Source organism: Lytechinus pictus, chromosome 1 (genome assembly GCF_037042905.1).
Source record: "Lytechinus pictus isolate F3 Inbred chromosome 1, Lp3.0, whole genome shotgun sequence".
Lineage (NCBI taxonomy): Eukaryota > Metazoa > Echinodermata > Echinoidea > Temnopleuroida > Toxopneustidae > Lytechinus > Lytechinus pictus.
The window spans coordinates 11,640,918-11,756,525 of NC_087245.1; the positions used below are offsets into that span (position 1 = coordinate 11,640,918).

The 115,608-nt window shown below is 37.0% G+C and overlaps 2 protein-coding genes and 1 long non-coding RNA gene across 5 annotated transcripts; all 3 read left to right on the forward strand.

Moving 5' to 3' along the window:
* The first annotated feature begins 1,028 nt into the window (after positions 1–1,028).
* Positions 1,029–10,344, forward strand: LOC129259131 (uncharacterized). Its single transcript, XR_010292847.1, has 3 exons — positions 1,029–1,178; positions 1,757–1,993; positions 7,093–10,344. It is a non-coding gene; the product is annotated as an uncharacterized LOC129259131 (long non-coding RNA).
* Positions 10,345–38,490: 28,146 nt separating this feature from the next.
* Positions 38,491–50,088, forward strand: LOC135153556 (ubiquitin-conjugating enzyme E2-24 kDa-like). Its single transcript, XM_064096693.1, has 3 exons — positions 38,491–38,661; positions 41,953–42,100; positions 43,938–50,088. The coding sequence occupies exons 1-3, from the start codon at positions 38,491–38,493 to the stop codon at positions 44,033–44,035; spliced, it is 417 nt and encodes a 138-aa protein (XP_063952763.1). The 3' UTR covers positions 44,036–50,088.
* A 6,092-nt stretch (positions 50,089–56,180) lies between these two features.
* On the forward strand, positions 56,181–104,216 carry LOC129257400 (heme transporter FLVCR2-like). Of its 3 annotated transcripts, none has more exons than XR_010292848.1 (11): positions 56,246–57,296; positions 59,641–59,773; positions 87,370–87,507; positions 89,735–89,802; positions 91,452–91,555; positions 92,306–92,416; positions 96,056–96,161; positions 96,574–96,685; positions 99,018–99,064; positions 100,151–100,458; positions 103,114–104,216. XR_010292848.1 is itself a non-coding variant. In XM_064096037.1 (10 exons), exons 1-10 carry the CDS (start codon positions 56,508–56,510, stop codon positions 100,283–100,285), a joined length of 1,743 nt encoding a protein of 580 aa, XP_063952107.1. In that variant the 5' UTR covers positions 56,181–56,507; the 3' UTR covers positions 100,286–104,216. The 3 variants fall into 3 exon arrangements, 1 of the variants encoding a protein (XP_063952107.1); XR_010292849.1 differs by having other exon boundaries at positions 103,761–104,216; XM_064096037.1 differs by having other exon boundaries at positions 56,181–57,296; positions 100,151–104,216.
* The last annotated feature ends 11,392 nt before the right edge of the window (positions 104,217–115,608 follow it).

Here is a 115,608-nt window from a genome sequence, read left to right on the forward strand (position 1 = left end):
AACGATTCATCAATGATATAATGTTGTGAAACCTCTGTATATTGTCCTCTCATAAAGAGAACACCTCACCTTGTGATAGACTCTATGATAAAAGTGAGAATATAAGTGAAATAAGTACTTAAGTAATGAGGGAGTTGTACGTGTGTGACATCACAGATCTTGGTCGCATTGCCAATTAAAGGATCTACATGGCATTAGTGATCTCAATATTCAAATGCTCATAACTTTCTTATTATTCATTCAATCTTCCTCAAACTTTCAACAATATGTTTCTTTGATTTTTCTCTTTGATATGGATTCAGCTGGTTTCAAGGGTTTCATTCTCCTTTAAGGTCTTTGAATGTTTTGGTCAGATCAGTCTTTTTACTACTAGGCCTACCAATAATCATGAAAATTCTCACGATGTCAGTCATTTTATATTTAAGCAAATTAGACGTCTTTCCACCACTTACTAGACTTCCTAAGTTAGCTAATCGTTTGTGTTTTTTTTTCATTTAGGACACCCCCCCCCCCCCCACCGTGTAGAAAATCACAATCACTGCCCGATCGGAATACCGATCAATTGACTACCAGAAACCAATATCCCACCAATAACACATGACCTTTCATTTTAAACAAAATTTGCAAGAGAATATTTCAATTCATAATATTGAATTTAAATGAAATATTTAAGTTAATTATTTTTTTAAACATCATGCTGAACAAAAATCTCATACTGTAGCATGTATATCATTGACATAGAAAATCTACCGGGGAAATCCTATCGGGTCTCAGTATCACTGCTGAAGATAATTAATTATTGTCTGTAAAGATGACGGAGAAAATAATAGGCCTCGTCTGTTAGAGAAAATAATACCCTAGCCTTATCTTTTGGATAAAATGTCGTGTTGGAATGGGGGTTAAAATTACGTTCCCCCGGGGAGGATTGGTCAGGTACTGAACAAGATAATAAACGTGACAATCATTCACACAAAATTAACGAATCATTATCCGGAGGGGTGTGTACGGAGGAAATAATGGCACATGGCTCGCCGGATATGCGCTGTGTGTGTATGCACAGCAGTGTTTTTTTCCTGCGTGGGATCCCGATTGCTCTTTCTCCACACAGAATTAGTGTTGCGGATATTTATTTGGAAATATTTTGCGGAATATATCGTCTTCAATCAATCTTTAATCAGGTATTTAATATATTTTGCCACTGAGCAATTAATTTCCGAATCGACCGACACATTATCCTGTATTTTGTTTCGAAGTAACGCAATCTTTGTTCAGACATCGCGTGATTTTTGTGCAAGAGAGAGGAAGCAACCAAAATGAAACGTTTTTCTGTCGTGTGTGTGAGCGAGAGACGAAGCGAAGGAATAGATCTCGATCTCCACTTTTCATTTTACAGTCATGATTTGGGATTTAGATTGATACCAAATTCTTAAGATTATTATGTGATATATGTGTATGTATTGATTGTATACATGCTTGCGGACAGTCCTTTTGATTTTTTTCTTTGATCGAACTTGTGAGTTTGTTTTAGAGTAGGAAGAATGTGAGCACTTTATTTTGAGTTGGAGCCTCCGATCTGCGGCTCTGCCTCTGAAAGTGGAGAGGGAGAGAGGAATCATGAACTCAAAAAGTTGTAAAAAAAAGTGATCATCGCCTTTATTTGTCAATCGCCTTGGGGTCTGAGACAATCAAGAACGAGTCTTTGCAGGGAACATTTAGATCTAGACTGTATTTAATATTTTAATCTATCTTTTTACAGGATTGTTTGCAGGCTATTGAAAGGCAAAATGCCGAATAATCGAGCGACTGAGAGCCAGCCGTCGGGAACAACACCTTCAAATCCAGCTGCTCCAAGCTCATCGACTACGACGAGCAGTCGACCATCTTCGGCTGGCAGTGGTGGTCGACGAGGTGGGCCTTCACAGGAAAGAGGAAAACCGAATCATTCTATGGGCAAACCAGGTTCCAAGGCCCCACTTAGCTCAAGCGCCAAAAGGTTTGCCAATAATTTCTCCCCTCTTGATACCGATTTTAAATGGTATTTACAGTCAGCATGCCGTGAACAATCGGAGGTGATTTTAGTGTGCGTACCGTGCCGTAGCACTATGCGATCAATAGCATTAATCAGAAAACAGCCATTGACATGATGTGTATGTAAAGTCCACTTCACCGCTCCACTTACTGGCGAGCTACCTAATTTGCATATAAGCTAAAAACTGTTATCTCTCGAAAATTAGACTCTGAATAACCAATATGTATATGTTTTTGGGTCCCATTCACTAATATAGATCGCAATTTTCCATTTATATCAGGATATATGTTACCATAAGCGAGAAAATCGCAATTTTCAGATCAGAAGCTTATAACTCGCACACGCTGTGTACAGCATGCACGGTGCACGGCACAGCAAATTGAGCCCTCCTTGGTCGTGAGTCGGGGTTTGCGATTTTGTGTGTGGATTGAAATCTTGAAAGAGTGACTCACACAGGGCGAGAGTGATGAACTAATCACAAGACGTTTCTTTTGTTCCATAGTTAATTCTATTTTGTACTCGGTTTGAAGTCTTTTATGTACTTTTGTATGGACAAAGTTTACAAAACAAAATTTGTAATAGCCCCAAGCCTTTATACCTGGCCCCATGGCCATACATTACCCTTGTTCTTGTAGTATATATGTCGTATAGCGCATGGCAGCCCAGCCTAACACATTGTAGTTTTGTACATTGTTGACATTGACAGGAGCAGATGGGGGCTTTGAGATAATGGTCTTAGCCCCCAAATCAAAAACAGTTCTAACTTTGAACGGTTAGTAGGATCCATGGTTCCCTTCCAGACAATGTTTGCCTCCATTTTCCTAGAATTGCCTGTTAATAAAATAATACAATTTTTTATGTTGCATCAGATTTTTGCATTCGTTAAACTTACTTGAAGGGGCTGGTCAACTTGATTTATGTGAATTTTTATGTGAAAAAGTAATTTTCCATTCTTTTTTCACATTTACATACTTTCTTACAAATCTTAAGACCTGTGACTGTCTTGACTGCACTTTCTGTTTGCCTTTTTTTTTTTTTTTTCATATTCCGGTAATAAGCAAAGCCATTAAAGATCCATAATGCTTTCTGAGACAACCACGTGTACATGTAGGATTATTAACAAATATCCATAGGTGTGGAACATTACATTTGAAACCCTTGCCTAAGTCCTCTCAAGAAGAAGACTTAGGCCAGAAGTCTTCTTCTCAAATAAATTTTGCCCAATACGCCATGATCAAATTTTTTGGCTCATTTCACCACTGGTTTAACGAATGAAGAAATAGGCCTAGATCTTAACAATCCATCAAATTAAATGTCTTCTCAAGAAGAAGAGTTGTAATTTGATGGATTGTGAAGACCTAGGCCTACATGTATTTCTTCATTCTTTAAACCAGTGGTGAAATGAGCCAAAAAATTTGAACATGGCGTATTGGGCAAAATTTATTCTAAAAAGTTGCGAGCATGCAAACATTTAGACATTTATATATTGAAAAAAAAATCAAATTTTGATTGATTTTGATAAGATATTAAGAAAGTAATCTTACACATTGTACATGCATTCAAGGCTCTACACTTATTTTTTTTCTTGGTGGTCCAATCAGTCCACCACAATCATCAATTTCATTTTTGGGTGGCCCGCGAAGCAAATTTGGCGGCCCTTAAACAATAGAAAACAATTTATCAAAACTTTAGTAGCCCAATCAGGTCACCAAGTGTGGGTTTTTACATAATTTTGTTGGCCCGACTCTCATTTTTAGTTGCCCCTGGTCACTGCTACAATGTAATGTGGAGCCCTTATGTATGTTGCCTTTACATGTATCTCTTTCCTTTTCTCCGTTTTCTTTGTCATGATTTTTTTTAGGGGGGGGGGGGAAGCACCCATCTGTATGCACATTAAAATACTTACATGTGCCACTTTCATACTGACAGCCGAAGTGGTGTAACTCCGGAGTCCAGACTGAGTTACTCACTTTGGGGGGCAATATGAAAATTCTAGGATTATTTCGATCCAGATTCAAAGCGGAGTACGGTACTCAACCCACTTTGAGAAGAGGGTTACAAACGGAGTTCGTCCGCAACGTCTATCTCGCGCGTAACTTCATTCGTTTCCGCATGTATGGCGTGAACTCAAAGGCCAATCAAAGGGCATCCAGAGCCATGACCTTGTATTAATTCAGGCCTTAATTTTCATTAGTTATTTGGTCCTCTATGTTATGATGGTGCATCAAATTCCAGGTTATGACATTGACATTGGTTTTATTGTCTCACCTGCATAGCAGAGTGAGACTATAGGCGCCGCTTTTCCGACGACGGCGGCGGCGTCGTCAACACCAAATCTCAATCCAAGGTTAAGTTTTTGAAATGACAGCATAACTTAGAAAGTACATACATGTATGGACCTTATACTAAATAGGTTCATTAATTTATTGCGGATTGAAAGAATCGCTAGAGGGTATTCATTTGTCTCGCAATCTATATAGACCTAGTTCATCAAACTTGGCCATAAGGTTAATCAAGTATTACTGAACATCCTGCCTGAGTTTCAGGTCACATGACCAATTTCAAAGGTCATTTAGGGTCAATGAACTTAGACCATGTTCGGGGATCAACATCAAAATCTTAACCTAAGGTTAAGTTTTTGAAATGTCATCATAACTTAGAATATACATGTATATGGACCTAGTTCATGAAACTTGGACATAAGGTTAATCAAGTATTACTGAACATCATGTTTGAGTTTCACATCACATGACCAAGGTCAAAGGTCATTTAGGGTCAGTGAACCTTGGCCAAATTGAGGGTATCTGTTGAATTACCATCATAACTTTGAATGTTTATGGATCTGATTCATAAAACTCAGACATAAAAGTAATCAAGTATCACTTAACATCCTGTACAAGTTTCAGGTCACATGATTAAGGTCAAAGGTCATTTAGTGTCAATGAACTTTGGACAAATTGGGGGTATTTGTTGAATTACCATCCAAACTTTGGAAGTTTATTGGTCTACATGTAGTTCATAAAACTTGGACATAAGAGTAATCAAGTATCACTGAACATCTTGTGCGCATTTCAGGTCACATGACCAAGGTCGAAGGTCATTTAAGGTCAATGAACTTTGGCCATGTTGGGGGGGGGGGTATTTGTTGAATTACCATCACACATGTATCTCTGTAAGTGTATTGGTCTACATGTAGTTCATAAAACGTGGACATAAGAGTAACCAAGTATCACCAAGCATCTTGTGCGAGTTTCAGGTCACTTGACCAAGGTCAAAGTTCAATGGACTTTGGCCATGTTGGGGGTATTTGTTGAATTACCATCATAACTCTGTAAGTATATTGGTCTAGTTCATAAAACTTGGACATAAGAGTCATCAAGTATCACTGAACATCTCATGTGAGTTTCAGGTCACATGACCAAAGTCAAAGGTCATTTAAGGTCAATGAAATTTTGCCATTTTAGATGTAATTATTAGATTGCTGTTATAACTTTCAAAGTTTACAGATATAGTGTATAAAATGTGGATATAGGGGTAATCAAGTATCACTGACAGGTTTTAGGTCACATGATCAAGGTCAAATGTCAATGAACGTAGTATTGTATCGTTATATGAATGGTGTTTTTTGTGAATAATGATTTTATAGTAGTTTTCAAAGTCAGCACTGCTGCTATATTGAATTGCGTGATGCAGGTGAGACCGCCAGAGGCATTCCACTTGTTTTCAATCGGTCTACATGTACATGTACCTCCCAGTCTACATGTAAGTAATGGTCTACTGTCAAATTGATCAAATTTCCGTGGGGAGTGTGGTCTACGTTACTCTTGGTCTAGTGTAATTCTCATTTCTAGTCTAATGCTGAGTTGGTCTAATTTCCACTTTGTCTTCATGTACATGTACATGTATTTTTAGTTGTCAAATGAATACCTCATTCATAACCATTTTGAATAGTACACACATGTACACAGAGGCGTCGATCCTGGGGGGCAGGGGGGGCGATCGCCCCACCAATGAAAATATTGGGGGGGCAAACATATCATTTTGCCCCCCCAATAATTCCGGATATGCATTAAAAAAAAACAAGATTGTAATGTTCAGCAAGCGAGATTGAGATACACAACTCGTTCTTTATTTAAAATCGTGCTCAAAATGTCCGCTTTTCAGATTGGAATATAAAAATTTTCAGCTCGCGCTTCGCGCTCGCATCATTTCTGTAGCAAAAACCCATACTTTTCATGATTAAATTGGTGAATGTAAATGTCCCATTTTCAGTTCTAAGCCTCAAAAGAACTGCTTCAATTTGCAATCATCTTTTCTTGGATATATAGCTTGTTCTTTATCAAAAACGTCCAGTAAACTGTCATTTTTTCAGATCGAAATATCAAAATTTTCAGCTCGCGCTTCGCGCTCGCATCTATTCTCTTTTAGATACAAATCTTAATCATTGGTACCAAAAATGCTTAGAATATCAAGTTTTCAGCTCAGAATATAAAGAAATTTGAGCTCACTCTCGGCACTCGTACTATCTGTGTAGTGAGATACGTGTCTGTGTCTCATGAGTCATACATATATATAGATATATACATATATATATATATATATGTGTGTGTGTATATATAATATATATATATATGTATGTGTGTGTGTGTGTGTGTGTGTGTGTGTGGGTGGGTGTTTTGTACGATCGAGCGCCTTTGGAACGTTAATGATTTCGCCCCCCCAATCTGAAAAATGGATCGACGCCCCTGCATGTACATGTGTAAGTGTTAAAAGATCAAGCGGTTATTAGATGTCATGGGTGAAGCTTAAGGCCCTAGCTAGAAATTCAGTAAAATTAATGGGGTATTGGGCATATTAAAGTTGATGGATACCATGTGAGACAAGAGTCACAAGACCCACTGTTTCCCCAGCTAATAAAAACAAATTTCCTGAAATTCAGTGACATTCCATGGAATCTTCAAGTTCTTTTTTTAATTAGATAATTTAATAGAGATTCAAATATTTTACACACTGTAATATTTGTCTTTCTTTCTTTCTCTTTTCCCATTTTCTATTTCATGCAGGATCCAGAAGGAACTCGCAGAGATAACCCTCGATCCACCACCAAATTGCAGGTAAGTGTTAATTTTTCTGGGTTTTTTACATATCTTTATGACGATATGTGGCGTGCCAATAAATCCTCCGGAGCCGACTGGCTTCTGCAGAAGCGAAATAGCAGTATTTACTATTTTTGTCTCTAAAAGCATTGTTTTGGATCAATTACTTTTGCAAATTTCAAATTAGTAATGGACAACAGAAGCCCTCGTTTTATCTGCATGCCGACACTGTGCGACACAACATAAAAATAATCATGATAAAAAAGACATGCAATTTTATAATTACTTTAAAAAATGACTAATTTCACAATTTTTCTGACAATTTGCGCTATTTTAGAGCTCACTCTTTGTGAAAGATGTTTAAATATGGCCATATTTTGTATAATAATTCATGTGTGTTCTTACTGGAATCTCAGATAATGTATCTTTTAGTATTACCGTACTCAAATTATGGTTATTTCTGTTCGCTGATACATGTACCTGTTAAGCCTACAAAATGTACTAAATTTAATGCATCATGAAGAACTGACCAAACCAAATTAGAATCTAATTTTATCTTGTTACTCCGAGAAACTGTCGTCAAATAATGTTTCTATTGTTGAATCACCTGTTTAAAACACACTATCTTGTCCTTGTCTCGTCACATGGGGTTAAAGCAGGCTGGTACTATTAAAACAGGTATATTCCTAATTTCCTATCCTGCCTAAGACATAGGTCTGCGTTAATAGCGGTACTCAATATCGCAAATTGCATTGTTCGTATACCGCGCACAAACTTTTCTACTTTGTTTGATGTTTGTTGTTTTTATTGCTGATATTATTCTGAAAGTTCCTGATTTTTTGAGAAATTTATTGGAGTATGAAAAATAAGTATGAAGAATATGTCATTTCTTATCAAATGTTAACAGCCAATCATAAAATAGCAATTTGATGATGTCATCAGTCTTTGAAAATACTTTTTTTTAATTCAACAGTGAGATTACCATTAGAACCAAATTTAACCTTTAAAGTGATCATTTCACTTTGTTCTGATTTAAAAAATTTCATTTGGTTCTTGAAAATGGGCTAAATATTTATAGGCTTTTAGTTTAGTGTAGAAACACCATTCCAAAAGTTTCAAAGTATAATATCTACAGGAACAATGTTAAAACCTTGGAGATGTAAACCAAAGTTTAAAAATAATTGGGGGTTGGTTTCAATGACTATGTACATGTATGTATACAGCAAATCTGTGCACCACAACTCAAGATGAACACAGCATGACCAACATGTGTACAGTGCAGCTAATAATAGCCTGTGTATAAGAGACACACACAGCAGAAGGCAGTCAACATAGCCAATAGAATTTTTGATTGGAGAAAACTGGTCATAAGCTGACCCTGTCTACTAGACGGTTCTCAAAATAAATTGCTACTTGTACCTAAATTAGAGTTTTTCATCCTATAGGTTTTTAAGGACATATACAGGCACTCATAAAAATACACATGTTTCATCTCAGTTTGAGAATTGTTTAAATCAGCTGCTTACAAAGTGAAACGATCCCTTTAATACAAAAGTTTGAGTAATGGGTTTTGGCATACTTTCGATCCATTCTTGTCCACTCTGTGGCGACGTCGTCAACTTCAATCTTAACCAAGGTTAATTTTTTTTTGGTCTCACCTGTATACATGTAGCAGAACCAGATTACATGTACAGGTGCCGTTTTTCCAACTGCGGTGGCATTGAAGACATTGAGCACTAAGAGCGCTATTACCATTGCTATAAGAGACTTTGTCGTAATCTGCATAATATAAAAACTGTAAATGGACCTAGTTCATGAAAATTTCGACATTCAGTATAAAGGGTAATAAAGTATCACTTAACACCCTGCCTGAGAAACCCGGTCAGCTAAGGACAGTGCTGTTCAATCAGAGATAAGCACTCATGAATGGCTACAGCTGGGGGGGGGGGGGGGGTTAGGCAGAAAATTTTGCGCATGTGTGTGTGTGTGTCACTGTGTGAAAAGGGGGAAAAAATAGTATGGGGTTAGAAAATCTTGCGTAAAAAGTGTATTTTTTCAGAGTCAGCACTGCTGCTAAATTGAATTGCATAATGCAGGCAACTAGGCAAGACTGCCAGAGGCATTCCACATGTAGCCAGTAGTAGGGTCCATGTTCAAGCCATTGGCTAGAGTGCTATCTCCAGGCTGTATAATTTGAACAGATACAGTAATACCGTATTTACACGCTACACCAACTTGCGGGGCAGACCTGCCTCGTGGAGAAGTTTTGTCCCGTGGATTATTCAGCTTGCAGATCAGACTTGGCTAGCCGTGGGAGACAAACAGACAGATCAGTGGATACATTTTCGCAGACACCCACAGTGGTCTGTCAGAATATGCATGCCCACGAAATGAAGAACTGAAAGTAAAGCTGGTAGCTTGTTATCTGTTTCATCTATTTTTGCTCGACACATTTTGGGAATATTACTAAAAAAGTATGTCTATCATCATGCATGCAGCTCACATGAACGGACGAGATTTACGTCATGAAACGTACTCTTAATCTTGAAGTTGCTCATCCTGGGCAGACTCGACTTTGTGTTAACACAGTGAAAAATTGCCATTTCTGCTCCGGCTTGCGGGTGTGATCCTAGTATTTTGGCGGAGCAAAAAAAGCAAGTCAGCTACAGCTCGTGAAGCAAGGTAATCGCATTTACATGCAGATAAAAAAAGGCGAGTCAGACTCACCTGGCGGGTTAGACCCAAGAGCCGGGGTAGGTGTAACGTTAACACGGTATAAATTTAGACGGTGAAAAGGGTATCAAAATGAATATAAATATCAAGAAGTGTATGTACATGTAGGTCTTTATTTCAACAGCCTTGATATGAGTAGGCCTTTAGGTCTACATGTAATACATACATGTGTATACCATATCATGAAAATGGAATGGTTGAGGCATTATTACATGACAGATACATGTACCTGAAATTGGGTACGCTGACATTGAAAGATAGAGGCAGACCCTACTTGTAGTTTACTTGTTGAGGGTCTACAATGTATTTTGAAAGTCCAACACCCTGATTGTAGACATATATCACAACTCATGTTGATTGATGTGCATATTCATGAACATGTAATGGATTCAAGGCAACTCTCCTGCTTGAATTACATTGACAATTCAAAATTTGTCTGTACATGCATGGGAGTACTTGTACTGTATGCCTACAAGACTAAACATTTGAATTAAAAAAAAAACCTTTAAATTTTTACAGTGACAAGAAAAGATGATGTGACTTCAAATTTGTAGGACCTACATGTACATGTACATGTTGTGTTTGAATAAATATGAATCACTTTGGTACACTATAGAAATCAGTATATTATTATTACCGGTATTATTTATTACAAGCAGAATTTGAGAATACAATGTGAGTAATAAAAGGTGTCTGTATTCATGGCACATGAGCTCCTTCCCATATTCTCAATGCTTGTTTTTTGTATCTTCAATACAGTTGTGCAATATTTACACTTGAAATGTCACTACAAAACTGATACTGTGGCCTATGTTTGAGGGTAAAGACATTCTGCCAGAGGCCGAACAATTTGAGACTGTGTAATATGAAAATTGCGTACTGTGGAAATGAAAAGGGAGCTGACAAGATACAGTACGTGTATGCTTATGTACAGTGTGCTGTATTGTCACTGAGTTGCCGAATGGTCTTTCACTGATTCCAGCTTAGAAAACTGATTCCTTGATTAGAACTTCAAAGCAACAAGTACATGTATTGCCAAAAAACATGGTTCAGAATATTATAGTTCATTCATGAGTGACAAATTTTGCCATTGTTGTATGTACGTGTACATGTAGATATTTACAAGCATGAAGAAACCACTAGATAGAATTCATACATGGTACATGAGATGCACATGTCAGCTTGTAAAGAGGAAATCACACATGAGGTGTGTTCAATGTCAGTTTCCACATTTAAACACAACATGAATCATGATTGAAAATTTAATTACAAAACACAATATACATGTAATGAGAACCCGGGGGGGCCACTTACATTGACGAGTAGATACCATGCGCGACCAAAAAAACATGTAAAAAGGATGTCTTTTTCAAGATAGGGCACGTTACGTACGTAACGTAATAAGGGTGTCAAAAACACTAAAATAATGAAAAAAGGGTAGTTTTATCTATTTTTCGATAGGAAAGCTACGTGTTTAGGGTCAAATTTGCGAGGGTATAAAAAAATTAAGACTAAAATGTTTTATAAACGATGTACTTTTTGCCCCAAGAGTCAACACTACGTGTTTAGAGTACAATTTGCCCGAGGTGTTGTGATGTGGGGCTGTACTAAACCCAATGATGTAGGTAAAACCGACGACCGACGTCATCCGTGGCATAACAATTGAAATATCGCTGTACTTGTTTAGGGATTCAATTCAGGGAATACTTGCCAAGAGTTTCGTTTTGTTTCCAATACTTGTTAAGGGTAGAGTTTCACACGCCAGCACTTGTTAAGGGGTGCATTTTCAGAATATGGAAAATCCGTGTTTAGGGTGCTTTTCGAGACCCCAAGGTCGCGCATGGTATCCACTCGTCAATGGAAGTGGCCCCCCGGGAATGAGAAATAAAGGGTGTGTTCAATGTCCTCCATTCCCGGTTGTAAAAGTAAACATCTTTCCAATCACGTTTGGAGGAAAATTTAAGCTTTGAAAAAGATGCGCTTGTAAATGCTATCAGCTCACATTTTACAACCTTCAGCATAGTGAATGCATCATTGAACACGATTGAGTTTTGAAATGTCTTTTAATTTGCTCTCGCAATACCAGCAGGTGCCAGAATTGACCTTTCTTGTGATGGGACAAACTGTGCACTAAAGCTGCCAGCTAATGATTGCGGGAAATTTAAAGATGATCGACAAATAGCTTTTTGTTTTCAACACTTAACAGTACACTGCTGATCGTGTTTGTGTTCTGTTGTTTGTAATTGAGTTTTCAATTATGATTCAGGTTGCTGTTTAAATTTGAAAATTGACATTATACTCATCATTTGTTGGCTGTTCATTATGTTTCAGAAATTCCCCACAAAATTGTAATCAGGCACACATCTGCCATGCCCATGAGCCCTGAGCACATAGGGGAACTGCTACAAAAATAAAATTTCAATGTCGAATGAAGGGATTTACAACAGTAAGAGAATGACATTCTTCATATTTGCACTAGGAGATACATGTAGATGTTCATGTATTGTAACGCTTACATGTATATGCTTTTCACACATGATTTGCTTAACCCCATACTATCCTTAACCCCGGACTAGGCGTATCCTTAACCCCATACTATCTTTGTTAGGTTTCACACTGTCTTTCTTAACCCCATACTATTTGCTTAGCTGGGGTTAATGCTTTAACCTTGGACTATCGTACAGCTCATGAATATTGATGACCTTGCAACACAGCATGATTAATGTGCAATTTCGACTTCTGTGATTGGCTAATGCATAGCCCCACTTTTCCTTAGCCCGGTTTCGTTTCACACTGCATCTCTTAGCACCGCAATAAGCTGGCTAACCCTGCTTTTTTTCAGGGCCAGATAGTACCATACTATTTACCATGCTAGCCCACTTTGCTATAAAAACGTAGTGTGAAAACGAAGTGGGCTAAGCTTAACTCCGGGAAGTTGGTGGGGATAAGACCCCCCCTTAGCCCCACCTATTTCCCGTGGTGAAGGAAAATAAGTGCAGTGTGAAAAGCATATTTCACTTCTATTATACACATGTATGTACACCTGTCTCTATCTTTGAAAGTACGTATTCAAGAAATATCTGAAAACTCTGCCATTGAATCAACAATCTTTCCGTTCCAAATCAATGTGTAGAGCGCTGAGAAACAATTATCTTTGTGAGAGCGTGATATAAATGAACATTATGCCAAAATCCACCCAACAGATTTCCCTTCGCAAATTGGCAATATACATACAGTATACTATACACATATAGCTACTCTCTGAGGTGACAGAATCGGCATGAAGTCGGTGGCATCATGCTCCTACATGTACATGTACATTTAGGATAGATATATGAGAATGTGGAGAAGTTGCTGCATGAAACAATTGTTGCATGTTTTCTGGTCTTGTCGTACATGTACATGTGTCAATCCTCGACACTCAGCCTTATTGCTTAGTTTAGTGGACATAGAATCAGGATTTGGAGCAGAGATAATATAAATGATTGAATCATGCACCCAGTGCATGATCATCTTTTAATCATCTTTCTGCTGACAGTGGTTCTGCCCTGTTCGGCGGAATATTGACTCTAAAAGTTACTATCATGTTTTCAATTTTGTGGTGAGACTTTCATAAATGTTTATTCAGAGATAATATTTTTAGACAAACCCAGGAATTGCAAAGAGCTGAGTGGTTGCATGGGGGGGGGGGGGCATGCTTTTGAACTTAGATATGAAAATTGTATTATTTTTTGTTGTATTCTATGGAACAATCAGCATTTTGGGAAAATGAAACAACAGTGCTTTGAAACAGATTTCTTCTATTTTAATCAGCATCATGCTTTGGTTAGGTTAGAGATTTGAGTATAAGAAGGGGGGGGGGGCAAGGCAAATTTTAATGTAAACATTCCCGGTAGGATGCTGAAATGTCACAAACAGCCTATTTTCCTCATGGACATTCAACATGCATGAACATGGAGATGGTTCGAGTAGAATATATGTCAAGGGACATGCCTTTTACTGCTGATAGAGACAAGAATTGCCATGGACAATTGATGTTCCTCTACTCCCTCCTGGAGTATATTATGCCTCATATTAATTGATTGTAGTGACGAATTAGTTATTTAAGATAATCAAACATGACCAACAGATGGCATGATGATGATAGGGAGGTGGTTACTTTTGTTTTTGGCTGTTATCATTATCTTGAAAGACCATTTCTTATCTACAATGTTGCATACCGGTATATATTGATAGCTTGTTTTTAAATGTCTTTAGTAGACATGTGTGCTGCTCCCTCTTTCCACCCCATTAGGAAAAATAGCTTATTACAATGATTAATTCATTTATTCAGGATGAAAATAGAGCTTGGAAGATCACAAGGCCATATCTTGCCAGCTCAATTTCACAATGTGGCAATGTTTGTACACACATCATACACAGATATTTAAGCCATGCCCCCAAAGTGAATGCACACTGTATGTACTAGCAGTCTGTGTGTAATAGTAGTGTGTGTCGCTGAACAGGGTATTGTTGACATACCTCACAGGCAGACTGTCATTAGAGTATTTCCAGAGGGAGTAAGTTCAATAAGCATAGCGGAACATAAACCCAGAAGCATCACCTGTTAGGTAGTAATTTGTATTGTTTAATTCTGCTAAGCACCTTTTTGTCTGCATGCATGTTCGCAGAGAAGGACATCATGCTTTATTAGCACTTGTAATTTAATGATGGGATTTATCTATCAAACTTGCTTATGCTTGGCGATAAAGACATATTTATGTGCCTCTTTCGATATTGAAAGCCCCTGTTGCTGGTTGCATTGAAGTCTAAAATAGTGAAGAAGTTATATCATTTTTTGCTAGATGATAGATATTAAAGGCTGTTTTGTGGGAAAACGGTGGGAATCTGAAACAAGATCACTTTGGTTATTTAATTTTATCTTGATGTAGTGACATCATATTTAGAGAATTTAGATTCTAGCCTTTGAATTAATGATTAGACATACATTGTAGGACAGTCTAGTAATATTAAAAAAAAATCATATATCTGCAGTACTTGGTAAATCTGCATTTCAACAACCATGGCTATATTATTAGTGAAACCTGCATGTATAAATAAAAAACACAGTAAATTGCAAATTTGTCTATTGCCAACTCGTCCACTCATCACATGGCCTACCTTCATTTGGTTTTAATGCCATTCCGTCCAATATTTGGACTAACAACCATTTGGTCCAATCATCACTTCATCAATCAATGGTTCGTCTATGACCATTTCGTGTCATAACCAGTTGGTCTGATGTCCATTTTATTTTTATCTATGTCGTCCAATTAGACCAAGTGGTATATGGACTAAATAACAATTGGACCAACTGGTTACTAGACAAAATGGTGAGTTAATGAAAAGGCAGTTAGACCATGTAGATATTGGACAAAGTGATGCCCGCGGAGGGCACTCAGTATATAATGCATAGTGGGTATGTGCCGCGGAGGGGACCCCCATTTTTACACTCAAATTTCCGTTCCAAGGCATAGCATTTTTGTCTTATTGAGAAAAAGAACAAAGAAAGCCGCTTCAAAGCATAGCATTTTCTTCTTATCGAGAAAAAAAGAAGAAAGAAATCCGCTCCAAAGCTTCGCATATTTTCCGTTACGCCGTTCCGGCCGTATTGATCTGCTACAATGAGCCGCAGTTTGGTGAAAAGCAGCCGCAGAGCGCTGTCCAACCATTGCATCTGCGCTAGCGCACCCGGCGCCCGTGCCGCCGGGCTATAGCTGCATGCACGTATGTCCGTTCCATAGGGATGAATACGCAATCACACGCAGGCGACCCGTTCCAAAGACCCCCGTTTTCACAAACATTTGTCGTTCCGAAGCCCGTTCCGAGGACCCTCCTTTTTACAATAAGCCCGCTCCAAGGCCCCCGTTTTTTGTCTCGCCCGCTGCACATACCCACTACTTTTTTGGTCGAGTGCCCCCCCCCCCCCCCCCCCCGGGAAGTGATGTTAGACCAAGTGATAGACAAGTTGATAATTGGACGGATTGGCATTTATAGACCAATTGAAAATGGACTGTATAAACGAGAAAAGTATAAAGCTTAAAATCTTGTGGTGCTGATGTTTCTATGTTTCAGCCCAGATTATATCAGCATTTTAAAACATGTTTACATGTGTGATGGGGGGACCTAAAGCTACGCACTTTGTTTTCAAACAATAAAAACTATCCCAATTTTAATATTTCAACAAATATCTTTCACTAATTTGTGGCAAACATTCTAAAGATCATTAACCAAGAAGAAAATATCGCAAAACTCACTAATACGAAAATCCCGCCGTGTTTTCCGAACACCTCTTGATTTCGCCACCCGATGAAGAAGGGGTCCTAAAGCTACGCACTCGATTTATCATGCAAAAAAATAGTATTTCCTGTGCCTCAATTTCTAAAATATATTCATATTATTATAGGAAAAAATGAAATTTAAGCGAATATAACTCCAAAATTCCAAACAGTTGTTGGTTTCTCTGCATTTAGAGATTTACTGCAGCCTCTGTAGAAAAAAATTGAATAGGAATCGTTCGTCACTCTGCAGTCACAGTTCCACACACAGAGTGCGCATTTGCCATAAAAACTGTACGCGCGATGAGTGGTGCGTAGCTTTAGGACCCGCGCAGCTTTAGGACCCCCTGCCATACATGAAGTTAAAAAAATGGTTGCATCCTTTGTTATTTTCATTTACATGTATACATCAATTCAAATGCTGATTGTTAACTTGCAAAAAAAAAGAAGTTTTTGATGGTTGTTACTCCAGAATCGTGGTTTTGTGGGAAGTTTAAAGAAGACCACGATCTAACACATTCAAATGATGTTACATGGTACATGCTTCTGGTGTGTGAATGAAGGTCTGTGTGCATGTACGGTCACATGGTTCTAATGGCCATCAAAATACATGTGATTAATAAGTACTCTCGTTAATACTGCTCTTAGGGGATAATCGCTGACCATGAAGTCCAGCAATAGCTGATGTCCATTTATCATCACCATGGTTGAAATTCTATAGCTACACATGCATGTCAAGTATTAACAAAATATTTGACAATACTGTGCAATAATTTTGGGAGAACAGAAAATGAAGAGGTGCCGTGGTCTAAGGTGCCTGGCTATACATGTACATGGAAAGTCTGGGGTTCGATCCCTGGCCACGTTACCTACAGTATGCTCTTTTATCATGCATTCAAATAAATGAAAATGCTTTACACATTATTGGTCACTAGGTGTGCACTTGTTTCTTTTTTCTTTTTTTTTTCAAAGAAAAAAAAATGGACTGAGCTTTAATAATCCCTTACTATAGATGGGGCTTACTTGCCATTTAGGTCGCTTTTCGCGTGTGAGAAAGGATATGAGTCTTGGTGATAATTCGCTAATATTCTTTAAGTTAGGGTTACACCGGAACAGAATCAGTGGAGAATCCATCTAAATATTCGTATTCGGGTGGTTTCGGGAGTATTCTGTTCTCCCGCCACGAATGCAATTAAATTTGGGAGGGATTCGGGAACATACCCAGAGGAATTCAGCTAGTTTTTAAGTGTTCAAAACGAGCCGAATAACCTCTAAAATACATGTACTCTGAAAGTGACCACAACGAATTTCATTTGGGTCACATACAGCATGTATATTCGGATGACAGTCGGTTGGATTAGGGGAGGAATTTGGAGTATTCTGGGCAGACTCTGACCTATCCGTATCATTCCGGGCCATATTCGTTCCGATTCCGGTCAATATTCGGCTGTAATCAGAGCAATTGGGTCATATTGGGATGATTCTTGGCACCTTCAAGTTGGCTTGATTCTTGCCAATAGTTGGGTGGTATTTGGCTTTAATCGGGATGGCTAATATCGTTTCGGCGATTCTGTGCTGAATTGGGACCTTTTCTGGATCCATTTGCTCTATTCGGGGAGCTCCCCGAGTCAGAGAAGGAAAGGTTCCGAAATCAGCAAATCCATCCGAGTCTGGCCATATTCGGGCAGAATCGGTCCGAATTTATTCAGGAGAATTCAGTTTTGGTGTAACCCAACTTTAAGTGTGAAAATGACAGTGGGACTTAATGCATAGTTTTTATTAGATCGGTTTATGATATTGGTAACATACAGTGCGTCCCAGAAAAAAGGAAACCGGGATTCCCATGTACAAATGTATTTTTCCTTCAAAAGCAAATGAATTAATTCAGTTATTCCTCTTTATTTTGATGCCCATTAATATGAGACAAACACTTCAAGCATTAATTAGCGAGACGAGTTTGAAATTTTAATGTCAAAACCAGGTTGCGCAGAAAAATTTGACATGATTGACCCTGCTTATTCGACGATTAGCTCATTAGCATTTCTTTTGTATTCTTAAGATTCTCTCACTGATCCCTGAAATGAAAGTGGAATCAGATTCTCGCGTGAGTTTCTGTGCAATTCGTTTCTAATATACCTCAATATTTATTGTTTGTAATCTGCCATACATGAACGACTTGCTTAGCTGTTGGTTTCATATCCGAGATTAGATTCCACCCTTGCCATGAGTATTAAATTCATAGGAATAACATATTTAATAATTGTGAAACCTATCTCTGAAAACAGGTTTCCTATTTTGTGGGATGCACTGTACATGTAGTAGCAAGCTGACAATCTTGACTCAGGGTGTGTGCAATGTTGATTTTCAAATTTAAATAGCAACATGAATCATGATTGAAAAGGCAATTACAAAACGTGGATATGAGAAACAAAGGATGTGTTCCATGTCCCCCATTCCTGGTAGTAAAAGTAAAATCATTCAGATCGTGATTCAGAGGAAAATTTAAAACGGTGAAAAGGATGCATTTGGGAATGAGATCAGCTCTGATTTCAGCATCGTGAATGCAACACTGAGCACGAATAAGTTTTGAAACGTCTCTCTTGCAATGGAAGCCTACACAAGCACGTGTCAGAATTGATGGGTCAAACTGCGCCGTAAGCTGCGTAACGAGAGTCGGAAATTTATAGACAATCGACGTATAATCAGCTTTATATTTTCGACACTGAACGGTGCATCCCTGATGGTGTTTGTGTTCCTTGTGTTTTCAAATTCAATCATGATTCACGATTCTGTTTAAATTTGAAAATCAACATTGAACAGACCCTAAAATGGCTATAGATGCTATACATGCAAATGTGTTAAACACTGTTTGTCTGCAGTGATGTTTGCACAATAGCATAAACACACATTCTGGTGGGATATGCATTTAATTGATCATTGAATTTAATCTGTTTTAACTGTCAATAGGAAATGAATTAAGATGGGTTTGTTTTTGTGAGAATGTTTTAAAAGCCAATGGCTATATGGTCAGCATTGTGTGATCACTGCAAGCTTCAAGAAGCCCCACCTTCCCCCCCCCAAAAAAAAAAATATATAGATGTGAATAGTGTTTAGTACTTATTTTAGTCCATGGAATAATTTTCCTGTTATCGCATTGCAATTTGCTCCACATTTTTGAAAGACTACTAATACTATGCATAAAGTTTTTTTTTTGTACAGCATACTTTTACATAGGACTGTGCATGACTTAGTTGAGAGCTTTTCTCTTATGACCAAAAATGCTTTTTTCAAATTTGTAAAGCAAAATTATTCCCTGTAGTCACATGCTCACTTGCTAAATATTGGCTCTGGGTTTTTTATTTGAAAAATAAAAAAAACAGGAATGAAAGAAAATATGAAACTACTCATGTACATGTACATGTACATACATGTCTGAAATACAAATTTGAAGATTGATGAGATAAGACATGCAAAGAGTGTGCATTATCTGTTAGTACGTAAAACCATGGAGGTACGTGTAGAAATAAACTGTACTCCTACATGTTATGAAAGTTGGAGATAAATACATGTAGGAATAGGAAAGCTCGAGACAATTAGCCTTCTTTTCATGCAGTGTGGTTAGTATTGCAAATGCACAAAGTATACATGTACGTACAATGATGGGTACCGTAGTGTGTGCAATAATCACCCATCATGCTATCAGCTGTACATGGAGCTGTTGACATCATGATCTTGTTACAGATCTCTTGCAAAGCAATCTTTTCTGAGTGATCGAATAGTGAAATATGGTCTTTATAAAGTAGGCTTACTATCTTGTCAACATGATGTGCTCTCTAGAAGACCTAATTCTCATTATGAGAGCTATCACATGGTCTTTATTATTGAAAGTGCAGTGTAAATTGTGACAACTTTAAATGAAGATATTTGTTTATTCATCATTGAATAGTACAAAGACAACATTTAATTGTAAAAGATGCAATGACAGACACTAGTATATGCAAGGCTCAGACATGTACATTAATGTTGACACTTTACATGCAAATTTATGTGGATAATGAGATGGTTGTAAATGCCTACAGTTTTGAAAAGAATTCTCCCTATTCAAACTTGGCATTTGTTATAATATCTAAAAAAAGGAAAACAAAATCACCAGTTTTCTTTTTTATATGCCCGTCCTAGACAGGACGTACAGTATTATGGTATTACGCTTGGTGTCCCTCCGTCTGTCCGTCCGTTAACTTTTCCTTGTAAACGAGATAACTTCAGTCTGACCAGGGACGTGTCCCTGGATTGACTTAACCTAGTCTCATATAATTTTGTGTGTATGATACTAGCATGGATCCCAGGAAGCATATTGATTTTGAAGTCCTAAGGTCAAGGTCACACTGTGACATGTTTTCATCTTACCCTTCTGAAGTCCTTGTAAACGCGATATCTTTAGTTTAACTTAACCTAGGCTCATATAATTTGGTGTGTATGATACTAGCATGGATTCCAGGAAGCCTATTGATATTGAGGTCCAAAGGTCAAGGTCACAGTGACAGGTATCCATCTTACCTTCTGCAGTCCTTGTAAGCCTGATAACTTCAGTTTAACTTAACCTAGGCTCATATAATTTGGTGTGTATGATACCAGCATGGATCCCAGGAAGCCTATTGATTTTGAGGTCAATGTCACAGTGACATGTTTTCATCTTACACTTCTGCAGTCCTTGTAAGCGTGATAACTTCAGGTTAAAACTTAAACCTAGGCTCATATAATTTGGTGTGAATGATATTAGCATGGATCTCAGGAAGCCTCTTGATTTTGAGGTCAAAAGGTCAAAGGTTAGGTCACACTGACATGTTTTCATCTTACCCTTCTGAAGTCCTTGTAAACGTGATAACTTTAGTTTAACTTAAACTAGGCTCATATATTTTGGTGTGTATGATACTAGCATGGATCCCAGGAAGCCTATTGATTTTGAGGTCAGAAGGTCAAAGGTGAAGTCAAGTCGCCCCCTTCCACTTTTCTTGCTTGACAAATAACTCAATTTTCCGTGTTACAGGCGGGCGTATTACGTGCTCGCCTTATCGACACTCTTGTTACTTTTAGGATAATGTAGTCATGTACATGTAGAACTCATTTTGTGGCTACTGTTTGGAACAGGTGTCAGGAGGGGTTGGGGTGGCAGGTTTACTAAAAAAACTCATGTGTTCAGAACTTCAGATATTCGACCTTTGGTCCAGTATTAAAGCAGCGTGCGACACTGGCACTGGTCCGACGGTCCCAGACCAGTAAAAATTGCTGTCGGGCCAGTAACTTTTCAGAAATGGCCAGATTTACTGGTCCGACATGACCAGTAAAAAATACAAGGGATCTTTTCTCCTATTTTGTAAATTATGAAAATGACTCTGGTATCTTAGAAAATGGCTATCCAAACTTGAGAAATGGCTCTCATGAATTATGTTGTGTGTATCTGTGTACTGTTTTTTTTTTTTTTTTTTTTTTTGGGGGGGGAATATAAGCTATAAAAGACGGCAAAATAAACTCAAGACTTTTTAATGTTTTTCTTTATTTGGGGGGGGGGGGGCAGTAAATTTTAGGTTCGGACCAGTAAAAAATGGAAAAATGGGTATCTACTGGTCCGACCTAAACAGGTTGGACCAGAAGAAAAAAAGTGTTATTGTGGAGCCCTGATTAAAGGGATGCTCCGGGCTGAAAAGTGAAAACATATCTAAATAAATAGAGTAAAATTCACAGAGCAAAATGCTGACAATTTCATCAAAATCTGATGACAAATAGCAAAGTTATGGCATTTTTTAAAAGATTTGCATTATTCTGGTGAAACGGTTCTAAGCATGTCTTCATGAATATTCAATGAGCAAACTGATGATGTCATATCCCCACTTATTCTTTTGTGTTTTATGAAATTCGGTTTATTCAATTTTTTTTCTTCAAGAACCAAAAATATTGGAATAACAACTGATAATTAAAGTACACTACATGTAGATATTAATTGCTGCAACTTGTTTCATTACAAGGGAGACATATCATTCACACATGTATGAAAAAATGAAACAAGTATTATTTCATGTAATAACATAAGAAAAGGGAAAGTGAGGATGTGGATCATCAGCCCATCTAATGAATATTCATGACAACGTGCATATGCACTGTTTTCACAATATATTGCTAAACTTTAAAATTAAATAACTTTGCTATTTCTCATCAGATTTTGATGAAATTTTACTCTATTTTATTATAATTTCAGCCCGGAGCATCCCTTTCAGTTTGTCTTAAAGATTTTTTACACATGCTCCCATTGTAGACCCCCTATTCTCTGAAATAAAACATTAGCATAACACATATTGTACATGCTCTAAAGTGTGGTAATTAATCCCAACAATTATAGTCTAGTACACAATAGCATGAGATTGGGACAGCCTTTGAGAAGGATTTCAACTCGTTACATCCCACAAAAGGACCGTCTGCACCAGCCTGAGTTTTCAAATAATCGCCCTATTTCTGATCTGGCAAATTATCCCGATCTGAACAATCTCAAGATTATTTGTAATGGAGACGCAATCATTGCGATTGGTCGCTGGATTAATCTAAGTCAACTTTGGGTTATTTGCAAAATAGCATGCTATTTACGAATTATCTCGCTAATTCGCAGGTGCAGACGCACTCGAGATTCGACTCGGGATTATTTATTAACGGCGTTAGCCATCAGACCATAATGCATCGATGCCTCGCTCGAGCACGAATTTGCTCTTCTTGCGCTGGTGGAGATGGGGTTTCTTGAATTTCGAGATAAATTGCGAAGAGGGCTGATCGGGCTAAATCCTCGAGATTGAGCCAACTCATGATGGTGCAGCACCGCCTATAGCCTCATACCAGGATCAATTGATCAAACAATGAAAGGGTGCTCACTTGTAAAAGCTACATGTACAATCAATGAGCTGTATGTACAGTTTTGTCTACAGGGCCATTGACCTGGTGGTGTCTTACAAGGATGCACTATAGCCATAGGTCTTTTTTATTATTATGAGTTGAAAGTGATTTATAGATATTTCTTTCCTGGTAACTGACAAATGCAGTCTTCTGACGTGTTTGCTATAAATTTGTAAACTGGGAATCAAGTTTGCATTCACATTATGTATGGCAAGCCTTCAGGTTGTCAAGAGCAACCTTTTTTTAAAACTAAGCATAAATTTGAAAAAGCTAGTAGACAGGTCTGTTTTCTAGATTCATCTTTCATGTTGGTGGTTTTATTTTTCATTTTTATACTGGAAGAATACAATTGTAAATTGCCAAACTAAGACCCTCTTCTCATCTACTTGCGTATAATAGTTTAGTGTAACCTGTAATGGGGATGCTCGAAGCAGTCTTTATTTTATTTGTCTTTCAAACCAGTTTGGAAAACCACTTTGTGATGTGGTTTTTCAAGACCACTTTGCCTTGTTAAACTGGTTTAAGCTTACATGTAGGTGAGGACACAGCTGTTTTGGGAAGCGATCTTTGCATGGAAGTGTGAGAGTTTAGTGGAAACTAGTTTAACGCTTAGTGAGAACGGCCGAAGTGGTCTTGGAAGCGATCTTCCAAACCAGTTTGGAAAACCACCTCGCGATGTAGTTTTCAAGATCGCTTTGCCTCGCTAAACTGGTTTTAGCGTAAGTGAGGACACAGTCGTTCTTCGGGAAGCGATCTTCGCACAATTTGAGCGTGCTACTCCACACGACAGGTGTAGAATGCCTATGTTGTGGTTTTGAATTTTGCGCGAAACGTGTCACCCCACTGAGAGCGTTTCCATAGTAACAAGAGCGCTTTACTTGAAGAGATTTTGAAAACCACTTTCGTGTGATCAAGTGGGAATGCTAGCAAAGCGATCTTCCAAACTGGTTTCCTGAATCGGCTTCCAGTAAACTAGATTTAGAAAGCGTAATGAGAGTGGCCTCCATATGTGCATGTTGAGAGCGATACACATTACACACTGTGTATAAAATGCCTATGCTGTGGTTTCAAATTTTGGGCAAAACATGTGACACCACTCTTGAGCATTTTCTTAGCCTCAAGACCCCTGTTATAGAACTACATGAAGTGGTTCTGGACAACCAGTTCAGGAGATGGTGATGAGATCTGGTTTCCTAAACTGGTTTAAGGGAAACCGGTTCAAGAATGTAGATGATAGAGGCTGTTCTCACTCAGTTCCTTAAACTAGTTTAGTGGAAACTAGTTTAGTGGAAACTAGTTTAACGCTAAGTGAGAACGGTCGAAGCGCTCTTGGAAGCGCTCTTCCAAACCAGTTTGGAAGACCACCTCGCGATGTAGTTTTCAAGATCGCTTCGCAACGGAAAAGTGGTTTTAGCGTAAGTGAGGACACAACCGTTCTTCGGGAAGCGATCTTCGCACATTTTGAGCGCGCTACTCCACACGACAGGTGTAGAATGCCTATGCTGCGGTTTCGAATTTCGCGCGAAACGTGTCTCCCCACTGAGAGCGTTTCCATAGCAACAAGAGCGCTATACGTGAAGTGATTTTGAAAACCACTTTCGTGTGATCAAGTGAGAACGCTAGCAAAGCGATCTTCCAAACTGGCTTTCTGAACCGGTTCCCAGTAAACTAGTTTTAGGAACGTAGTGAGAACAGCCTCATATTGGGTCAAAGATAGCAGGGAAATAATTTTGCTTACTAAATTTGCTCTAACGTTCTGTACAATCCCATGTAAAAACTCTTCTACACTAAAGACTTATTGTGTAGCAGTCTTTTTGAAGAACTGATTGCGATGCGATACCAGGAAAATATTCCCTGGATAGATCTTGAAGAGAAGCCAAACAAGACAAATTCTTCTTGTGTTAGGGTACTGCATTGCCATGGTAACCTCATATAAATGAGGGGGAGATATTTTCATTTACACATACATTGTATGTACACCCACACTATCAAAAAGTTCCTTATTGATAACGTGGGTGTGAGAGCAGAAAGTGCTCCATTATTCAATTCAATCTTTATTTTGCAAATAGATAAAAATACCAAATATCATATATTTGTTGATACAAAATAAATTGTGTGGCTTTCCATGAAGGTTATTAAAAAAACTTGTAAGGCTGGATGGCCAAAACATAGTAAAACACAATATTATGCTTTTCACACTACAGAAAATTTCCCTAACCCTGGCAAACAGGTGGGGCTAAGGGGGGGGGGTATACCCCCCTCCCCATTTACCAGGGTTAAGCTTTATAGCCCTCACACTACGTTTTACCAAATTGGGCTATCTGGCCCTGCTAAAAAGCAGGGTAAGCCAGCTCACTGCAATTGCGGTGCTAAGAATTGCAGTCTGAAACCAAATCCGGCTAAGGATTTCACGATTGCAGATCTAGATCTATGATAATATGCTGGTAATTAACCTTGATTTTAAAGGCTTTCTCATGAAATAATTGTGTGCTGCAATTACTTTATTTTACATGTAATAACGCACTGTGTTACAAAATCATCAATATTTATGAGCTGTGCGATAGTCTAGTGTTGAGGCGTTAACTCCTGCTAAGCAAATAGTATGGGGTTAAGACAGACAGTCTGCCCCCCCCTAAATAGTATGGGGTTACCAATAGTCCGGGGTCAAGGGTCATAGTATGGGTTTAATAAGGAAATGCAGTGTGAAAAGCATACATGTGTGCAATTTGTACATGTACAACATGTATCCTGAAAATGTTTGTAGTAAGTATCATAATTGATCCCTGGTGGGTTGAAGGTACGTAGGGCCCTATTTTTTTTAGATCAGATGAATTTTGCTATGGAGATAATGTACATTTTAGCAAACATGCCTCTTTTTATTGGCATGTATTGAGCTCTTTATACGGCTTATTATATTCACTCGCGTTCGTAATCACTCGCGTCGCGTTGGTAATCACACGCGTTTTTGATTTTTTGGCGATTTTTTTTTCTAACGGTGTCTTCAATGGGACAAACGTACTGGAAAAATAAAATGAAATTGAAATTCGAGTTTCGTTTTAAACCGGCAAGTGCCTTAAATAAGATGTAGGCCTACTCCTCTACTGTTTTAACATAACAAACAAGCAAATCAGCCATGTGGCTCAACTAACTTAGAATAGATCCGGACTTCTACTGTGTCTTATAGAGGACTCCGAGTCGGAACTTGCCATATCTGCCACATCGATATTACATCGTATCATTCCCATATGCGGACATGCCTGCATGCAATGGCCCCAAGGCGGCCGGACCCGTCCGCGGTCGGATACGACGTGCATCGGTAGCATGGAGCAAGCTAACGTGAGTCGAGCTGAGTTAGATCCCACGTTACATATGAGGCGCCAATTGTACCAATATTATATAGAACAATTATTTGTTATATAATCATTATTTATTGAATAATAACTATTATTTATATATAATTTACATTTTGTTTGAAAATAATTACTATTATATAAAATAACATTTCTAATTATTTATATATAATTCCAAGTAATACTTCATTATTTGTAAATAATAATAGTTCGACATTCCATTACTTATAAATAATGATTAATTGTTTTTCATTATTTATAAATAATGATTGTTTGTTTTTCATTATTTATAAATAATGATTATTTGTTTTTCATTATTTATAAATAATGATTATTTGTTTTTCATTATTTATAAATAATGGTTATTTGTATATAAATAACGATTATTTGTATATAATGGCAAACTGTAAAAATCGTTTATAAATAATGATTATTTATAAATAATGGGATATTGAAACAAAATTGTTATTAATAAATAATGAAACACGGTGAATTTTCATTATTTATAAATAGTGAGGTAGATATTTCATTATTCAACAAATAATCGTTATTTAAAAATAATGGAAAACTCGAACATTAAATAATGATTATTTATAAATAATGAGAATAATGGCGCACTCGAGAAAAATATTTATAAATAATGAAGTAGACGTCTTCATTATTTAACAAATAATCATTATTTATAAATAATAGGAAACTCAACAACTTATTTATAAATAAAGAAATGTGCACTGGCATTGTTAATAAATAATTATTATTTACACATAATAGAAAACTCGAAAAACTTATTTATAAATAATGGAAAAACGAATTGCAATTATTCATGAATAATGAAGTATGCAGTGTCAATATTTATAAATAATGAAACACGAAAATTATTATTTATGAATAATGAAAAACAAATAATCATTATTTATGAATAATGAAAAAAAAAATCATTATTTACAAATAATGAAAAACAAATTATCATTATTTATAAATAATGAAAAACAAACAATCAGTATTTATTAATAATGAAAAACAAATAATCATTATTTATAAATAATGAAAAACAGTCATTATTTATAAATAATGAAAAACAAATTAATAATCATTATTTATAAATAATGAAAACAAATAATCATTATTTACAAATAATGAAGTATTACTTGGAATTATATATAAATAATTAGAAATTTTATTTTATATGATAGTAATCATTTTCAAATAAAATGTAAATTATATATAAATAATAGTTATTATATAATAAATTATGATTATATAACAAATAATTGTTTTATATAATATTGGTACAATCGGCGCCTCATATGTAACGTGAGATCTAACTCAGCTCGACTCAACTAGCTTGCTCCATGCTACCGATGCACGTCGTGTCCGTACGCGGTCGGGTCCGGCCGCCTTGGGGCCATTGCATGCAGGCATGTCCGCATATGGGAATGATACGATGTAATATCGATGTGGCAGATATGGCAAGTTCCGACTCGGAGTCCTCTATAAGACACAGTAGAAGTCCGGATCTATTCTAAGTTAGTTGAGCCACATGGCTGATTTGCTTGTTTGTTATGTTAAAACAGTAGTGGAGTAGGCCTACATCTTATTTAAGGCACTTGCCGGCTTAAAACGAAACTCGAATTTCAATCTCATTTTATTTCCCTGCATGTCTGTCCCATTGAAGACACCGTTAAAAAAAAAACGCACCGAAATAAAAAAAAAAATCGCCAAAAATTCAAAACGCGAGTGATTACGAACTTGCACGCGACGCGAGTGATTATAAACTGCCCTTTATACACCTCCATGTATGAACATGTAGGCCAATGTATTTTGTCAAGTAATGTAGTGTCTTTCTTTGATATCACTCCAGAGGTTTGCTCAATAGTGTGCATGATAGAAAAAATTTGCCTTCAAATGGATCCTGGAAAATGAGTAGAGTAAACACATGTACAGTTGTCCATGTAGGCTACATGGATTGACATAAATGACTCTGCTGGATAGACAGCGGAATTCATACATGTACATGCATCGCAATAGGATAGTGACTTGTGTCTTTTAAAATTGATTTTATATTCCATGTTCTTTGTTGATTTGTTCGTTTTGAGATTCTGTTGTTTAATACACGTATACATTTGATTTACTACATTTATTGACAACTTTTATCTGTACATGTATGTGACTTTGTTGTTTTCAGAAGAGGTTTTCTCTTTACCGTGCTTTCCCATTTCCGACCACTGCGTGACATCTGTCTGTCCATTTTCTGCAACGGAAAATCACTGTCTCAGAAATGTACACCATGCTTGATTCCCCAATTGATACAGATATTTATTGTCTGTTAAAACATGTCACTAATCATACAGGCCTGATTAATTCAAAAGGAAAGTGCATCAAAACAGTTGGTTAAGATTATTCATAGTAAAGATACATGTATTTCAACCATGTTAGGGCCACATAGAAGAATACTGACATTGATTATTCTCTCCTCATCATGTACAGTACCTAGTATGTTAGCACAGCATTTCAAATTCATTCCAGGCTATTAAATCTATACACTCTAGGCCTAATCCTTTACTTTAAAGGTCATTTGATGATATGCCTGCTTTATAGCGTATTTGGAATTTATATCAATATCAAGCCCATGTTGCATATTGTACACACATGCAACATCAGAAAAATATAACATATCTTTGCACCCCTTCTCATAAAAGAAAATATCAAGTTCTGATCAACATGCAAGTTATTTTATTGATGGACTTTTCAATGAATATTATTCGATTTTGTTGGTGCTGGAGGCCTTCATGTGAAATACAGACGACTACATTATTGTGCACATTTGAATAAGAACAAGAAAAAGACAAACATGTGCATGTACATGTATTTCATTAATACCCCCATCCGCTATTTTCACTGAGGTGTAAGAATGTTTGTAATAACTAATATCCCCTTTATATCCGTAATCATTTCCTCACAGTTGAACTATCAGAGCGAAACGCTGTGGAGATCCTTCAACAATGCCTACGCTTTCATGCTCAAACAATCTTGCACAAATATAGCATGGAGGGTGTTGAAGAAGGCAGGCTTTCTGTTGTGCCCAAGCTTTATTTATTGCCTTTATTTAGTGTCACCAGAGATCAATAATTCTCAGCCAAGGCAAGGGGAGTCGTGTAACAATCAATCGTTTAGGAGGCCAGATGAGCTCATCTTGTAGAGAAGAGAAGGGATAGAGATAGGGAGATGCTAAACTGTATCTTAAATGCTACGATGAATACATCTCAAAATAATTACACATGCCCATATGTTAAAATAAACTGTAAGGGATTTTTTATTACTGAGTGGTTTCAAAGGTCAAGTTCTCCTGAACTGAATGTTGAGTATGTAAAAATGATAGGAGAAAAAATGTATTACACTAAATTTCAAGAGGGTTTTGATATTTCACTTTACAGGTATTTTTACAACAGGGCACTGTGCAATTCAAATGGCGTAGCACTTGGTTTGATTAATTGATTTATCAAAAAATTTAAATCATGGCTGTAATTTATTGTGACTTTGTTTTTGGTGAGGAGTTATTCTTCCTTACGATTGTACTGATCTTAAAACATTTTTGTCTCGCCTGCATAGCAGAGCGAGACTAGAGGCACGGCTTTTCCAACGACGCCGTCAACATCAAATCTTAACCAAATGTTAAGTTTTTTAAATGACATCATAACTTAAAAAGTATATGGACCTAATTCATGAAACTCGGACATTCCTGACTTTCAGGTCACATAACCAAGGTCAAAGGTCATTTAGGGTCAATGAACTTAGACCATGTTGGGGGAATCAACAACAAAATCTTAACCTAAGGTTAAGTTTTCGAAATTTCATCATAAATTAGAAAGTATATGAACCTAGCTCATGATATTTGGACATAAGGGTAATGAAGTATTACCTAATATCCTGCCTGAGATTCAGGTCACACGACCAAGGTCAAAGGTCATTTAGGGTCAATGAACTTTGGCCAAGTTGGGGGTATTTGTTGAATTACCAATATGACTTTATAAGTTTATGGTTCTAGTTCATAAAACTTTGACGTAAGAGTAATCAAGTATCACTGAACATCCTGTGCTAGTTTCAGGTCACATGACCAAGGTCAAAGGTCATTTAAGGTCAATTAACTTTAACCATGTTGGGGGTATTTGTTGAATTACCATCATAACTCTGAAAGTTTATGGACCTAGTTCATGAAACTTGGACATAAGAGTAATTAATCAAGTATCACTGAACATCGGGGGGGGGGGGGGTTCAGGTCACATGACCAAAGTCAAAGGTCATTTAAGGTCAATGAACTTTGGCCATGTTGGTGGTAATTGTTGAATTGCGATCATAACATAGAAAGTTTATGAAATGTGGACATAGGGTATAACAAGTATCACTTACAAATCGTAGGTCACAGGATCAAGGTCAAATGTCATTTAGGGTAATTTGGGTAAAGGAACATACATGTATTATATCAATATATGAATGTTTTTTTTTGTGAATACTTGTTTTATAGTAGTTTTTAAAGCCAGCACTGCTGCTATATTGAATTGCGTAATACAGGCGAGACTGCCAGAGGCGCTCCTCTTGTTCCTTATTGTTGAAACAAATGTTTCGAAACGCAGTCTCAAGCACTATATGAATGTGATTATCGTTATTATTATGTTTAAAAAATTTGCTATTGATTGTAAATTTCAGTTGTAGATTTAGAGTTCATAGATCAGTGGTGAATATATAGCGAATTACCTGCTAAAATTAAAATGAATTGTAAGACATTAATTCCTAGACCTAGAAATTTGTATTTTGCAATCGATTGGAATTTTCTTTCAACGAATTGCCCGTTTCTTGCTTTGCGCCCTATTTATGATGGATAATTGAGGGTAATTGATATTTCAAAGAGAGTTACTTACTTGTAGGCTTACTTGTACTGCCCGATACATGTATTGGCTAGTAACAGATTGATTACTTCTTCAATTTCCATGGCTTAATTTAATAAGTCTGCACAGCAGTGAATTGTTAAATTCCATCCTCACGTCATCTTTAGCCCACTTCTAGCTTTGTCTGTGGTGATAATAGGTATGAGTAATGACACTGGATTATCTATTCATGAAGAGGCCTGAGTGGTTGGTGGCAGATAGGGATGTACATAGTACATTCTCTTTCTGTCTTTGCAAGGATATTATTTCCCTGTTTTATGGTACATTGTACACAAAATATGATAGGTATATTTTTAGTGGCTGTGTTCAAGCCATGGTTACATTCAAGCAATACATGTATTTTCAATTTGTGAAGAGGCCTGAGTGGTAGATGGCAGATAGGGATCTACATGTACACGCACGGATATACATTATTTCTGTTTTATACATATATACATTGTACTATAATGAATATGAAGTCTATTTTTTTTATGTAGACCTGCGTTCTTACCAAATCTTTTACAATGCAAATTCCAGTTCAGATATGTACATGTAGGCCTACTTTATACACTTGAAGTTGACCTTGACTTCCTGTGCACAGTAATTACCTAATAACTGGTCACGAAAAAAAGGATATTGATTGAAAATTATTATTAATGCATCCTGCAGTAACTATAGGCACCGCTTTTCTAATGGTGGCCTCGGTGGCGTCAAAAATTTAAGAGAAATGCCAGTCGTGGTAACGATCTCCAAATGACTTTTTACAGAATCAAATATAATGCCCGCCCAAGTGTCTGTTTGTATGAATAAAAAATATGTGCCAAAGGATTCTGGAAGAAATTGTGAGAAATAATCAAAATAAGCGCGGATTCGGGCACGTCCGTCGGGTCTTTATTCCAGTAATAATAATGTAAACTGTCCCACGTGTGCCTATCTGTGTTGGCGATCTTCAGTGTGATTGTTTTTCAGCTTAGATTTTATGATTTCACAAAGTTCAGTTTATGTAACTGTACCAGATCTAGATCCACAATGATGTAGTAATACTTAACCTTGGTTTTACAGACTTTCTCACGAAATCAGTGTTTTACTGCAACTCCTTTCATTTAGCTTTAACATTAAAATCTTAATTAAAGTGATTGGTTAACATTGGTTTGACTTTTCAAAAATCTGAGCTAGAAGGTCACACTTGTCACCTGTGTCTGTGATATGTTACAAAAATGAAGCCCAGAAAAAAATGCGTTCGAAAATAATTATTTAGTGCTTCAAAAATTTTAATATAAAGTGACCGAAAACACCATCTTAATTTCATCCCATACACTTATGTGTACTATTTAGGCGTCTATAAGACGCCTATTTACAAAATCGGGGTTTGCCTTGTAGTTTTAGCTTTTCATTCTCAATAATGGTTGTTTTCAGGGTTTATTAGTTCTAATACATGCACTTGTACACATGTTTCATCTTGGTTTGAGAATTTTTTAAATTGGCTGCTCACAAAGTTAAACAATACCTTTAACCAAGGTTAAGTTTTTAAATGTCATAATAATTTAAGAAGTATATGGACCCAGTTGATGAAACTTGGACATAAATCTAATAAAGTATTACTGAACATCCTGCTGGAGTTTCAGGTCACATGGCTTTGGTCAAAGGTCATTTAGGGTCAATGAACTTGGACTTTGTTGGGGGAATCAACATCAAAATCTTAACCAAGGTTAAGTTTTTAAATGTCGTCATAACTTTAAAATTTTATGAATCTCATTCATGAAACCTGGACATAGGAGAAAGAAAGTATCACCAAACATCCTGTGCGAGTTTCAGGCCACATGACCAAGGTCAAAGGTCATATAAGGTCAATGAACTTTGCCCATGTTGGGGGAATTTTTTTAATTGCCATCATAACTTTGAAAGTTTATGGATCTAGATAATGAAACTTGGACATAAGCGTGATGGTTTAGCACTGAACATTCTCTCTGAGTGTCAAGTCACATGACCAAGGTCAAAGTCATCTAAGGTCAACAAAATTTGGCCAAATGTTGGGGTATTTGTTGAATTGCCATCATTCTGTAAAAGTTTATGGATCTAGTTAAAGGTCAAGTCCACTCCAGAAAAATGTTGATTTGAATAAAAAGAGAAAAATCAAACTAGCATAATGCTGAAAATTTCGTCAAAATAGGATGTAAAGTAAGAAAGTTATGGCATTTTACAATTTCGCTTATTTTTCACAAAACAGTGATATTCACAACTCAGTGACTCAGTGCAAATGAGTCAATCTATGATGTCCATCACTCACTATTTCTTTTGTTTTTTATTGTTTGAATTATACAATTTTTCATATTTTACAAATTTGACAATAAGAACCAACTTGACTGAACCATATAGTATTAAACATTGCTAATTCCACGTGTTCAGGGAGGAATTAATCGTTATTTCACTTGATAATGAGGAGAAAATTAGAATAGTTCATATAATAGAATACAAAAGAAATAGTGAGTGGATGACGTCATCAGTCTTCTAATTTGCATACCGACCAGGATGTGCATATAACTGTTTTGTGAAATTAAGCGAAACTTTAAAATGCCATAACTTTCTTATTTTACATCCGATTTTGATTAAATTTTCAGTGTTATGCTTGTTGGATTTTTCTCTTTTTATTCAAAGCAACTTTTTGTTGAGGTGGACTTGTCCTTTAATGACACTGATATAAGAGCAATCAAGTATCAGCAAACATCCTGTGCAAGTTTCAGCTCACTTGACCAAGGTCAAAGGTCATTTAGGGTCAACAAACTTTGGCCATGTTGGAGGAAATAAAATTGCCATCATATTCATAACTTGAAAGTTTATGCACTGTACTGTAGATCTACATGTAGTTCATGAAACTTAATAGACATATAAAGAGTAATTATGTATCATTGAAAATCTTGCATGAGATTCAGGTCACATGATCATGGTCAAGGTCATTTAGGGTCAATGAATGTATTTTATTATATGAATTGTGTTTTTATTTTTAAGATAAAATAGTTGTTTTTCAAAGTCAGCACTGCTGCTATATTGAATGGTGTAATGCAGGCAAGACTGCCAGAGGCGGTCCACTTGTTTATAAATTGCATTTTGATTTCTATGCCTACAATCACCATACATGTATGTTTTCACCAATGTCTGTCCCTCTGTCTGTTGTCCCTCTGATTGTATTTTTGTCTGGCAAACTATGAACTACAGTTATATTAGAATCAAGTGTATACAATGTATTTACACTTTTATTGACCAACAATCATATGAATTAATGAATGAGTACTCAACCAAAGAAAAATGAATGCTTTTTTACATCCTCACCAATGATGTGCGAAAAATTGTGGTTCAAACTACATGTACTTGCTAAGTTTTTAACTAATTTTCATGAAATTTGGCACAGACAATGGTCTTGAGATACATGTACGTGTCTGTGCAAGATATTTGCATGTGTTGTTGGAAATTGTATTTTCATGGTAAGAGCATATTATGGCAATGTTTACCTCACAAAGGGCACATTTCATGTTGAAAAGGGGCTTTTTTCCTATGGAAAATCTTTAGGGGGCAAGAACCCCTTGCCCCATTTCGTCCCGCTGCCTCCACAGAAAGGAAACCATGCTTTAATACTACAATAACCTTTTTTAACAGACTGAAAACTTAAAAATAAACTGGAAAAGAAACCGGGCGTTTATCAGTTGTACATGTAAGTAAATGAGGGCATTTTCAAATGGGCATGGGGCACAGCCACACTTGATCAGAGGTGAAAATGGGCTCACTGCAGAACAACAGTAGTGTTGTATCCCCTTTGGCATTTTTGTACAGGGAAATTCTAAACCGCTCAAACTGAAATTACAAGCAAGTACATCTAGCTCTTGCAATATTTTATCTGATTCTTAGTTTTGTGTAAAATATTTTAAGATACCAATGTCAAGCGATTGTCTTGATCTTTCCAACCATGTATTTTTTCTAGCAATGAAAATGTTGTGATGCTGGGAACAAAGTGTGGAAATTATAGTAAACGTTGAAATCGATTTTCTCTTAAATGGGTGTGCACTGTCGTATGTGGGATACGACGCTGACGATATTGATACCTGCTAACTGGCTAATGAGTAAGACAATGATAAAAAAAGCATATACATTGTTACTAGAAAAGAAAAGATAGACAAACACACACACCATATCTGAAAGAAGTACATGTATGTTTGTAGATTATGAACATCTTTTAAATGATAAAAATTTATTCTCACCAGGAGAGAAATTTAAATGGCAAGAACCAATATTTATTTGAGAATGAGATATCATTAAATGCGGGAGCCTCGCTTTTAAAGTTTCACCTCACATTTTCATCATTTGAATATGGTCTTATCCCCTGTAATTGCCATATTCTCTCAAATTGGTATATTTGAAGTATAATATAACTTGTTTATTCATGATATTTTTATAATAACTGAAAACTATTCACATGCATTTCCACCTCACTTCATTGCAAGATTGAGATATCTCTGCACATGTAATATTATGTCCCATTGTATCTTCAGTTTCATTCCAACATAATTGCAACTCTCTATTTAAAGCCATGAGTCACAATTATTTACAAGCGTTTGAGCCTTGTGTCCTTACTTGCTGTATAGGCCCATAATATTTCATACATATTACATGTAGAGGTCTGATGACCTGTACTTGACCTGCAAAGAAGGAAAGGTCATAATTTGGTTGAGGAGAAAGGGAGTGTGGCAGATCCATCAAATTGAAATATAGAAGCTCAGAAATTTAAAGAGATCGTACAAAGGGTTACAATTTTTCTGATTATCAGCTCACCTTGAATTCTTCATTTTAGATCAGTTTAGCTGAAACATTCAGGATCTGAAGTGGTGTTTGTTTCTGTTTTTTGAGGGGGGTGTTCTGTTTGTTTGTTGTTTTTTTTCTCAAAAAGATGCTTTGCCCCCCATTCTTGTCTTTAGTATCATACTCATACATGTAGTACATTTGTGCATGTATGTATTGGCACTGACAGCCAGATAAGGACTTACGGTATCATTTGTCTTGATTATGTATGACACATTCCTGCTCTTGATTTCATTATGATCATACACAGGACTAGCTGCATTTCTCTTGATAACACTTGGCTATTTCCGATGTAAATCAAGATTTTGTGAAGCAATTTGTCAACACTTTTACCTGATGAAGAATGCAATTGATGAAGAATACTACTGATGAAGAATGCTTAAAATCCTTAAATCCTTGCATCTGATAATCTGATTGATTGGGAGCAAATCTTTGGGGTAAAAATCAGTAAATCACTGACAAGACATTTCCATGAAAAAATCGCGTCCTGGCTTGATCTGCCAAGTAATGTATATATTTTGTATACACTTTGCATTTTACCCACTCAATTTTTGCCAATTCAGTAGAATATAAATACTAAAATCTGAAATATGCATTCCAGACAATCCAGACATGCATGGCTGGCTTTGTTGATAATATACAAAAGTGCAATATACATGTATGTTCATTGTAGTTTGGTTCTTGATGAATTTGAAAGCAGGTGAGCTCTTATTTACCTATTTTTAGAGTGGATTAGTGCTGAACTGTCACAACAATAGGAATTTTCCTAATTGACTATATTTATCAGTTCTTTTTTTTTTTTGGGGGGGGGGGGAGTGGGAGATGACCTTTAAAAATATTGTTAGTGTGCCATTCGTGTTTAGAACTGAAGACACCATTTACAATGAAAGGGGCAGGGTGAACTTCTGGGTCAGTGCTGATTGTGGGTCAGATTTTAGATTTGCTTTAGGCTTTCTCTAATCTTAAATCAAGATGAAAGAGGTACACAGTAGTTGAGTGACTCGGGGGGGGGGGGGGGGGGGCACGCACATATATTGGTGGTACAGGGACGTGCCGCTTTGATGAACCCCTTTTTCAGACCTAATTTTCAGTTCTCTAGATAGTCAGAATGACAAAAGTTCAGTTCAGAAGCCGCCCAGCCCCGCTCACAAAATTGTCAAGCGCGAGCACTGCATGCGAGAGATGAACGGACGGCTTCGCAACTCCCTACATATAACTAGTAGCCGCTCCTCCATGCATGGCTAGCGCATGCACAGAGCTATGGTGCAACGTATCTACAGTGCCGCGATGCCGTTCCGTAGACATTGTTTTTACTTTTAGTCAGTTCCTTAAGACCCCCATCTCAGAGTTTCGTGAGGCACATATATATTTAGTTCCCTAGACCCCGTACTTAACCCTTTTTATAGTCAGTTCCTTAGACCCCCATTTCAGAGTTTCATGAGGCACACCCCCATAAAAAAATAATTTGAGTGACCCTCAAATTATGAATTTTTCATTAATTATGAATTTCTCATGAATTTCTAGTCTTAGAGACAAATCATGAAATAGTACTTTGTAAAAAAAAGGCTGTATACAGAATAAATCATGATAAGATTTGTAGTTTTTTTTAGATTGAGTGTACACTAGATATAGCACCCACTTGAGATTACAATGAACAATACTCATCTTTGCTTTTCGAAACTGGAGACTTTGTCTTATTGTTTCTGTTCATGTAGCCTACATGTATACTGTACGATATTTTGTGAATAGAAAACGTTCCGAGGTGAAAATGAATTGTATGTCCAATATCGTCCAGAAGGAAGTACCTGTTATTAGGAGGTATTATTCATAATTTTAAGAACTTTTGCAGGGGGTTTTCTTAATAGGTCAAGAGTATTCTTGCAATCTGTAATAATAGTAGTGTACATTGGGTGTAGGTGACATAGGATACTTGTGTTGCTTTCTTACATGTAGCTATGTTGTAAGCGTGTGCCTCATCTGCTACCCAGACTGCCCAGTTTCATAACCTCAAGATCTTAGCACCCTGAAAGGGTCTTGCTCCGGTGTGTATGATGCAGGAAATACATTTTTGTATTTTGAGATCTGAAAAAGTTCTTTTGAATTTACAGGTATTTGGTGATAGAGTGGGTGAGTAAGAATTAAACTCCATATACCTAATAGTGTTCTTTTACCTTTCCCTTGTACATCATTATTTTGAATTCTTTATCCATTCAGTTGTTCCTTACCTCACTAGATCAGTTAAATAAAATAATCAATCCCATGCTTTTTTTTTTCTTCCCCTCTGTCTTATTTTGCAGTGCTGGACCTAAAGGAGACAACATATACGAATGGGTTTCCACCATACTTGGTCCAACAGGTTCTATATATGAGGGCGGAGTTTTCTTCCTTGATATTCATTTCTCAACAGAATACCCCTTCAAACCACCAAAGGTAAAGTTTCATACATTCACCTTCAGGGTTTCAGGTTTTTATAAAACAGTGTTTTTTTTTATAAAGGGCAAGGCCACCACAAATGGAAAAGTTTTGAAAAGGGTGCAACCAACGTCTGCAAGACCAATGATATGGGGATCAAAGGGTGTGTTTATGCTTCCATTGCGAGGACAGAATCAGCGTTTTCAAACGTCGATTCAAATCGCCGATCGTAAACGGGGTTCTGGGAGTGCTGTTTATGCTTCACTTTTCAGAGGCGAAATCACGAACTCCAGCTGGCTTCGCATCGTAATTTTCGTTGAGCAGGAAAGCGAGGTCAAATTGGGCGCGCCCTTTTTCGAAATTTTTTTTTCCGAGAGTTGTTATGGGGAAGGTACGTTGACTGTTATTTAAACATCGAACAATTTTTGATATTTTAGTCATTGCATGGAGCTACTTGACATAGCCATATATTTTCCACCATGGTGAGGATAATAGTGAGAAAAAATAAAGAATATTAAAGTATACATAAAAAAATAATAAAACATCTATTTGTTTATGGGCATCTGGCGATGTCTCATTATAAGAACATGTTCCAGTTTTTTTGGGGTAAATCCCTCAACATTCATCGTGATGACAAATTGGAAGAGTAATACTAGTGATAGTACTTAAATCAATTATCACACATTCAAATGTAACAAGGGAGATGAGAGGTAATTCCGTGGAGGTAACATGCGACCATGGAGCAATGCGACTGTATTTGCCCGCGGATTTTCATCTCACCGGAAGCATGCACCAAATGACAGCATTTAAACACGTTTACGATCGTGGTTCTGTTTATACTTCCCCAGAAAGCCTGATTCTGGTCAAACGACGTTTACAAACGCACCTTTTTGTGAGTTTACGATCGGCGTTTTGAAACAGCGTTTAAATGAAAGTAAGCATGGACGCAACCGTGTTTTGGACTAATCACGTTTGGAAACGCTGATTCTGGCCTGAAAAGTGGAAGCATAAACACGGCCTTAGTCAGTCAAGGGGACATCTGTGGCCATGACCTTTGATGGCCTGGGATTAATCAAAGGCATGTTACCCATCTCTGTTATTGAACATGTAAAACGGAAATGTTGGAATGTGAAATTTCAAAGGGCACTCCTATCTGAAAGGGATATGATTTGAGCAGAAAGAGTAATATCAGACAAACAACACACTGAAAATTTCATCAAAATTGGACAAGGAGTATTGACATCTTAAAGTTTGTATTATTTTGCTGGAATAGATTTGTGCATATCTTCATGAATATGCAATGGACAAGCTGATGATGTAATTTCCCCACTTATTATTTTTTTTATCATATGTAATAAAAATTTATTCAATTGGTGTCCTCCAAGAATGAAATATCAGGATTGACTGCTGATATTAATAAAGTTTAGGATAATCATTGCTGCAATTTATCTATTTTGTTTTTGTTAGAATGGAGATATAACATACACATGAAAATACTAGTATGAAATAATAATGATTTCATGTCATAGCATCAAAAGGAAAGTGGGGACATGACATCTGTTGCATATTCGTGACTGCATGCATACATGTATCATGTTTTTCACAAATATTCCGAAACTTTAGAATTTAAAAACTTTGGATTTTGATGAATTTTCAGAAATTTGGTATCTCTAAATAGCACAAGAACAATAGTCATTAATATAGTTACACGTAAATTAACAGCTTCATAAAATGGTTCCATGACATTTGCTCCGGTGACAAAGCTCCGCTGTAAATTGCACACACCAAAGGAAATGACCAAATTCAACCCTGGATTTAACACTATGCCCTGTCCTAAACCTAGCATAAAACCCTATTGCAACCCCTAACCCTATATAAAATAGACAAGATTGGGGCTGCGTTTATGCGACCTCAAGCCAGAATCATGATTTGAATCATGATTTGAATCATGATTCAAAACACGAACATGAATCACAATATCACAGAATCAGCGTTTAGACGACCTTCATTCCAATGCTGTTTCTCCTCAGATTCGGGCCAATCCAGTGCGCATCACTAGTGCGCAGTTTGACAGAGGAAGTTTTTCGCACGTGTTTCGGCTCTCGAAAATTCTTTTGCTTCCAGAATTCAGTCTATACCTCATTTTGTTTACTTCTATCATATAGGGTCCATATGATTCTATTCATCTTGTTAGTTTATCCAAAATGGTGTTCGGAAGTGAATTTCAGCGTAGATCCAATTTAATATTGATACTGTATACTCAACAACAACTGAGATCATTGTCTGTCCAGTTAATTCATTTACTAGAACTTGAAGTTGAAGACATGACCAAAAATTGAAAAGAAGTGGACGATGCAATGACCCACACAGAACTTGAACATGGCAAGAAATGCATGCATAGTACATAATCATGTACATACAATGAGCATATAGAGCGCCTTGAGCTTGGCAAGAGTCAAACCGAAAGTAGCCCGACACAACAGTGAGGTCATAGAATCATGATTGTAATCACTATATCGTTTATTCGAAGATTTTCGTACGTGATTCTGCAGAAACGTCTTTCCAAACGCCCCTTTTTTCGTGTTTCATGTTTGTGATTCTAATCATGATTATATTCAATTTCGACTAAACGCAATCGTGATTCTGCAGAATCATGATTTGAATCGTGATTCAGATCATGATTCTAGGGTAAAAAAGTGGCGGATAAACGCACCCAAAGTCCGGAGCAATTGTCGCCGGAGCAGATGTTATATCACCCATGAAACAGCCCCTGGAATAGTTAGAGTATAGTATCATCATGGCATTACATTTGTGCTTGATGATACATTGTATGTTGTACTTGCTAGACCTGCCAAACTGCATTGTTGGGTATCAACAAAGTAATTTTGTGGTTTTCAGATTTGTGGTTGGTAAAGGTATCTCAAAATAGACTTGGTGATTGTATCAGCCAGCCAAGGCAAAGAAAAAACATATGTGGGTGTAAAATACATATAATGAGATAGGTTTACCTAATATTGATATTTACGATTGATTGTGTCTGTTGTACATTGTTTTCCAGGTTTTGTCTTAGATTAATACAGTTATGCTTGATTAAAACATTGATTTAATCTTTAACAGGGTACTGATGTGGGATGGAATGTATTTAAAAGCATCAGTGACTTAATACAAACAAGTTCATTTACATGCAATCATGTTATATTTACATTGTTGTTGAACAGGAAGAATAATTTATTATTATTATCTTTTACCTTCCAGAAGAAGAAAATAAAACTTATCAACCTGTTCATACTCATTTCATTTCTTTGGCAGGTGACATTTCGCACCCGTATCTATCACTGCAACATCAACAGCCAGGGCACAATCTGTTTAGACATCCTGAAAGATAACTGGTCTCCTGCCTTGACCATTGGCAAAGTTCTTCTATCCATCTCTTCCCTCCTCTCAGATTGCAACCCTGGTACGTATTAACACTTATTCCATTATACTTACTCTTACTTGCACTTTAGGTTTATTCAATATTGACACAAAAGGGAATTTATTGAAATAATTATGTGTTATGCCAAATGCTGTATTTGACAATAATTCAATGAAGTGTTTGAAAAAATACCTATAAAATATATGTTTTATGGTTTTATCTAATTAATATTTTTACCCAACAAACATAAACACTTCCGCCATACCCAATATTGGATACATTTTTACTCCAAGAAAACTTGCAAATTTAAAACCAGTGGCAAGACTTATAATTGATCTGTTAACCTTAAATTGACTTAAAATTCATCACTAGTTTCTTGTATCAGCTGTCTAGATCCATTACTTGCTGATTTTCTAGACAGGGAATGAACCTTCGACTGATCCAGAAAACCACCTCTTGTAGTCTTGTATGTTTAAATTTTCCATCTGGATCACTGTACACTGTTCATTCCCAGAGTGTGGACAGCAAAATAATTTTGGAAAAATACATAGATATAATGAAAAGATGATAGATGGTATAAATAAATCACTTTACAAGGTTAAGCAGAGTAATACGGCAGTGATTACTAAGTGCAAGCAAAACAGTTCTGCTTCTAGTAATTTACTGTAACAAGGCAGAGAGAGAGTTGTTTTGTTCTTCAATATATAGTCAGAAAGGGTTCTCAGTTTTTAGCTTGAAGTGTTCTTTTAGGGGTTGTTCTCTGGATTAGCAGCATGCAGGCTCTGACTGGGACTTGTGTATTAAAAGAGCCTCAAAACATCAAGTTGCATTTTGCTAGACATGCCACAGACACACTTTTGTTCAAGTGTCAATCGGGATTTGCTTCTTGCAGATAAGTCTCAGTCTTTGTTGTCCTTTGTCTGGCACTTTTGATCACAAGGTGGCGCTGTTTAATATTGTCCACTGGCTGGAATGAGTGTACATGCAATTTAACCTAAATAACAACCTGCTCTTACTGCTCTTATTTTTGTACATTGTGCCTTTTTTTTATACATGTACCGTACCCATGTTCATATTGAGTAATGGATTATATATTTGTCATTGTATGTTTACAAATTATTTCTAGATGTATTGTCTGAGTTGAATTTTAGTTTGATTATTCCAGTATACTGCTGAAAACTCATGAATGTGAATTGAGAACTTGTTATCATCAGCAACAAATTTGAATCTTTTTGAAATTGTATTTTCTTTGTCACTATAAACTCATCTGCAGATTTAGGATATAATAATAATAATAACAATGATAATAGTAATGAAACTAATATATGATATAGTAATAATAATGATGATGATGATGATGATGATAATGATAATAATATTTCCTTAGGGTAGCCACTTCAGTTCCTAAAACTGGTCTCCCAGCGGGCCCTGCTTTTATTATTATTACCCGTTTTAGCTTGACTACCTATGTGCTGAAGCATTCAAGGAATTTCTTTCTACCGAGTTCCCATTTCATCTGGGTTGAGAGCAGCACAATATGGGTACATTACTTGCTGAAGGAAAACATGCCATGGATAGCAATCTATCCCATGTCCCTCAGATTTTTTTATAATTAAGGGTAATATCAGAGGAATGGTGAAAAAGAAAATAACTCCTGAAAACAAAGGTGAAAAGTAAACTATTGTATTAGGGGTGCTGCATCTGCTTCATTGCTACCAGTTAATAGAACTCGAACCTTTCTTTTTCCAGACTACCCCACCTTCCACTTTTTGTCAAGTGTTTTGAAGAAATCTTGATCCCATTAAATTTTTGGGAAAGCTTTTCAAAGTAGACAGGATTGATTTGATTATTGATTTTTCACTTTTGTTTGACTCCACAGAGGATCCCCTTGTCGGAAGTATAGCTACACAGTATCTGTCGAACCGTACTGAACATGACAGGTTAGCCAAGCAATGGGTACAGAGGTTTGCAACATGACGTAGGAGAGGTCTGCTACATTGCGGGCTACTCTCTCACACATTGTACAGTTAAAGGAAAAAAGTTTCAATTTTTTTAATTGCGGGCTGTGGTCTGCCAGTGATGGAATCCCCATTGTTTTTTATGTATTTTCCATGCTTTTCACCCTTCCCTTCCCCCACTCTTGTGTCCAAATTTTACCAAAATTGTCGGCCCTGTCTCACACAGTTTTACAATTGAACCATTTATCTCATCTATGGAAAATGATTGATCCTTTTTAACATGGCAATTTTTTTTCATACAATTGGCTATTAGCATTAGCCCTCTTTCTATTTACATGTGATTACTTTCAATCCCAAGTAAAGAAAGCCAGCATTACCAGTATTTGTCACCTCTAAGGTATATACTGTGACCCTTTGTGAACAAAAAAGGGGCACAGTGAGATGTACATGCTATATGTCCATATAAAGTTTACACCATCTCCAAGGGTGCGGTGCTGAGCCATGTAGCCTTATCGCTGGCGTTCCATGGTTGAAATTGATTTTCATGAATCATTTTTTAAAGATTGGGTTAAAGATCCTGTAACCAAAAAAAAGAAAGATACAAATACATCTTCTTTATTACAGTACCAAGGTGTATATTGTGCAATGCCATCGCAAAGGATCAAGATCTTGATATCGATATTTGATTGGTCTGAATGTAAAGAAATGCTTCTTGTGAACTGTATGCACATGCCAATAAGTAAAGCTTAAATCCATGCCCTAAAAAAAAAGAGAAAGATACAAAGGTGAAACAAGATATTCAGATAAGAAATGTTGTAGGAAATTGTTTGATCAATCCATCTAAGCTTCCATATAAACACAGATCTCTCTCTCTCTCTCCTTTTTTTCATTGATAAGTCAGATAGTGTCTTATTATTCTCTCTTCTGTTCAACATAACTTGTATTGCATATGGATTAGTCATGCTATAAAAATATTCCGCTTTGTTATGAGTGTTTCATCAGTGAGCTGATATCATGAACATCATAGTACAATGCCTATTTTAATAATTATAAAAATACCATGGGATCAGCATTATGGATTGGTTCGAAGGGTTGCTAAACTGCGCAAGGCATATCAAGTCCATTTATCTACCTCCTTTTTGATGTGAAGTTATTCCACTCAACATATCCCATTTATATTTTACTGTTCATAGATAATTTGAATCCCTCCTTGTTTGATGTTTAAAAAAAATAATCTTCTACAATTGCTTAAAGTGAACTTTCGATTTTTTTTTCTAAAAAGGAAGAGAGATTGTTGATAATTGGCATGATTTTTACCCCGCACATTGCTGAAGGCCATACGGTGTACCACGGTTAGTTGTGATTTGACATTTAGTTGTACAGGAGGATTCTAATTCTATAAAACAATCAACTGGACATAACAACCGTGTCTTGTTGCAATATAGAATCTGTTTTGGACCATTCAGTATTGAATAACGATAAAGCAAAGTGTCATTAAGGTTTCGAAAGCCATGATACTTTCTTTGAAAGATTTTTCTCCTTTTTCCTGTTATTATTTTTTGTTTGCCTTAAATGTACTTCCCAGTCTCCTTAGCTTTGACCACTTCCTGGCTAATGTGATAATTCAAGCCAACAATACCACTGGTAGACCACATAATGATGTACAGCGTATACTCTGTCAGTAATTATCATATCTCAAGATTTTTTTCACATTTTTTAAATATTTCAAAGTGTTCTTGCATGTTTATTATCATATTGAACGAAAGATTAATTGTTGATATACCGGGCCTTTTAAAAGACATTGTTGAAAATCAGTCGAGAATCTCCTTGTCTGTCTATTAAAGTTTTCATATTAACTCATCAGAATGTTCTACAATGTATGATTAAGCACTAATATCTACACAGGAACTATTTCATAAAACTGTTCATAGAGTTTTACATGACTTTATGAAAGACTGGAATGTGATGAACCAAAATGCGAGCTTGAAAAAAAAATGTTTTGATTTTTTTTCAAGATGCATTTAACTACAACTGTATATGCTGGTGTTCAGGCAGTAAAACACATTTTGATTGCAGTTAATGCAGTTGATACACACATTTAGCTTGTCATAAGTCAGTCATTTGTAAAGTAATTCATCCTTGGCAGCTTTATGAAATACCATGAGGTTCTAATTGATTTGGTATGATACAATATCTTACTTTTATATTATATCCTCTTGTGCTGATGTCCTACATGTATTTTTAAGTGATTATGTAATTACAGAATGTGCAGCTCAAAAGAAGGTGAAACAGTCAAAAGTGAAAATCTTGCCAAATGAATGTTTTATTCCTTCAAGCCAATCAATGCATATATTTTGAAAACACTTAGAGATCATACACTTCTCCACAGTATGAGGAATTAATAATATTTGCTTGGAGATAAATGGAGGAATATCTTTTGAGGTCTTTTAAAATCTCTGTTACATTTAGTGCTTGTATGACTCAGCCATACTCCCAAAATGACTTCAAAGTTCACACCAACTCAAAATCCACTGCTCCATGGCCAAAGAAGGCTAATACTAAAATGTCTTTTAATGTTATGAATCTAGGTCTCTGATTGGTCAAAGTTATGAAATCCACCATCGACTGCTTGGCAGTATAGTTACCCTGTACATATAGAATGAGGAATTACCATGCTTGTCAACTTTCAGTCATGGACCTGTTCTCATTACTTCCCTAAAACTAGTTTACTGGAAACTAGTTTAACGTTGAATGAGAACGGTCGAAGCGGTCTTGGAAGCTATCTTCCAAACTAATTCGGAAAACCACCTCGCGATGTATTTTTCAAGATCGCTTTGCCTCGTTAAACCGCTTTTAGCATAAGTGAGGACACAACCATTCTTCGGAAGTGATCTTCGCACATTTTGAGTGTGCTACTCCACACACTGTGTGTAGAATGTCTACGCTGTGGTTTTTTATTTCGTGCGAAACATATCACCCCCCACAGAGAGCGTTCCCATACCAACAAGGCCACTTTCGGCTGATCAAATGGGAACGCTAGCAAAATGATCTTCCAAACTGGTTTCCTGAACCGATTTCCAGTAAACTAGTTTTAGAAAGTATAATGAGAACGATGTCATATTTTGCGTGCATTTCCCAAAACTTCCCCACATATGCATTTAGGACAGGACTTTAAATTGTCTTGTACTGAAGGCTTAATCAATTAAATCATGTATATCCGTCAATCCATGTACATATACCCTTTCATCAATTGCTAAAGGTGATATTAAAGAACAATATGTACTTTGGAGGAGGTCGGGGTTTTTCTTGTCCTCAATGTTTTGTTTGAGCGTAAACTGTTATTCTTTATTGTTTAGCAGTTGGGTCAGTATGTTAGTATGACCTTGCTCTTTGTAGATTCATTTAGGTGCTATAGATGGGAATTTTGATTGTCTAGACCTTGTAATTTTAGTGGAAATTTTGATGCATTGAAAATTCATGAAAATCTTTCAGATGTGGGAATTCTTGTAATTGCAACTCAGCAGCGAGTGCAAACTTTGTGTAACTTTGCCATCAAAGGAAGTTTTGTCTTATGGTTGTTTCCATTATTTACTTTACTACTTATTTACTTACTTATGTATGATGATATTGTATGGATGATAAGTTATCCTGAGTGACAAACCCAAGTCTTTTATACCTGTGAATTAGCTGAATCGTTTAACAAGGGTTACAATATCTCACCAAAAAAAGGGTTATTATTAACTACATCAAATCACAATGGACAAATTAGAGGTCATTATCAAAAGTTTGTGGACCGGCACGGACTGGATGAAAAAGTGCAATGTGTCTTTTGCCCAGAGTCCAGGATGAAACTGTTTTGATTCACCGATTTTTGACAAAGACTGCTTTGATATAAAGGGCTTTTGACAATAGATTATCAGCATTATAGAAAGCGTCTAGGAAGTGATTGCTAAAATGCCTTAGTCTCAAGTTCTGATCAAGATTATTTAGGGTCCTGATGCATAAAAGTTACTATAATGGTAACTTTATGTCATCAAATGAATGGTACATGTAACTACCATGGTAACAAAGCTCAACAGCCAATCAAAATAAAGGATTCCATATCAGTTTATCTACCATTAGAATGGCAAAGTGACCACTATAGTTAAACTCTTATGTGCAGTGGGGTCCAGATCAGAAATTATTATGAGATACATGTATTACTTTGAAAACTTGGCTGATGTAAATGGGCCTTATGTGCCTCTTAAAATGCAGGCCAATGAGTGTTAAAATCACAACTGGACTGCAATAGCCAATGCTAGTTGTTGACCCATTGCAGGGAATGAATAATTTTCCTGGTATCGCATCGCAATTTGCTCCACATTTTGTAAAGACTGCTATGCAAAAATTCTTTTGTATAGCATATATTTACATAGGACTGTACATTAGTTAAAGAGCTTTTCTCTTATGACCAAAAATGCTATTCAAATTTGTCAAGCAAAATTATTCCCTGGCCTCCTTGAGTTGGGAGATGAATCTACAAATCCTTTGGAAATTACAGAATTCAGTAGTCAAAGGGTTTAACAGATTCAATGTAGGAAACGACTGTATTGTGTCCCTCCTTTTAGTGAAATCAGACAATTAGCATCAGCATTTTCTGCTTTTGATCATTATTCTTTGTTTTTCACAAAACAGCACATAGTTGTATGGATTGACTGTAACGCTAAACATGTGAAAATTTTAAGTTAGTTGACTGTTATTCCTCACCCGAAACAGCATTTTATATAGGCCTACTAATTCAAAAGCAGGCTTTGTTAGTGGTTATAAATTATTTCAGCCTACAAAACTCAGTATGCGTAATTGTTCTTGTGGATCTAGCTGTGTAGGCACTCAGCACTTCAATGCTAGCTCATGATGAATATTTTTGGTCAGATTCTATAATGCTTGTGTGCTGGGGAATCCATTCAAATGATAAAGACACCTTTGTAATGATGGAAAATATGCAAATATTTATGTGTATATACTGAATGTAGTTTATTAATCAAGTTTGATAATTACTGACAGATTAAAAGGCATTTTAAAAGAAATCATATGGTAAAGAAAGCTAGTGTTTTGAAATGTAGATGATAGCAATTTATGCCTTTGGATGTAGAGCGGAGTGTAGACATTTTTATGTGTTTTCAGTAGTGTAAACAGGTGACAGCTCAAAAGTATATGTACATGTAATGCACAGCCATGTGAAAACAATATGTACTTCCCACTGTACTGAAACTATGTTGTGTATTACTATGTATGCTCACATATTTTGGATAATTGAGTAAAATACAATTGCTAGTGATGTAAGTAAAAAAATAATTGCTAGTGATGTAATCCATCTTTCAGTTGTATCTGTCAAATGATTTGATATTTATTGCTCAATATCATTTCCAATGAATTTGAATATTGTTTACTGTCACAACTTATTCCACGATCAAACTGTATGTTAAGTTGTTTTAATGGTAAATGTAAGTCGAAAGGTAAAGCAGTATGTGGAAAGACTGGATGTGATTTTAAGTGTGATGATATGAAATGAAGAGGTTGTTTGGTGAGCAGTACGCAACACAACATAGATTGTTGTATGTTTGTATAGTTTTACTGGGGGGGGGGGGTGAAAGAGATAGGGGGAGAGAGAGTGTGTGTGTCTGTGTGTAGGGAAGAGTGGATGGGGTGTGTGCGAGTGTGTGTGTTTGTGTATGGTTTTGAGGGTACAGATGTGTTATTGCATGTTTGTGGATGGGTGTGTGGGTATGTGTGTCTTCTTTGAAAATCTATCACAAAGAATTTTATACAGCAGGGAAGACATGAATCAGACAAATTTTAATTTGAGTAGTCTTGAAAAGAAACTGTTGTCACCTTAAACAAGATGAGGAGAAATTGTAAGTGCTACAGGTATTTTGAATATTGGAGAAGAAAATGTTAGCACTTGAATATTTTTTTTGTTTGGTTCAATGTTTCTACAGAATCATGTTCTCATTTCACTTTGTGAAATTGTAATATGTCATTTTATGTCACTCGTTAACCATGTAGAATAAATGCACATGGAACATAAAGATATTCGAAGTCTGAAACTTTTGTCATTTGATTTTGAAGGTCTACATGTTTAATGAAAGTGGATGGATGGTGCTTGGGCAAGGAAAATCTGGCAACACCCCCCCCCCCCTGTAAAATAGTACAGTTTAAACAGTAAATTTAGTTATGACATGGATAAATAATCTGCCTGTACACCTTTAACAAGTTGACTTTTAATACCAATGGCAACTCCAAGAAACCATGTAAGAAAAAAGTATTGACCCCCCTTTCTTTTCTTTTATTAAACTATACTGTTATTTTAAGAAAAAAATCATAAATCAATCATATATCAATTTGGGCCATCTTACCTGTCACTTCCCCTATCGAAATGTCCAAGCATCATCCCAATTTGATGAAGTATTTCATTAAGTTAACATGTGAGAAATGAAATGAACAGTGGTGGATCCAGGAATTTTAAGGCAATAAGGGGCACAAATGGAAAATTTTACCAGCAGACGTGGGGCCATCACCACCTATGGGTGCAATTCCAGTCACAATAAATTCTAGTAAGGCTAAACGAAAATGGGCCAGATATAATAAAAGGGCGATCAACCAATGCTTTAGGGTTTTGTTTTCAAATTATTTCCATTTTGTCGTCCCGCCTGCATAGAGTGAGACTATATAGGTGCCGCTTTATGGATATACAATGTAGTTCATAAAATGTGGACATCGGGGTAATCAGGTATCACTGATTTTCTCGCACAAGTCTTGGGTCACATGATCAAGGTAAAGTGTCATTTAACATCGTACATATTTCTATTATGAATGGTGTTTTTTGTGAAGAATTATTCTATAATTAGCACTGCTTCTATATAAAATTGTGTAATGCAATCGAGCCTGCCAGAGGCACTCATTTTTGTCTCAGGGGTCTCACCTGCATAGCAGAGTGAGACTATAGGCGCCGCTTTTCCGACGGCGTCAACACCTAATCTTAACCTGAGGTTAAGTTTTTGAAATGACAGCATAACTTAGAAAGTATATGGACCTAGTTTATGAAACTTGGCTATAAGGTTAATCAAGTATTACTGAACATTCTGCCTGAGTTTCATGTCACATGACCAAGGTCAAAGGTCATTTAGGGTCAATGAACTTAGACCATGTTGGGGGAATCAACATCAAAATCTTAACCTAAGGTTAAGTTTTTTAAATGTCATCATAACTTAGAAAATATATGGACCTAGTTCATGAAACTTATACATAAGGTTAATCAAGTATCACTGAACATCCTGCATGAGTTTCACGTCACATGACCAAGGTCAAAGGTCATTTAGGGTCAATGAACTTTGGCCGAATTGGGGGTATCTGTTGAATTACCATCATAACTTTGAAAGTTTATGGATCTGATTCATGAAACTTGGACATAATAGTAATCAAGTATTACTGAACATCCTGTGCAAGTTTCAGGTCACATGATCAAGGTCAAAGGTCATTTAGGGTCAATGAACTTTGGCCAAATTGGGGTATTTGTTGAATTACAGCCATAAATTTGAAAGTGTGTCTAGGTCACATGACCAAGGTCAAAGGTCAATGAACTTTGGCCATAATGGGGTATCTGTTGAATTACCATCATAACTTTGAAAGTTGATGGATCTGACTCTTGAAACTTGGACATAAGACTAATCAAGTATCACTGAACATCCTGTGCGAGTTTCAGGTCACATGATCAAGGTCAAAGGTCATGTAAGGTCAAAGAACTTTGGCCACGTTGGGGGTATTTGTTGAATTGCTATCATATCTCTATAAGTGTATTGGTCTAGTTCATAACACGTGGAAATAAGAGTAACCAAGTATTACTAAACATCTTGTGCGAGTTATAGTAGTTTTCAAAATCAGCACTGCTGCTATATTGAATCGCGTGATGCAGGTGAGACGGCCAGAGGCATTCCACTTGTTACTATTGTGTCCCCCCCCCCCCCAAAAAAAAAGAAACCTTACTCCCCCTCCCCACCTGTTTATGCTTCTAGTACCATACTGCTTCATGAGTTGTTGCTTTGTTATGCAAATCCGTATCAATAAAATGAAAATACAAAGCCTGTAGGCCTATGGTTTTAGAGACAGCCCAAATGCTAGGCCTACCTTTTCAGCTCTCTCTTTTGACATTCACAAAAATATACCAAGAGGTGGCGCTACAACCCTACAAGTGAGCTAATTTCATAGAGATGTAGTATACATCTCTCTGGCTAATTTCCCCTCTCTGTGTGGGAGGTAGTTATTTATTATACCTCAAATTTGACTTGTAGCCGATTCTGAATTTAACTATCCTATGGTTTAATCATCTATGACGTAGCTTTAAATAATTTTAGTTGGATCTTGTAATAGAATAATATTTTTCTTGCCCCCCCCTCCGAATCGTTGGTGGTGGGAGGTATTGATTTTTTTTATTATCATTATTCATGGGGAGGGGGTCGATAGGATATCATATCACCGTTTTACGGTAAGATCCGATTCTTGTTCATTCTTTTAAGAAAGGCTTAATGATGTACACTTTAATGTATGTGCATCATACAATCTTAAAACAAAATTTTATCAGTAAAATTGACTAGACCAGTAGTCAACTGGGTGCAACTGATATGTCTGACATATATTCTAGTCAGAAATAACTCTGTTGTAGTAAAATACGACTAGAAAATACGACTAGAATAACAGTTGCACCCAGCTGACCCTATCAACTAGTCATTTTTTACTGATTTGTTTTTAGGGTGTAGAACCAAGAAATGATTGCAACCAGTTCGCGCAAAGATGCCTTCTCGAGACCATCCACCCTTGCATATATTTTTCCTGCTTGTCTAGGTGAAAATCCGTTATTTTCATAAAATTTAATGAGGAGGCGTTGAGAGTTAGAAAGGCGTATACTCTAAATGGGGAGATTTCACTTTAAAAAGGGTATCACCAGTGGCGTATTTTCATGGGGGTGTAGAAAGGTGAAGCAATCCTTCAGGTGAAGCAATCCTCCCGCGCGGAGCGCGAAGTTTTAGATATCTCATCAAATTTCAATCAAAATAAGACGTCTCTTGCGTCCCTAATACTCTTATCAAAACGAATTCAATTGACTTGCTGTGATTAAAAAAAAAAGATGAGCGCCTACAAAATGGGAAAAGATTTAGAAATTCAAAATAATTCCTCTTACCGCGCAAAGCGCGAAAGCTAAGACGTTTTATTGAAAAAATTAGAACAAAAGTGATATAAAATACCTACCTTAGTCACAGCATATAAAACTTTAGCCACATTAAATTTATTTAACTCGCAAAACAGACTGTAGAAAGCTGATATATGCAGGGATCTCTTCCCGCGAATGGCAAGTTCTGAATTGTATACATTTCTCTGAAAATTTAACATGCTCTAATTTTGATATTTCTTACATAATATGAAGAAAATATAGCTCAAAATGTGAAAGGGATGATGAAAGCTAAAAGACGGACTTTTCCTTTCCCATGCACGCGAAGCGCGGATACTTCTGTGACTTATTTTGGAAGAAAAAAATTGTATAACTTTGCTCATAATATTAAGCGCTTCCTTTTTTATGATTAAGAATCTTCAGTGATATTCAAAATTTTAAATCAATGGCGCAAAACCAAAACAAGATCGGAGAAGGATGTGCAGCGATATAGAATAAGGTTTAATCGTACATACTTTTGCATATCTCATAGCATGGCACGAATGAATGCTTTCCCCATTGAGCAGAAGCTTTGCCAACAAATTGCTTGCTGAAAAACGGAAAAAATAGCATTTGGGGACTCGGGGAGTGACGGTATAAAAGTTTAACCGCTCTGAACAGAAGAGCCGAAATTTTGTGTCAGTGCAATAAAAAAAAAATGCTTTTCATACTATCCATGTATACGGTATAATTTCTGGCAAGAATGCGATTCCCATGGCCGGGAAAGGGGAAAAACGGAGTAGAAAAAAGGTGTGGGAAACAAAGGGGGAGGCAATTCCAATATTTTTCCCGCGCAGAGCGCGGAAGCAAAATTTTGTATGAAGAGACAAAAGAACATCTAATATAGGTTTTTATTATTTTGACATGTTTGACAAAAAGAAAAAAACACAAAAGCTATGCCCTTCTTCCCTTTTCTCCCTTCGCTTTTTCCTTTTTTCCCTTTTCCCCCTTTTTTTTTGGGGGGGGGGGGTTTGGGGGGACCGCCCCCACCGCCCCCCCCCTGGCTACGCGCCTGCACCGCCGTCTTTTGATATCCAATTATTTGTCAATTCTGACAGAAGAGGTAAAAAAAAACATTCTGACTGAAAAGCGTGTGGTGTTGAATCTATGGAAACATAATCACCCCATTGTCATGACTGTGAGAATGAGCTGCAAGGGGAAGTTATAATACCGATTGATTGTTTAGTTGACCGACCGTCATGGTGCGGAATGAAATTAATGAATCAGATCAGGTGCACTGGAGCAGTTCATCTGGAGTCAAATTTACTGGAAGTTCTACGAAAGTATCATCCTGATATATAATAAGAATGTCAGTTTCTATTGCCCTCATTATTGTTGCCATATATAACCCCCAGGCCTTCCCCCTTCTAGTTAGCTACCACTAGTCTGCTATGCAGACTCTGAATGGCTCGTGAGGTGGGATCTTAGCGCACCAAGCACGCTGCTGCTGGTTTGCGAAGCAAATCAGCCTGAAAGGGCGAGCGAAGCTAGCAGTAGACCTAGTCTGCTATGCAGACTCTTAATTGAATCAGCTGTGGTACACAACACTGCAGATGTGGGTCTACATTTGTAGACTAAGCTATCACAGTCAATGATCTGTGGCAGTTCGGAGTTCCATTCTGCGCAATTGCGCATGATCAGAAGAAGGTAATTTGAACTCTAATGGCATGGTGGTTTATATTCAATGGGGGTAAACAACTCTGATGTCTGACTTACTTGCGAATTCATTCAAAGTAGAATGCAACAAATACCTTCATTAAAATGATCCTGGGAAGCAGGGGTGCTGGGGATGCTGAAGCACCCCCGAGATTTTCCTAGGGGGTTCTGCATGCGTGTGTGGTTCTCCATATTAGGCAGCACCCCTGGAATTCTGGAAGGTGATGCAAAATGAAGAAACAACACCTTTTGTTATTGAAACTCTTTTTTTGCGCTTCGCTTCTTTCTGCTTTTTTTTTTTTTTTTGCTTTTCAAATTTCTCGGGGTACCCAAGTGATCTTCACCTAGTAGTGAAACCTTTTTTTCTTTGGCTAGTCAAATCATGGACCTAGTAGGTCCATGGTCAAATTTACATCAGCATCCCCTGTAAGTAAAAAAAAAGTTTCCAGGGCCCTGTCAATAGAGTGTTCATTGAATTGAAGTGCTATTCTAGTCATCTAGCTGGTCTATGCAATTTGTGCATCTTTCTATGTCAGGCTAGCTTATAATATCTTGCTTTGAAATATGCCTATTGGAATGGAAGAATTAAAGGAAAGGTAAATTGTAAAAACTTGCCCATGAGGTAACTCCAAACTGGTCTATTAAAAAAGATCGTGACTATTATGCCTGTGTGTTCTCGGGGATGCTGGATCGATCTGCTGTCACTTTTCACAAAAGCGTATTTTTTTTATTCCTTGAGTTTTTTTTTCAACGCATTTTTCAGAATCTGGCAGGTGTGAGTACACAAAATTCCAAACTATTATCAATAGAATTATGTTACTTTTTGTCCCTGCTCACTTAACTTTTTCATAAAGTTTAACAATAAATAAATAATGAACTGGATCCAAACCCTGAAACGTTCGCTTCAATATTCAGATCCCGGCATTCAGATGCCACATCATCAGCCTTTGTTTTTATTTTAATAACACGAGGCGAACTGTTGGCCTTGTAGGGTCGGCCCTCTTAAATAAAGAATAAGCAAGGCAATTATATTGTTTGGGTGTTTTTCTGGGGGAGGGGTCCTCCTTTCAATGATAGGAGTGCCCTGTAACTTAACTTCCCCAGAAAAAAAAAACAGCCAAAAGCAATAGAACAATATTGGGGTCAAGAACGAATCCAGCCCATAGAATAAAATCTGAAATTACTGTTCGAACCGCATTCGGTCTACTTAACCCGTGGAGATTGATAATTCCATGCCCCCCCCCCCCCCTTCACTCCCTATATATATCAGCTGATCCAATGGAAAGAAATCAGCTGATCACGTCACGGATTGTTTTGTTGGAATTGCGGGTCGCGCCACATATTCACCGTACCGTCACCATGTGTGCGGTACAAGTTCCATCTTCAGCAGCGTTCTTCTCTTTTCTTGAAGAATTTTAGTAAATAGTAGCCACACGATCAGAGCTCGATAAAACAACGTTTGTTTTCCTTTGTGACTTATTTTTTTTAAAGGTTAAAACCGTACATGTAAACTGTACCGAAGCCTGCTGTTGATACTATTGTTATTTAAATTTAGTCGGGAGATTGAATAGAGCCAGCAGAGCGAAACGACGACATGGGTGAAGGAACTGAGATTGACCCAGCCCATACCGGCGATTGTCATGAAGTTGACAGTGGGCAAGTTACGGCTGCTGGAAACATGGCGTACCATGCGATGAACGTAGAGGATGGGGCCGCGGAGGAGGAGGAAAACTCGAAAGGCAAGATGATGTTTGTGGAATCAACGGCGACTATGGAGACTGTAATATTTGACGATGATTCTGTGTCGTATAAAAAACTTGAAGATGGTGCAGCAGTGTTTGATGATCCAGAAATTAAACCGATGATGACATCGAAGTTGAATGGTGATGTCGAGAAAGCAGCTCAAGTTAAAACCCGTAACGTGAGCGTATCATCTGCAAATTACACTCGACTCTACAAACGACGATGGTTGATGTTGGGTCTCTTCTGTATGCTGTCTATGAGCAATGCCTTCCAGTGGATCCAATACTCTGTGATAGGAAACGTTATTGTTGATTATTATAATGTAGAATACATTGCTGTTGACTGGCTATCAATGATTTACATGCTTGTCTACATCCCCCTTATTTTTCCAGTTACATGGTTGCTGGAGAGGGCAGGACTAAAAGTAGTGGGAATCTTAGGGGCAAGTCTCAACTGCGCTGGGTCTTGGTTCAGATATGCGGGAGCAGTTCCTCATCTTTTTCCAGTGGCTTTTGCAGGACAAACATTATGCGCCATCGGGCAAGTTTTTATTCTGGGCATGCCAGCCCATGTAGCAGCAACATGGTTTGGTGCGAAAGAAGTATCCACAGCATGTGCGATTGGTGTATTTGGCAATCAGGTTAATAACATTTTCAATATACTTACCTGTGTGTACACCAAAAAGAGAATAATTTTTAAAATGTAAATTGACCTAGGTACAAACAAGCCTGAAATTGAGGTGTTGATCACTGTTCAAATGAGCATAGACTAGTAATTTGAAAATGATAATTAAAATGTGATTTGGTCTGGAGCCTGGAGGAGAGTTTAAGGTTTAGTGACATGTACATACATATGATTTCTTAACTGAACATTCACTTTCCATGTACATAAAAAAGATGGGATAGGGCTGAATTTCTCCATACTAGATAAAATACAACACCCTCTTTTACCTACATGTACATGTATTTTCACTAGATCAGTGCAGGTTACAGAATAACGTCACAGATGATTGTGGGAATTCATTTTTCCCACATTACTTCAAAGCAGTTTTCCTTGCAAAAATCTTTGCCATTGAGTCCGGATTTGTATTCTCTAATTTTACAATGAATATAGTTTTAGACTTTTAGTATTTCTATCCACTCGATCTACTCGCATATCTTGGTCTAAATCTCCATATCATCTGACAATTAGTGTATGGCTAAACCCACTAAGTGTACTTAGTTTGGTCTACCATCATTTGGTCTATAAAATTTGTCTAACTGACATTAAATGTAAGTCAAATACTCTGATCTAATTTGCACTGTGTTTGAGTTTAGATATTTGGTTCATATTCATTTTACATAATCTGCATGTTCAAAAGGGAACAAGACATTTACATGTACTCTTGCGATTATTGCTCCTCTAATTTCTTTGAAGGTTAGTGCTATTAGGGTGACAGGATTTTCGTTCTACTTCAGCATGATTATAGGATTAACATTAATGTAGCTGAGGTTTGTTAGGATGAGATTAGGTTAGGATTTTCTTTAGGAGCAAATGTCATGGAACCTTTAAAGGACAAGTCCACCCCAACAAAAAATTGATTTGATTAAAAAGAGAAAAATCCAACGAGCATAACACTGAAAATTTCATCAAAATTGGATGTAAAATAAGAAAGTTATGACATTTTAAAGTTTCGCTTAATTTCACAAAACAGTTATATGCACATCCTGGTTGGTTTGCAAATGAGGAGACTGATGATGTCATCCACTCACTGAAATATATAAATATTCTAATTTTCTCCTCATTGTCAAGTGAAACAGTTATCAATACCTCCCTGAACATGTGATATTAGCATTGCTTCATACTATATTATTCAGTCAAGTCGGTCCCTATGGTCATATCTGTAAAAAATGAAATATTGTATAATTCAAACAATAAAAAACAAAAGAAATAGTGAGTGATGGACATCATCGACTGAATCATTTGCATGTCACTGAGTTGTGCATATCACTGTTTTGTGAAAAATAAGCGAAACTTTAAAATACCATAACTTTCTATTTTACATCCGATTTTGATGAAATTTTCAGTGTTATGCTAGTTGGGTTTTTCTCTTTTTATTCAAATCAACATTTTGCTGGGGTGGACTTGACCTTTAATACATTATACATGATGTACCATATGGGTTCAAACCATTCAGCCATTCGGTACTTGTATGACATTAGACAAAATTGTAAATGGGCTAAATGGACCAAGTTGATAACTCAACAAACTGGATGTAGGGACAAGAAAAAAAAAACCACAAAGTACTTGTAGACAATGAAGAGGATGTAGTACTTATTGTAGACCAAGTCACAGAGTTTACCATCACTAGTATAGTGATTGCAATACTATTTATTGATTCCTTTTAATACACTGCAGAGAAAACTTCAATTTGACAGTGAATTGATTCTTTTGGAAAACTGGAATTTGAAAGTTATCAAAATTAGCACCTCTCTGTAATTCCTTTAAATAATTTGACCTTGCTTGAACAAGTTTGTATTCTCAAATGTTCATTGTTTCATAAGTAATTCAGAAACAGTTATATAAAAAAAGATAAAATTGTCAGGGACCTGACTTCTTTACTGTTACATTTTGCTTGTAACTTTTGAAACTTATCCAGAACCTTATATGCAATTAATTTTTGAATAATATCTTTCACACATTGTTTGTGGTATGATACTCTTTTTTTCTGGCATTGAATGCAAACTTTGACATGAAAACTAGATATATGTACAGGCTTATTGATGATCAGACTTCATGAGGGTCTTTCCAAATCACTTACAAGCATCTGCACTTTTTCTGTTGAGTTAATTTTTAAGTTACCAATTATTATGTATTCAAAACTCCTAAGACTTATTCTAAACATTATTGCTAAAGAATCAGTAAAAGTATTTTCATCTGCTTTTTAAATATTCATGATTATTACTGAATATTGATACAATTTTTCTTTCTATTTTTCTCATCAGCTTGGTGTTGCCCTTGGTTTTGTTCTTCCACCTCTCCTAGTCCCACCTGATGGCGATGTTAAGAAGAATATGCATAATATGTTTGTGGGAACAGCAGCCATCACTAGTGCATTGCTCATCCTTATTATTGCAAGTATGTCACATTATACAAATCAGTATAAAGGTTCACATTCTTCTGAAAGGTGCAAGGTGAATTTATGGTTGGTTTATTAAACTTCCACCTTGGTGTCAATGGCCCGTGTTCTGAAGTCGGGCTTAAATTAAACCCTGGTTTAAAGTTGTGGTTTAAGTATGGAGAGCCAATTGGAGCATAAATCCCTAACAGTAAACATTCAATTTATTAACTCATATCACACCCAAATTATTCATAATTGTCCCACCTGATGGCGATGTTAAGAAGAATATGCATAATATGTTTGTGGGAACAGCAGCCATCACTAGTGCATTGCTCATCCTTATTATTGCAAGTATGTCACATTATACAAATCAGTATAACGGTTCACATTCTTCTGAAAGGTGCAAGGTGAATTTATGGTTGGTTTATTAAACTTCCACCTTGGTGTCAATGGCCCGTATTCTGAAGTCGGGCTTAAATTAAACCCTGGTTTAAAGTTGTAATTTAAGTATGGAGAGCCAATTGGAGCATAAATCCCTAACAGTAAACATTCAATTTATTAACTCATATCACACCCAAATTATTCATAATTGTCTGGGAATGATAACTGAAGTATTTTCTTCATTATGAAAGCAAAAGGAAACAAAATACTACACATAATAAATATAGAATATAAACTTAATTTTTGATTTCTTGGCTTCCCATAATTTTAGTACAGAGTTAGACCGTGATCTAAGTTAAACCTGACTTCAGAATACGGGCCATTGACTTTTTATAAAAAGCAGAAAAACTAGAAACATAGTATTAAAGGGATTTGGCTAAACAGATGAAACAATGACATAGGTTGATGAGTTGTTGAATATTATAATTTTGTGACATCACATGCAAGCATCTATCCCATATGTATACATTCTATACATTTTTTTTCATGTTTCATGATAATTGGATAAATTTCTGAAATCAAATTGTTACTCAGTTTGCAAGAGAAGTTTACCAGTCCTGGTGATGTATGAAAAATATACATGCATTTTGATTTATAAATATGGCTCTGCCTGCCTGTCATTTCTAGGATGGACTGCTGTTTGAAAGATCTGCAATTTATTTTGTTGATTGTTGCTTGACATAGCAACAATTCTTAACTTTATTACTTGTTCAAAAAATGCCATGTGCATGATTTTCTGAAAGAAACTTTAATAAGTCATTATTCAAAATGGATTATTTCAATAATCGTGATGTATCCATCTAGTTTTGCTAGTTAATGTTTCATGGACTGCCCTCGAATATATATGTACTACACAGATCTTTTTGCGCAATAGTGCCATCTCCCAGCGAACCCATGTCAGTCCCGATCACACCTATATCATGCTTGCCGCATGTTAAACCTCCTCTTTGTTTCTTCGCATTCGCACCACGAAGTTCGCAGAGTGAAGACATCTCCAAGAAAGCCTCTTCTTGAAAGAGCTAATCAGATTCTTTTCCATCCCTTTTTACTTTGGTACTGTATGGTTTGGCTCATTTTAAATTCCCTTAGCTCAAGTTTTAAGCAATTTTGTGGATTGCTTCTCCCTTTTATCCCAGTGTACTATTTTTGTACACAGTGCCTATATGCGCTTTCCCGCGCTCTCTCTTGGGTGATAGTTCTTTGTTCAACGCCTAGTCTTAAATTATTCCTGTCCTTTGTTACGCGAATATTTCTCTTTTGCTTCACAGCCAGAGTTTCAGGTGTCGCCCATTCTCTTAGGTTCGAATCCTGAATTCCTTCTGCTGGACTTCTCTTCAGTCTCCCTTTGATAGATTTTTAGACTTGGTTTAGCTCCTATTAGAGGCTCTTATATTTACTAATTCTGCCTCTTCTGGCATGATGGATTATTTAATTAAATCAATTTATAATCCTTGCCTCTCTTGTACTTGGTTATTCAATTACTATTAATCATTAACCTTTGGGCCGTATGCATAAACACAAGCAATTGCTTATAAGCAAATGCTTTAAGCAAAAGCAAGAGCTGGTCAAGCAAAAGGGCAAGTTTAAGCAATTGCTTAAATTTGTATGCACAAGCTTTTGCTTGTGCTGAAACCTTTTGCTTGCACTGCCTAAGCAATTGCTTGTGTGTTGGACAAAGGATCGTTACGGTTGTGCGAACATGGCACAGTAGGACAACGACGCTTCGTTCCCGACCTGGCAGAAGTATTTTTTATTACGCAAATAGGGGGAAAACAGCGCAGAGCATCAGGGGGGGTTTCTGTGTAGATCGATGGACAAAAATTGCCGTAAAAAGTCTAAAATAACAAGAATTTGATTAGATATGAAATCACAACATAACCTCTGGAATATGGAGCTTGAAACGGTATGAAAGTTTAATCCTTAAACGAGAATGCCATGAGTAAGCAAGAGCTCAAGCTGGTCTGGAGGTGCTTGAAAAAACGCAAGCAATTGCTTATCAAGACAAGTAAAAGGTTTGTTTTATGCATACGGTTTTAAGCAATTGCTTGTTTGGTAAGCATTTGCTTACGAGTAGTAAGCAATTGTCTGTGATTGTAAGCAAAAGCTTTTGCTTATGAGCAATTGCTTGTTTGTGTGCATACCGATTCAAGCAAAAGGCTAGCACAAGCAATTGCTTGTTTTTATGCATACGGCCCTTTGTCGGCCTTATTAAGTAGTTAATTATTTCAGTGTTTTTTTTTGTATGAAATAAGAAAACAAATGACTCTATCTCTCTTTTGTTTCTGTTATGGCACCTTTGGGGGTCCACAGGTCCCCCCCCCCTGTTTTTCTCCCTACATATTTTTGTTCTTTTTCAGACAAACAACAAGGAGAGGATGAGCTCCGACTTGTCTACTGGCAAGCCCATCTTCACCGCCATGGACGAGTCCTCAGATGTGGTTTTTCTGAAGCGGCAGTGCGTATGGAGGCAAAAGTAATAGTGCGTTTCTCGTCCATAGGCACGGCTCCCCGGCCTTCACCCAAAGTGAGAAGCACTTGTTTGGGGGAGCGATCGCCTCCTCAAGAGGAGATTGAGGGTCAAAAACAGGCAAATGAGATTATAAACAATCCTCTCAAAGCCTCCCAGCTGTGGTTCTTCCATTCGGGAACCTTTGAAGGCTTCCCCGAGCCACCCGTCGGCTGCCGCCCAGCAGCTTCGCAGCAGCCTTACGCTACTGCAACAGTAAGCCACTCGCGCTAAAGACCACAAGCTTTTGTGGCTCAATAGGAAGGAGCGAAAAGTGTCACGATGTGAACCTGGTGTTTACCGACACTTGTACATTTGATGTACCTGCGGTGCAATATCACAACTTTATTTTAAGTTGCTGCATGCTCTCGAGCTCTGTGACGTGTTACCCACCAGCTCCATGCCTTCCTTATCCTTTGATTCATGGTGTATAGAGGGCGAATTGTCAGCATCTTACACGGCTAAAACAGAATGAATTTTCTACTACCACCGCAACCTGCTGGGGCACAAATTACCCTTCTGTCGCAGGTTTTCTGGGCGCCCGCTCGAGCCATCACCTCCTAATTGCGGGGCTCAGCCTTGGCTCCCTAACCACAATCAGCTGGTTGGAGCTTTAGGGCTCATTACTGTACTTTGCTACCCTTACGTCGTACATCGAAGTTTGAGAATTTTTAGGTCAAGCTCTCCGTAATTTTTGGCGACTCCACCCCCTTCCGTGTGTACTTGAGATCTGAGGGTTCGTCCCCAACGACTCTACCCCTGTTTTCTCCGCGGCCTGGCATGCTGGATGGATTGACGTGTTACTTAACATTACTAATCAAATCCCCTTTTGGGGGAAAAGAGCCTGGAATCTCTCCAACCCTTTTTTGCAAAACTTTCAACCATGCGATGGAAAAGAAGAACAAGGTATACCTCCCCAAATCTTATGGGTAGCAGCTTAACACCGGGCCGGACGAAAATACCTTTCAGTACTGATTTTTCACCGACGGCCCAGCCGTCCGGGGAACCAGGGAGCTCCAGTCGGTAATCTGGGTTTTCCCCGATGCAGTCCGATAGCCCGTTAGATTTTCCGAGAGATACCATGGGGTTTATCATTAGCAATTTGCCATGACTTCCCTTGAGCGGTGTGTTTTGTAACTGGTCACGCCAGGCTTATTCTGCCCTAGCTCCAGTTCACTTTTTACTGCCTCAGATCATGGTGGCGATCAGGCATGTTTTGATCTGGTCATACATGACACAAGCCTGGCTGGCGCGAGTCCCTTTACCTCAGATGAGCACCGGCTTTCGACCACTGCTCTGCTCCCCGTGTCGTCAGGGATGGGCTGAGGTTAGTTTACCACTCCTTTTGGTCCAGTGGTATTGGGTTTAACCCTTCTGAAGTATATGAATTCACATTGTGATAGTATCAAGTATTGAATGAGCGTGCACACCTCACCTTTTTGAAAAAATGTCCACTTTTTCTGAGTTGGTCCTTTCTAACTAAAGCACAGTGGCAGTTTGGGGCTTATATGAGACTAGTCACTCAATTTTCCTTTAGTGAACTACGTCCCCGTGGGGGCTTTCACACCGCCCAGTTGGCTTAACTCATTGTAGATTTTGCCTCTTTCAGCGAGGAGTCTGTTGGTTACTTTTACCCCAGACCCATCGGGATGGAGCACACCCGAGTGTTGCCTTGCTATGGCTTGTCATCAGCGCACGCACGCCCTCGGTACTGCCAAAGTACGCACAACGCACCGACTCCGTGAGACTTTTTAGATATTCGCCGCGGCCACTTCCTGTACCGAAGGTGCACTTAGCAAGTGCGCGTTGCCGCACGGATAATTGCGTGGCCCGTGCTTACTCGGCACTTTCCCAATCTAATTATTCAAATGAACGTGAAGAACTCACGTGCACGTGCGGAGTAAGCATGTGATCAGCACTTACAACGCACGTTGTGCTAAAATATAAACAAGAAAACACAAAGTCATATTCTATTACCATGTTCCACATAATGACCTTATTCTTATTTATTCACACACTATATAATACATGAATTTCATGAACTATGTCCAAAATTTATTATCATGAGTGCTTGAAGAGGTTGTAGAATGTAAAAAATGAAATCGAATCGTGTATCATGAGTTCAAACAAAGACAGTGGGAAACTGTATTAGTCCGCCAAATAAAATAAAAACAAGAATGAAAAAAAATGATTTTTCATAGATTTCTATGAAATGAAATAATGCTTATTACGAGTTCCTGCGTTCACACAACGAGATCCTGCCATGGTATTCGTCCGCACGGGGAACTGTAATAGTTCGCGAAGTAGTTCCTTAGGGGTTTTCCTTCCCTCGCGGCCCGTTGGCCGACCATCTGGTCGGGTTCGGTCATCTGTACATCATTCCTCCAGGCCCCGGGGATTACCTTGCCATCCGCATCCTCACGGTCCACATTCACGTCAGTTTGTCCGGGCCGGTGCTTTCGAAGCAAATTGTGAAGGATGATACAACCCAACAGGACGCAAATTCCGTTGTTAGGCTCCATCTGCAAGGTATCGCCATCGATGAGCCAATATCCCGAAACCGTTCTCTACGACACGACGAGCCCGAGAGGTCCGATAGTTCATTACCCTCTCTTTGTGTATCAGGGCATGGCGACAATATGGCTTCATCAGCCACTTTCGAAGGGGAAACGCGTCGTCACCCGCTAGGAAATTAGGAAAATTCTGGTCGTCACCTGGCAGTGGATCCGGTGGTGGAAATCCAATGGTGGTTCCCTCAAGTGCTCCCGGAATGCTCCCCAAAACGTGGACTGGTTGAACACGCCTGCATCTGAAGAGGAGCCGTTGGCCCCAATATTGCACCACAAGCATGACAAGAAGGAATAGTTAGAATCCACGATTGCCATGAGCACCACAGAGCAGAACCACTTATAAGAGCGATCCACTCGTCCTGGGTAGAGGGCATGGTGCGCATCTATCTCCTTATATTCCTCGTATAGGGCGGTGCAAACTTCCGATACGAACATGGATATACTATTGTGTGCCACCCGGAAGTCATATGCAAGGGACCTGCTTCCCGTTGCCAAAAAAGCGAAGAGTGATGGCGAGTTTCAGGCCAGGTTCCAAGGCGCGGCGACTCCTGAAACATTGAAAGTATCTACACCATTGATATATAGTCAATATGTGTAATCACACGTAAAGACAATTCCTCCTTTTTTCTAAAAGGAAAGGCAATCCCCCTCCCCATAATGGAGAATATAAGTTTTAATTGGCATTATAATTGCAGTTAGTTTTGCCCAAACCTTTCTAATAGTACATGGACCTTTTCTATTCAAGAAGGATTGCTTCAAAACTGTCAATATTCTTTATTACAAAATTAAGGAGTTAGAAGTAGCGAATGAAATAATTGTTTATAACACGTCAAGTAATATTTGCCGTCCAAGTTATCGATTTTTATAAAGGTGCCACGTCTTGCTCATGCCCTGCCACTTGAAGCTGCTCTTGCAGTATCAGAAGTATTTGGAGTCTCTGTGGTAGAAGAGGCGGCATTTTAAAGGACGTCAGAAGATCAATCTCTATAAATATACCCCACCACATAGGGGGGGGGGGGGGGCTTACGTTCATCGCAAGTGCATGCAGTTGCAACCTGCGCGTAAGTAAGGACGGCGTACGTGAGCAGCACGTGTAAGTACGGCCTCCGTTCCAAAATGTGTCGAACGCACGGAGATCGTACGTTGTAAGCAGGTACAACTCACTCCACACGTGCGCGACGTACATTGCATGCAATTGCTCACTGCAAGGCGTGACACGCGGGCAGCGCACGCACTACGTACTTACACCTTGCGTAGTCGTACGAGTGACGTGCGTCGATGCACTTGCTCCCTGCGTTCGCCACTTTTCCCTACGTTTTCAGAAAAACGCAGCGACCGTAGCCTCCCCCAAAAAACGTACGGCCAAAGAAACCGTACGGCGGCTTGTGACCAGGGCTTACAAGTATGTCAAACATTAAAACTTTGCTTTGTTGATATTTTTCTTCCAAGTTTGATGATTTTTCGTGTTTGATTTTACTCGTTATCATCATATCATATAAGATCATTTTTATTCTAATCCTCCCCATTTTTAATAGCTTATTGCAATTGGTGATTGAGAAAGCTAACATGAATTTTGATGAATATCATTGTTGAGCTTATTATCTATCACAGAGGTTTTAAGATTGACTATTGTCTTTCTCAATGTCTTGCCATGCCTTTACCATTTCATCTTCTGCCTTTCTTTCATTCAACATGTAAGAGAGAATGTGATTGTAAATAATTGGTTATCATCCATTTTTAATCAGATCCAGGACTATAAGAATGAAATATTACAATTCTGCAATTTCCTAAATAAATTTCTAAGAGAAAATAGAATGGAATAAAATAGAATCAAGGAATTCTCATCCCTGACAATCTTACATTTAGATCATTGAAAAATGCATCATGGGAACATATCTGTGTCTCAATTTTATATCTATTGAATAATAATTGTCACATGGATATACTCAAATAAAACTCACATCAAACTTGGGCCATTCAGTTTGATATTATTTACAATTTATTTCAGTATAATTTTGTTGGTTTACAATTAGAAATAAAAATGGTTTCTTTCTGATAAAATTCAGGACCAAAAATATACAATGTAGATTCTCAAAAAGATATCACTTATTTCCACTTCATATTTACCTTGTTTCGAGATACCCAGAACTGATATATATCTTTACAACTGAATATACCTTTGATCGACCTGTTTCAAAGTTTCATTTGTCTATCTTCAACATATCATCAAAATAATTGTTTTGTTTTTCAATATCACCACTCTAACTATGAAGGATCCTGTACTGATCAACTCATAATAACCTGAATCACATTCAAATATAATATAACAAATATAACACTTAACTCATAAACTTCTCGACCCTTTGTTCTAATCACATATGGGCAATTCCATAGGTTGGTGGCATGAGCTCAATGTGTCTTTGTACATATAGCCCATCTGAACCGTAACGTGAGTAACCACTTTATCTGCACCCCTAGTAAAAACCATGTGTTCTTTATTTTTTGAATTATATACAAATTTGTCTCCCTAATATACTTCTTTGAAATGGATATAATCAACTTTCATAAAAGCCTTGCATGAGGGCACTTTTCACTTATGTCCACTTTTCATTTTATGCATGTCCAAATCATGTAACATGAGTAACCGACACATTTCAAAGATTTGCCAGGAGCATAGTGAAATTTCCCAAGTTTTGTTTTTATACAAAGGATAGTCAGACTGCGTACTATGTTGTGATAAAGAGATGTTTAGTTCCTATCAATAATAATGGAGTTACAGCTCCAAGTATGAGTCAAGGTGTCTCCAAATGTAACGTGAATAACCGTGGAATAGCCCATATCAATATAAAACATTTCATTTTCAAACAACACTGCGGACTCCATGCAGTTTACCATTTCACCAAGAACATCATACATTCAAATATAATCTCAACTTCACTGTTATCATCAGAGTTTTTCTAAAACTGTCGTCTTTTCCTCTTAACCATCGTTTGCCTAATCCCAACACTAACATCAACTGTGAGGATCCTGTATTGATCCACCAACTAACACAAGCATTTATATCCAACATCAGTCAAGGACTGAGATAAATAAAAAGCAACATATATCGAAAGTTCTCACTATAAAATCAGTTTACTAAATAACTGAACTATTAATGTCCATCGGATTATCATTCTCATCAGTGTTCATAGTTCTATCAAACATTCCTGCTTCAGTGTGACAAACAATCATGTGTATACGTCAACAAAATCAATCTTATCGGTTACTCTCGGTGAATCTCAGGGAATCTCGGCGTCCTTTGCGACTTTCGGAAATGCTCGGCTTCAATGAATAAAAGTCATCAGGGAATTACGTCCCACCTTGGCACCATCTAAAATTTAAATAAACCAAAACCATTTCTACAATATATCTTAAAACAAATATTTCTTCTCTTGTAAATAGCATTTATAAATCCAATTCAAACTTGTCTGACTTTCATACATTTATTTATCTCACTTTTTCAAACATTTGATTACTAACTATAATAAGCTTCAACTTCAAATGTAACTTTTCAACAACATTAAAGTCTCTATAACCCCAAGAAAATGTATATTGATTTCTACAAAACTATCACGATAAATCACATCTTAATTCACATTATATTATACATGTTATTTTTCTTTTTCTTTTTGTATAACAAAATTTAAGGATGGAAAAGTCATTTACACTCACCGATGACTCAGCAAAACAGGCTCAGAAATGATTGAAATACTGCTTTCTGACCTCATGCAGGTAATAAAGATTAGCAGCTCACAAACTGGAAAATAAGGCTTCTCTAAAAGAAAATACCGTAAGCCTAGAGATATGCCTTCAGAATGGTTAGTAAAAAATAGTAATTTCTCTACTGGCTTCAAAACTGCACATAAGCTGTGTGCTCACCAAAGTTTAGAAATGGTGTCTGCCAAAACCTAATGGAAAACTACTGCACATACACCCTTGCCCTAAACTATCCCAAGCAGCTGGTCAAAAGGAATGGATCCCTGCCTGGGACAAAAGGGACCTATTCAAGCACGGCATGGAAAATTCACTGCCCTGGACAAAAGTAACTATTTCAATAGACCAGTTCGTAGTTACTCATGGACAATTTTCGGTCAAATGACCTTTCATTTCTTTTATTATGATAGGCAGATTTCAAAGCAAAATATTACGTAAGCTTGCCTTACATAGCAGGATGAAGAAATTGAATAGACCAGGTGACTAGAATAGCACACCAATGAATACTTTATGAAGGTATTTGATGCATTCCTACTTTGAATGCATATCATAGCATGTTGCACAATGTACTTGGCAAACTGTGAAAACCAGTCGTTCGTGGACGCGTTGTTGTTTTTTGTGGATGTAAATGAAAACCACCATTCAAAAGAATATATGAATAATCAAGACATCAAAGTTGGTGCTTATCTCATTAGATTTTAAACCACCATGTCACTTTAGTACAAATGACCTTCCTCTGATCATGCGTAGAATCTTTTGATCAGTCGCAGAAAGGAACTACAAACTGGCTTATTAGCTATGGTCATCGATGGCAACCTAAATTAAAGAAGCTCTGCTCATTGAAGAATAAAATCAAATTCCTGTATCTTTGCAACCTGGCTAGAGTACAAGATAAGGTTAAATAGTTTGGCTAAAAAACGGACAAATAAATAAAATAAAATGTATTTTCAATGTGACAATAATGTTGGAGGCAAATGCCATTAATTCAGCTTTATCACACAAAGGGATCGATGCTATAAAGTGTTAAACATTTCAGTAATTGAAAATTACTGAAATGCTGCAGATTGAATACTCAGGGGGAAAAAGCTCTGGTATTATTCTGTACATTGCTTGAACGAAAAAAAAAATGATGAATGACTCATACACTTCAGTAAAGTACAACGCAACATTAGGCTGGGATATTAAGCTGGTGGCAGTAGGCTGCTTCATCCCCATCAGCCCAAGTTTGCAATGTACAACCGGTATGTGATATAAAGTAAAATGGCAAAAAATGTCATGATTGTTTGGGATGGCCTAATGGCTTGCTCTTGAATCCTAGGTTAGGGTCTTTTTTTCAGGATGATTCTCGTCAATGCTGTCCACTCATCAATGGATGTGGACCCAACTTCATAATTTTGGTTAAGTAGTGCGCTTTTTGGTGAGTGATTCAGCTAATTTGCAAGACTTGTATAAAGTTCTTATGACAATGCACTTGCACTTGGGTTTTTACTAGAAATAATTCATTACATAATTGATAATATTAATAATTTATTATTGTATCATAATTATAATTACTTACCATTGCGCACTATAGGTATTGAAACGTGGATCCTAAAGTATGCTTTGTGACCTAATATTATTCCTGTAATCATACCAGAACCTTCTTGTCAGGGTGATTTGGACAGGGTACTTACAATTATGCAATTTATCTTTATCAAGTCTATTCAGGGTAGAATCGGCGCATACATGTGTATTCAAATTGACAGAGTTACTCTGTGCATTTTGATGATGGTTGATGTTCGCCAAGAGCAATACCTCACAATCAGGACTGGAATCCATGAGAGCATTATTCGTCATGTAGTGAAATCTCTTGTCAAGAAAATGGATCCATTAAATTGTTTGTACTGATGAAATGCAAGAAGGAAGAAGTGCACTCCAAACGAATTCATGTACATTCTAATGGGTGAAACATAGGATAACAAAAAATGAGACCAATATTTGTTTTCTTCAGACAGTTGCTTATCAAGGAAAACAATGTAAGTGACAAACCGTAAATTTTGCCCCTTCAAACATTGTCAGGTCTAGTGCTAAAATCCTTATTTTTTATTGTTTATTTATTTATTTGATATTTTGACAGGGTAGCCCATTCACCAATAAGTAGTGGTCTTCCATAGGGCCCTGAATAACAAACATATTTACAAAATGCATAACGTATGTACAGAATGTTACGGCATTAAGATTCACATTAGGATTTGAATGTAAAACGAAACATTAACAAACTTAGCAGCAAACAAAACGCAGACGGGCACTCGTTTGACCTATAATCAAATATCAATAAATCAAATTAACTGAGAACGAAATCTTGAAAATACTGATAATATACATCAAATCATCAATGTCATGCTAACACAAGATACGCACAACAATTGTTCGAAATAGACATCAGAAATGAAATACTCAGAATTTTTTTTTTTTCCCAATTGATTATGCGCCCGGCAGCAGCTGTGCAGCGCCAGATCGACGAGGCTCTATACCTTTAATTGTAGAACGCCAAACAGGTTAGAGGCAACTCCCATCTTTTAACGTCTTTTGATCTGACGCGGCTGGGGTTTAAACCCCCAGCCTCCTAGTTGTGAGACGGACGCTCTTCCAACTGAGCCTAATTAATTTTTCTTATTCCACAGGTTTGGTATTTTGGGGGGGACTGCCAGAGGCATTCCACTTGTTTAATATTATGTCTTCGGAATGATTTGCAGATTTTACAGTTTACTTTGAATGATTACAAAATTTATCATGTTATTAATATAAGCAGATAAAAGTGGATAGAAAGAAGAATGGCAGAGCTACATGTGTACATGTTTTCCTTAAAAAGGTGTAAATTGAAATTGTGATCAAGTTTCCAGAAAGTAGAGAAACTTAAGATGCATTTAGAATGCCGAAATGAGTTTCCAGCATGAAATTGATTGGAGTAGACAACTTTCATAAAATAACTTGATACCAAATACCAAAAGAAAGTTTTGGGAGCTAGAGAGAGCAACCCTTGAGACCCCGTGGTAACAAAGGCCAAAAAAAAAATCCTTGTTTTCACAAACTCTGGCCTGAGCTTCCCAAGGCGTAATCCCACCAACTCGATGTTTGAAAATACCAGGTATTCTTTGATCTGGAAATTTACCCTGATCTACCCCAATCAGAAAAAATGAGGATTTTTTTACCGTGTAAATTCAAAATATATGTATTATTCCCAAAAGAAAATATCTGCTTTAATAATTAGGTACATGTCTTTTGAAATTACAAGAACTTTGACAGGGATTTTTTCCAAGGTCACAGGTATTCTAGCAGTAAAGCAATTTACAAGAACTTCTACTTTCTTAACCCAGCAAGTAGATGAACATGGACGCCATGGGATGCTGAGCTAGCGTCCTAGTTATTTTGAATATCGTGCCTCGCGTGCTAATAAGACCAGACTGCAGTATTTTTGTAAATTCAAGAACCTTTACCAAAAGAGTCTCCATCTGGTCGATTTTGAGGCCTAAACAAGTTCTCTTAAATTTCTGGGTTTTCTTGTGAAAACTGGTCTAAATAAGTCTACAAGTTGTGTTTGTCTGGCCAATCAATCTCACAGGCACTAGCGTATCGAAGGGGGGGGGGCAGGGGGACAGACTGTCCCCCTGACGAGTCACAACTCATGCAGGGGACGTATCCCTGCCCCCCTGACGAGTCACAACTGATACAGGGGACGTGCCCCCCCCCCCCCCCCTTTTAACCTGAAGCCTTTTTTTTTTTTGATTGTCAATTTTTTTTTTCTGGTAAGAAATCTTTTTTTTTTGGTTGAAGACCTTTTTATTTGCTTGTCAAATTTTTTTGTGGTAAGAAATCCTTTATTTGTGGTTGAAGACCTTTTTTTTTTTTGCTTGTCAATTTTTTTTGCGGACGAAATATCCTCCAAAAAATTTGCCCCCCCTTCTGGAAAATCCTAGGTACGCCAGTGCTCACAGGCACAGAGTATTCTTCTGTTCAGTGATATAGAGAAAATAACAATGTTTCTCCTGTCTGAAATTTCTGACAGCTTCATGTACTTCCCATGAACTTCAACCTTGAAAAAGGTTTGATAGGAAACAAGTGATCTTGAATACATACAGTACATGTACTACTTTACCTGTTGCAATGAGCCTTTGAAACCCCAGATTTTTTTTTTTTGCTGAAATTTCTATTTTCACTTTCATGTATTTTGTACGTAAGAAACACTTGACATAACATTTTGTTTTACGTAAAACAACAATTATTTTTCTTGTTTATAAAATGACAAACTTTCATTTTGCAGTAACAAAAACTGTTTTTGTTTTCTTATCCTGTACTTCTTTGTGATAATTCTTGGTAGACCTATCAATCAAATTCAAATTGAATGAATTGAAAATGGTGGATGTGACCATCTCAGACAATGGGGCAATTATGGGGCATAATGTTATTTTCTTTACTTCAATAATCGTGATGTATTTATCTACTTTTGCTAGTTCATGTTTGATGTACACAGATTTTTGCGCGATAACGCCATTTGCAAGCGAACTCGTGTTAACTTCCGCTCACCTATATCATGCTAGCACCATGTTAAACCTTATCTTCGTTTCTTTGCCCTTGCGGAGTTGAGACGTCACTAAGAAAGTCTCTTCTTGAAAGCGCTAAGTACACTTCCAAAATACGTTTTTAGGTCATATTTTGTTGCTTCTTTGCAACCAGTTTCAAAGCCAATCCTTTTCACTTCGGTACTGGATGGTTTGGCTTGTTTTCTTTTCTCTGAGTGACTTTTAAGCAATTTTCTTAATTGCTTCTTCCTTTTCTATCCCAGTGTACTATTTTTGTACACGGTGCCTATGCGAGGTCTTCTTCCTCCCATAGCTCCCCACGCTCTCTCTTGCGTGATAGCTCTTTGTTCGACTCCTGGTCTTAATTTATTCTCGTCTTTTGTTACGCAAATATTTTCTCCTTTGCTTCACAGCCGGAGTTTTGGGCGCCTCCTATTCTCTTAGGTTCGAAACATGAATTCTTCCTCTGCTTTCCTTTTTAGATTGCAGCAGGGCTTAAATTCTTTTAAAACAGTCTCCCTTTTATAGGTTTTTAGACTTGGTTTCGCTCCTTTTATACCCGACTTAGATCTCCCTCTCTCTCATGTCATAGTAGACAATCGTCTGGAGAGAACATGGCATGAATATCCTTATCAAAAAGGGGCGGCTCAGATCATTTGTGGTAATCGTGATGTTCTTCGTCTCCCTTTGAACTCGCGAATTGCGATGTCATGGCAAAACGTCAATCAAGGGAGAAAGCGTGCGCTGCACAACGATCAAAGCCATGTGCTCAGTTAAAGGACTTTGTTTTCTATGCCGTGTTTACGCCGTGACCGTTTAGATCTACAGTCCAACAGTTGATCACGCCGTGTGATCTTGCGATTGTGCTAGACTGTCTAGGGTGTATTTTCCGTCACGATTACCTCAGATTCGTACTTTGTCCTTTGTGCCGAGACCGTTAAGATCTAACGACTCGTCTAGAACGACCTGCGGTAACCTCCAGAGGCACTCTAGATTTTTGGCATATTTAAACAGGGTATTAGAGGCTCTTTATTATTAAGCCTCTTCTGGCTTGATGGATTATTTAATTAAATTAGTTTATAATCCTTGCCTCTCTTGTTCTTGTTTAACCAATTATATTAATTATAATCCATTGTCTGTCTTATTAAGTAGCTCATTTTTTCAGTGTTATTTAATTACCTAGAAGAACAGAACAAAATGAATTCATTTCTCATTTGTTTTCTGTTACAGCACCTAGGGGTCCATGGGTGTCCCCCCCTTTTTCTCTCCCTACATATATTTGTTCTTTTCAGACAAACAACAAGGAGAGGATGAGCTCTGACTCATCTTCAGGCAAGCACATCGGGAGGGGAAACCCGAATCCTTGGCGTCTTCCCCAGGTCTGCCCAACCCACCAGTCATCGGGTCACTGGGCCGGGGAGAGATCGCTGCTCTCTCCCCGGCATTAAAATTGACTAGGCTCGATGCCCTTGTTACTCCTGTACCTCGGGTGTAGGCAAAGGGCGGTCAGACCCTAGTCGTAAGAGGTGCGTTGACTCGACTGAGTCGGCTTTTCGCAGAACACCTCACAGGTCGCATCCGCCTGTGTCCCAGCACACCATAGTGATTGGCCAGGCGTAGAAAACTTTTCCACGCAGAGGGAAGCTGCCAGTGTTACTCACGTTTCACTGGCGCCCAGGCCTGCACAGTGGGTGTATCCCCCTGGGTACCCGGTTTTCAGGCACTGCTTATGGCAGAGTTGAAAGATTGGGGGAGCGTTCCATCAATTACTTGCCCGATAAGTTATTAGTTCTGACTTTTCGCCTTGATTCTGTTTGGCTGAGAATCACTGTAACTTTCTGATAGAACGGGATTGGTTGAATAGCATCCGACATTCCTTTCATGAAACACCCCCAGATGTCCATTACGAGCAGATACCCCTGTGTCTAACGGCCTTTTTTTTAGCTCGCCCTCCGTCACAGAGCCCCTGTCTCTGATAGTATACTCTTAATGAATCTATGCTGACCATTGTCAGCACATTCTATATACAATCCGAGAAGCACTTGTTTGGGAGAGCGATTGCTTCTCTCCCCAAGGAGGAGATTGAGGGTAAAAAACATCTTACCTGGCTGGAACGGAATTAATATTCCACTACCACCGCTACCTGCTGGGGTGCATATAACCCTATTGTCACAGGTTTTTCTGGGCGCCCGCTCGAGCCATCATCCCCCTATTTGTGGGACGCGGCCTAAGCTCCATAACCACAATTAGCTGGTTGGAGTTTCAGGACGTCATTACTCTTATTCGCTACCCTTACGTTGTACATCAAAGTGTGACTCCACCTCCTCCAGGTGTTCATGAGATCTGAGGGTTCGTCCCCATCGACTCTAGCCCCGTTTGCTCGGCGGCTTGGGCTGCTGGATGGATGGATGTGTTATGTAACACTTCTAATCAAATCCCCTTTTAGGGGCAAAGAGCCTGGAATCTGTCCTACCCTTTTCCCCACACCTTCTAGGCATGGGCTGCGGAAGCGGGGGGTCTGGGAGGGCTTCAGCCCCCCCACTTTTTTCCAAAAGCATGTACAAAAACGTAAAAATGGCCATATGATTGTGATTTTTTGCATGGTCAGCCCCCCCCCCCTCCACTTTTTGCTCAGCACCCCACTTTTAAAACTGGTCCGCGGCCCCTGCTAGGGTGCGATGGAGGAGAAAAACAAGGCATACCTTCCCCAATCTTAAGGGTAGTGCCTTTTCACAGGGCTGGATGGAAATACTTTACAGTACTGATTCTTCATTGACTGCGCATCAAATAGATGGTTCCGAGACCCTGGAGAAGCGATGCTTATAAAAGGGGTCACCACGATACATTAATACATTACAAATAAAAAGCACAGTGGCGGGTTGGGGCTTATTATAGGAGAGTAGTCACCTGACTTCCCTTAGTGTACTTCGTCCCTGTGGGGGCTTTCACTCCACCCTAGATGGCTTAACTCATTGTAGTTTTTGCCTCTTTCGGCGAGAATTTTTTTTTTACCACAGACCGATCGGGATGGAGCACACCCGAGTGTTGCTTCTTTTGGGTGTGTCATGAGGGAGGCTTTCACACTCTCCTGTCGTAAATTCTTCACCTTTTACACAACGTGTTCTTGGGTGTAGGAATTTGTGCACAGATCTCGCTGCTTTCAAGCACAGCCAGACCTGAGCCTCCCCAGGCCGCGAGCATCCCGTTGTGCTACACTTTGGAGGCTTTCACACCACCCCAGTATTATACTCTTCCCCTCGGCACTAAGTGCTCTACAGGAGAACGATACCTTTGGCTCGTTGTTCCAATCTAGAATTTATTCTAAATTGTTGAAGCACTTGTCCCAAGCGCCCTCCAAGGAGGAAACTTGCGCATTTTTCGAGTCTCTCTAAAAAAATTTCGCCTTAGCATATTCTCCGTTTGAGCCTAGTTTAGGCCTTCTTGATCACATTACGTTGCGTGCTTATGTTTTAGGTGGGAGAGGCGTAGTATCCGGCCAATTCCGAAACCTCCTTTCTTGGCCAAGAATTACACAACCCTAGATCTGTCTTTATCCGGGTGTTCGAGTGGTTTCTTGAAATGACATAGTATGTTCGCTTATTCGAACATCTCTTGTATTCTTGCGCGCTTTTTGCCTTTCCCGCTTCTTCGCTTTGGATCGTTTTGGCGATCAAAGCGATGGGCGCAGGTGCGTTGTTTTTCATGTGAGGCCGGAGGCTCTCAGTACTAGAAGTATCAACTCATCTTGAGCACTCTTCTTCAAGGTGTTCTCCTTGACGACTTACAACGCCTCTGGCGTTTTGCCTTTTCCTTACGTAAGGAAAATTCCTGGGCTGAGGAGAGTTTGAGCCCTCAGCCTTGAAAGCAACAGCCTCCTCATCTCCATCTCCCTTGAACTTAGTTTAATATTTCCTTTTGTGACATGCTTCCCACGGTTATCCGTGCCAGTCTAGCAAAAGTAAATGGATACATCACGATTATTGAAGTAAATCATGAAAATACTTACCCGATTTTCTTATGTATGAGATAATCGGATGTATCCATCTACTATCCCACCCTTTGTCCCTCGCCTTGCATGGCAACATGTCTTTTTTGTGAGTGCACAAAGAAGATGTTAAACGTGCATGCTAACATGATATAGGTGTGAGCGGAAGTAGATATGGGTTCGCCAGGTGATGGCGCTATTGGGCACAAATCTGTGTACATATATATTCGAGGGCAGTCCATGAAACATGAACTAGCAAAAGTAGATGGATACATCCAATTATCTCGTAAATCAGAAAATCAGGTAAATATTTTCATATTTAATGAAGAAATTATTCTAATGAATATGCAGTGAGTAAAATGATGTCATGTCCCAACTTATTCTTTTGTATTTTTCATATTCATGTTAATACAAATTGTATCCTCCAAGAATGTAAAAATATAATTGACTTCTGGTTATTTGCAAGATGATCATTGCTGAAAACTAATTTGTTACACTAGAGACATTTTTTAGTTTGAAAATATGAAATAATTATTATTTTATGTCACAAAATAAGAATCTATGATAATAGGAAGTGATGACATAATCAGCTCACATAAGACGCATGCATAACTGCTTTCACAAAATATTGCTAAACTTTCAAAATTCAATAACTTGATTATGATAGATTTATGAAATTTTCAGCATTTTGATTATCTAATTTTAATTTATTTGTATTGATAATATTTTCAGCCTGGGGGTTCCCCTTCAAGTCACAGTTTTAATCTACATCTTGTATTATATGTTTGCATGATTTGTGTGCCTACTTGAAGTGTTAATAGAAAAAAAAATCTTCAGGGGCTTATTTATCAAAACTGACATTTTTAAATGAAAAATGTCAGCAAAGTATATGTTTTACCAGAACAGTCATTTATGTCTACTTGAACTTTATCACTAGTAACTACATGTAGTAACAATCAAGAAATATTAATGCAGTAATTATGTCACAAAAAAAGAAAGGTCAATATTTGTCTTTTATTTTGATACTCCCACTTGGAGGGTCCTTGCAAATATTGCTACAAAACCCATACTCACTGGCCGTGCAGTCAATGGGCAAAAGCAGGAAGAAGTCTTGTCAATTGTGATTTCCCCCATAACAGTCCTGATTTTGAGATGCAGGAAAGACAATTTTCTTTTGATGCCGTCATGTCTCATGAAATTTAATTCAGGTTAATGGTCTGAATTGTGAAAAAGCTGTCTCAAATTAATTGAGGATGATAAATACTTGTCAGGCTGCTTATGCTGCCTGTATAGATAATACATTTGAATCACCAGAATGATAACAGATTGACTTGGTTCTGCTGAGAAGAAAGAGCACATTAGGATTGCATTAATACATTGTTCACTGCAAGGTATAGCATTATAAGTTTAATAGCGCAAAATCAGAAATAGAATTAGAAGCTCCCATATAAAGGAACTATATCTAGGTACTTTACTTCATATTGATCATCAGGCTCCGGGGCATAACACAAATGTTAGTGATTAATCGTACGCTTGATTATCACAATTGAATTTGAATGTACATTTTAGTCAATGCAATCAAAAAAAAAAAAAAAAGTTCTACGATCACTGCTAAGCTACTTGTGTTGCAGCCCCCTGCAGTCTGGAAAGAATTTGTTTGATTTAGTGTGACCTATGAAATTCTTTCATTCCCTGCCTAGATCGAGGGCAAGTTTTATAGGGATCACTGATAAACTGTTGGGGTGGGCCGTACAGTATATTTTAAGCTTTTATTATAAAAACCAACCTGACATCAGCTAGACGAAGCCGATCGATTGCAGCCTAAAAGCAGGCTTGGGCGATTGGATGAGGAGTCTGCCCTCCACCTTCTCTATCACCATGGCTTGCAGGCCCTCGGTCCGATTCTGAGCAGCGATAGCTTGCACGCAGCTGCATACGCGGCGCAGTGAATCAAATAGCCGAGCTATCCCAATTTGTTCAGTTCAATATCGCTGGTCCTAAATATGAAGATTATAATGCGTGCAGTCCAGAGAAAGCGAATTGCTCACAAATATGTGAATTACTCCTGGCTGGTCACTTTAGATATGGATTTTACATTTGCAGAAGTGTATTGAAATATATGTACCTTGGGTTAACATTTCATACCCACGTTGTACCAGTAATCCAAGTTATCTCATTTCCAAGTAAGTTAGTAGGCCTATATTGTCTCTATCGGGATATGGGTTTCCTGTTTGGTATGGATACAGTTGTAGAATTCATTAGAACATATAAGTGGTAGTCTCCGGGGTAGTCTGTAATGATGAAACATGCTGAGAAAACGTGATGGTATGGTATTGAGTACAAATGTTATGTATGCACGTGTTAGCTTCATAATGTGGTGCAGCACCATCCTGAGTTTGCTCAATCTCAAGATTTTAGCCCGATCGGCCCTCTTCGCGATTAATCTCGTGATTTAAGAAACCCTGTCTCCACCAGCAGAAGATGAGCAATTCGTGCTCGAGCAATGATGTATGATGTAACGCTATGAATAAATAATCTTGAGTGCATCTGCACCTGCGAATTAGCGGGATAATTCGTAAATAGCACGCTATTTTCCAGATAATCCTAAGTTGACTTGGGATTGCAATCTCGAGATTAATCCAGCGAACCCTCCCAATGATTGCGTTTCCATTACAAATAATGTCGAGATTGTTCAGATCTGGATAATTTGCCGGATCAGAAATAGTGCTCTAATTTGAAAACTATAGTAGTCAGTACATTAATAATATGTATTTTGCTATCTACTATTTGTTAGTTTCAATTCAATTCATTGAAGCAAAGTACTAGTACTTAATACTAGAGCAGTGACTATTGAAACATATTTACCATAGCCCTTTATGTTTTACTTGGACATCAGCAATACACTGTCCTGCCAAGTTACCATAAACAAAAAACAGAATATTAGTAGGGCTGTCACATTTTTATGTCATATTTTTATGTCATATAGGGTGCGTTTATGCACCCCCCTTTGTTTAGATCCCAGAATCATGATGTGAATCATGAATAGAAACACATTTCTGCAGAATCACGGTTGTGTTTAGTCAAAAGTAAGCATATTTCAAATTGCAAATGAATAACAGAAAAGGAGTGTTTAGAAAAACGTTTCTACTTTCTGCAGAATCATTTTCGAAAATGGTTGCATAAACATAAACAATGATTTGATTTATGATTCTATGACGTCATTATGTCGGTCAACTTCTGTGTTCATGTCATACTTCGCGGTGCCAATGGTATTCTTCGCTTGCGCTTCACACAGTAGCCGTACACATTTATTGAAAATCAATGTTGTGTATCTTTTGCAATTACATGTACATGTAAACCCACATTGAAGTTGACCTATAATTTTTGCGTCAAACTGTGCACTACGATGAGCACTGGGTAGGATTGAAATGAGGGAGAAACAACGTTGGAGAGGGCCTGGTTTGATTCTGCAGTAACCATGATTTAGGTTTGTGTTTTGAATCATGGTTCATGTTTGTGATTCCCGTAAAACCATTTTTTGTCAAATAAGTGTGTTACAGAATTTTTGTCGCAAATCGAAAGCTGCCTTAAGAATTGAAATCTTGATATGCCTCACATCTAGCCAGTATTGGCAGTATGAACTTCTCAAATAACTCACTCTGAATAGAATCTCAACAAGCTTTTCATGCTTGTTTCACCTGTTTTGATATTGCGTCATTCTTATACGCCCGTCCTACGGGACGTATTATGGTATCACGCTCGGTGTCAGTCCGTCCGTTATCTTTACCTTGTAAACGCGATAACTTCAGTTTAACTTAATCTAACTTCTAAGCTCACATAATTTTGTGTGTATGATACTAGCATGGATCCCAGGAAGCCTGTTGAGTTTGAGGTCCAAAGGTCAAGATCACAGTGAAATGTTTTCATCTTACCCTTCTGAAGTCCTTGTTAACGCGATAACTTCAGTTCAACTTAACCTAGGCTCATATCGTCGGCGCTCATCCGAACCGTCGTATCAGTCAATTTTGGTCCCAAAAAAAATTGATTTTGAGATTTATGCTTAAAATAAAAGTACAAGTCCTACTGTTTTCATAACTAAATTTCTAGGCAACAATTTATTTAATTTTCTGAGATGTGAGAGGATTTTCATGGCGATGCCATACAAACTTTTAATAAAATGCGCAAATCCCATAGGAAGCGTGTACTGAAACAGAGCAATACGACATTTTGACTTACCGCGATTTCAATGTGCGTGGTCAGCAAAACAATCGTATCTGCACTGGGCACCGCATTGACTTGTACGTGAAAAGCGATACGACGTTTTGACTGATCGCGCGCTTTGAAATCGCGGTCAGTCCAAACGTTGTATCACTTTTTCCCTATAGCGTTTTTGTACAGGGAAATCTAAACCACTCAAACCGAAATTACAAGCATGGAGCTCTTTTGCGATATTTTCTCTGATTCTTGGTTTTGTGTAAAAGTAGGGATACCAATGTCAAGCAATTGTCTTTGTCTTTCCAACCATGTATTCTTCTAGCAATGAATATGTTGCAAGGCTGGGGAACTAAGTGTGAAAACTATAGTAAACTTTGAAGTCGATTTTCTCTGAAGTAGGTTTGCACCGTTGTATGGGTGATACGACGGTTCGGATGACCGCCGACGATTTGGTGTGTATGATACTAGCATGGATCCCAGGAAGCCTATTGATTGTGGAGCGTTGTGGCCCAGTAGATTAGTCTTCTGACTTTGAAACAGAGGGTCGTGGGTTCGAATCCCAGCCATGGCGTAATTTCCTTCAGCAAGAAACTCATCCACATTGCGCTGCACTTAACCCAGGTGAGGTGAATGGGTACCCGGTAGGAAGAAATTCCTTGAGTGCTTGAGCGCCTAGGCAGCTCAGCTAAAGCCGGGGTAATAATAATAGCTGGGCCCGCTGGTAGAACAGTTTTCAAAACTGAAGTGGCTACCCTGGGTAAATATACCTATATTATTATTATTTTGGGGTCCAAAGGTCAAGGTCACACTGACATGTTTTCATCTTACCCTTCTGAAGTCCTTGTAAAGGCAGTTTATAATCACTCGCGTCGCGTTCTGGTTCGTAATCACTCGCGTTTTGAATTTTTGGCGATTTTTTTTATTTCGGTGCGATTTTTTTTTAACGGTGTCTTCAATGGGACAGACATGCAGGGAAATTTGAGTTTCGTTTTAAGCCGGCAATTAAAGAATAGAAAACAAGCTTGATCCGCCCCAGACAGCTGGCAGCAGTCTGTTTCGAGGAGTTTTTTTCAAACATTTTTTTTAAATTTCTCTGTATTTGGTGAGTGGAGCCAACGGAGTTCAGCGGAACAACCAACATAATAATTAATAGACACAAAGACCGAAGCTTTTGGTCAAGATCCGCCCCTGTGGCTGTGCGCGCTCTCACGGTAAAAATTCGCGCGACGATCAAAGCCAAGGTACCGTACCGTCCCGGTGCCTTCCTGAAAACAGAAGTTGTCGGCTACGTCATTTATCCAGGCCCCTTAAACAACTCCAAGCACGAGGTAACTCAGATTGAGTCAGAAATAATGGATTGGAAAACAGAAGACATGGCTTCAGGGAGTCACAGTAGGCTGGATACATAAACATAAATAAAACATTGTGATCAACAACAAATATACACTTGTAAATACATTACAATACAAATTACAATACAGTGTAGATTTCTTGTCCTTGATAACCCCCAAATTTTTTCATATTTTTCACCCTGCAACGTCCTGCAAGATTAATGAAAATCCATTTTACCATTTTAAAATTTTGTTCAGTGCACCATCATTATATTAAAAAAACTTATATCACACACACACACACAATTATTTGTATAAAGGAACAATTTTGTTGGTCCCTCGGACTTCTTTATAACCAGAGTGCACTTTACTCCCCCTCCTACTTCTCTTTCTTCTCAGTCTTCTTTTTATTCCCATTATTATGTCATCTTATTCTTCTCCCTGTTCTTCTACTTCTCAATTTCTTCCCTTTCTCCTTATTGTTCATCTCCCTTCTCACTTCTTCCTTTTCTCTTCTCAGTCTTCCCCTTATTTTATCTTCTCTTTCTCTTCTTCTACATCCTCCCCTCAATTTTCTCTTTTTAGTTTCATTTTTACCCCCTTATGTCCTCCATCTTCTTTTTTCTTCTTCTACTTCTCCTCCTCCTTCCTTCTTGCTTTTCTTCTTCAGCACTTTTTTCCTCCCTGATTTTTACGTTAGTGTAGAATAATTCACAAAGAAAGGGAGAAGCAAATAAATAGTGATATTATGAAATTGTAGCACCTCGCTATGCTTTATAAAGAATACCACAGACTTCAGGAAAATCCTCCAAAGGCAAAGCTAAATCGAGAGTAGCCTTTCCTCCTTTTTCTTCTTTATTCCTTTTCTCCTTTCTTTCTCCTTTTTTCCTTGCTTCTTTCTTTCTGTCTGTCTTTTTTTTTCTTTCTCTTTTCTCCCTCTTTCCCTTCCTTTCTCCCCCCTCTCTCTTTTTTTAGGGGGAGCCCCCCCCCCGCTTCCGCCGCCTATGGCTCTAAGATTTAAGATGTGGAATGTGATTATGTTAAAACAGTAGTCAAAATTTGCTTGTTATCTTAAAACAGTGGTCGAGAACGTTTTATTTAAGGCACTTACCAGCTTAAAATAAAACGAAACTCGAATTTCAATTTCATTTTATTTTTCCAGTACGTTTGTCCCATTGAAGACACCGTTAGAAAAAAAATCGCACCGAAAAAAAAAAAAATCGCCAAAAATAAAAAACGCGTGTGATTACCAACCCGACGCGAGTGATTACGAACGCGAGTGAATATAATAAGCCCTTGTAAACGTGATAACTTTAGTTTAACTTAAACTAGGCTCATATAATTTGGTGTGTATGATACTAGCATGGATCCCAGGAAGCCTATTGATTTGAGGCCAAAAAGTCAAAGGTCAAGATCACAGTGACATGTTTTCATCTTGCCCTTCTGAAGTCCTTGTTGTCCTTTGAAATTCTCTGAGCGTGACTTTTAAGCGATTTTTTGCATTGCTTTTCTTTTTTATCCCAGTGTACTATTTTGAAGCATGAACAAATTCTTAAAAATATATAGATATTTTGGTGACATTCCATGCTTGACAGTGATTTTTATTGCTGGTATTGTCATTATTAAAAATATTTTACTTGTGTCTTTTAATACCTTTTGCGATCAGATTTTAGTTCAACATCTTTCACAAAACATGTGTATGTGATACATTCTATCATTTTACCTGACAAAAGGAATTTTAAACTTTGAAAATGTATATATTTTATATTTACCATAACTTCATATGGTTCTGATATATTGTGAAAGTTCTGGATGATACCTTTGGAATAATTAGGTGGTTTCAAACCTTTTTTCAGGCAAGTAAATACCTGTTCATTATTACCACATTCAACCGCCCTGAAACATACCCTTTGGGATAAGTTCCTGAAGTTAAGAGCATGCGCAGTATACGGTCTGATAAGCAAGCAAGGCGCGAGATTCAAAATCGCTAGCTCAGCAGCCACCAACAGCGCCCGCGCCCTACTACAACGCTGCTGTGCTAAAAGTTCCTGTAATTTACTTTCACATTGCCAATATACCTGCGACCTTGGAAAAATCCCCGCAAAAGTTCTCGTAATTTTGACAAGTACCTTCTATTTAGCGGGTATTTTCTTTTGGGGAGATTATGCGTAATTTGCTTTCACATTACCAAAATTACCTGGTATTTTCTGATCGGGGTGAATTTCCCTATCAGAAAATACCTGGAACTGATGAACTTCGAGGCGGTCTGAAACCACCTATTTATTCCCCAAAGAAGTGACCCACAAATAAAATAAATCCTTGATTTGAATTGATTGATCCTGCACTACTAACCTACATTCAGATAAGCATATCTTATTTTTGAACTTTTTCATATTTCTGCTTTCATACAAATGAAATTTGAATAATACAAATGAGACATGGAAAATTGTGTATTGATTGTATCTCTATTAAAAATCTATACTATGAAGACTGGATACCTAAAAGAAAACAAATGTTAGTACATGTCATTACATAATAAAAAAACAACTAAACAAGTATTCTCAATATAGATCAATGCAAGACCATTTTTTAAACATTTATAACATTTCATTGATCTACTTGGTAATCATTGAATTTTGTAAACTTTATATTTTTCTAGTTTTTAGTATATCCAAATCATGACTTACGATTTAAAATGTATTGTGAATTTATCTTATTTTCATACAACTGTAAAAACATACATTTCAGCTTTTTGATGTGGCACATGTGCATTGGTATTTGAAATAATCCTTGAAATAAATGAATGAATGGAAGGATGGATGGATGGATGGAAGGAAGGAAGGAAGGATGGATGGAAGGAAGGAAGGATGGATGGATGGAAGGATGGATGGGAGGATGGATGGATGGAACAATATCAGGAAATATTATGTCGCTTTTTAATAAGCAATTCCAAGTTTTTGGTGAATTATAATAGTTTTTACCTGGTACATGTACGTGCAGGTAGCAAAAATATTTACCCACAAGTCAGACACAAAGTCAAGGCTTGCACAGAATGATGTGACAGGGCTAGGGAATGAGAACTATTTGGGGGTTAGAGATAATTGAGACCCTATCCCTATTTGCTTTCTTTGTCAGAAAAATCTTGAAAATGTTCTTGCAAGTGAAATTAAGTCATCATCAGGAAGCTTGATGTTGAAACTTACTTTTTCCTGAAAAGAAACCACAAATGGGACTCCCTGCCCATCAACAATAGGATAATAACGAACATCTCAGGAAAAAGTAGATTTAGAAATGTAAACAGGATCTATGAAATTAGAGGTATGTGTAGAATTGATGGTTGTAAACGACTATTTGATAATACCTGCTAAAATAAAGTAGGTTAATGAGGCAAGGCTTCTTGATAAAGAGATGATGATTAAGATATAATGGAGCTGTACAAGGTCACTTTGAATATTACTTGTGAACAATTTTTCCCCTTTAATTTCTCATGAAATCACCAAAAGAGAGAGAAGACCAAGTAGAGAGAGAGGAATATGCCAAACTTCTGCTCCTTTTAACTTTGTATTCTTTGTTCGTTCATCAGATTGAAATTTCAGAATGTATACTGTAAAAAGTAATGTGTAACTGTAAAATATCCCTATTTTGTAAAATAATCTGTATACTGTCCTGCACTGAAATTAAATGTTGACAGCAAAATATTGTACCCCTTCAATGGGAAGTTCACTCTGAAATTAAAGTTTGTTTTCATAAACACAGAAAATTTAAGAAACTTAATGGTATTATGTTGAAAATCAATGAAAGAATAGCACTAAATGGTTTTTGTTTCAAGTTTTGATTTTATGATTTATTGTATTATGTATTATGTAATAGAAATTCAATGAACTGCCATTAGTGTTTCAAAAAACCAAAAAATGAATTTACCTGTGCATTTATTATATCATCAGACACAGTATTTCCCAATATAAGATACATGTAAGTGCTTTCAGTGTCATTGAAACACTGAAAAAGGGGTAATTAAGGAAAATTATATTCATGACACATGGGACAATCGCTCGCATGCATGTGACATCCCAAACTAAAAACTCTAAAATAGTATATTATTTAATGGACACCAAACTTTGATCAGCGTTTCTCTCATGTACTCTGCTTTTATTCAAATGATCTTGATATAGGGATGAACTTCCCCTTGTTCCATAATCATGTGTACGTTGAAATGATCACTTTTTAATGTTTCTCACCCCCCCCCCTTCTAGTTTACCAAGACAAGCCACCGATGCCTCCAAGCAAGGCAAAATATGATTCCCAGAAATCTACAGAAGGTAGACCTTACAAGGAATCCATCATATCTCTCTTCAAGAATGTGCCTTTTGTTCTTCTCCTCATCACTTATGGTAAGTACTATGTGAATCTTCCCCCCCCCCCCTCCTGATTTGGATGAAATTTCCAGCCCGAGTTTGCTAAAGCTCGAGATTTTAGCCAGATCGGCCCTCTTCGCGATAAATCTTGAGATTCAAGAAACCCCTTCTCCACCATCGCAATAAGAGCGATTCCTGCTTGAGCGAGGCATTGATGCATTATGGTCTGACGCCGTGAACAAATAATCTCAAGTGCGTCTGCACCTGCGAATTAGCAGGATAATTTGTAAAATAGTGTGCTATTTTGCAATAATCCCAAGTTGACGTGGGATTGCAATCTCGAGATTAATCCAGCGAACTAGCACGATTCTTGCGTCTCCATTACAAATAATCTCGAGATTGTTCACATCGGGATAATTTGCTGGATCAGAAATAGTGCGCTAATTTGAAAACTCAGGCTGATGCAAACGGCCCTAGTGATAATGCTTGTCTGATTTTTTTTTTTCTTCAAGTGAGCCTAAGATGTTTAAGTCAAGTTGTTGTTGTTGGGATGAACTTAATCTCTAACCTGGGATTTACAGACTGTCTTTAGTCGGTTGAGATCCAGACGTAATTATGATGTTGTTGACATTTTAATGGATGTCTTTCACGTTATAAGATACATTGATTTCCACCCATATTAAATTCTATAATCCTCAAGTAAATCACTATTTTAAAATTAAGAAAAACTTTTGAACTATGGGGCAAGTTTTTCATCAAGATAAACAAACTCATCAGACAACTTTCTGTAAGTTTCATGAAATTGTCCCCTGATGTTTATCTGAGTGTGTAAACTTCATTAAAAAGAATAACTCGAAACATTTAAATTGGCCAATATTTGAATGAATTTTGAAGCCTTTTATAGTGCTGCAAAAGTAAACAAAAAAGGTTGAGAAGCCATTGCAATAAGCCATTAATTCCAGAACTAACAATAGAGTTTGTATGAATATGATATGTGTTTGTCTGTCATAAACTGTGCAGTAAATATGAAGGACTCTTCCAATGAGAAATGGAATCTGCTGAATGAGAATATTTTGCAAAACCAAATTATACAATTTTTAGTGTTTAAATTTTGTATAAGAGTGATTAGAATCAAGAGGCCTTGCTGTATTGGGGCCTGAGCTTTGTTGCAAATAACTAACCTTTGGTGGAAACTTTGCCATGACAATGGCTAGATAACGCCCAATGGCCAATCAATCAAAGCAGGAATGGTCAGTAACAATGTTTGTAAGTTTAATGAGACAGGGGCCAGGTATTAGGAGGGTGCATTCATTATTGCACTCTGGACCTAGATTCACAACACTTGTTATCAGTGACAGATGAATGCTATAATTCTTTGGTAAATATGCCATCACCCAATCTAATTTAACAAAATTCAGTAAGATTACCTAACAAATAACCAATAGCAGGTTCTACTAAAGATATCCTCGATCATACATCTTACTACTGTAAGTTGTGTTATGTTCAGATGATTCAATGATATTTGTTGAGTAGCTAGTATTTTTCCTTGAATTAGATGATTTAAAAGATAAAGAGTGTTACTCTGCCTACCTTGCTCTCCTTTTCTCTCGGGTTAAATATGTAGGTCGCTCTATACCATTGTGTTGCAACATGGAATGAGGGTTACTTTTTATGTTTTGCAGCAATAAATATGTTTAATCAAATAATATACTACTTTTGAAATATAACTATTTCTTTATGAATCAGAATTACCTTTAGTTTATCAATAGTTTGGGTGGGGAAAAATGTAAAATTGATTTTTATTTTAAACCCAGCACACAAAAATCTTGAAATTTCAATTTGATGAACAAGTGAAGAAGCCTCTGGTGTAGATAGATGAAAGGGGGAACAAGGATCACTTGCCTTAGGCAGTGTTCTTCCTCTACGTACATACACCACTGCGTAACCGGTCTTTCTCTTCTGAAGAATGAGAATATCAAGATTTGGTAGAGGAACTAAGAGCTCACTTGGAATTAGAACAGAACGATATTACTGTGAGATAATTCATTTGAAGGTGAATTTCATGGTATTAACGGTGTAGGCATTCCAACAGGATGGAAACAATCGATTGTTATCACCTCATTATCGCCAGAGAGAGACTTCAGCATGCAAACATTTTTGAAAACTGGTTATTACTAAAGGTCACTTTTGAAAAAAAGGAAACAAACATACATTATGGTTTTGTGTTTATCATAAAATCTTTTTATTTTATTTTTTATCCTAGGTGTGAATGTAGGATCTTTCTATGCTATTTCAACACTTCTAAACCAGGTCATCTTGTCAGAATTTCCAGTAAGTATCAATGGTTTGCTAAAAAAACAAATGGCAAATGGGGGGGGGGTAGCTCAAAGGAAAAGGAAATGCTTCCATACTTACCTGTGTGTGTTAATTAGTTGAGATTAAAGATGGTTTAATCAAAGCAGATTGTTCTGATCATGATAATTTGTAAGATCAGAAGTAGCATAATCATTGTCTTGCATTACCAGAATCAAACTATAACACCAATCGTCCAGCTGATGGGGAGTGACTGACATCCATGATAATCCAGCAACCTTTGAAAAATCATTCCAAAATTCTCTTTAATTTTGCAAAGTACTTCCTAATTTGTGCATATTTTTATTACAAGTAATTTACTTTGACACCAAAATGATGTGGTATTTTCTGATTGGGTAGATTCCCCTTCAGAAAATAACGCGTCTTTCAGTTATTAGTGGGCTGAAAAACCACCTTCTGATAGACAAAGTTCCTTAATTCTGAGACAAATTACTTTTACAGATTTTTTTTTCATACTGTAGTCCCTCTCACTTTTCTTAAATTATATTTGAAGATTTGTTTTATTATAGTGATTTATTTATAGTTATTTTTCAATGCCTGTTACTTTACTCTCTCACTTCTGATTATGTCCATCATATTGTATATCCTTCCATGTTTCTTTCTTGACAGCTTCAAAAATTTTGTGCATAATCACCTTGAAAATATCTGTCACTACTCTTCATAACGTGCATCGAAAGGTGATTTCAAACCGCCTCGATCATAAGAATCCCCGTTAGATTACGAGAACTTTGTTAGGCCAATAAATACCCATTAATTATTCCTGCATCCACACCGCCCCGAAACATATCCTTCGGGATAAGATCCTGCAGTTACGAGCATGCGCAGTATGGTCTGATAAGCAGGCAAGGCGCGAGATTCAAAATCACTCGCTCAGCAGCCACCCACGGCGCCCGCGCCTGACTACAACGCTGGGCTCAAAGTTCCCGTAAATTGCTTTCACATTGCCAAAATACCTGTGACCTTGGAAAAATCCCCGCGAAAGTTCTCGTAAGTACCTACTATTTAGTGGGTATTTTCTTTCGGGGAGATTACGCGTAATTTGCTTTCACATTGCCTATATTACCTGGTGTTTTCTGATCGGGTAAATTTCCCGATCAAAAAATACCTGGAACTGACGAACTTCGAGGCGGTCTGAAACCACCTCGAGTCTAATTTCATCTTTGAGATAGGCTGCAGAGCCCTTTGAAGATCATAGCAGATGATGATGATGATGATGATGATCTCCTCTCCCACTCTCTCTCCCCCTGACCCACTTTTCTACCCTCTGTATTTGCACCCCCTCTCTCCCAATTTCTCCTTGCAATTTACCCCACCCCCTTCTCTTCCTCTCCCCTGCCTCCTATGTCTCTCTCTCTTCTCACATCTACTCTCTCACCCCTTGTTTTTCCCTTTCCCATATCACTTTCTCCCCTCTTCCCCTCCCTCTCAATGCCTCCTTTCCTCATTCACTTCTCTCCATCTTCCTTTCTTCCCACTATCACCCCTGTCATTCAAATCCCTCTCCCTTCGCTTAAGTTTCTATCCCTCCTACCCCCCCCTCTCTCTCTCCTATCTGTAATAGTATATCTTTATTAATGACATATCTTCTTATCTAAATCAATTTTTAGGGATATGAAGTGATGGTAGGAGTGATCGGTCTCACCTTAGTACTTACAGGAATGGCTGGCTCTGTGGTAACTGGATTTTGGTTGGACAAGACTCGTTCTTACAGGTTTGTTCAGGATATATTTAACTGACAGATCTTTTTCCTAGAACTACATTTGAAAACTCATTCAAATACATTTGTTTTCATGGAAATATTCATATAAATCAGACCTGTGAAAAAGAGTTGTCTAATGACAGACTGGTTGTGCTGTAAAATTACAGAACAATTACTAATTTTCTTTTAGAATCATTTGGCACATAATATTTATTTATACATATATATGAACACATATTGTAACTGTTGCCACAACTTCATGTGGCAAAAAACTTGCTGAAACATCAAGTTTTTATGGTCCTTTTCACTGCCAACAAAAGGTACATGATGTACAGAGAAGCTTATAGATTGAATCGTTCTCTGCAAATAAAACATTCAGAAGTTACAAATTTGATTCTTTGTCAAAGTACCCAACATTACACACATGATACAAGTGTAATTCTCTTTTCCTGTTTATAAAAATAATTTCTCTGGTTGTGTGTTTGCGTATTGGAAGATCGGATTGGGAAAGTTTATAATTTGTGCAAGAATTGCTGGCTTAATTCTGCCAATTGACACATGCACATCACATATTAAATGCATGCATGGAAATACACACAAATAGTCAACCTGAATTTTCATTTAATTGTTTTTATCATGATGAATGTGACTGCTTAGTCCTTGTGCAGTGAACCATCTTTTTATTTTACTCTTTTGAATAGGAAAACAATTATCAAGCTAACAATAGTTATCTTTCTCACAACTTTTCTTTTCCTTTTACAGAGGAACAACAGTGGCTGTTTATGTTTTGTCGCTGGTTGGCATGATCTGTTTCACTTTCACACTCAAACTTGGTGAAATCTGGGTGGTGTTTGGAATCACTGCTCTTTTAGGGTGAGTTTTTAATGATACAAAATGTGCATATTAAAGTGTTTTGTGGTGACACAACACACTCAAAGCCAGCTCCAACTGCTTTTGAACACCATTGTGCAAACCCAAGATGCCACAAACATATATCTGTTTACCGTAAGTAACGGTGTATTAACCGCACCCGTGTATTAACCGCACCCCACATTTTCGGATGGAAAAAAAAAAAAAAAAAAATTCATAAAAAAAAAAATTTAATCAAACTTACTTTCTATCTCTAATATGCGTATTTAAGAAAGAGTCAAGAACAAAAAAATATAGAAGAATTACTGGTAAAAAATGATGGGAAATCAGCGCTTCGTCACTTATCTGCAAGTTGCCGACATTATTGGCCACTTCCACACTCACCTCACACACACACATATGGTACCGGTGTTCATTGCAAGTACCGATACCAGCATCAACATGGGGCTCACCCATACGAGAAGATCGTTCATATCATATTTCCTGCATCACAGCCCCACTTTTGCTTTCAGATTTCTGTCTAGCATTCAATGTCTTGACATGAATTTTAGACAAGGGAATACAGGAAGGTTCAAGATACGAGAAATTTGCAATTTTGTTCAGGTGTTTTTCTTGTCTGCTTTGAACCACTACCGGTAGTTCTCAGTACGTGTGTGGCGGTATCTTACAGACAGCAAAATAGAAAAAAAAATGCTAGTACCGGTATACCGTATTTTCAATGGGAGCTCTGGGCGGGAATAAAGTGAATAATAATTAAAAATAAAAAGTCGGAAGGAGTGAAGATGGGGATTGAAGATTGATTTTGAGATGATGGATGATAGAGAGAAATGAAGGAAAGGCAAATGAAAGAAATTAATTGTCAAATAATACCAATAATTTGTCAAACAAAATAACTTCCACGGAAAGGTAAAGCGCCAGCTTACGTTGACATTGCGATAAACATTACACATGCATGTCTTATTCGGCTAGCTGCACCGCGCTGTGCGATCGATTGGCGTCTGAACTTTGCCGCGATGACTAAAAAATGACAACAAAGACAGAGTCACACCATTAAAAAAAGTCAGTTTCATGAAGGTAGGTGCGTTTGTTACCGTGATATAACTTTGAGGGACATTTACGGCAGATACCGGTAGTCATAGTTGCTTCCCTTTTAAACCCGCGGCTCATACCCCTCTAAACGGGATTGCCCCAAGCGGCTACGCTCGGCCACCCTACGCGAGTTGAAAACTGGTAGTGGTATCGGGCTGAGATTGGCTTGGCTCAGACCTGTCACCGTGTATAAACCGCACCCCCGACTTTTGATTCTGTCCCGCCGAGAAAAAGGTGCGGTTAATACACCGTTACTTACGGTATTTGTTTTATTAAACAGATTAGGCGTATGAATTTCTATAGAAACTTGTTGAAAACCCTCAAAATTTCCACAGACCACACAGATATGGAGGCAATCATCTGCTTTGTATTATGACACCACAGTCATGTATCCAAAATATGTCATTTGATTCAGCCTAGTGCAGTGAGTACACCTTTGTAAAATAATGTGTATTTCATGATGTCTCAATTTTGAAGGTAGGTTCATGTAACGAAAGGCGCAGCGCTGCCCCCTAAATGCACCGGGCTTTGCCCAAAATGCGCAATGCTGCACCCTAAGTGCTAAGGGATGCTCCCCGAAATGCAACTGGGCTACACCCAATATACACAAAACTGCACCCGAAGTGCAAAGGGATGCACCCTAAAATGCAACTGGGCTACACCCAATATGCACAGTGCTGCACCCTAAGCGCAAAGGGATGCTCCCCAAAATGCAACTGGGCTACACACAATGTGCACTATGCTGCACCCGAAGTGCAAAGGGATGCTCCCCAAAATGCAACTGGGCTACACACAATGTGCACTATGCTGCACCCGAAGTGCAAAGGGATGCACCCTAAAATGCAACTGGGCTACACGCAATATGCTCCACCCTAAGTGCTGAGGGATGCACCCTGAAGAATGCAACTGGCTACATTAAAATTGCACAGTGCAGAAGGATGCACCCAAAATGTACAGCTATACGGTTGCATATGATTAGAGCATCAACATCAGACTTGCATACACATTTACTATCGTCTACATGTTTGTACCTGTCTGTTTGCTACTGGAGATTATTCACTAAGGGCTGAAATCAATATCATTTATATTGGCACTTTGCCTCAAGATCTGCCTGCATTTATACCGGGATTTGAGGCAGCTGTGGAGTTGATGGGAGATACTGGTCAGTATACAGTAGTGTACCACCACCTTGCATCAATGTTTCATCAAAATAAACCACCGATTGCTAGTTATGAGTTCTGATGCTGCCTTGCAGACACTACGGATATCTAGCAGCAACACAGCATTAAACCAAGACATGTGGGTTTGTTTACTAGCTTGTGAACCAGTTTAAGAAATACATGAGAGCAAACAACCGACTACGCCCCTCATCAAAGTCCAAATCATTCCTAAAATTCCTCATATGGAATGCTTTGGGGGCGACTGTCTTTTCTAAAGTTGCCTCATGATCTGCTACAAACTTTATTCAAGAACATTCAGAAAATCGACATTCTACATGCTGCAAAGTGATGACATTTGCATTGTTGCATAATTGCTTATTGTGTTAAAAAGCAATAGCCCTTAGAAAATAAAGATTATATCCGACTCTATTGTGAAATGAGTTATTGATCTTTGAACTCATTATTCTATTGAATTTGATGCAGGTTTTATGAGGGATTGTGACTCTGCAACAGTCTCATAGCAAATTAGAAATCTAATATAATTGCAATATTAGGGTCAATATCATTTCTAAGACTGATATCACTAAGAACTGATTCACTACCATAATAATGTTTTCCTTTTAATTTAGCGAAAAAATCAAACGATAAGTACAAAACTGAACTAGTTGTAAAATCAATCAATAATGCACAGCTGAAATGACTCGAATATGCAATCCAACCTTTGGTTAGGTGTCTGAAATTTGAGAACATTGATTGGAGGGAGTGAGTATGTCTATAGATATTCATATACACGGATGAATCAGTGAGATGGATTTGATATTAGGCTTGGGAAAATATCCCAGATATTGCTCTTGGGAATTATGAAATTCTCAGTTAGTGAATCACCCCCAGATTGCAGCACCCCCATAATACACACAAATAAAAATATACCCCCTTGATTTATGTATATATGCGAATTATTAAGGTAATTATGTTTCACAGTTGTAGTAGCTCCAATGTACAAAACTGCATCTGTGTGAATTAGGATAGAATTATAATAAAGTGGAGAAAGAAAGATATATAAAGGAAACGAGGGTGATAGACAAAGGATATACATATGTTGAAGGACATAATCAGAAGTGACAGAGTGAAATAACTAGCTTTGAAAAATAGCCATAAATAATTATAAATTAATTATATTTGTAGGAACAGGCAGATGGCAATTTACCATTGTTGTATCTATAATCAATATACTTTCTTATCATATGTTATACATTTTTCTTAATCAATATGATATTGATATTTTATCTTTATTTGTATTAAGTGCAAAGAAAACATTTTCAGCTTATTACTTCACAAAAAGGATATACCATTCACATGCAGGTGATTTTTTTTTCTTCACCATTATGAACAGGTTCTTCATGACTGGCTATCTCCCTCTTGGGTTTGAGTTTGCTGCTGAACTTACTTTCCCGGAACCTGAAGGTACCTCCTCTGGGTTGTTGAATGCATCTGCTCAGGTAAGTAGATTCATGCAAGTTTCTCATTGAAGATTTCTCACTGCAGATTTTTAATCTAGTCCTCTACAATATCAGGTGCTCATTTTTATGAAAAGACATGTCATACAGGTGTCACAATACTATACCATGGATGATTTGTTTGTTCTAGATCATTAGACTTATCAAATAGAGGTTTAGGGTATGTTTTCATTGGAGAGTTGTAAGAGTGATACCACTGATCTTATTTGCAGTGCCAATGCGAGGATCTCCATAGCATAAGTGTTCTCGACATTCAATGCCTAAATTTTTTTAATGTTTGTCCAGTTTTACCAGCCAATCATATGCTCTTCAGTTACATTGATAGATTTAGCCAAGTGGAAGATTAACTAGGCCATTCACTATTTCTTGTGATTTTTTTCTTATATCTATTTAGACCTTTGGTATCATCTTCACATTAGTGATGGGAGTACTGGTGAATGAAATCAATTCGTTGTCCGGCAATTTATTCCTGTGTGTATCCTTACTGGTTGGAACTATAGTGACAGGTAGGTCAAAATTACCATCATTTGCAAAAGTTTAAGACCACCTGATAATTTGTGTGTATAGCACATATATATAATTGTATACTGTAATGGTTTCATTGAAACTGGCCTATATATTATTTATTAGAGTTGATTCCATGTTAAATTTGAATGGTTAAAGGTAAAGTAATTTAAAGAAATTGTCCAATAGCTTGACTAATACTTACGTTTGAAAAAATATTTTGTAGTGAAAATGCTTTTGAAAAGGAAAAAAGATTAGTCAAGCTATTTGACAACTTTGAACTAATTCCTCTTTAACCATTCACATCAAACTCAGAATCGACACAAATTATAATTGGCCAGTTTTTAATGAAACTGTTACAGTTGATTATAAGTATTACATGTACTATATATACACAACACACAGGTGGTCTTAAACTTATGCAAATTATGGTATATGGTGCTTTCTAATTACCCTTATTTGCCAAAGTTATGTGGTTACAGCAAATATTGATGTCATGAGTAGGTCTTTTTAATCAATGTTATTATTTACCATATCATCATTGGTCTAGATCTGGTACATATGAACCTAAATTTGTAAAATCATGAAAACTAAGCTGAAAAAAAAATCACCTACACAGGAAAGCACATGTGGGACAATGTATTTTTTATTTCTTGGAAAAAGACCAGACACCTGGTCAAAATGCCTTGGTATTTCACTGTATTTTAGCAATGGATTCATTTTCATGAATTTTGCACACAAAAATATTGACACATCTATGTCCCCAACAGCAATGATTAGCTTCTTAAAACATGCCGTGTAATCAAGTCCCTGGGTTACCGCGTAGATGTACAAAACATAAGGTTGGAAATAGTCTTAGGCATTCATAAAGTTAGCTAGAATTTTACCTTATTATTTTTTTTTAAAGTTCAGAGCTTAACTTCTAAATTTATATTAATTTCCTATCATGTTAATATCAATAGTCATTCACTTACTTTGACATTCCAATGTATTTTTCATGAAATTTGATTACCTATTTCATTTATTGTATTGACTCTAGTTATATGTAAAGGTATTTGAATACTCATTAAATTTACATGAGTCACCTGACCAGGGTTTATAAAATGTAAAATCACTTCTCTAAATTTTACATTTTTTAACTTGAACCAAGTTTTTTAAAAAAGAATCAGGCAAAACACAACTTACCTGAGATCGCTTTTACAGATCAAACTATGACGTGATTAATTTTTATAGCTAAAACTGCAAAAAGTGAAGATTTAAGCCAATGTTTTCACACTTATCAACCCATATTTTCATGGACAATTTATGTACTAGATACATGTCAGCCAAGGAGCATTAATGAGCACATTCCTGCACAAATATTGGATGGCTCAGAATGGAATACCAGAGATATTCCAAGATTTGGGCCAATTCCACAATATTCCACAATCGCAGATGAGTGGAATATTTCTGGTATTCCATGAAATAAAGCCATCCAATACAATTATTATTATTATGATAAGAATCAGTATTCTTGTGGATGCCCTGACTTTCGTCATCAATATTGTCATCAATGTTGTCTGTTTTCTTGAGCACGTACAAGGAATACACCTGTTAAATGCAAAAGATATAACATTTATGACAGGTTCTAGTAGTCATAACTTTGTCATTTCATTTAACACCATAATATTCAATACCATGCTTACTGTATGTCAAACACACAATGATAGGATAAAAATAATACTGTATTAGTTTCCCTCGTCCATAACCATTTTCAAAAGGATTTTTTTTCATGTTACGAGAAGTGAGGCCCTACATGATAATTCCTTTTTTTCTCTCTATCTTTCCTATTTTTTTCTATCTCTCTTAGAACTAAATTTCCTTCTCAGCTCTCTGTCTTTCTTGTAATCAAGCACATTAATATGCGCAATGCCAGCTAGTGTATTGAGGATATACGCCCCCACATGTCCTTGGCCTTCATATTGGTTAGAAATGCATTCACTCAGAACTAATGGTGATTGTGATTGGTATGTCTGTAAAAAGATGGGCAGGTATGTAGAGAGATAAGACAGAGAACAGACAATGTTCAGAATGCCAAATTGTTACAATAATAGGAGTCTCTCATCTCTGAGAGAAATGACAAAATTTATATAAAAAGAAATGACAATTTTCCAGAATACCACCCAAGGACTTCTGTTTTTCTTCAATGTTCCTTTAGCAATTGCTGGTTATGTTTTGATTGCTAAAAGAACATAAAGTCAGTGCTGGAGAGAGGGTTCATTCTAAGTCAGATTAAACAAAATTTGGGAAATATTCATATTCTTTTCCTTTTCATGTTTTGCTTTTGTTATTCAGCATTTATCAAGTCAGACCTGAGGAGACAGACGGCTGAAAAACAAGAGGTATGAATGTTATGCATGTCAGTTCTTTACCAGGGCCTGGGCCTTTCTAAGAAGTTCAAATATATGCCAATTTGATGGATTCAAAATACAGTGCGCCACCTATCGGTTGCAGCGGATAGGCCAAAATTCACAATGTTTCATGGGAAAAAGTCAACATCTGTTGTGCGCACTAGTGCATGCATGCGATTATGCTGCCCTGGCCGACGCGGCTCGGCTGGCTTGCATAAAATTATGCTGTTTACCAGGGTCGCAGAGGTGGGAGAGAAATTTGCTGCATATTTCTTTGCGTAATTTATACCGTTTTCGGTGAATTCTTCCTCTGCTTTTGCCATATGGTTTTCAGTTTTGAAGCATCACAGTCACATTACAGTATACTATCACTGAGCGCTGCCTGCGCCTGTGTGCGATGCCTAGGTCAGAAATTGGCCTGTCCACTGCAACCGATAAGTGGTGCACTGTATCGTGAATCCACCAAATTCTTTGTCTAGATTGTAGATACTTTGCTACAAATTAATGGTGATATTGAATTGATGTTCTGTGTATTTTATTACTTGAATTTCTTGTGTATTTCTGTGTTTTCCTGACTTGTGTTTTTCATTTTAATTTTTATGAATTTTATGTTTACACTTTGCCAACACAAAGAGCAGGCATTTAATTAATTTTGATTAGTGATAGCAAACGCATATGAGAACCAGATTCAAAGAAAAATCACACATCTGTGAATTGAGGTTCACATTTTGTCTTGAAATTGACACAAAATTATGTTTTTGAGCCTTTTTTCTGTCTCACATACAGGAATAATTATTGCACAAAACCTCAGAATTGCATACAAGGGCATTACAAACTTTGTCTCAAGAGTTGTGCAAAATTTGAAGAAAAGTAATGAAAATTCACTACAAATTCACAATTCGAACTTCTCACACAAAGCATCAAGGATGAAAGGGGGGTGGATTATGAATGCAGTGTCTTACATTTTACACTGATTTCCAGATCCCATTATTTATCAATGTATCCTTATCTTTGGGCACAGTATCTACAGAACTAAATGTTATCATAGTTTGTGTTGTCCATTTCAATCCCTTGCAGTTTGAAGAGGTGGAGGAGGAATCAGATAATAAAGAGAGTTCTGCTTTTCGACCCAATCGTATCAGCAGCGTGAGATTTGAAGGAATGGATGATGAGGATGATGCTGTAGTAACAAAAGACACAACTAGAGATTAACCTAACATGGTTAGGTTTTATCCCAATTTTTGAATGATTTTATCATTTGAATATTTTTCAAATCATGCAGTTTAAGTTGTTGATAAAATAATAATTTTCCAAAGAGTGAGAAAGTGGAAATACCGGTATACACAAGTGGAAAGTACCAATTTACTACAATGGTATGTTCCATTGTCCCCTGATGTAGAGTGCAAGTATACTCCAATGGAAAGTGCTTGCATACCCCAATGTAAAATGCTAGTATATGCTATTGGAAAGTGATAGTATGCTATAATTGAAAGTGATAGTATACTCCAATGGAAAGTTCTAATGTACTTCAATGGAAAGTGATAGTATACTCCAATGGAAAGTTCTAATGTACTTCAGTGGAAAGTGATAGTAGACTTCAATGAAAAGAACTTGTTTACTTGATGGAAAGTGATAGGATACCCCCATGGAAAGTGCTCACATACCCCAGTAGAAAGTGCTTGTATATCCCATTAGAAAATACTAGCTTACACCATTGGAAAGTGCGAGTATACTTCAATGGAAAGTGCTAGTGTACTCCAATGGACATTGCTGGTATTCCTCATTTGAATGGCTAGTATACCCTTAATGGAATGTGCTAGTTTAATTCAAAGGAAATTGCTGGTATACTCCAATGGAAAGTGCTAGTATATTCCAGTGGAAAGTGCTGGTACACTGCAATGGAAAGTGTTAGTATACTTCAATGGAAATGGCTGGTATACCCTTGATAGAGTGTGCTTGTATAATCCAATAGGAATTGCTAGTATACTCCAATTGAAAGTGCTAGCATACTCTAAAGGAAAGCGATAATATACTCAAATGGAAGGTGCTAGTAAACCCCAATGGAAAGTGATAGTATACTCAAATAGAAGTGCTATTATACCTCAATGAAAAGTGGTAGTGTAATCCAATGGAAAGTCATAGTATACTCTGATGGAGAGTGATAGTATACTCCAATAGAAGTGCTAGTACACCCCAATGGAAAGTGATAGTTTACTCCGATGGAAAGTGATAGTATACTCCAATATAAAGTGTTTGTATACCCCAGTGGATAATACTTGCATACACCAATGGAAAGTTCTAGCATACTTTAATGGAAAGTGATATTTTCCAATGGAAAGTGGTAGTGTACTCCAATGGAAAGTGTTAGTGTTCTTCAATGGAAGGTGATAAATTCTAGTATACCCCAAAACAAAGTGCTAGTATACAATTGAAAGTGCTGGTATACTCAGATGGCAACTACTAGTATACTTCAATGACACATACCACCATGGTTTGTGAAAGTATAGGTCGATGGAAAGTGATAGTATAATCCAGTGGAAAGTACAAGTGTACTCCAACGGAAAGTGCTAGTGTCCTCCAGCGGAGAGTGATAATTAACCTCCCTTTCAAAAAGATGATTGAAGTTGTAATAGATTTAATCTAAGCTAAAAACAAGATTAAATCTAAGCTAAAAACAAGATTAAAAATCATTAACACATATATGTAGGATAGTTTCGGACACTTCATTATGATTTTTTTTTTAGGAGTGTTGAAAAAAACATTGATTTTTTATTATAAATAAGTTAGTTTTATGTTATTTCACTGCTTTTATTTTGTATTCATATGAATGACTATATTCATAATTTTTGTTATATAATTTATCTTGTCATTCTAGGGTTGCCCCATGTAAACAAATTTTGAAACTAGTTGTTATATTGTGTGAGTAAAAAAAAAAACTTGACACCTCACAAATCCCGAATTTTAGGAAAAAACTTGTCATGAACACATAATCATTAAATATGGGCAGAAAAAGTATCTTCTCCCAAATAATTTGATACCATATTTATATTGTGTTTTCACGCTTGGGAAATCTGTAGGTATTTGTTGCAATGATGTAAATTTTGATTTGCATTAAAGTAAGGCATGACTTCAATGAATGAATCCAGATGTCAATGATTTCATAATCATACAAGGGTTGCATTAGAATCCATTACAAAACACCTATGAATAATTAACATTAGAATTGTATAATTAACACTTTTTAGTATAAATTCTTAAGTTAATTTCATTGAAAAGGGATTTGCAAATATGTCTACTAACTCATGTAGGATTATACCATCATTGGAATGGAGACGCATTCGATGCAGCCATGCCTTACTTTGGCACAACTCGAACTTTAAATCACAGTAAAAAATATCTCCTCATTATCCAAGCATTAACACATACCACATAAATATGGTATCAATTTGTTTGGGAGAAGATATTCTTTCAGGCCATATATAAAAATTATATGTTCATAACATATTTTTCCTTCAATTGGAGGTTTGTATCGCACAGTATATATATATTATGTTTTATTAATGAAAATATCACTGAAATACTATTAAATAGCTTATAGGCAGTTGGTAACCTTGCCCAGGTTACAAAATAAAAATTATATATCCATCTAGTGTTTTTATCATAATGGAAAACCTTAAGCTGACCTGAGCATGAGCTTAACAAACCAAGACCCATATTCTGACGTCTGGTTTAACTTCGGCCATGGTCTAACTCTTTTTTTTTTTTAATTATGGAAAGTCAAAAATTTCAAAATTGCTTTTAGATGACATGTTTCCTATCTTATCCTGGCTCTTTCTTTATATTTTAATGATGAAGAGAACTATCCCAGTAATTATTTTCAGTCAGGTATGAATAATTTGAGTGTCAAATGAGCTTGAAAATTGAACTTATAGACTTTTAGAGTTACCTGTCACATTTGGCTATTCATAGTTAACCCTATCTAGGCCGAGGTATTTTGGGAGTTCATATGGCCGGGGGGGGGGGGGGGGGGGGCCTCCCAGGCCCCCCCTTGAGATCTCGGCCGTCGACCGCGCCGAAAATCGGCACGTGGGTTGTCTGGGACATAATCTACAAAATTGTATAGTAATTTATTTAATGCGAATTGCTATTAAGTGATTATGCTAATTTATGTGTAATTAGTATGCGAAATCATACTTTTTCCTATAACTCCCTAAATAAAGCTCCAAATGTTCTAATTTTTGGTATAGAAACTCTTTGTGGTGTCCTTAGCAAGTGTAAATGAACAAAATTGCGATATCAAATCATTTTCTTATGTATTTCATAGTTTTTTTACCTTTTGTTTTTCATTGTTTTTTCAATGAAATTTGTTGGGGACTCTTCTGATATCATAAAAAGCATAAAATAAATACATTTAGACTAGCAAAACTAAAAATAATCATACATTTATGATTTTGGGTTGAAAACACAATTTCCATTGACTTTGTACACAAAATCACGTTTTTGAGCAATTTTTGGTCTGACATGCACTTACATAATGTTGCGTAATTTCGAAACCACGTACCCGGGTGACGCAAAATTGGTCTCAAAAGTTGCGCAAGAATTTAAAGTAAAAAGTCAGCGAGCGGCGCAGTCAAAAAATTTCACGCGGCGAAAATATTGCACAAATCGTTGAGGAGGGGCCTTGGAGGCCCCCCCCGGCCTAGATAAGGTCAAACCACAATTTTAGATCAGAGTTTGAATTAAACCCCAGTAAAGGGCCATTCATAAATCAAGATAGTTTCATTAGCGAATTCATGTCTTAATTGCGTAACACTAACATTATTTTTTTGTGTATACATAGCTCTCCGTGTGGTGTACACTGCTGAGCACTCTCATGCATTGTTTAGAATGAAGCTAGATGGTGTTTCATAATACTGTTTTTAAAGTTACACATGACTTCTGATTGGAACAAATTTTCCATTACTATACCCACGCCTCACTGATATGTATCTATTTTTGAAAGAATTTATTTCATACATATAGCAGTCTTGCCATTCTCTCACTGTTTATTGTAATTGTTTGACACTATGCACTTAGCAAACAAAATAATCATTGAATTATATTTATTACAAAAATGCTTGGTCATGGAATGGCGCTATTCAAAGTTTGATATATGTGTATTTTCATATGTTTGTTGTTCGTTATTTGTAGTGATACACTTGCTTCTTTCGTTTTTTTACACAAAAAGTGTGTTGTCATTGATATATATTTTATTGAAAAATTATTTTAATCTAGTAATAAGTCTTTTAAATCCCCAAAACTATTTGTGTGAAAATGTATGTGTGTTCAGTGTTCACAAAATTGTATTAGTAATATGAATAATAGAAGCCCCCCCCAAAAAAAAAAAAAAAAAAAAGTTAGGAAACCATTGAACATGATCACCAAGATGCTTTGAAGTGTTTCTTTGTAGTGCTTTAGATTCTTTTATATGAGAGGGAAGGTAATCAGCGTGAATACAAAGTTGATCGTGAAACGATTGTAGGACTAAAAAAATTGATTGGCCAGTAAATTAATTTATATGCTGAATGAAACAAAAATTATAGAATATAACTGCTTTGGTTTATGCATGGGAGTGTAATAGAGAGAGAGAGAGAGAGAGAGTGGGTGTGGATACGTTATCTTGTAAATATATAGAAGTCTATTTGTGATAGTAAACAATGTATGTGGGTAGAAATAGTGTATCAATATAGAATATAAATACATACAAATATTTATATAAATATATATTTGAATATATATAAAACATTTTTAAATGCAGATGTGACTCGATAATTGTATGTACTTGCAACAGTATTTAAGGGCCCCAAAAGGTTTTTAAAGAGTTCTGATCCATTCAAATTGATCACGACTGAAAGAATTTCTCTTCTGATCAGTCTGAGTTTGCAATTGATTTGAATCGGTCACAGCTCTTTGTAAGAGTGGGCCTGGGGCCTACCTTCAGGGATGTAAAGATTGATTTTAATAACATCTATTCTTTGGAATTATGTAGCTCCAGTGGTTTCTAATGTGATGCTTCTAAAAAATGCAATGTAATTTGTTCATGTAACAAAATTTATCTTGTGGCTAGAGAGAATCTGCATGTGGCACCTTGGTTAAAAATTATGTTTCAATAACTAATGATTTTTGTGCCTTGAAGTAAACTTTACAGCTATTTGAAATGCCTTTGTCAAATGACCTATATGTATTATTTACTTGTATGTTTTTCTGAAATCATTTAAATTATGTTACAAAGATAAGTTACTTGAGGCTGTAATACCACCATCAAATCAAGTTTGAAGGTGTATAGTTTAGCATCTGGTTCTGTCATCAGTCTGTCCAATGCTACTCTTTGAATATCATACACCTTGGGGCACATTTCCAAAGGTTCAAACATCATAAGCTAAATCAACTCTTTTATTTACTGGCCCTAAACAGGAGTTTCTTACCAAATGATATTAAAAACTCAGTATCACTCCATTCTTTCAAACAAAATTTCAAAAAGTACCTAATAGATACCAATATAACAAATAATAGAGTTTAAAATCAAACTTATCTTCTCTTTCTTTTGTATTGTTTATGTCATTACTTATGTTATTATTCTGTATTTTTGATATGTAATGTTATATGATATCTTTATTGTCTTGATTTTCTTAACTGTAATTTTGACATTTCTGAATGACAGCCACATTTATATACTTTATATTGTTAAGAAATGTCTGTTTTGATTGCACTAACTGTCCATATTATGTTGGGTGCCTGATTTTTAAGACTTATTTTTGTCTTTTGGCTCCCCCACAATAATGTACATTTCTATATATAGTACATTGTATGTTTGCATTCCTTACTTGGTTCATTTTCCTTTTCATTTGTGTGGGTTTTCTATGTTGTACATATTTGTAATGTTTTTTTTATATACTTGTGGAAGTAAATGGTTTCATTTGATTTGATTTAATATCAAACTTTTACTTGTGTTTTTAGGCAAGGTATAGAAATATGTACTGTAGCTAGGTTTAAGATAACATAATTGTATGAAATATCATACACCTTGGGGTGCATGGGTAAAAAACTACAATATAAGAACTGTAATAAGTAATAATGATAATGATAGTCAATGTTAGTAAAAGTGGTTTGGTGTAGTGGTTCTTACTCTTGCTTTGTAATCCCGCCAAGACACTAGCGTTCTTTGGCTACGTGTCAATGTAGCCAAAGTAGCCTACATTTCTTAATATAACAATTTCATCAACAAAATGAAAACACTTGATCTGAAAAGGCTCAGTTATTAAGGCTTATGTATTTTGACATTAAAATGGGTAATGTTGTAAATTGGAAGGAATTCTATTCTTGGAGCAATAGACAAAACAATGCCCAAACATTGAACTGATGTGCAGATGCGCAAGACTGTTAATTCATCCAATTATCAGATAGTGTATCATTATTGTAATAGTTTGGGAGAATACTTCAGATTGAAATACTTCATGTTTAAGTCTGGTGTTAGAAATATTGATTTTGGAGCATCAAAGCTTTATTTCATCTGAATATTCTTCAAGGAAATTATAATTCTGGGGGCTGCATATGCTCTTATGAATTTTGCTATTTTTTCAGGGTAAAACTATTTCCTAAATGTTGAAATTGACCTTCATAGAAGATTTATTGCATTGTATCTTCAACTTGGAATTTTTATTGTACACTCGCTGTAAAGTGAAGAATTGTATGGCATTTGTATCGGTTGGATGAAAGGGCTAGATCTTAATAGATATATTTCCAGTTTATTGAAGGGTCAAAAGTTTACATACATCAGCCCTAATACTTGGTAGCACTGCCTCCATTCGTCTTCACATCTCTCAGTCGACGTGGACAACTGGACACTAGCTTCTTGCAGACCTCCCCTGGGATTTTTTACCATTCCTCTTGGCAGATGGCATACAATTGCGTCACATTCCTTGGTTTCCTTGACCGAACACGCTTTTTGAGTTCTGTCCATAGGTTCTCAATAGGGTTCAGGTCTGGACTCTGTGACGGTCACTCCATCACCCTCACTTTGGTCTTCTTCAGCCACTCCGATACAACTTTTGATGATTGCTTCGGGTCATTGTCATGTTGGAAGACCCAATTCTTACTAAGATTAAGGTTCTTAGCTGACATTTTCAGGTTTAGCTGAAGAATTTTTAGGTAGTCCTCTTTCTTCATGATGCCGTCAATCTTCTGGAGTGAACCAGTACCACTTGCTGCAAAGCATCCCCACAACATGATGCTGCCACCACCATGCTTTACAGTCGGCACTGTATTCTTGGGATTGAAAGCTTCTCCTTGTTTACGCCACACATACCATTGGTTGTTATGCCCAAAGGGCTCAATCTTGGTTTCATCTGACCAAAGTAAGTTTTTGCCAGAAGTTTTCGTCTTTGCCCAGGTGTTCATTAGCATACTTCATTCTGGCTTCTTCCTTGTTCTGCAGCCTCTCAGTCCATGATCATGGAGGACCCGCTTGATGGTAGAGGGGGATAACTTGCTTCCTGAAGCCTCCAGATCCTGGCAAATCTCCTTTTTTGTCATCCGTGGGTTAAGCTGATCTGTACGGACAAGTCACCTTCTGCTGTCCGGTTGAGTTTTCGCTTTCTCCCTGTTCTTGGTAGAGTCTGCACTGTCCCGAGAGTCTTATGCTTCCGTATTATGGTTTGCACAGAAGCATGGGGCATGATTAGAGTCTTTGATATGACTCCTAAAGAGGAACCGGACTTGTGTAATTCAACAACACGTTGCCTAAGGTCTTCGGTATATTGCTTTGACTTCCCCATGGTGCTAATGTTGCAGTGCTGATCAACACAGTATTGGTGGTAGCATTTATAGATACCAACACTGAATCACTGCAGGAACTTCTGGTCAACATTCTTTACCCTTAGTCTATTCAAAAGACAAAAACCTATTCTTCAGGTCAAATTCTAGCTTTCCATGGCAAGGATGGAATGTGAATCATGCTTCAAGGTCCCAGGAAGAGGTATGCATAATTCTGCAGTCATTATTCAAATGACATTATAGCATTATCGCATTCCTCAAATCATTAAAAGGAAACCAAGTCCACCTGCTACAACAGTGAACTGTATGTAAACTTTTGATCCATTGATTTTTCAGAAATATAGATATTATAAACCATGTTATATATATATCTGAGTATTTAATTTGAAATATACACCATGGGCATAAAGTATTTGGACAATTCTTCTGATCTAATTAGCAATAAAACTGGTTGAGTGACAAAAATGATTAAAAAATGAGCAAAATATTTTTTTCACCAGGTGTTTGTAAACTTCTGGCCCCAACTGTAAATGGGAAACCCTGACTGAAATGTTCTGCTTTGAATTAAAAAAAAAATCAATTAAGAAAATCACAGAATATTTCATCAAAATTGGATGAGAAATTATGATTTTTTTGGGCCCAATTGAAAAATAGTTGTGTTGTAGATACACAGCTCTGATCTCTCATATGTCTCAAAATCAACTCAATTGTTGCATAGTCAAAACAACATGCAGATAATCCCTTCCTGAAATAATGAAATTTTTGTTGAAATTCAAGAACTAAATGGTTGTTTGATTGTATTCTATTTTATCAACAAACAAATATCATTTTCAGTTCGTGATTATACCTACTGGAAAAAAAAGCCCAATAGGATATATCGTTGTATCAGAATGATGAGAAAATTGTGTCATTTGAATGCAAGCATTGAAGAAAAGAATGCATGTCTGTATTATAAAAAGATTTATAACAATCCATCTGGAATATATTTTGAATGAATTTTAAAAGTTTTGTTACTTATTTGTCTATCCTATTTTGTGAATATCTATTAAAACCCTGAGCCATTTCTGTACTTTATACTGGAGACCTGATTGTTAATATTATTTCAGTGTTATTTCTGTTTATTCATGCAGCCATGTGTATTTTGCAATTCAAGCCTTAAAGGTCAATAAGCCCACCCAAACAAAAAGTAGATTGGCAAGAGAAAAAAAAATCGAAAATCAGACAAATGCTGAAAAATTCAACAAAAATTTTGAAGCAAAATAAGAAAGTTATGACATTTTAAATTTTGCTTAGTTTACAAAACATTTATATACCCAACACAAGAGTCATGTCACTTACTCACTTTGCCGATTATATTGATTGTTTGAATCATACAACGTTAGGTTCATTGTTTGCACATTTGACAATAATGAGATTCTTCATTGAATCACAACAATGAAAATCCCACATGGTCAGAGAGGAATCAAACTTTGTTTCACATATTGAGAGAAAGTGATAAAATCATTTAAGAAATAGTGAGTGGGAGACGTCATCAATTCACTAATTTGCATCTCGACCAGGATGTGCAAACAACTATTTTGAGAAATTATGCATAATTTTGATTGTCATAAATTTTTTATCAAACATCCAATTTTGATGAAATTTTCAGTGTTAGGTCTTTTTCTCGCCTGCATAGCAGAGCGAGACTATAGACGCGGCTTTTCTGGCGAAGGCTTCAACATCAAATTTTAACCGAGGGTAAAGTTTTTGAAATGACATCATAACTTAGAAAGTATATGGGCCTTGTTCATGAAACTTGGACATAAGGGTAATCAAGCATTATATGACACCTAGATAGATCCTTGTGATGTGATTGGTTGTTTGATATCGTTCATTCACTCCAATTTGCAATGACGTCACCAACCGTGCAATTTTGGATCTATACGATTTTGTCCATTGAACGTGCACACCGAAACTGCAGCTGCAGGTAGGCACTAGCAGTGCGCGTGTTGTAATGACGTAACAATCAACAGACCGAACTCGCACTGCATGAGCATGTTTCGCATCGAAATTCATAAATTTCATTATGAAAAAAAAAAATCAATTTTTAAGGTTTCATATAAACCAAATGATGATTTTTTTTTCATTCGTGCAATGGACAGAATACATCATTCGGTGAAAGATGAAATAATGACCCATTCAACTCGGCTACGCCTTGTTGAATGGATCATTTCACCTCATGAAGTATTCTGTCCATTGCACTCATAAACATTCATTATTTGTATACTACTGAACATCCTGCAGGAGTTTTAGGTCACATGACCAAGGTCAATGAACTTTTGCCGTTTAGGGGGTATTTGTTGAATTGCGGATCTAGTTACTGAAATGTGGACGGACATTAGGGTAATCAAGTATCACTGATCGTCTTGCACAAGTCTTTGGTCACACAATCTAGGTAAAATGTCATTTAGGGTCAGTGAACATAGTATTTTATCGTCATATGAATGGTATTTTTGTGAATGATTATTCTATAGTCGTTTTCAAAGTCAGCATTGCTGCTACATTGAATCGCGTAATGCAGGTGAGACTGCCAGAGGTGCTCCCCGGGGGTGCTCCACTTGTTTCAATTCTTTTTCTCTTTTTATTCAAATCAATGTTCTTGTTTGGGTAGACTTGCCCTTTGAATTTATATTTATTGCATGTGTGTGTGCATGTGATTGCAGTTGTACAATGTGTATCAATCATATATCAGTGGCGGATCTAGGTGTTTAGCGGGTTAAACCTCGGCTTAACCCATTTGGTTTACCACTAATTTTGTCTAATCTTGAGTTGGTCTGAGATCTGCATGGTCTAATACCCACTACGTCCAATAACCATGTTGTCTAATGCTGTTAAGTCCATTATTATTTCGTTTTATAGCCATTTCGTCCAATAGCCAGTTATTCTAAGAGCCACTTCTATATCCAGCTCATCTAACCTCATTGCCAGTTGGTCCAATTCCCACTTGGTCCAATTGACAGTATTTCCAATTAATACCCACTTGGTCCATTCGACAGTTCAGCCAATTTTCACTTGGTCTAATGCCCGTTACTGGGGGCAGGTGCAGATCCAGGGGGTGAATGGGTGGGTCCCCCTCCTAAGAGCCATTTCTTTCAATAGCCATTTCGTCTAATAGCAAGTTCTTCTACCTTCATTGCCAGTTGGTCAAATTGCCATTTTGCTCCAATACCCACTTGGTCCAATTGCCATTTTGCTCCAATACCCACTTGGTCCAATTGACAGTTTGTCCACTTTCCACGTGGTCGAATTACCATTTTGTCCACTCGTAATTTTGTCTAGTAACCAGTTGGCCCAATAGCCATTTAATCCATGTACTATTTGGTCTAATTTGACTAAGTGTTAATTGGGCGATATGAAAGGAAATAAAATGGATATTAGATCAACTGGTTATGAGACGAAATGGTCATAGACGAACTGACTATTGGACGAAATGGCTATTGTAAGCAAGTGCCTATTGGACGAAATGGCTGTTAGATTGGGGACCCATTAACCCCCTGGATCAGTGCCTGCCCCCAGTAACAGGTATTGGACCAATTGGGCGAACTGACCAACTGTCAATTGGACCCAGTCGGTATTGGACAAAAATGGCAATTGAACAACTGTCAATGAAGTTAGACGAAATGGCTATTGGAAGAAATGTCTATTAAATGAAGTGGCATTTAGACGAAATGGTTCTTGGAGGAAGTGGATATTGGATGAAATGGGTCTAAGAGGAAGTGGCTATTGGACATAATTGCTCTTAGACGAAGTGACCCTTAGAGAAACTGGCTATCGGACGAAATGGCTATTGAACAAAATAGTGTTGGACCAAACGGCATTAGATGACATGGCCATTGGACGAAATGGCATTGGACGTAGTGGCAAATCACCCCCGCCCACTCACAGACATGACAGACATATACTACCCCTGATTTTGTCTCTAACCCAATACCCTATTATCAATCTTTACTCCATTATAATTGTCAAATTACCAAAATGTGCATTGTCCAAAATTTGCAGACATATCACGTTATATCTGCATATTTTGGTTACAAAAAATCCTGTCAGGCATCGGTGCACTATCGGCACATTTTGGTAACATTTTTTTTTAAATAAAAATGTGCCGTAACTAAGTTACTGCACATTCTGGTAAATTGCACAAAGTTTTTGTGATTTACCAAAATGTGCCGTAACAGAGATAGCCCTGTGGAAGATAATGCCGTGATTTTTATTATTTGAACATTGATTTTCAATTGTACAAAATATTTTTTGTATTGAACTAAATAAACAAATCAATAAGACATTCGAAGTACTTTAACTATAAGCATGATAAGATATGTATCAGGATAGGTATGTGAACGCATATTTATTGGTTATTACTTAATTTAGCTGGTTATTAGCAAGTATCTGAAAACTGCGTTTCGATACTGCAACAAATAAACAAATTATCAAAATAATTTTAGTTAAAGTATCTTCTTTCTTCTTTATCTACATATCACATGTGACAAAATAATTTTTTAAAATACTGAGTTATCTTTCATATCTTGAAGATTCAGTTTTGAGTATTTCTAAATTATGTCCTTATTATATCCGTATAATGTCCAAATTGGCTGGCAATATTTCCTTAAAGTTCACAATGCTGGCGATGATGAAATTTATGTTGAAACGCGATGGATAATTAGAGACACTGTAACTAGTTGAATAGAAGGTGAAGTTGATGATATTAAACAGTCGATTTCTGCAATCAATGGGTTAACAAATCATCTGTAGAACAGGTTGATGATCTCGATGAGAACTGAGAATTCCTCTCTCAAAATAACTGCAAACAGTTCATTGATGGTGTGCAAATAATTCCACAGAAGATAAATGTTGTATTCCAGATGGAAATAAACTATGCTCTAACATGAAGTCTGGTGTGAAACTCAGATTTCTGATCTGATATGATGATGACCTTGAAGAAACTGCCAGCTTATATATATAAATTAAAATTTTCAACTCGCGTTTCGCACTCGCATCAATTGTTTAGAAATACGTATACCCATCATGTTCACGGTTACAAAAAATGCTTAGAATATCCGATCGGGAAACATATAGAAGAAAATACTTTCCACCCCCCCCCCCCCCGGCCCTTATTAGCGAAAGTTGGATCCGCCCCTGGTACTGGTAAATACATGTCAGCTCCCGCTCACATAGTTTTAGTAGGGCATACTCTGATGAGAAGTTGAAACCCCAAAGCAGGGGCGGATCCAGCTCCCGCCAATAGGGGGGGGGGCGAAATTTTTTCACCCATATTTTCCCCGATCGGGGAAATATTGTTTCTTTGAAGGGGTTGTCTCAGTAGCGTAATGAGGCAAAAATTTTGAGGGGGCTTGATACGGCATATCGTGTAAAATTAATAATAATTTTTTTGACATTTTAATTACAAAAATAAAAGTTTGTGATAGATTTTGACATGACATTTGAAAAATCATAGGCCTATTTTTCACACTTATTTCCTTTTCTCCCCATTTTCTTGGTCGTGATTTTTTTTGGGGGGGAGGCAAAACGCCGATGTCCTAACAGTCATTTCTCAGCTTTATTATAAAATTTTGACCCAGGACCTGGACATTTTGTCATATGAAAAGAATGACCATCTTCCTATTCCTCTTCCTAAGCGCGATATGAAACTTGTCGATATTCCTTTCTGTAAAGGGAACAATAATATTTAGTTATTAGGGATTCATGAAAATTTATCATATTTATAAATGTAATAAGCCTAATGAGTGAGTGAAATTTGTTGACATTTGAGGCCTGAAAACTGGATATTTTAAGCACTTTTGTAATCATGAATAGGATTTATGAGTTGATATATTTTTTAACTTAATGCGAGCGCAAATCGCGAAACGAAATTTTTGATAAACTGTCATAAAAAGTGGATTTTAAGTAGTTTGTCATAGAATTAATATATAAAGAATCTTACCTATACTTTGCAAATCAAATAATGGGAGCGCACAGCGCAAAAAGCTGCAAATGATATTCACACCATAAACGAACATTTTACAGAGCACTTAAAAAAATAAATTTGTAAATCAAACAAAATAATGAAAGCTCGATGTCCGAGCTGAAATATATTTTGTATATTGACTTCAAAACTTGATATTTTAAGCTACATATAATACCTATTGAGCAAGGTATGTATTTAATAAAGTGACATGAAATATATATTTTTAAATCATGCTCTAAGTCTTCCCCTAACGTTATTTTATTCACTCGTCTCCCTCCTCTTATTTTGCTCTTTTTCTTTTTTTTTCTTTCTTTCCCCTTTTTTCTTGTTTTTTTGCACCGCCAATAGGGGGGCTGGCCCCCCTGGATCCGCCTATGCTAAAGTGCTTAAAATTCTATGCTTTCAGGGGGCCGTTTCATAAAGTAGATCGTAAGTAATTATATACGAGCGACTTTAAGAACGACTGGTGATCCTTTTTAGAGCGTATGAAAGGTTCACCAGTCGCTCTTAACTTAAGAACAGCTTTATGAAACACCCACCTGGTCGCACTTATTCTTTTTAAAAAGTGGTATGACAACATATTCATGGATATATGAACACATTAAAAAAAGTGGTTTTCGATTGCCGTTTTTTTTTACGTGATTATGGAATAAGATAATCCGACATGCATTTAAGGCACCTAATAGCAAAGGCGGATCCAGGGGGCCCCGGCCCCCCCCCCCCCCTATTGGCGGAGCAAAAAAAGGGGAAAGAAAGAAAAAAAATAAAAGAAGGGAAGAGAGAGGAGAAAAAAGGGGGAAACAAAAGAGGAAGAAGACGAGTGAATAAAATAAGATAAGGGGAAGACTTGGAAAATTATTGAGAAAATCTTTCATGTCACTAAATAAAATTTTCGCTCGCATTGCATTCTAGGTGATTTACATATCTTGTTCAATATGGAGTTTAAATATCAATATATAATATACAAAACATATTTCATCTAGGAAATCGAACTTTCATTATTTTGTGTGATTTTCAAATTGATTTTTTAAAAGTGCCCTGTAAAAATGTCAGTTTTATGGTCTGAATATTAACATTTTCTGCTCGCGCTGCGCGCTCGCAAATTTAGATTTATCAGGTACCTATTATTTTCGTGTATTCCATAAAGTTTTCAAAATATCCCTTTTCAGGTCTGATTGTCAAAACATATCAGCTAGCGCTGCACGCTCGCATTTTGATTGGCGAGTTATGTATGTATCAATATTGATTATACAACAAACTACTTAAAATCCTTTTCATGACGGTGTATTTTGCAATTTTGCAATTTTGCAATTTGCACTCGCATTAATGATTAATAATATATTGACTGATGTATCCTAGTTATAATTACAAAAGTGATTGAAATGTCAAGTTTTCAGGCCATCATATCATCAGATTTCGCGCTCTCATTAGGCATTAATGAATAAGATATTAATTTAATAGTTGAATTGTCCCTTTTGTTTCATCTCGAGAATAGCAAGAGGAAACGGAAGACAGTCTTCATTTTCATATGATGACATGTCCTAAGGACATTATCATGATCCAGTTTCAGATAACAATATCAAAAATGTTCTGCTCGCGCTTTGTGCTCTCATTATCAATGTAGAAAGATCCTTACTCATTCTTTTCATGATTTACAAAACATGAATAGAGTGTTCCGTTTTTAGGTCTAAATCTCGATTTTTTTTTCGCTCGCGCTTTGCGC

Bases quoted from the DNA above. Each gene is read 5' to 3' on its own strand.
- LOC135153556 (XM_064096693.1), top strand. From the start codon at position 38,491: ATGCTTTTTTTTTTCTTCCCCTCTGTCTTATTTTGCAGTGCTGGACCT. The intron at 38,662-41,952 runs GTAAAGTTTCAT...TTTCTTTGGCAG, and splicing joins ACCCCTTCAAACCACCAAAG to GTGACATTTCGCACCCGTAT. The intron at 42,101-43,937 runs GTACGTATTAAC...TTGACTCCACAG, and splicing joins CCTCTCAGATTGCAACCCTG to AGGATCCCCTTGTCGGAAGT.
- LOC129257400 (XM_064096037.1), top strand. From the start codon at position 56,508: ATGGGTGAAGGAACTGAGATTGACCCAGCCCATACCGGCGATTGTCAT. The intron at 87,508-89,734 runs GTAAGTACTATG...TTTTTATCCTAG, and splicing joins TCTTCTCCTCATCACTTATG to GTGTGAATGTAGGATCTTTC. The intron at 96,162-96,573 runs GTAAGTAGATTC...ATATCTATTTAG, and splicing joins TGTTGAATGCATCTGCTCAG to ACCTTTGGTATCATCTTCAC.